The sequence below is a fragment of the Alnus glutinosa genome, chromosome 13 (genome assembly GCF_958979055.1).
Source record: "Alnus glutinosa chromosome 13, dhAlnGlut1.1, whole genome shotgun sequence".
NCBI lineage: Eukaryota > Viridiplantae > Streptophyta > Magnoliopsida > Fagales > Betulaceae > Alnus > Alnus glutinosa.
In genome coordinates this window covers 8,592,117-8,731,468 of record NC_084898.1, presented here as the reverse complement: position 1 = coordinate 8,731,468, position 139,352 = coordinate 8,592,117, and the positions used below count along the sequence as shown (strand labels likewise).

At 38.5% G+C, this 139,352-nt stretch overlaps 5 protein-coding genes, 1 long non-coding RNA gene and 2 pseudogenes across 6 annotated transcripts; 5 read left to right on the top strand and 3 right to left on the bottom strand.

Moving 5' to 3' along the window:
- Window positions 1-42,594: 42,594 nt before the first annotated feature.
- LOC133853645 (uncharacterized) lies at window positions 42,595-57,683 on the top strand. The gene is made up of 2 exons (XM_062289639.1): window positions 42,595-44,408; window positions 57,378-57,683. The coding sequence occupies exon 1, from the start codon at window positions 42,984-42,986 to the stop codon at window positions 44,091-44,093; it is 1,110 nt and encodes a 369-aa protein (XP_062145623.1). The 5' UTR covers window positions 42,595-42,983; the 3' UTR covers window positions 44,094-44,408; window positions 57,378-57,683.
- Window positions 57,684-59,811: 2,128 nt separating this feature from the next.
- LOC133854719 (amine oxidase [copper-containing] gamma 1-like) lies at window positions 59,812-61,886 on the bottom strand. The gene is made up of 2 exons (XM_062290975.1): window positions 61,596-61,886; window positions 59,812-60,071 (listed from the first exon to the last, which is right to left on the bottom strand). The coding sequence occupies exons 1-2, from the start codon at window positions 61,811-61,813 to the stop codon at window positions 59,861-59,863; spliced, it is 429 nt and encodes a 142-aa protein (XP_062146959.1). The 5' UTR covers window positions 61,814-61,886; the 3' UTR covers window positions 59,812-59,860.
- A 447-nt stretch (window positions 61,887-62,333) lies between these two features.
- On the bottom strand, window positions 62,334-64,268 carry LOC133853873 (amine oxidase [copper-containing] gamma 1-like; annotated as a pseudogene).
- Window positions 64,269-65,185: 917 nt separating this feature from the next.
- Window positions 65,186-69,838, top strand: LOC133853629 (carnosic acid synthase-like). Its single transcript, XM_062289618.1, has 2 exons — window positions 65,186-65,689; window positions 69,317-69,838. The coding sequence occupies exons 1-2, from the start codon at window positions 65,186-65,188 to the stop codon at window positions 69,836-69,838; spliced, it is 1,026 nt and encodes a 341-aa protein (XP_062145602.1).
- Window positions 69,839-74,985: 5,147 nt separating this feature from the next.
- Window positions 74,986-76,177, top strand: LOC133855062 (uncharacterized). The gene is made up of 4 exons (XR_009896922.1): window positions 74,986-75,198; window positions 75,525-75,584; window positions 75,721-75,751; window positions 75,916-76,177. It is a non-coding gene; the product is annotated as an uncharacterized LOC133855062 (long non-coding RNA).
- A 5,766-nt stretch (window positions 76,178-81,943) lies between these two features.
- On the top strand, window positions 81,944-89,446 carry LOC133853872 (labd-13Z-ene-9,15,16-triol synthase, chloroplastic-like; annotated as a pseudogene).
- Window positions 89,447-92,816: 3,370 nt separating this feature from the next.
- LOC133855052 (amine oxidase [copper-containing] gamma 1-like) lies at window positions 92,817-98,262 on the bottom strand. The gene is made up of 4 exons (XM_062291345.1): window positions 96,818-98,262; window positions 96,562-96,675; window positions 95,097-95,644; window positions 92,817-93,127 (listed from the first exon to the last, which is right to left on the bottom strand). Exons 1-4 carry the CDS (start codon window positions 98,138-98,140, stop codon window positions 92,917-92,919), a joined length of 2,196 nt encoding a protein of 731 aa, XP_062147329.1. The 5' UTR covers window positions 98,141-98,262; the 3' UTR covers window positions 92,817-92,916.
- A 37,485-nt stretch (window positions 98,263-135,747) lies between these two features.
- On the top strand, window positions 135,748-137,689 carry LOC133854166 (UDP-glucuronate 4-epimerase 3). The gene has a single exon (XM_062290238.1). The coding sequence runs from the start codon at window positions 136,037-136,039 to the stop codon at window positions 137,339-137,341; it is 1,305 nt and encodes a 434-aa protein (XP_062146222.1). The 5' UTR covers window positions 135,748-136,036; the 3' UTR covers window positions 137,342-137,689.
- Window positions 137,690-139,352: the final 1,663 nt, after the last annotated feature.

The window sequence follows — 139,352 nt, the reverse complement described above, 5'->3', positions numbered from 1 at the left end:
ACTTCTAATATAACAAGTGTGTGCAATAGGGTGTAACAAAATATCACAATGATGAAAATAAAGAGACAGATATTTTGTTGACGAAGTGGAAACTAAATTAAGAGAAAAACCACTCCGGGGCAGCCAAACCCAAGATATCCACTATTCAGAAGACAAAGCTAGTACATAGACAGTAACATTTACATACCTGATGTAGCGATCGTATCTAGCACTTTGACGTGTAACCCAACATGAACTCCTCCCTACCAAGTCTCCTACTTGAAGGGGTCTTCAATGGAATCCTTTACCTTAGGGCCAACCCCTGAGATAGACTTCAGTTTAGCACAGCAACAACACTTGGCAACAGCTTGAGAGAGGACGCTTCAGCACAATAACCCTTACAATAAACTCTCTAAGCTTCTACGGAATTCACTACCAAATTCTTACAATTCTCAAGCCTAGGGGCCTCTATTTTTAGGCTAGGGGAGTTCAAATACGAGTCTGACTAGAAATACCTAGGCGCTGTCCAAACGATAGACATAAGGTGTCCAAACGGACAACTGTGCAATCCAACTGTCTGGATGATGTGTCATACCGTCCGGACGACATGGATTCCTGTCCGGACCTTCGTCTGTGTCGAGAAGCTTCGTACTACTCTAGCTTGCATCAGTACGGACGTTTTCAGCAGCATGTCCGGACGACTCTCAGTGTTCGATCAAGCTTCAGGATTTCTTTCCAAAACACAGATATGGGAAGATCGCTGCAACCGTTCGGATGACGTGGAATCCCATCCGGACGAGCTCATCCATAAGGCAAGTATCGCAATTCAAATCCAAACGTCTAGATGCCAGTCATTATGGTCCAGATGAGCGTGTATCAAATATGGAAATTGCGTGCATCACATCAACCGTCCGGACGACCATCCTTCTGGTCCGGACGCGCGAAGCCTCTTTATGGAAATAACTTGCAGCGGACTTGCGACCTTCCGGACGACAGTGCACCACCATCTGGACGCGGCTCTCAAATAGGAAAGATTTTCAACGAATTTTTTGGAATTTCAGTCGTACAGTTGTTTGTCTGGACGGTCTATGACCATCGTCCAGACGGCGCACAGTTTTATCAAGCCAGATGCTCATTTCAACTGTCAGCCTATAAATAAAGGCCCCTAGGCTTGAGAACTGCAAGAATTCGGTATTGAATTCCATTAGTGCTTAGAAAGCTATATTGTGAGATTATTGAGCTGAGTTGATCTCTCTGAAGCCCTTGCTGTGTGTGCTATTGCTGCGCTTAATCTGAAGTCTATCTTAGGAGTTGGCCCTAAGGTAAAGGATTCCATTGAAGACCCCTTCAGGTAGGAGACTTGGTTGTGAGGCGTTCGTGTTGGGTTACACGTTAGAGAGCAAGGTACGACCACTGCATCAGGGGTATGTGAGTGTTACTACTTTGTATCTAGTCTTGTCTTCTGAATTGCGGATATCCTGGGTTTGGCTGCCACGGAGTGGTTTTTCTCATCTTGAGTTTCCACTTCGTTAACAAAAATCTTGTGTTATTTTATTTCCGCATTATTTTGTTAACACATTATGCACACACACACTTGCTTTACATTTGAAGTCAATTTTCATTTTTCATATCTGATGCACGCAATTTCAATATATGAAGCACGAGCGTCCGGACCATGAAGACTGTCGTTTGGACGATTGAACTTTGTATGCACGACTTGCCTCATAGAGGACATCGTCCGGACGGGATCACACATCGTCTGGATGGTTGCTGCTGTCTTTCCATAACTGTGTCTTGAGGCAGAAACCCTAATGCTTGTCGAACATTGAATGGCATCCAGATGGTATAACCATGTCATCCGGACGGTCTCACTTGAATGTTGGATTCTTTTCGAACTCTGAAGAGCGGCAGGACGATTTGCCATTACGTCCGGACGGATGTAACCTTGAATAGTTCAAAGTTTCTATACACTTATGGGCGTCTGGATAGTATTGCCAAGTCGTCCAGACGGATGTTGCTGATTGATGAGCGTCCGGACAGTTTACAGGGACGTCCGGACAGATTCTTGGGATCCGACTTTTCTGAGTTGGAATCTACACAGAATCTTCTTGGAACTTCTGAAATAGCCTTCTTCATACTTGTGACATTGAACTTGTCATAATAAGGCTCCTTCCATCTTAGAGAAATAAACTCTAGATAACTTGAAGATAGCCTTCTTCATACTTGTGACACTGAAATTGTCATAATAAGGCTCCTTCCATCTTAGAGAAATAAACACTAGATAACTTGAAGATTATGGAATATACTGTCTCCCTGTGAAAGCAACAACATTAGATGATAGTGATTTTGTCAACAAAATGCAGCCAATACAAAAACTAATAAACTCCCCTTTTGGCCATTCTGGGACAAAAATCACTAGACCGGTTAAAAATACATTTCCGGTCCAAACAGTAACATATTTACTCCCCCTTTTTGTCTCAAAATGACAAAGGGTAAATAGAGTATAGAAAGACCACAGTAATAAAATACTTCACCTTGATGTCTCAACAGGACAAGGGTAAACAAAGTATACAAAATCCACAGACAAGAAGGTTCTAAAATCCAAAACAATAGGAAAAAAGAGAAAAGTCTGCAAGTGGCCCAAAAGAGAGGAACAAAAATCCTCCAAGTACCAAATCCTACTGATCCATTGAAATCAAGTAACACAGAGAAATTCGTATAAAAAGCTGGATTTGTACTACTTCTATCTCTGGAAGCCGGGAACCATAGACTGAAAAACCTTCAGCCGTTTGATTTTGCAAAGCCTGAAACTGATTATCCGCAGATTGACATCCTTTAAGCAACTGGTATACCCGATGCTAATCTGAAGGAGATGCTATGGAAGGCTATGCATGAGTTTGGGGAATGAGCTCATCTAACACCCTAAGACCATTGGAAATATGAACATATGACTAACAACAGTCTGTTTTCCAAAAGATTCATCTGTCAAACACTGTGCTGGGAGCCGCTGGATAACATATTCCTGAAAAGATTTAAACATGAATATTTTCAAAAATAACACCACAAGGAATTATTAGATCATGTTAGTTCCAAAAAGAATGTGGTATTATGATAGTTGTCAATAGGATGTTCAAGTATCACAAAAGCAAATATCACAATCCAAATGACCCAGATATATCAATATCAACCCAAAATACATACAGAATAGGTTTTTCATGCACAATATCTCAAGAAAACATTCCAATCACCAAATATTCTAATATTCTTAAAAGCACTAAAACTTTAAAAGAACAAAGGCAGATACAACAAATACCATGGAATGAGAAGAGATGTGCAAAAAATGCTAAAATCTCAGGAAAAATCCATGAGAAAAACACACATCATGACATGATAAATCAATAAAAATCCATGAGAAAAACACACATCATGACATGATAAATCAATAATAAAAAATAAACAGAGTTGTGCGAATGGCAGAAAAGGAGACGCAAGTTTTAAACCTGAAGAGATCCCGTCCGGACGTGTCACAAAACCATCCAGACGGCTATTGCTAGGTCAGTGTATGGCAAGATTGCTCTCGTCCGGACGTAAGAATAGGTTCGTCCGGACATTTCACACTGAAAATCTGAAACTAGAGAAAAATTTGCAGAAAAATATTTTTCCCTAAAGTTAGTTTCAGAACACGCATGTAAAATCAACTGATAAAGCAGTCAAATGACATTGCAAAAATATGCAAAGATATAAATGAGAGTTAAGTATTCAATAAGCATAAATTTCCCTACAGATAGAAATTTTAAATAGATTACTCAACTCATGCAATGCATGTGTGTGTGAAAGCTTTCTCAATAAGGTATGAAGTTCACTGATATGACTTAAAGCAACCGAATTTTCTAAACAAGAGAGAAAATCAATGAAAGATCAGTCAAAAGTCAAACCTTAATATTTATTAGGGCCAAGCCACCCTCATCTGATACACTCCCCCTAAGATGTAGCACCTAATTGTTTTACTTGTACCATGAAGGACAAGATAAAATTTTACTTGCACCATGAAGGACAAGATATGAGGCTAATTCGGCACAGAAGTAGTGAATTTAAGCATATAATAAGGAATTCAGAAGAATAACTGCTTGTTTCTTTTTGGTGCTGCAACCTAGAAAGAATGCTAGAATTTTTAGGCTCTAGGTTCAAGTACCATATTAGTTAATTTGACCATCTTATAAAAAACATCTCTCTCATTAGAATTTCCAGAAGCAAGAAGTAAGAGAGGAAAAAGATGTACCTTAGGAGAGCTTTAGATAATGCACAATATTTCATCGCATGAGAAAATCAACTATCTATCATTAAGATGCAACAAGAAAACTTAGTAGATATCAGACATAAACTCTCAATCATATATAAACACATTCAATTAATGCACAATAAACTGAGATATCAGGCAAATACACATACAATATCTGAAAAACTATCAGAAGAAAAAAAAAAAAAAATTCCACATCTTCTCCCCCATATATATATATATTTTTTTGTTGAAAACAATAAAACAGAAAAACAACAAGGACATGCTTGTGGAAAAGGAAATAACATCTAGTCCTAGCATGTAAGGTAAAATCAAACTTGTCCTCAGGGAGAAAGGTTTAGAAATACCAAGACAGAAAAACAGCCGCCTGATGTACTTTTAACTGTCATCCCAAAAAAAAAAAAATATATCTGCAAAAGTTTCTCAAGATAACAAGAGAAAATATGGGGGATAAAATAAATGGTTCCTCAAACAGAATGCAAGGCATGAATAAGATATGACATGATAAACAATGCAATGCAAACATACCTGACATGCACTAGGATTTAGGAACCAAACTCCTAGTCATGGGAGACCTCACCTACTAGGTGAGTCCACTCCCCCTCAAGGGATGAATGGTCCCATCCTTCCTTACCCATATCTTCTCTACCTGTGAGGCAAGGGTGTGAGCCATGTCCAAATTGATCAATCTGACTATGATACTCTTCATCATGTTGACAAGCCCTTCATTGGTCTGATTCTTCTTGGGCTTGTGAGGCTTCATTCTAAAGCATTCGTCCTTGGTGTATTATACTTACCACATTGACGATATGATAGAGAACCCCTTTGAGGATAATGCCATTTTTTGCCAAAAAGCATGATGAGGCTTGGAAGGTTTAGAGCTAGACTTACTTGTTTTTTTGCTTTTTTTTCCTGATCAAAGGCTGCTGATGTTGGATCTGAGGACAATGTGGCCTGATGTGTCCAAAGACACCACAATGATAGCAGGTAGGCTGACTTCGTTTGTTGAAATGCTTCTTGAAAGACTCTGTAAATTTAAGATTAGCATTTTTACAAATAACAAAGGCCTTACCTCTTTGAGATATATGCCTCCTATGGGGTAAGACATATTTATCTAAAGAGGTTTTCTCAATAAAGCCCTTTTTGGAATCCTCCTACTTCTTCCAAGGTCTCTAGGATTTTAACATATAACACTTTTGTGACGACACAAATTTTTTTTTTTTTTTTTTTGAAACATAACATGAGTCATCACAATGGCACGACTACATGTCGCTCAGCCAACATACAATACACATTCCATAACATGTACCTGATAATCAGAGTTCCATTTACGCAGCGGATAACACATAATAACATTATCAACATAGCGGAAGGTCCATCTATAAACAATAGTTAATTACAACAAAAGAACCATTCATGTTTATTTATTTAAGATTTCTGCATAACTATTAAATACATACCAAAAGACTAGCTCATAAATACAAGTGTCACAGGCGACACAAGCCATAAACTAAGTCTACCAAAAGGCGAACAACCCATAGTCCAACCATTATAACTGTCGCGTCGGGCTTCAGTCATCACATCCCAATTAATATGCTATGACGTCATTCACTAAATCCACTGAACCTGCAGTCAAAGCATCAGAGTCTGTACGGTTGTGGGTTTAATCACATCCGTACAGGTGAAGGTATGAGTTCACCACCTCAGCAGTATAAAACTCACTAAGTATACAATATGCACAAACATAATTGCTTGCAGAGTACAACAACGTTATTCACAAATTATTAAGTTCACATAACAACACATTATCAAGTACAAGTCTCGCTGTTCATTATACATTATATTATCACGGTTTCAACTAACAATATTCCACGCATACCATGAACATTATTCCACACATCTCACCAATGCTAGCACTTCAATGCTAGGCTTACCGTCAATACCGCCCGTAAAGCTACGACCCGTATGGCACACATCTCACGTGTACTAGCACTTCAATGCTAGGCTTACCACACATCTCACAAGTGCTAGCACTTCAATGCTAGTCTTACTATCAACACCGCCCGTAAAGCTACGATCCGTAGGGCACACATCTCATGTGAACTAGCACTTCAATTCTAGGCTTACGACATATCTCACTAGTGCTAGCACTTCAATGCTAGGCTTACCATCAACACCGCCCGTAAAGCTACGACCCGCAGGGCACACATCTCACGTGAACTAGTACTTCAATGCTAGACTTACCACATATCTCGCTAGTGCTAGCACTTCAATGCTAGGCTTACCACACATCTCAGCCAAGAGCTGCTACCCTCTGGCCTACCACTCATCTCAGCCAAGAGCTGCTACACTATGGCCTACCACTGTGCTAGATACTACAACACTGGACTTACTATCTATCAACTACCGAGTTCTCATAATACCAAAGCATCCACACTATATACATATCATCACATGTGTATTCCCAAACATATTTCTTTCAACACATACCACATTCATTTTTATCAACAATTCCATAACCATCAATAATTTCCAATTTCAACAACATCCATTTATCATCACAATTCTCAATCCAAATATATCATAACCCATTCACATATATTTTTACCAACACTTCCATAACTATAAATACATTACAATTTCAACATCCATTTATCCATACAATTACAAACCAATATATCCCATCTCAATTATAAACAATTTTCTCAATAAATTCCATAATCATAAACAATCAAGATTCCTCAACATCCATTTATCCACACAATTACAAACCAATATATCCCAACTCAATTATAAACAATTTTCTCAATAAATTCCATAATCATAAACAATCAAGATTCCTCAACATCCATTTATCCACACAATTACAAACCAATATATCTCAACTCAATAATAAACAATTTCCTCAACAAATTCCATAATCATAAATACAACCAATCATTATCAATATCAACTTATCATTACAATTCCCAATCCAATAACTCACAATTCAATTACATGCATCTTCACCAACAAATTCTATAATCATAAATGCAACCAAATGTAACAATACGTAAATCTAAGTTCCTAGGATTCCTCAGTGAGTAGAATACTCACCTAGTTGCATTGGACTCATGACTCGAATATCCCCCACGTTCTAGTTACCTTGAACTCACCGTTGGGGAACGATTGAAGTCTCCACCTTTTGTGCCTGCATACATATATGATATTAGACTAAGCTATTGACGTATAAACTGCCCGCGTTCTCCTGCATCGTATTACCCGCATCTAAAGCTAGTTAGGTACCCTTGGCTACAATTGGATTAAGCCTTGATTTTAGGTTCGTGTTTATTTCGTTTCTTAACCTTTAAATACATCTACTATTATATTTAATACTTTATCTTTTAGTTAACTAAACATCCAGGTATTTAGTTTATAGAACCTTAATGATTTGCACACTAAAATATTGGTTTAGTATTTCCTTTACATTGAACTATGATTTCCATGTTATAATCTTTATGTTTTCCATTTATTTGCTATACTCTTATATTTACTTTATTTACTTATTCCCCTACTTAAATTATAGTTAGGTAAATATTTTTATAATTAACTTATAGAACCTAACATTTGACACTTTACTTTCACTCATTCTTTCTTTAACTATTTCATATTCGTTTTACTCAATTAGACCCCATACTAACTTATTCTCTATCTCAACAAACCACGGCCTACCAAATAAACCAATCCACTTGGAATAGCGCACCCGAAATAATCCTAATTCCTAGTACAATACCCACACGGCTAGCACATAAAGTCAACCGGCCATAATCACTGAGAGCTACTAAAACTGAACATAAAAATGCAAACCAGCCAACAAAAGCCATCAAAACCCTTTGAAACTCCACACAGCCATAGCCATCAAGGTTCACCAAATCAATACCAAAATGCCAACCGTTCAATCACAAACATTAACCTCTATCCTTAACAAATAATCATTACATTTATTATTAAAATATCAACCAAATCATATTTGCATTCCCTTGAAACACCCATCATGATTTCAACAATCATCAAAACAGAAAATCCACATCAAAGCCCCACAATCCATTTTAGAACATTGAACACAATCAAGCCTTACAAAACCAAAACCCAAATGATACCATTCGGCCTACACCAAGAGTTCAACCAGAATTTTCCACAACAAACATTACCCATAAAATCAATCTTTATAAAAATGGACTTCAATCATCCCCACAAAAACCCATTCAGCTACCCCTACCAAAAATCACTAAATTTCCAGAAATTACCCATTCAAACCCTAGAATATCAATTAAATTAAACCCTAGAATACCCATATGGTTACACCAAAAATAAAGGGGAATAAACTGAAATCAAAGAGAAGATGGAAGAGTAAATCTCACCTTAATTTCTTAGCATCTACGGCCAACACCAATTTTATGCAGAAATCCCACTCTCGGCAGCAGCTCTTACTCGGCCAGCAGGTGGAAACTGAAGGGAAGAAGAGGGAAGGGAAGAGGGGGCGTCAGTGCTGCTGTGGCGGAAGGAGAAGAGAAGAGGGAAAGAGAGGGGTTTGGGCGAGGGGAGAAACCGAGAGAGGGGGGGGGGGCGTGGGTCTGCTGTGGGTAGAAGAAGGAAGGAGGAAGGGAGAAGGGAAGAGGAGATGCATCATTCGGGGGGGAAAGGGGAAGAGAAGAGAAAGAAGAAAGAAGAGAAGAATGGGTGTCGGTGGGGGAGAAAGAAAAAGAAAGAAAAGAGAGGGGCTGGAACCGAGAGAATAAAGGGAAGGAAAAAGAGAAAAGAAAAGGAAGAAAGAGAAATGAGAGTGGTCGTGTGAGAGGGAAAAAAGGGAGAGAAAAAGAAAGTGAAATGAAAGAGAGAGGGTGAGTGGGACACTTGTCCCATTGTGGGTGGTTGGGAGAAAATGATGTTATCTTCTCCTAACCAATCCCATGGTGACATGTGGCAAGTGAGATTACCTTTTTATTTAAATGTCTAGACTTCCATAAATTACACTAGGACCCCACAATATTAAAATCCTATATTTTTAATAACTAATATATAACCCCACATTCTATCCAATTGTATTTTATCATTACAATTAATTTATTTATTCAACTAGGACTCATTATTATTGTTATTGTCATTATTATTATTATTTCCTAAAGACCCATTAGTAGTATTTTATTATTCCACCTTTCATTATTTTATCTTAAATTCGTTTCATTTTCATAATATGAATATTATCACGTAGAATATAATTATTAGTCCAATCTATTTAATAAATATAATTTATAAATTACTAAATTTCCTACTTATTTTCTTGGTCTTTACAACTTTGGTCTAATATGACCAACCTTCCTACAATGATGATAAATAAGAACAAACTTCCCTTGTGTTCCCGAATCCTTGGAGTTAGGCTTCACATAGTTATTTAAGCAAGAATTTTTAGAACAACCTGCATCTACTATCATAGGCTTAATATCAACAGAATCTAATTCAGAATCAGAAGCATGTGAAGTAGAAGTATTTAAATCATTAATAATTAAAGCAGGCTTGTTAGAAATATCTGAATGAATACAAAGCATGCTTTTCAAATTATCACTCGAGAATTTTTTTCAAGAGATCTTCAGATTCTTTTAATTTATTCTCAAGTGTATCAATAATGTCAAATAGCATGGTATTCTCAGATTTCAAAGAGTCAATCAACACATGTGATTTAGACAATTGTATAATCAAAGACTCGTTTTCTTGCTTCACCCTTTTGAGCTCTTTTGGAGAAACCATTTTATCCAATTTAGCAAAAACTTTAGACAGCTCAATATCATAATTTTCTTCAGATAACTGAGAGAAATCCATGATAAAAGGTGTAATAAAAAATAGAAGTCAAAAAGAGATAAGGATCACACTCAGGAATTAAATCCTTTGAACAAAGTGTGCCTGCTCTGATACCAATTGAAAAATAAATGATTTCTAATATAACAAGTGTGTGCAATAGTGTGCAACAAAATATCACAATGCGGAAAATAAAGAGACAGATATTTTGTTGACGAATTGGAAACTCAATTAAGGGAAAAACCACTCTGGGGCAGCCAAACCCAGGATATTTACTATTCAGAAGACAAAGCTAGTATATAGACAGTAACACTCGCATACCCGATGTAGCGATCGTATCTAGCACTCTGACGTGTAACCCAACACAACTGCCTCCCAACCAAGTCTTTTACGTGAAGAGGCCTTCAATGGAATCCTTTACCTTAGGGCCAACCCCTAAGATAGACTTCAGTTTAGCACAGCAACAACACTTGGCAACAGCTTGAGAGAGGATGCTTCAGCACAATAACCCTTACAATAAACTCTCTAAGCTTCTACGAAATTCACTATAGAATTCTGACAATTCTCGAGCCTAGGGGCCTCTATTTATAGGTTAGAAGAGTTCAAATACGCGTCTGACTCAAAAGACCTAGGCGCTGTCCGGATGGTAGACATAAGGCGTCCGGACGGTGTTCCCCTAGCGTCCGGACGGTTGCACTTTAGCTGCATGCAATTTACATATCAAGGCTTGGCGCATCGGAACCATAGCAACTGTCGTCCGGACGGTTGAAATTTGTATGCATGACTTGCCTTATGGAGGACATCTTTCGGACGGTTTCTACCGTCTTCCCATCCGAACGGTCTCACTTGAACGCTGGATTCTTCTCGAACTCTGAAGCCGAACAATTTTCCATTAAGTCCGGACGGAAATAACCTTAAACAGTTCAAAGTTTCTAGACGCTAATGGGCGTCCGGACGACATTGCCACGTCTTCCGGACAGATGTTACTGACTGATGAGCGTCCGGACGGTTTACAGGGACGTCCGGATGGATTCTTTGGATCCAACTTTTATGAGTTTGAATCTGCATAGAATCTTCTTGGAACTTCTGAAATAGCCTTCTTCATACTTGTGACACTGAACTTGTCATAATAAGGCTCCTTCCATCTTAGAGAAATAAACTCTAGATAACTTGAAGATTCTGGAATATACAGCCTCCCTGTGAAAACAGCAACATTACATGATAGTGATTTTGGCAACAAAATGCAGCCAATACAAAAACTAACATTATCTTAAACAAACTAAGTTTTATTTGAACTAAATCTTACTAACCCAATTAACTAAACAGGTTTTTTAATCCACTGTAATCATCTACACGAAATGAGTTTGAAGATATTTATGTTTTAATTCGTCATCCGCTGCTTACACGAACACTGCATTACACTGTAATAGAAAATCGCTCGATCGAATTCAAAAATTTATTTATACAGCATTAAATCGCTTGATCGACTTATTTGTTTATAAAAAATAAATCGACTTCGACCTTTTATATAAATCGTTCGATTCTATTTTTGCACGATCGATTAGATATTACATATTGCTCGATCGAGTATAAAATTGATCAATCTATTGTCGATCAGTCGATTTTAAAATCGATCGATGGACATCGATTGGTTTAGGACTTCGAGTTCTTCTCTTCACCCGGATACTTATAAATAATATATTATTTACATATATATAAAACTAATCTCAATATCCATGGAATAATTAGCCTAAGAATAGGTTAGTTAAATCACCTATCTATGCATGTGTATGTACAAATTCATCTAATGAACTAATAACAATGCATGTGATTTTTCCCAGGTATTACATCCCACCCCCTTATCGAAATTTCGTCCTCAAAATTAACAATCCTAATAAGCATGTTACTAACTAAATAACAGTTTAAGATATATGTATTTATTTCTTGTTACCTATTTGTCTTCAGTATTGCTGAAGACACTCTCTAGTGGAGATGTAGGAATCTCCACTGCTGGCTCAACAGATTCCTCACGCAAATCCTCATCATTTGGTGCAGGGGCTATACCCTCAAAAGGAAAATCCCACCCCATAGTCATTTATGAATTTCTAGTTATGCCATTTGGAGTAACCAATGTGCCATCTGTATTCATGGACTTAATGAACCGGGTATTTCACATGTACCTTGATTGGTTCGTGGTCGTGTTTATAGACAACATTTTGGTTTATTCCATTAATCATGAAGATCATGGAGAGCACTTGAAGACGGTGCTGGGTATTTTGATAGAAAAGAAGCTTTTCACCAAATTCAAGAAATGTGAATTCTGGCTAGAGAAAGTCGCATTCTTAGGTTATGTGATTTCTAAAGATGGAGTAGCGGTTGACCCAAGCAAGATCGAAGAAGTGATGGATTGGGAATGACCAACTAATGTGCGAGAGATTCGAAGTTTCCTCGGACTCGTTGGATACTATCGAAGATTTGTTGATGGCTGGCGTGCTGTCGCGAGCACCCAAAAATAAAACCTTACTTCTAAAAATATAAATGTAGTAGTGCAAGTAAGGGTCGATCCCACGAAGAATAATTAGTCGGATTTTTATGCTACGTGAACAAGGATGGGGAGGGTTTTGAGTATGAAAATAATTTTAAGAAAAATAACAAAGAAACAATTTAAAATATCAATCAAGTAAGAAAACATTAGTCTAAGTCAACTTCCACCGTCGGAATTTTACAACTGATCATCGATGCAAATATATATCAATTCATACTTGAATATTCACCCTTGGAACTATTTTCCTATCTCTCCTTAGTCATAGTTAATTAGAAGACAAGCGCTCTAATTAACCCTAACTACTAAACAACCTAAGACAAGCGCTATAGGTTTAATCTAGTAGCAGCCTTAAGAATTAGAGAGATCGATGAAGTGAAACAACACAAGCACAAGCGGTTGCATTTAATTTCGTCGGATGTTCTTCCTAAGATTTAATAATCACTTAGACGCGGCAAATCATTAAATCTTAGTTGCTTCACAGATTGGAGGGATCAAACAATTACGGATTTGATATCCAACCTAGCGATAGATTGTAACGAATAATAAACTAGTAGTACTCCTAGCAATTAAACGAGACAATCATGAAATTAGGCAAAGAAGAACATCCGATACTCAAAGCATAAATCGAACAATAAAAACAAATTAGATCTCACAGTTTTATTGATTCCGAGGCTTCCATTTCCTTTGACCAATTATGAAAGTTTAGCCACGCAGGGCCATGACTCAAAGAAGTTAGAGAAGAGGGGAAAAGATGGAAGATAGAAGATGTAAGGTAGAAGGTGTGTGTTGTGTGTCATGGTTCCCCCCTTTTATACATGTTTCATCCCATATGCTAGAAACCTAGGAAATCTCCTAAAGAAAGATATTTTAAATACTATCCTAAAATAACAATACACAAATCTACTAATTAAGGAAAATATTAAACATAAAATAAAGGCTAGGATAACTAGGAAGGTGATGATTTCAATGGGGACTTTTGTTGCCATATGCTTTATCGATTCTTTCCTCGTTTAAGTCCCCACAAATCAGCCAAGTATGGAGAGAAAATCAATTTGCCTTGTCATGGAAAGAGATGCTCCTTTCATGTTGTTTTCTTCCGCGTGGTCCCCACAAATCTCTTCTTTATTTCCTTTTGCTTTAACTTTTTATTTATTGCTTGGCTTGGCTGGAATTGATTGGATGATTATGAAAAGGCTCAAAGTAAAGAAATTTCCATATCTGAAAACTTCCTAAAATAAATCGCATCAGATCCACATCAGAATGTCAACTTCAAGCCCGATTTCTACCTTGATTCATCTGGTATCTCTCAAAACGCAAAACATAAAAGTTGTATATCTTTTTCTTGGAATTTTACAGCATCTTGAATCATCTCAATCGGAGCTTTTATGAGAGAGTTATGTCTAGATTACGAACTGATATCAAATCTGTCCAAAATCGCCCAATTAGCTTTGTTTTGCATTTAATGCCTCAATTTGCATCCTAAATCAAAATATAAGAATAATGAGTACATTTAGGCATTAAATAAGTATAAGAGATTAAATATTAAGGGGAAAAATATAACATTTTACATTCTCATCAATGGCTTTGCCAAGCTTTTAGGTCTTTTAACTGCCCTGACCAAGAAGAACGCTCATTTCACCTGGAATGATGAATGTGAAAAAAACTTCCAAGAACTGAAGTGAAAGTTAGTGTCTGCACATGTCCTCACAATTCCCATGGAATTAGAGAAATTCGTTATCTATAGCAATGCTTCTCTCCAAGGAATGGGTTGCGTACTTATGCAACGTGGCAAGGTAATTGCTTATGCATCTAGGCAATTGAAGGACCATGAGAAAAACTATCCCACCCACGATCTTGAGCTTGCACCAATTGTCGATGCTCTAAAACTTTGGAGACATTACTTATTCCATGAGACAATTGAAATCTATACAGATCATAAGAGCCTTAAGTATATCTTTACATAGGAGCTAAACTTGAGACAACGTAGGTGGTTGGAGCTTATTAAAGATTACAATTGCTATATCCTGTATTGTAATGACCCGCTTTTTACAAAAGAGCGTAAGTAATTATATCTGGATAATTACGTGTCATTAACCTTTTAGAGACGATAAATCTTGCAGCGAAAAATATGAATATCTTTTCTTTTTTTCTTTTAAACCAACAGGGACAATTCCCTTTCGACACATATAGAGCTTTGACTGAAATACCTCGATTTGCATTATGATAGTAAAAAGGTCTTACAAATAAATATACACGGAAGCGATAACATAAGAGCCACATACGGCTCGTATCCTACATAATTGTAGTCATATTACAAACCATAAAATAAAACATAAGATGTTTAGGATGTACATAAAATGAAACCTAATATCAACATAGAAGATAGACTATTCAACAAGTCCATCACAAAAAGGGAGACATTAGACAGTCTCATTTATGAAACTAGGATCATCACAAGGATCCTGATAATCCTGATACTCGTCAGTGTCTGTACCTGCACAATCATCTATGAGACGGCGGTTATAACCACAACTCCATAGTTCCATAAGTGAGCTAACTATCATTCAACAATATCATGATTTACGCGTTATTTAAGGAACAGAGATGACATAATGATGTAGTGATAGTTTTTTATGCAAAGTTTAACTGTTCAATATAGTCATTGCACTCCTCTCGTTTGAAGCCGTTAACTTGGTAAGCGTCTTTCTCGAGGCCGTTCCCTCTACATTACATCTTTATTAGCTTATTTTCGCACTAGCATAGTGCGTCACACGTCACTCTACTAGCACTTTGAGAGACGTTGACTCCAATATGAATTATTAGGGTTTTCGGTTTCAGGCACTATTCCCATCCTGAACCTTTGGGAGACGTTGACTCCAATATTAATAGATTGATTATTAACAATATTCAATAATCAGTCACACCCATCCAATTAAAATAAAACATAAACACAACACTATTGAAATCCAGTACTAGCCTCAGTAAGTAATTTATACTTACAGTCCTTTGCTTCCACAGGGTCCACAAAAATATCAACTGCAAGGTTATATTCATGAAATATTAAATCAGTAAATAGTGCTAAGAAAATTATCATCTATCACTATCTTTTTCTAGTTCTTTATTAGATGAATTTATTATTTGTTTAGATATTTCCATAACCACATGTTATTTATAACCTTATCACTTTATTCTAACAAATGAGATCATATATATATATATACTATTTCATCTAAGTATACTCTTCTTTAGCATTATATTTTGAAGCCTTTAACTTCTTGTATTTAACACTACAATAAATAAGTATACATATATATATTCACATACATTCTTATAAAAAATATACGTATACATACATAACTATATATTATTTTTAGTACTTAGTTTAAGCAACCTGTGGACTTCTTATTTGATTAATTTCTTTAACACTCTTCACTCTACAGCCACTGTTGTAAATTTTTACCCCTTTTTGGTACAGGTTTGTTCTCCCGTTTACTGCCCTATCCGAACACCAAGTTATCACAAGGTAATTTTTTTGCATTTACCCATATGTTTTCCCTTAATCCCCTTTAATTTCCCTACACTGTTTTCCACTAGTTTCTGTACACTAAACCGAACTACAGAACTGCCATTCACTCTCACACACGTTCACTTTTCTTGATAACAAAAATCACACTCATACACTTTTCATCAAACACTAACAGCATGTGCACTTAAACCCACATACTTGTTACACATGAACACACACACGGCTTCCACTTTATTTTTCTGCTTCATGACAGCACACATTTTTTATTTTTATGTTTCATGACAGCACACACTTCACTGTTTCAACACCCCATATATGTCTACAATACACACATCTATAACTCATTCACACTCTCCAACTCACACGTTTCAGTATGCAGGTTCGGTTTATCACATCACACACTTTTTATTTTTTTGTTTATGCTATGTACATATATATATATATATATATATTTACTTACAACAAAACATGCCTATCACTCCTACACCTAAACATTTATTTATATATACATATCATGTTATTTTTCTACCTTAGGAAGTTTACCCGTTTCTGCTTAGATGAAATAAGTGTTGCACTTATCTCTTTTCACTGCTACTGTCAACCGAATTCAGGAGTATCTAGCAACCATATAAAAAGAAGAATAAGTGAGGACATGATTACATGGTGAAAAGGAGAAGGTTTCCTCTATTCAACTGGGTAAAGAGAGAACCTACTGTGGTATGTGAAAACTAGTAGTTGCTGTCCAGAAATCAAGGTTGGTTTGAGAATTCAAGTTGAGCTCCTCTTTGTCTTTTTAAAGGTTACTGTTCGAATGAGTGAGGAATGAAACTAAAACTGAGTTTCTCGGTTCATCTTTCTGTTGTATACTGAACATACCGTGAAGGGACAAGGTACAAGGTGTAACACTTGTTCTCAAGAACTTCAAACAACAAGGGGAAGAGGAAATGTAAAAACAGAGAGTTGAAGTTCTGTTTTTCTGTTGTCTTGCTACTGGCCGGTTAATATCACAAGGAGGAAAAGATGTGTACAAATCTCTAGGCTCTTCTCCATGTTTTAATAACAGAAACGGCAATGAGTGGTTGGTTTCAGTTCTGGTTTTTTTGCTCTAACCGAAGGTAGGGAAGGTTGCAGAAATTCTAATACAGAAATGGAGTTCGGTCGATATTTTTCCTGAAAAATTACTGAAGCTTGAATTCATATCTAAAGAGAACGTAAGGGGTCCAGAATCATTTAAGCAAAATGATCTATGGTTAGGGAGCAACCAAGTGTTCGGTGAATGCTTGATCAGGATAGGAAATCATCATTAGATTTCTTAAATATCTCTTATCCCTTCTAACTATAATTTGAATTCCAACTAATTGAGCTAACTAACTATTTTCTGGTTTCACTCGAACTAAGACCTCTCTCACTCATTTTCCAACTCATAATTCACCCCAAAATATCCTATTAGCAGTGATGATTACTAAACAAAAATATCACTTCTAGCTAAGCGTTCAGTACTGTTCACTCAGTAACTTCCAACTTGTTAACTCCCGTATCCGTCAACCACAAATTCTGGTTCATCACTACTGCTGAGTCCATTGCATGGCTTGATTTGTTTCTATTTAATCTGAGTTTTATAGGGTCTATGATGGTGGTTCACATTCTTAAAATTACCCTAGAAATTAGTGTTCATACTGAGTTCCTTTAAGCTAGTATATCAGTGGCTCTAGGATTCTTCATCTTTATGTTTGTGTTCATCAATCCGGGTAGTCACACACACACACACACACGCACTCACACACACACATATATATAACATACCCTATAATTAGAACTTCTTGCAAGAATTAATTAAACACATATATATAATTATGTAGATCAATCAAGTCTAGCATTCACACACGTGCATATTCACTTGTATCCAAATATATATATATATATATACGTGCATTCACTAAGCCTATATTCATCTAACATTTCAATACATTTTTATTTTTTTTTGGCGTTACATGTATCATTCAGGAAAAGCAAATGATTTTGCTGATGTGTTAAGCAGGAAATCACGAAGTGAAGTTTTGAACTCTCTATCTACTCTGGATCAACTTGCCCAACAAATGGGGATGATCCAATTAGATGTTTCACCAACGGAGGAGCAAGCTGCCCTTGTAACTCTGGTTATTCGACCCCTGATTTCCGATTGAATCAAAAAAGCTCAAGAGAACGACCTTGGGTTACAAGAACTCATGGAAAAGGCTATGCGAGGGGACTCCCCTGATTTCTATTTTACAGATGACGATTTACTGAGGACAGGCGAGGCTAGAACTATAATAACAAACGATGTGGAGTTGAGAAGGGATATTATTGATGAAGCCCACAAGTCTAGATATACGATTCATCCGGGGAACACCAAGATGTACCAAGACTTGATGAAAAAATTCTGGTGGCATGGCATGAAGCGTGACGTTGCTGAATACATGACTCAGTGCCATATATGTCAACAGGTGAAGGCTAAACATCAGAGACCGGCAGGGTCCCTTCAACCTCTTAATGTTCCTGAATGGAAGTGGGATCAAATTGCTATGGACTTCGTGGTAGGTTTGCCAATGGCATCCAGTGGTCAAGATTCCATTTGGGTTGTTATCGACAGAGTCACAAAAAGTACTCATTTCCTTCCATTCCATATCATTAATCCGGTGCCAAAGCAAGCTGAGATGTATGTTAGAGACATCATCAGATTACATGGGGTACTTGCTTCCATTGTGTCAGACAAAGACGCTTGTTTTACTTCGTGATTTTGGAAATGTTTACAAAATGCCTTAGGAACGAAGTTGAATATGAGCACTACTTCTCATCCCCAAACCGATGGTCAGTTAGAGAGAACTATCCAAATTTTAGAGGACATGCTGAGGTTATGCGTACTTGACTTTAAAGGTAACTGGATTAAACATCTACCTTTAGTCGAATTTGCTTATAACAATAGTTTTCAGGCAACTATTGGTATGGCACCATATGAAGCACTATATGGACACAAATGTAGAACTCCTCTGTATTGGGATGAAGTTGGAGAAAAACATCTCATTGGTTCAGATATGATACAAGACGTGAAGGACAAAGTCTCCATTATCCGAGAAAGGATGTTGATAGCTCAGAGTAGACATAAGAGTTATGTAGAAAAACACCGTTGCCAATTGGAATTTAATGTTGGTGAACTTGTGTATTAAAGGTATCACCAATGAAGGGAATTATGCGGTTTAACAAGAAGGGGAAGCTGAGCCCAAGATTTGTAGGCCCGTTTGAAATTAAAGAAGTTGTTGGCCCTGTGGCATACAAGGTTGAACTACCACCAACCTTATCTGGAATACACAACATTTTTCATGTATCAACACTGAGAAAACATGTCCATGACTCGCTACATGTTGTGGATTTTGAGCCTCTACAAGTTCAAGACGAACTTAGATATGAAGAACTGTCAGTTCAAATTCTTGATCGCAAGGAGCAGCAACTAAGAACTAAGACTATACCTTTAGTTAAGGTCCTCTGGTGTAATCGCGACGTAGAGGAAGCGTCCTGGGAACTTGAGAATGATATGAGGAACAAATACCCACATTTGTTTTGAGGTTTGGAAAACTCTTTGCAGTGTTTGATTGAAATATCTACCTAGTATGAGTTATATACAAATTGTGTGCATATATTTCAGGATGGATCCACCAGACAACCCTATTCTTGAGGAATCGTTTGTACTTGATCACATTCCAGTGTTACCTCAAGTGCCACAACCTATGATGTTAGGACCCATCCCTATGGGTGTATTTGATCTGATAGGAGAGCTTGTTTTTCTACAGCAAACTTTGTATAATAATCAGGCAATGAATGAGATGATTCTCCAGCGTATGACACAGATATATATGGCCATAACGCGTACGTATCGCCGTCTTTGGAATGTCTGCTTCCTTCACTAAGAGTTGATGATATCCTAATCGTAAATCAATCTTAGAAAAGACAGTAGATTCCTTAAGTTGATCGAAGAGATCTTCGATTCTCGGTTGTGGGTACTTGTTCTTGATCGTCACTCGATTCAATTCGCGGTAATCTATGCACAAACGTAAAGATCCATCCTTCTTCTTGACGAACAATACTTGTGCTCCCCATGGTGAGACAATAGGGTGAATAAAACGCCGGTCTACCAAATCTTCAAGCTGTTTCTTCAACTCTTTTAATTCTGATGGCACCATACGGTAGGGTGCTTTATGAATGGGTTGGGTTCCCGACATTAGATTGATAGTGAATTCGATCTCTTAGTCGGGTGGTAATCCTGATGTAACTTCTGCAAATATGTCTGGATAGTTGCAAACTATGGGTATGTCTTCTAGTTTGCGTTCTTCTCCAGATTCGGCCTTGATGTAGGCTAGAAACACCAGTGCACCATTTCGAATACTCTATCATGCTTGAATTGCAGATAGAATAGAGGGTGTGGCTCGTACTCGAGTCCCATAGAATTTAAATTCTACATCACTAGGTAAGTGAAATACAACTTCTTTTTGTGTACAATCAATCTCAGCATAGTATTTTGACAACCAATCCATCCCTAGAATAATGTCAAAACCTAGCATGTGAAACACTGCTAAATTTGTTGGTAAGACTCTACCTTCAATTACAATAGGATAGTCCTTAGCAAATTTTCTACATGTTACTACATCTCCAACAAGTGATGATACAGTTATATTTTGATTCAAAGGTTGTGTAATCATGCTACACAATTTAACATATGTAGATAATATGAAGGAATGTGTAGCACCAGAATCAAAAAGTGTGCTAGCTAAGTTACCGAATAGAGGAATGGTACCTGTCACCACATTTGAGTATTCAACCTCCCCCTCATCTTCTTCCTCATTGCCTCCAGCAGTGAATGAATACACCCATGCTTGTGCGGGGCGTTGTTGTTGTGCTTCCTTCATAGGGCAATTCCTTGAGAAATGACCAGTCTTTCCACATTCAAAGCATTTTCAGCAGTCTCCTGAGTGTGCCTTCCCACATTTGCTACAGGGAGGTCTTTGATTCCCAACTGTCAGTGGAGGACTTCTACCCACTGATGGTATGGAACAGCTCGCTACTGCTGCCCTCTTGATAGGATATGTGGACTATGGCTTTGATCGCTTCTTTAGGTCATACGCTGCTGTTGACTCACGAATCCCTCTTTCAGCAAGCGAGGCTACTTCCACTAGTCTAGCGTAGTCTTTGATTTCATGGCACATAACCCTTTATTTGATCCGAGGGTTAAGGCCATTCTCGAAACGTTTCTCCTTCGATTCTTCACCAGGAATTAAATTGGTTGCGAACCTAGCCAACTCCATGAACTAAGCAGAGTATTGTTCTACTATCATATTACCCTGAACGAGATTCTGGAATTCTATTGCTTGCAATTGCCTCTGGGCTCTAGGGAAGAAGTGCAGGTTATATTCCACCTTGAATAATTCCCAAGTGATCCCCGCATCATTACCCAACGGTATCCTCCTCGAATTCCACCATCTCCCAGCTTCTCCAGTGAGTTTTAGCCTAACATATCGAACTTTCTGTTCATCCGTACAGCCAAGGGTATTGTATAATACATCGATATCTGTTAGCCATGCTTCTATTGTATTTGGCCCTTCGGTACCCTCAAAAGAGAGGAAATGATAGCTAGAAAAGTCGCAGAGAGAACAGCTTATGCGTTCAACTTGCTCAATGGGTTGAGGAATTCATGACACAGCATCAGCAAAATGCCTCGTCGTGTCAACCATGAATTGCATTAAAGCTGGGTGCACCCCATCATTGAATTGTGGAGGTGGTTGGTCTTCATCACTATTTTCGGAGTGATGCGCATCATGGTTAATGTCATAATAGAGAGGACGGCGTCTAAGAGGCATGATTCTGTATTTAAAGGAATGATTACCCCACATTCTTTAAGAATAAAAATGATCTTTTCTTTTCAAAAGAAAATTAAAATAGCACTAAAAACTAAACAATCATATTCTCAAACAATCATATTGCAATCAATATAATTTGAAATGCATACACACAAAAATTCAACCAAAAATTTATAATATATATATTTATATATAAACAAAAATACTTTTGGTATCCCTATAGCTCTTTGTGTTATTTCTATTTTCTTTTCTATGATCAAATCTAGAAAGGTCCTCAGAGCAAAATGCTCTGATACCATACTGTAACGACTTGCCTATTACAAAAATGTGTAAGTGAAAAATTTCAATTTTTGCACGTGCCGTTATGAAATCATCAGAGTTATAAAATGGCAGTGAAATATATTTAATTATCTAATAACTTTTAACATAGATAGCACATCAGAGCTTCTAATAAAAATCATAATAGATAAGTAAGTGTAATTAGATAATTATACATACAATAGTACTTGTGCCACGCAGGGCACGAATAATATATAATCATGTCAGCAAAGTATTATTATTATAATTCAATTGAAATATAAATATAATATATCTGAATAATAACCTAATGGACTACTACATAGTAGTCCACAAAATTGGAGACAACACAATGTCTAACCATATGGGAAATCCTGATACTCCCCATCCTCATAACCTGTATTAATGTTTAATATGGAGAAAAGAATAGTATAAAAGAAAATACCTAAGTGGTCTTTTGTTTACCAAAATATATCAATAATAAATAACCACTCGCAATAGGACGAATCCTTGTAAGATAAGGCTATAGAGAGGGTGTCGAACCTCAAGGATTGCAGGAGTATTGCTATCAAGTTTGTGAAGATTAAAAATAATTAAAGAAAAGATTGTTGAATTTGAAATTAACTAAAGTGCATAAAATAAACGTAAAAGAGAATTGAAATATAAGAGAGAGAAAGAGTAGAGTATTGACTTTACCGCTATCCGCACATCAATGGTTAATCATATTTAATTAGAGAAATTCATTCTATGTATGCTATAAATAAACAAAAAGTTACCATATTAAAGAATAAGTATAATCCATCTTCGGTTGGCACAGACCGTCCACCTAACCACTAAGATGTGGTATGACCCGTCTTCCCTAGGCATGGATTAGTTACGTCTTTAATAGGATACATACAATCAATGGAAAAGTATAACCCATCTTCAATTGGTACGAATCATCTACCTAAATTACACTAAACTAGGGTGTAGTACGATTCATTTTTCCTAAGCATGACCTATCTAATCCTCTTAATCATATGTCAATTAAACCCGTTGTATAATCATTATTCCATAATCACAAAAAATAAGAATGATTTGAGTTCAATGAAGGTAAAAAGCTTTCTAAGACAAGAGAATAATTCTACCAATATTGATTTTGAATTAAAGAACAATTGCATTAAAAGATGAAGAACAATATCAAATTGTAGCAATTCTCATAATTATACAACCAACATGCATAAACTAAAATTCTCTAAATTAAAATAGAATCAAACCATTGTGCTTGGATAGGGCTACATCAATACCCTACAAACGTTTTTAGCCGCTCATGACGTTGTTGCAATGGTCTCCTACCATGTTCTTCTCCTCTTCAACTTGTCAAGCCTCCAAGAAGAATTTACTGTCTAAAACTAACCACAAGCACAAGCACCATTCTCTTGAAGCTTAGGGGTCTATTTATAGGTAGCACACAAGTCCTAGAAGCCCTTGAAATTCTAGAAAAATCATCTCTTGAGTCTTTTTAGTCCAAGTAAGAGATTGAAACTTCAATCCAAGTAAGAAAGGGATTCCAAATTCGTCCAGAATTACGGTCTTTTATTACAGGGTGATTTTGACATAGTAAACGTCTGAATTGGGAAAAATATATTTCTGACATATTTATTTAATTTTTTATTATATTTCTAACAATACTAATTTCATTGCAATCCGATATCTGACGCAAAAGTTATGATCCAAACACTGAGACATGCACATAATCCAAATTTGAATCTAATTCGATTTTGACTTTTATTGGAGAAATTCTGATTTAATCCTTCTCTTGATTTGATTAAACTTAACCACATCATAGAAGTCTTCTATTATGATTGGTTAAGCTTACCAATATCTTCTCAAAGAGTGCTTTAAGCCCAAAATCAATAGAATTAATTGTATCTTTATTTAAAACCTGAAAACATTAAAACAACACAAAATCAAACAAATAACAATGCTAAAAAATTAACATATGCAAGTTAAGGGGCTTGAATGTGCAACATTCGAAGCTTATCAATAATGAATGCTGGTTTATTTATAAAATGTAACACAATGAATTTATAGCCTCAAGGTCACAAATATATGCAATATATAGTCTAGGGTCATGAATCATAGACATAGGTTGAATATCAAATAACCCTAAAGCAGTAATATGACAGTTTTATATGCACTGTATTAATTATTCATCTTTTGCACTCTTCTCATGATGAAGCCAACAGTCTGGATTAGCGTGTTCACCCAGAATTACTGTCCCCTCACTTAAAGCTTATTGGTTTGTTACTAGAAGCCAAAAGTCCCAACGTCAGATTATTTATTAAGTTAATACGAGAGCCAAAGGTCTCATTGACCTGTACCCCTTCTGCCTACCAGCTTTGTTATTAGATAGTTTAATTAAAATAGAAAATATGTAAATTCACATGTACAACCAAATAAACAAAACAATAAACACAATATTAAGGAAAAGTCCTCAGCATCACTCTCAATAAGAATAAAGATACTCAAGCGTACGCATGCATTTCTTGATGCCTGGTGTGCATATAAATTATGTCTCTCTCTATCTCTGTGTGTGTGTGTGTGAGAGAGCATAAGTACCTCACCTCAAAAACCAAAAACCAGAAAAGCTATAATTTCTCAGTTAGCCGTTAGACATACTCAAAAGGCAGAAGCAGATGCGACTAGTACCAGACCCAGCAACATTAGCTCCACATGAAATACACCTCTCCCCACCACTCGCCGACCCAACAACAACATCAAGATGTGAGCCATATGCCTCCAGGTGGCAACCCTACTCTAACTCGAGAGATTTTGAAGCAAATGCGGTGGTGATCTTCATCGTCCTCCTCTGCGCACTCATATGCGCTCTAGTTCTTAATGCCACCATCCGCTACTTCCTACACGGTGGCAATCACCCACCACTGGACACCCTTCCTCAAAACCACTAGTAGCAACAACTACAACTTCATCATCAGCAGAAGAGAACCCTCGAGAAAGATGCGGCTGAGGATTTATTGGCAGCAGTTCCCACGCTGGTGTTCTAAGCTAGGATGAAGCTGGCTGGGACTTAGGCCAAGTGTGCCATTTGCTTGTCAGAGTCCAGTAACTCAACGGCTACTAGCCGTTGACACAGCAAAAGGTTAGGGTCGTCCACCAGCCATCCTTCATTCCCCACGCCCACCTCGCTCATCTCCTCGCATGCAATGCACCCCAGCTTGGTCGCGTGGCTCCGCCTCCACATTATCTTCTTTTTCATTACAGGCTACAACAACACTAAGCAATTACATACACACTCTGTCTCTCACACCCCTATGAAGGAACGGTCCAAAAGGCCCAAAGGTGACCAAAAAAAAAAAAAAACACTAATGAGTTTTTATGTTCATCAATTTTGCTTTTGTTTACTAGTTTTTTGTTTTTGTTGATTTTAGTAACATATATTTGTGAATGCAGTCTCTATGCAATGCTTGTGGTATTCGATTCAAGAAGGAACAGAGGAAGGTCACTGGTGCAAATAGTTTGTGAACAAGTCTTTCCTCAGGAAGGTGGCCCACATCCAGGACAACAAGCCTACTCTCCTTGATCCTATCCGCCCAGGGCATGCGCAACCATGTGTGTGCCGTTGCTGCGTGATGAAGATCTCAAATGCATTAACCATCTTCAAATCATGATACTAAATGGGTAATACGTTAGAAATAATGGAAAAGGCAAATGGGAAGGAAAAAAAAAAATCAGTTTGATGATACCACAGCAGTCCTCTGTTCACACTTTATAAAACAGAGGAGAACAGAGGAAACTAATTCTCTGAGTCAGATGCGGCACTATCAGACATGGAGTAAGTGGTTATTTGTAGGGTGGAAACAATGCTCCTTGTTGATGCAAATATTTGTCCGGTGACGTGGCATTTTCATAGACGTCCCTTCGTCCGTATCTTGGCCTGCAAAACAGCAAAGACACGCCGGGAATTGGCCGGCAAAGCCTCCTCCGACGGTCAAGTCAGTCAAGTATCTAAAGAAGGGAGACAGAGAGAGAGAGAGAGAGAGAGAGAGAGAGAGAGTAGAAAAAATAGATTATAATACCCCCTTTTATACCCCTGTATGCTATATGTCCATTTTGCCCCTGTCAAGCACAAGGCTCAATGTAGACGTCTGACATCTTCTCTGACTTGATTTAACTGGTCTAATAAATACTGAAGGCTGCTAGTGACCAAGGCTCAAGGTCCAGGGACTAATCCGGAGTCCAGAGTCCGAGATCCAACTTGAGGGGCTAATCTGGCCCCGCTCTAAATAGGGGATAAATATCTCCCTAACAATTACCCCCCAATTCTCCTATCTTTATGATAAAGGTAGGGAGAATTTACCTAATGGAACCTCTATAATTCGACTGATTATGCCGATCATTCCTCATCTAATTTGCGTAATGCTCTCCTCTGATTCCACGGAATCTTAAGCATTCCTCTAACCATTGTTCTGCACGACCCCACGCCATTTATAGCAAACAATCAGAAATTTATTTCCGTCATAAATTCATCATCAGTTAGGCGCACCTAACACCCTGTAAATCGTGCATACGCTAATCATTATTATTTTTCTATATATTTGCACTTTCCTTTGCTGGAATGTCATTGGTCTTCAGATTGCTCATTTGAGCAGATCTTCCTTTCTTCTTATCCCTTTCCCAGAAATCGAACCCTTCCCTTTCATCCTTTTTTGAACTCTTCAGACCTTCTCACAATGTTCTTCATTCCTGACGTGGTCTTCACAACCGAGCATATTCACAAATTCATTAAGGATGGTCCTGGCTTAGAGGTTCCTAGCCCTGGAGTATTTGCTCTCCATGGCGGTTCTGTCGAATGTGTGATCTCCGGCTTTAGACACACAGGGGTGTGTGTCTTTTGGCTTTATGCCAACCTATTCCTGTCCAACTTGCAGGAATTGTGCAGCACCCCAATTTTTCCCCAACTGCTCATGAGAGCTCAACTATTCCGCGCTTGGACTTTGCACAGATGAACCCTTCAAAATTTTCAGGCAATTCATCTTTGTAGTGCTAGGATTACTTGTAATCGGATGACTACCCTGCGCAGTATTCTTTTGAGGTTGTCTGTTCTCTTTGTCTTCATGTACGTGTGTACTCTGAGTAAATCTAATAAAATCTTCTTCTTTGGTGAAAGTTATATCTTTGCAACATGAATTTCAAATCAATCTCCAATAACCTCACTAGTCTACCACTGAAATGGATGCCTCATAAATCATAAAATTGTACCCGCATAACATCATGTCAAGCATTAGCATTATGCTTCCCCGGACAATGATTCTGATGGCATTCTAACGTACTCATTGCTCTCAATAGTAGGAAACTTATCACCGGGCCATCAATTTCCTATGGCTGATAGATGCCTGTTAACCGGCATGTCTGAAGTCCGGGGACTACTAGGGGCGCTGTGGCCCTTCCCGTTTCTTCAAAGAAGAAGTAATTGTCCCGATTTCTCTACTCAACCTCTAGGTTGGTAGACCAAAAATTTCCTGTCCTTGATATAACCCCAAGCGCAAATATCTTCTGGAAAATTGATTTCAGCTTGACGTCGGACAAACCATGTGATTGAGCGGAACTGTCCCCGACCACACTGGTTTAGGCTAAGCGTAGCCTGCCACTGGAGAGTTCGAATACTATAGTAGATCTGGAGCACTATGCGGGGATTCCTTACATAAATTATAGGTTTAGCCCGTCAATCCTTCTACTTGTCCGAGGAGTATTTCGAACCGGGACGTTGGTTCCGAGGTCACCTCTCCATCCAAGAGAGGGTAATCATCCAAATCTGAAGACATGGTCCTTTGCTTTAAGGAGGTCAGCCATCATGGCTACCTCTATCTCATCGCACGCTTTCCAGGGACTACTTCGGTCTCCTCATCTGAGGTAAGTCTCTACTCCATCCAAAAAAGGACTTCACTTGCTACTTCCTTTCCAACGTAATGGATCCGGTCTACAAAGAGCTGATGTTTGACTCGTCCCCTTATCCAATAGGGGACGTTTTGTTCGGGAGGAATTTTTTAGTTTCCTTATCCGAGGAAAACCCCTTATCTAAGGAGGAGCTGTCCATGAAACATCCCATTCCTTTTTTGTGTTATCCTACCATAGGAGTTCGAATATCAATGGCGTCCCGGGAGCAAAGTCTGCTGTAGGGGACATTTCCCTAACCCGATTTATTAAAGGGGTTCACTCCCCGTTCTCAAGGGTTCCCAAGCAACAAGTGATCTTGAAGATGGGAAATTATAATTTCCCATGCCGAATCCGTTATTACTAATCTACAGCACTCGGTAGATCAGCTTCTCTGGCGTTCCCAGCAATCATTCCGATGTGTTTCGGTGATGAGTGGGATTTCACAAGGGCAAATGGAGAAGCAATCATTCTGGTGTTATCCGTGGATAGATTTGCTTTTGTTTGAATTCCATGGCTACTTCCCTGTACTCGTTAGGACTATCCCAAGGCCGGGATGTAGGAATTTCAGCCTCATCCAACGAAGGATGTCCTCCTAACTTATCCCACTTTTAGAGTGGGCTCTCCTTTATTCTTTATGAGGTCCTATCCTCGCGCTTCCTTGTTTTTTACAAGGTCCTATCCTCGACTTTCCTTGTTCAATGACCATGAGCGTTTGTTTCCGGACTCGTCGTTCGGGGTACCAACTGATATATCTTATCTCTAGTTTTATTCTTCACGATTCATGGATGGAATCCACATCGTTAGGCGGGGAGATTTACCCCCCATATCCAAAGGAAAATGGTATCCGAGATTACCTCTTTATTCAAGAGGGGTTCACTATCCCAATCCGAAACTACCCCCCATTATCCAAAGGAAGGCAGTCTCTGACTACTCCTTTTCCAACTTTGTAAAGGCGATATGCCAGACGTCAACATTTTTCTCATCTCCTTATCCGAAAGAAGGGTCCTCTATTCAAGAAAGAACTCTACGAGTATTCCCATCCAACTTAAAGAAGTTGGTCCTCGGAAGGTATTCCTCAAGTAGGTTCCTCGGAACAGGAGATTGCACCAGATTCGCGCCCATATTAAATTATTGTTCACGCAATGATCAATAATGATCTCCTTTCTTTGCTTTTTTCATGCAATTCAATTCTTCCTTCTAACGCCTTTATCTCGTTCTCCTCCTTTATATATAAATATAAACCTGGCCTCGCAGGTCATCATTGAAACTAGACTATCTTTCAATTATCCTTTGAAACCTCCCAAAAAAAAAAAAAAAATCTGAGGGAGTTAGTAGAGATACGTTTTCTTTCCATGATGATTCGTTATAAAAGTTGTGATCCCCTGACTTATTATAGGGGTTTATTCCATGTCCTGATTTTTTGTCAAAGTTATGTTCCTCATCCTGATTTTTTAATGAGGTTGTGCTCCTCATCCTAATTTTTCTTGCGAATTCAATGAAAACAAAAGTTTTCATCTGTCAGAATTTCCTTCTCAGTTTTGCTGCGATTTGCCCCGAAAGTGTATCAAATATTCAATAACCAATCGCCCGATCTCCGACCCCCCCCCCCCAAAGCACTCTGGTCTGAGAAAAGCTAGCCGGAGTGATTTGTCCTGGGAACACAGATCCGACCAGGTCGTATGGCGACAAGAGCCCTTGAAAATAAATCAACGGCTTGGATGGGGAAGAATCGCTAAGCATTTGAAAAGCTAAATGCCGATGTTGTTAGGGCCTCAAGTCCTTCATTACCCCCCCCTGTCCTCAACCAGGAGGGGTGTCCCTGTCCGAGATATCGGACGTTCCTCATCACCCCCCTGTCCTCAACCAGGAATGGTGTCCCTGTCCAAGATTGGGCGTTCCTCATCACCCCCTTATCCTCAATCAGGAGGAGTGTCACTGTCCAAGATTGGACGTTTCTCATCACCCCCTGTCCTCAATCAGGAGGAGTGCCCTGTCCAAGATTGGACGTTTCTCATCACTCCCCTGTCCTCAATCAGGAGGAGTGTCCCTATCCAAGATTGGACGTTTCTCATCACCCCCTGTCCTCAATCAGGAGGAGTGTCCCTGTCCAAGATTGGACGTTTTCCCGTAAATCCCTTTTAAGGGCGTCTTCCTCAGCACCCCCTGTCCTCAACCAAGAAGGGTGTCCTTGTCCAAGATTGGACGTTCCTCATCACCCCCTATCCTCAATCAGGAGGGGTGTCCCTGTCCAAGATTGGACGTTTTCCCATAAATCGCTTTTAAGGGCGTCTTCCTCAGCACCCCCCTGTCCTCAACCAAGAAGGGTGTCCTTGTCCAAGATTGGACGTTCCTCATCACCCCCTATCCTCAATCAGGAGGGGTGTCCCTGTCCAAGATTGAAAGTTTTCCCGTAAATCCCTTTTAAGGGCGTCTTCCTCAGCACCCCCTGTCCTCAACCAACAAGGGTGTCCTTGTCCAAGATTGGACGTTCCTCATCACCCCCTATCCTCAATCAGGAGGGGTGTCCCTGTCCAAGATTGGACGTTTCCCGTAAATCCCTTTTAAGGGCGTCTTCCTCAGCACCCCCCTGTCCTCAACCAAGAAAGGTGTCCTTGTCCGGTGTCTTGATTCTCACGAGGTCTTATCCTCATCTTCTTCCTTGTTTTTTACAAGGTCCTATCCTCGTCCTCGACCTTCCCTTTTTTTTGTTTTTTACGAGGTTATCTTCTCTCCCTGTTTTTTAATGAGGTTATCTCCTCTCCTTGTTTTTAACGAGGTTATCTCCTCTCCCTGTTTTTTAACGAGGTTATCTCCTCTTCCTGTTTTTAACGAGGTTAACTCCTCTCCCTTTTTTAACGAGGTTATCTCCTCTCCTTGTTTTTTAACGAGGTTATCTCCTCTCCCTGTTTTTTAACGAGGTTATCTCCTCTCCTTGTTTGTGGATTCAAAAATTAATGCGGCCCCTTTTCCATCGAACATTACTCTCAGAATGTAACTTCGAGAGTTTTCCCTTTCGCTTTATTTTTGTCATGCAAATAAAGTTCTTGTAAAAGTGCTATAGAAAAAGATCAACAAATCCAAGGGGGAGACTCTCAAGATGGGATCAATTCCCACTTCTATAGTATAAGCTCAAAAACCTGCTCCCTATACTTGGTTCCAGAAAAATAGCCTCTGTTGCTAAAAGATCAGAGCTACCATAACTCCTTTTTTTTTTTCGGCAAATAAATTCAGTCGAACATTTTCTAGTACTTTCTTTCACGAGCTCAAATATTTGCCTTGCAAAAATATCAAAAGCTAACAAGCATCAGAAGGGAAGTTCTAGGCTTCTTGTATAGGAGCACACCTAACCATTATTATTGGAATTGCAAGATTATTAAAAGTCTCCATAGTTATGCTCCAAAGCACTGGAGGGGGTATAGGGGCATAATAATTCCTAACCTTTGTTAACTATCAGAGAGACCATTTCAAGTTTAATACTCTAAAATTTCTTTTTCATAGATTTTATCATAAGACATTTATCCATACCACAAACTTTAATACCCAAACTTTAACCGAATAGAATAAAGATAGAGAGGTAGAAACTTATCTCGTTCTTGCCAAGGGAGCGAGTATTGATTTGGGGTGGCTCGAACTGGGACCTGTCCCAATTGTCTACAATTCTGCTAGCCATGAGTGTAAGCCTTTGCAATGGTGTTCCAGAAGCCACTTCCCATGATCCAATTTTCCAGCAACACCATCAGCATACCTTGATCCCTTTGCCTACCCATTTCCAAATTCCTAGTGCACCGGACCACTCGGTCTTCTCTCTTTTCGAACAGCTCTTGTACGGCGGCTTTGCTGCGGTCGGAACTAAGAGCCCGGTCAAGCTCAATAAGTCGTGACATCGGCCCCAACAGTCCTGAGCGGGTCGTCTGCCTATAATAACCTCTGCCGCACGAGCACATGGGGGACGAATCCTCCTTAGATTCTAGAAGCCACTTACACGACTTATTTCTTCAGAAGGATGGTGCAGTCTTTCTGAATATAAGTTCTCGACCTCCTTCTTTGTTCTGGTACCCGCTATGTCCGTTAGTTGTGTAATTGTGTTGGTGAGGCTCTCATTTCCGTAAGCCCAGGCCTTTACCAGACACCTACTTGCTTCTCCAATAGTACACCAGACTTGTCCGGATTTAATCCGGGGTCGTCTCTTCGGCTGGGAGGGACGCAAGAGTCCTCAACCAAGGTGGCCGGCCATGTCTTTAACCATGAACCTTGATGTTCTCTTCACCATATTTCAATCTCAGCTCCATCTCAATTCTGTGGTCGACGTCGACCTGATACAAATCCTAAGAATGTGGTAATAAATATGGCCCCTGGATTCCAGACATAATCTTGGAAATGTTTCCGGAGACGACAAAATGAACACTACTCCGATGACGCTCAAATGAACCCAATCTGTCGCCAAGGTCTGAACAGGTAAACCACCTATCAGGTTGTCATCTTCCAACCAATGCCAATTTTTTTTTTTTTGAAGACCCCATATCTATCGGGAGTCCGGACTCTCATCAACTAGTCGAAGCTATGAAACTCGTCTCCAACAGGTTCCCAGAAATGACCCCGGAACTGTCCTCGGACATGACCTCGGAGCTGATCTCAAACAAGTTCTCAGAAATGACTCCGGAACTGTCCTCAGACAATCTAGAACTCTCTTTCTAATTTGTTTTTCTTTCATGAATGATATATCTTCTTGAACTCTATTGTTGTGCATCCTGATCAGGCCCATCGGTGGAGACGACCTCGGACTCAATCCCGGAAGCGATCCCAGAGACGCCCTCCCTCTTCTAGCACCCTGGGCCTCTTCGTATCTGGACCTACCGGCCCTCCTAAACGATCTGTGCATGTATAGTGATTGTGAAGGCGTTCTCGTCAACTTGGGTTCCCTTCTACGGTGGTGCCCAGGACCTTGAGTCTCAAACCTTACCACCGATGTCGTCGGAAAGCTCTTCTTCACGTTCAGATCAAATAAGCAACACCCATACTCAAATAAGGATGGTGTCTACAGTAGATTTCCTTTGATTCCTGGCTGCTCTACCACCCATCAATCTGATTCAGGTCCTGAGAATGTTGTAACAACCGTGGCCCCTGAACCCCAGAGACAACCTCGGGTACGGTCTCGGAAGTGTTCCCGGAGACGCCCCTTCTCTCTTGTACAGTGCAACTTGTGTGCGTTAAGATGTACTTGAACGCATTTCAGCAACTAGACTCAGAAATACATGCACGTGAAGTGTTATGAGAGGAGCATGAGGTTGTCTCGGTTAATTTGAATCCGGTCACGATCATGACCAACCCAGATTTGGCCGACAAAACGCACTCTACTCCTTCCACTATTACATGACACATTTCGTTATATCGACGTGGTTCCCCCGCGAGTTAAGTTGTACGTCTGGTCATCCTCTGCTGACGCATCCTTCGCATATGTAACGTACAAGACCTTTCGGAATAAAGAGTAGCTTCATAACTATTGTTCCTTTTAAGCCATGATGCACCACACCCTTTCTTTCAAATTAGCTTTCCTCATATAGATTATCCCAAGAACCTTTCTGGGCGGTGATACATGTCCATCCTCTGATCACTTGAAGTGTAAGCTGCCTTCTCAAAGGCTCCGAATCAGAAGCAACTTGGTAGAAGTCACTGGGTCACCAGTGTCCATAACGCCTTCAACTCCGGGAAAGTTCATCGTTCTAGATCGAGGAAGCTTCTGTGTCCTCGGCATTCCAATGTTGAAGCATCTCAGATCAAATTTGGTCTCTGCATGACCTACACTCCACAAAACTCGTTAGTAAGCATGGATCCCTGCCTGGGTGTTCTATGAAAACCCGCAAGTCCTCATGCCATTATGTTGTCGGTGCTGCAACTCTTGCTAGGGGAAAATCATTCTCTAAATCCCTTGTTGACCAGACTTTCCTCTGCTAGGGAGGACCTCGGAACGAAAAGTTGAGCAACGGGAGAAGGCCTCTATTGTGCAACAGTGTGCCACGGTGAAACCATTTGACCATGGTGTGACACGTTTTGTTGGATCAACGTGACCCCTAAATCGAATTATGTGATGACGTCAGATATCCTTTAATAAACTTGAAATTTTATTGGAACCATTCTTTCCATTATTTCTGCAAGAGAAATGCTAAACGTGAGACTCTTGTCCGTCTCACGTCCGTCCCTTTCCAGCGTGGCAAGTCATTTTCCTCCAAATTTCGGGTCAGCCAAAAAGCACAGCGCCAAATGTCTTTTTCCCCCCACATTTTCTCCCTCCACATTTTCTCCTTCCCTGAAATCTCCTTCCCCAGCAGCGGTATCTCCTCCATTTTCCCCCTAGATTTTCCGGCCGATTTCCAGCAGCAGGGCCAGCTTCCGGTGCCAGCTTTTCCATTTTCCATTTTCCATTTTCCGGCGGCGACCAAGCTCGACCAAGCTCCCCCATTTCGGACAGAAATTTGCCCCCATTTTCCGGCCAATCTCCCCCCAGATTTTCCGGCCGATTTCCAGCAAGTTCATGAGAGTCGGACTAGGAAGGAAACGAGGAGTGGACCGAGGATTTGGGCGAGAAATGAGACAGAAAAAAATTGTTCCTAGTACTTCTAGATTTTCATGGTTTGAATTTTGAATAAATATAGGTTTTTTATTTTTTTTTGGTTTTCGTTTATATTTGTATCTGATCTGTGTCTCAGACAGACAACTGGGTTTGAGAAAAATCAGAAACCTCTCAGATTCTCTCTACATTCTTTGCTCTCTCTCTCTCTCTCTCCCTCTTCAATCTTTGCTGAAAACTTGGCTAGGCTTTTGGGTTTGTTCCTCAAATTTCCATAACCTGTGACATTTTAGGTAACTTTTTCCATCTTCGATTCTTCAAATTCCTCTAGATTTGATTTCAAAGTAATGGGTTAATCTCGAAAGTCAACTGGTTCGCTCTCTCTTTCTCTCTGAATCTTTGTATTTGCTTCAAATTCTTTGAAAAGTTGTTGGAAGAAAACTGGGAGAGAAGGAGGCGTCGCACAAGGAGGGGGATCAAATAGCACTGACCGTAGATCTGCAGTCCAGAAAAAGGCCGGCTCTGGCGCTCCTCGTCGGAGATCTGCGTTGGTCTGCTGGATCCGAGTGAAAGAGAGAGAGAGAGTCGGAGAGAGAGAGGGAGACTGACTGGAGATCGGCGGTGCTCGTGGTCCGCTCTGGCGCTCCTCGTCGGACCAGGTCGGAGATCGAGATCCGCGGTGCTCGTGGGCGATGCTCTGTGCTGGGTTCGAGAGAGAGAGCTGGGATGGGACGGCCGGTCTGCTGGGTTCGAGAGAGAGAGCTGGGACGGGACGGCCGGTCTGTGCTGGGTTCGAGAGTGAGAGCTGGGACGGCCGGTCTGGGCAACGTCGGAGATCCGGTGGCGGTCTGTGGGAGAGCTGGGAGTCGATCTGGGCGCCGATCGGTGGGCCGGTGAGCTGGAACGGCCGGTCTATTCTAGGTTCGAGAGTGCGAGCTGGGATGGCCGGTCTGGGCAACCTCGGAGATCCGGTGCCGGTCTGTGAGAGGTCGAAAGGGCGTCGGATTTCTAGTCAAAATGGGGGGGAAGGCGTCGGCGTTGGCAAGGCCGTGATTTTGGTGGGAAAGAAAATGGGGGGGGGGGGGGAAATGGTTTTTGTTCTCGACGACCACTGATTTTGGTTTCAAATTTTGTGATTTTGGTTTCAATTTTTTTTTAATAAAATAGGACTGCCACGTCGGAAAGGGGCTGATGAAAGACGGACAAAGGTCTACTGTGTAGAAGGACTCCTCCTCGGGCGCACTGAAGGCAACATGGAGACTTCAAATTCACCTTTTACAAGGTACAATCGACAGTGCTGCCAGACGAACTTCACGCCTTGCCTTCCGACTGTAGAAGTCATATCAATTTAAAGGATCCTTTCTGAAATTTACACAAAAGCCAATAAAGCTACATTTATTTCTCCCACAGCTTTCCTGCAGCTTAATACGTGGCCACTTCTCCTTCTTTTATTTTCTAATAAATTGCTCCTAGCATAATGTTCATGACTAATAAGCTAAATATTAAATTCTTGCTCCTCACACGTGCACAACTAGTCATCAACTGCACTTGGTGCAAAACTCAAACAAATCTGAAGAGTCTCTCATTTCTTTTGCAAGAAGCCTTCTCCTAATATCAAGATTCATAACATACAGAAGCATGAATGAACAACTGAATCGAGTCATGACAAAATAAAGGACTTATCCAATGTGCCCACAAAGGTATTTGCCGGCTTCGGGTGATAGCCACACATCTGGGAATTCGCGCCTGTAGATCTAGTGAAGGTAAGCTCTATCCTTCAATGTAGCCGTCACCCTAAAGCCATATCAGGATAGAGTTTCATAGAATCACAGCACATGACTACAAATACACTGCTCTTAAGTTCAGATCTGTCGAACAAAAAACCCCAAATCTACTCCATCCGCTCTCCCTCCTTTGATGAAGGGTGTTCTGATCACCCGTCACCGTTCTGGATTTTTGCTTTTTTAGGAGCGACCACGTCGTTCCCACAGATGGCGCCAATTGTTGATGCAAATTTTTGTCCGGTGACGTGGCATTCTCAAAGACGTCCCTTCGTCTGTATCTTGGCCTGCAAAACAGCAAAGACACGCCGGGAGTTGGCCGGCGAAGCCTCCTCCGATGGTCAAGTCAGTTAAGTGTCTAAAGAAGGGAGAGAGAGAGAGAGAGAGAGAGAGAGAGAGTAGAAAAAATAGATTCTGATACCCCTTTTATACCCTTGTATGCTATATGTCCATTTTGCCCCTGTCAAGCACAAGGCTCAATGTAGACGTCTGACATCTTCTCTGACTTGATTTGACTGGTCTAATAAATACTGAAGGCTGCTAGTGACCAAGGCTCAAGGTCCGGGGACTAATCCGGAGTCCGAAGTCCGAGATCCAACTTGAGGGTCTAATCTGGCCTCGCTCTAAATAGGGGATAAATATCTCCCTAACACTCCTCATCTACAAATTTTAAGATAATTTATTTAACAGACCATATCCAAGTAAATATTATAGATTGAAAATAGAAAATGAAGACTCACACATGGATGTGAGAAAACAAACAATATGGAGAACATAGCAGAGACATAGAGGACCTATCAGCACTCAAAATGTCAATCATAATATGCGAAGACCCTTGAAGAACTCTTAGGAAAGCCAGTTTTGCCTGTGGGCTACCAACTCAAGTCCCCGGAGGCCAACAAGCTCTTCTAGGAACTGTGCCAGACAGTTAGTGGGGACTAGGACCGAATGTTGGTGCCGGCGATGAGCTTCACCGGTAAGTCTTTGGCGAGGTTGGAGAGCTCGTTGATGGCAACTTGTGGAGATAGCTTGAAGAGGACCACAGGGTAGCACGAGTATACTGAGTCACGGTGCACACTGTTTTGAGTGAGGGGCAAAATAAGAAAATGGGGCTTTAAAAGGTCACATGCGTTGCGCATGACCCTCTTTCCGTCACTTTAGTCAGACTAAGTGGACAAAAGGTCCACAATGGTACAAGTGGTAAACGTCGGGGGGTTATCTATCAAATATTGAACATTGAGCGCCAGATCGCCAATAAGTGGATATATCAGGAGGGCAGAGTGTAATTTCTCCAAATTCTTCTGAAGAAGAATATGATGATGAGGATGGTATAGTTATGATTGTTAGGAATCTTAGAAAATTGATAAATCCAAAGGGGACCCTAAAGGTGCTGAATAAGAAGATGCTAAAACTGACAAAAAGAATCCTCATGGTCCTAAGTGTGTTGACTGTTCAGGATTTGGGTACATCCAAGCAGGTTGTGGAAACCTCAAGCAGGAGAAAGGAAATGCTCTCCATGTCACTCTCAGTGATAATTCAGATAATAAAGAGACTCTAGGTAAGGATCCTAACTTCTTAGCTTTTACTGCTTCACATAATGATCATGATGAGTCTATATCATATTACTCTGAGAGTAGTGATGATGACGATCTTAAGGAGGTTTACAAAACATTGTACCTTAAATTCATAAAATTAAGGGAAGTAAACCAAATGAACGTGCTGGAACTAAATCTATTACAAACAAAGAAAAACACATTTATTAATAAGACCAAAGGCTTAGAAGATAAGTTGGTTGTGACATAGGTGCAGTTAGAAAAATTCATTGATAATAAGCTAGCTCAAATGCTAGTAGGGCAAAAGTGCTCATCTGATAAGACTGGCTTAGAGTTTGATAAAACTGCTTTTGTTTCTCATTTTTCTAACATTGTTTTTTCTTCTAAGACTGTCTTTGTAAAGCTTGAAGTTGCAGAGCCTCAGAATGCCTGTAAGGACAAAGAGGTAAGGCAATTGTTATTTCTTGTGAGAATGCTAACATTAAACATGCAGTGCCTCAAATTAAGCATTCCAAATCTAGAATCCTCCCTACCTACCATCATTGTGGCGTCTCTGGTCACATCAGACCACACTGTCCTCGATCAGATCCGCTCTCAGAAGCTTCAGATCAAGAAGCAAGAGCTAAAGAAAGGTAAACTGGCACTAAGCCTTCCTTGTCTAAATATGTCCATCCATATAGGAGACAATCTTCTCAAAGGTTTATCCCTATTTGCCATCAGTATGGCAAAATTGGTCATTCTCAACCTCATTGTTTCAACCTAAAGCCTCGTGAGTATATGCATGATAATTCTTATTCTAGGAAAAGATATGAGGGGTTCCTTAAGATCGTGAGGGATGTTTTGAGTAAAAACTCATACGGATACTTGTTATTATATTTTTCCCGCATAGGATGATTATTTTGTGTACCTAACCTACATGTTTACGACACACATGAAATATACTTTTGATTACTGTGAAATCTATTTTTTGAAAATGAGTAATTAATGACAAAATAATGAAAATGATGAGTTTATAAAATCATGCATGTGAAAGACAGTTAAGATTAAATTGCATCGTATGACATTGTACACCAGCACGTGTGGAATAATGGCCATGGGATTACTATAGAGGTTAACCTTATGGTCAAAGGTTTATTTTTATGTTTGGCTTTGAATCCAATAATTTTTTGTGACCGGCAAAACCTTGTTTCAGTGGTTGTCACTATAGACGGACGTCATTAATGGCGTGGGCCACTCGAGGTCGGACTCGGTCGGACTGCTTGATGAGTGACAAATATTGTATATTTGGACCCCTTAATTTATATTTGTGTTAGGGATAAAATTAACCCTAGAGACACGTGGATTCAGAAACATCTCGGATCTATGCCTCGGACATTTATTTCGGCCAGCAAAGAAAAGATTGCCTAGGTATAAATATATCTCGGAGGTATAACGACGTTTCGGTGCAAATACATCTCCGAGGCATAACGACATCTCGGTCTTAAAACTCCAGGTTACGGTATGTGGAACATCCCGAGATCTCCTAGTCTGAATGGAGCGAGCATATCTCGAATATTTGTGTCTCGGAGTAATAACGCCTCGGTATGATATCGAGTCGGTGTGATATCTCCTCGAGGTGATATCTATTGGATGTGTCAACATCTCGGAGTATAAACATCTCAGACTTACACAACCCCGTTGTGGTACGGATATATCCCGAGATCTCCAGGCCGGAGCGAACACATCTCGGATATCATTGCCTCGAAGGTTGGCTGAAATATGCTACAGTCTTCTAAAAGGTGCCATGCGAAATATGCTACAGTCTTCTAAAAGGTGCCATGCGCCACACTCGTCTTAGAGTGCGATGAGGATAGAATCCCAGAAGATCAGGGATAAACTACAGATCCATAATTTATGGGATAAAATGGTTATTGACATGGAATCAAGTGTAAAGAAGTACAAACGCGATCAACTACGGACTTCGCACTCCTACTCGAATTCCCTGAAGATATAGTTAAAGTTCAACCAGGCTAGGACTCAAACTCCTAATCCAACTAGGTGTCAAGAAGGTCCGGCCTATAAATAAAGACCGTCACACCAGGTATAAAGATACGAATTCTCTAAGCTCTTGAGATTAAGATTCAGATTACTCTGCAGAAAACTGATTTAGACTGACTTAGGCATCGGAGTGGGCGTGGTCGGCACCCCCGACGAGTTATTTGTTCTTTTTGCAGGATTGAGGTATTCGGTAAAAATCAGCAGCGAATCTTCAGGCGACACGTCACCATACCGGAAACTGTACCAACAATTTGTTAAATCTTTAGCCTTGTTATTTTCTAATTTTTTTTGTTTGTTTTAGTGTTTTAATGTTTTACAGGTCATTGAGGGAAAATGGAGGTCTTTAGGTAGAATTGCAAAAAAAAAAAAAAAAGAAGGGAAATTGAAAAATATTGAAGATCAAAAGGCAATGCTACGTGGTGAAGTAGAATTTAAAAAAGAAATAAATAAAACACGTGTGCGATACTGTACGTGGGGAGAATATATTTTGAATCAAGACATGAGTTCTTTCAAATTGGGGAAGCAAGCTTTAAATAAACGTGTGGTGCGGCGCCATTTAGGGGAGCATATATATATGTTATTTCTTTGAAAAGAAACTATCACAGCAACTCTCATGTATGCATGTGTTCGTGCGATGCCATACAAATACATGCAATTTTCTTTTTCCTCGATATCTTGTGAGACTAGTGCAACTACAATTCTGAGTATCCTAAGATTACCTTAGACTTCCCCCTATTTATATTGGTATAATAATAATAATAAACTAGAGGTCATCTTTCGTCTCCTTCTCTCTGTTTTGCCCTCTACGGAAAATAAAGTAGAAGTCTTTTCATCTGGCCCCCACTGGGTCTAGAGTATAATCAACTTTTCATTGTGCTGGTTCTTGTTTTCTCTTGGTGTTGTTGTACCTATTGACTGGCTGATATTTCACTCTCATGGACGCTTTATCGACCATGTGGGGTAAATTTACCCTTTCTGAGAAGGAGGACGTGGAAGTGCAAATAGGGGAGGAAAGTGCAGATCCACTAGCCAACAGGGGTCAATCCTGTCTGGTTGGTAAATTGCTGGCTGATCGTGTGGTGCCGAAGGAGCTTATTCGGGTCCATATGCTGCGTGCATGGAAGATACTGGGATCAGTTTCATTCAAGGTGCTTGGAGAAAATCTGTTTCTGATAGAATTTGAACAGGAGTGGGAAAAACTCCATGTTATGGAAGGGAGACCATGGTTATTCGATGGGAACCTTGTGGCCATTGCAGAATTTGATGGGTTTACACCCCCTACTCAGATGGTTTTTGAGAAGGCTGCATTTTGGGTTAGGATGTATAATCTCCCACTGGCTTGCATGGGATCGACAATAGGGCATCAAATTGGTGCCACGGTTGGAACGGTGGAAGAAGTTGAAGTCAATGAAGGGGAGGAAGCGTGGGGGGAGTATCTCCGGGTTCGTATTGTCATTGATCTCACCAAATCCCTGGACAGGGGGTGGAAGATCAATATTAAGAATAAATCTATCTGGGTTACGTTCAAGTACGAAAAGCTTCCGAACTTCTGCTACCAATGTGGAGTGGTTGGTCATGGTAGAGATGGTTGTAAAGCTCAAGGAGTTCAGAGTAATGGAGGTTTACCGGGAGATAACCCGTTTGGCCCATGGCTTAAGGTACCTTCTGTTTTCCGTAAATGGCGAGGTGGAGAAGATTCTAAGGAGCAATGGAAAGGAGAACATGGGCATCAACAAAGACGTGAAGGGAATACCAAGGATCGCACTGCAGACGTTGATCGATACGATGACGGTGACGTTCAACGCAGTCCAAACCCTACACTGCATGCAAGGCGGCGTTCTTTTTTGTAAAGTCCGGATTCTTCGGAAACTGATCGGAAAGGGCATGAGTCATGGGGGAGGAAATCTAGGCGGGTGATGAGCCGGAGATGTAATGAGGTTTCCATAAACAGCTCAACTCATTTAAGTGGAGATTCGCAGGAGAACCGTTATGGAGAAAATATGACTGTTGCGGAAGTAGCAGAAGACCATAATGAAAATTACCAACTCAAAGGGGCAAGAGGCGTTACAACTGGAGGGGGAGATAAATTGAAAAATATTCCAGCTGGAGGAAAGCAAGGGGCAATTTTGGAAAACAGTCAGGCTCATGGGGCATCTCCACGCTATGTGGGAAGTTGGGACTCCAAGTTGGGTCAGATGAGGTGGCAAGAGGTTGGAGATGGGCTGCATGAAGTCCAACTGGCTTGGGATCCTACTGCCACGTCCTATTTTCCCAAAGTTACATCTAGAGGCCCTATCATAGAAAACACGTGTCCCTCAAGTAAACCACAATACGGTTTATCTAAAACAGTGCATGAGGGGTGCTCTGTTCCTCTGCAAAGACACTCTCCAGAAAATTCTAGCACTGCATCGCAAGGAGTAAGTTTGAAGGAAGCAGGTAGTTGTCATCTTCCCAATGTGACAAAGAGGACAAGAAACACTGACATTCAGGCCCAACAGGAAAGGGATGCAGCTACTCAAGCCAAGGTGGGGTATGTCTCGCGCCCTACATGGAAGAAGAAAACACGGCTGACTCACCATGAAGCGAGTCTAGAGATTCACGAGGAAGAGAAGGTTGGAAAAAGAAAGGGGGAGAAGACGATTGAGGAGGCAGAAGCGGGCTCAAACAAAAAAGGTAGGATCAATGATGTTAACCTCGTACAGGATTCAACAATTCAGGCAGTGGCTGTTGCACAGCCCCGCCTTTCCCAATGATTGTATTGAGCTGGAACTGCCGGGGGCTTGGGAACCCCTGGACAGTTCGAGTCCTTCATCGAATGGTGAAGGAAAAGAGACCCAGTTTGGTCTTCCTTATGGAAACCAAGCTAAACAGGAAGAAAATGGAGTCTATTAAAACTAGGCTTGGCTATGATGGAATTTTCGTGGTGGATAGCCATGGGAAAAGTGGAGGTCTAGCACTAATGTGGAAGTCATACATTTTGATTACAATACAGAATTACAGTAGACGACATATTCATGCTATTATACAGTTGGATAGCACCGCAAAAGAGTGGAAATTTTCAGGCTTCTATGGCCACCCTGAAGTGGCTAAGAGACCAGGTTCATGGTCTCTTCTCAGACATCTTGGTACTTTGGCTCCGGATCCATGGTTATGTGTAGGGGACTTCAACGAAATAATTTCTGCTGTTGAAAAATCAAGCAAGACCATTAGGCCCCAGGGTCAAATGCAAGCCTTTCGTCAAGCTCTGGAGGACAGTGGCCTGGCTGACTTGGGATTCACAGGGCTGAAATTTACTTGGTCCAATGGGAGAAGTGGCGGAGATTTCACGATGGAAAGACTGGATAGGGCTGTAGCAATTATGGGGTGGAATGAGTTGTTTGATGTGGTGGAAGTGTTTGTTCTAGCCCGAACTCAGTCTGACCATCATCCAATTATGGTGGACTTCTCTAGCACTAAGGATATACAGTGGAGTAAATGTAGACATTTCAAATATGAGGCCAGTTGGTCCAAGCAACTAGGCCATAAGGAAGTCATTAAGCAAGTATGGAGGAAAAAAGTTAAACATCCCGATCCCTGGAATAAAATCCAAGGAAAATTATCTAGGTGCAGAAGGTCTCTGAAACAGTGGGTGAGAAAACAGATCAATACAGTGGAGGAAAAAATTCAGAAGAAAGAACAGGATCTCAAGGTACTTCAAATGCAAGATCACGTTGATTTGCCGGAACTAGAAGGCCAATTAAAATCAGAATTGGACTCATTACTCGAGCAAGAGGAGCTGAAGTGGAGGCAGAGAGCTAAGGAAAACTGGTTGATGCACGATGATCGCAATTCAAAGTTTTTCCATGCCTATGCCAACTAGAAGCACAACCGAAGCAGACTGAAGCAGATCAAGGATAAAGAGGGTAGGATGTGCTCATCAAAGGAAGAAATTGAAGAGGCCTTTGTAGATTATTTCAGTGACCTGTTCAAGGCTGGAGAATCTCTGGAGGTGGAAGCCTGTGTGGAGGTGTTGGAAAAAAAGGTTATTGCAGCAATGAACCAAAAACTTTTGGCTGAATTCACCATCGAGGAGATTACAACTGCTTTAAATCAAATGTCACCTCTGAAGGCACCGGGGCCAGACGGTTTTCCTGCATGCTTCTATCAACATAATTGGGCCACTGTGCACCCTGAGGTATGTTTTGCAATTTTACATTTCTTGAACTCGGGTTGCATGGATCCTAGCATTAACATAACACATATTGCCCTCATACCAAAAGTTGCTTCTCCGGGTTCTGTCACGGATTTCCGTCCAATTTCATTGTGCAATGTTGTTTATAAGTTGACTTCCAAGGTGCTGGCCAATAGGCTGAAATTAGTGCTACCAGATATCATTTCCTGCTACCAAAGTGCTTTTATACCTGGTAGATTGATCATTGATAATGTTATTGCTGCATATGAAACTATGCATTCTATGCAAACAAGGATGTGGAGCAAAGTGGGATTTATGGGAATTAAACTCGACATGAGCAAGGCTTATGATCGAGTTGAGTGGAATTTTTTAGAAGAAGTCATGTTCAGGTTGGGATTTGAGATGAGGTGGGTGCAATTAATCATGACCTGCATTAGGTCTGTGACCTATTCGGTGGTAGTGAATGGAAACCCGATGGGTAATATCCAGCCGACGAGGGGAATAAGGCAAGGGGATCCTATCTCCCCCTACCTTTTTCTCCTTTGCGCGGAAGTTTTCAGCACTTTACTTCATAAGGCAGAGCAAAGAGGGGTCATAACTGGGGTCCCTACCTCCCCTAAAGGTCCACGTTTAAGCCATCTCTTTTTTGCAGATGATAGCCTACTGTTTTGTAAGGCTAATTCGGTAGAGTAGAGACGGTTAATGAAAATATTAGAAGTTTATGAAGCAGGATCGGGGCAGAAACTCAATTTGAATAAGACATCCATATTTTTTAGTAGAAATACCAGCAATGAGAAAAAGCAGGAAATTCTATCGCAATCAGTGTTGGCTGAGGCTACTAGAATTAATTCATATTTGGGGTTGCCTATTGTTGTTGGGAAATCTAAAAGACTAGCTTTCAATGATATTGTTGAGAGGGTATCCAAGAGGCTTAGTAATTGGAAGGTGAAGTTTCTTTCCCAAGCGGGGAAGTAGGTGCTCTTGAAGGCGGTCGTACAAGCCATACCAACATATAGTATGGGAGTTTTTTCAATTGCCAATATCTTTGTGTAAGGAGTTAAACAAGATGATGCAAAATTTTTGGTGGACCCATATGTCCAAGAGATCTCACATCCATTGGATGAGTTGGGAAAAAATGGGACGGTCTAAATTAGTAGGAGGGCTTGGTTTTAGAGATTTGACCCTTTTTAACAAGGCTTTATTAGCTAAGCAAGGGTGGAGAATCTTACAAAACCCTTCATCCATGGTGGCACAGATGTAACGCCCCGCTTTTACAAAAAGCGTAAGTGAAAATTTTCGAATTTCTACGAGACATTACTAACTTATCAGAGGTAATTTTTGGCAACGGAATAAATATAATATAAATTGGGAATAGGTTGACACCTCAGAGCTACTACTGAAATACCTCAAAATATATATATAATGAGCCAGTCAGCATAATTATACAAACAGTAATACCAGTCATGCCTCACAGGGCTAGATAATCATACAAGCCAAATATCTATATATAACCGGAGAATTATAAGTATTGTCTTAAGTTAGGCTAATGGACTATAACAGGGTAGTCCCAAAATATAGGCTATCCAGCCTTACAAAAACTGAACTAGGAACCATCTATGTGTCAGGATAGTCCTGATAATCCTCTTCTTCTTCATAGCCTGAACCATTACAAATACCATACAAAGAGAAGAAAATAACATAAACACTAAAGTGAGTCCGCTGTTTCCAATAATAATATGAGTGCTGATTTATTTAATTAATGCAACACAATGCAATGGCCATATAATCACATGTATATACAAAATATAATCCATGATCGCGAGTCATAGACATAAAATGAACATAAACGTAATCATAAAGCAATGACAGTTTTAAGGGTATAGTTTTAGGTATTTCCATTTTTCCACTCCTCTGTTGGCCTAGGCACGGTTAGCGTATTATTTGAAGCCTGGGCTTCCTCCCTTTAACTTTTAATTATTTTCTTTGGGAGCCTAGGCTCCTGAAAACCTCGGAATCCCTGGTGACCTAGGTACACCAGTTTTTGTATTTATTATTCTCTTTTCAGGTACCTCCTCATTCACTGAGAACCTAGGAACTCATGTGAAGCCTCGCGTACCCACTGTGGATCTAGATCCAGCAGCTTGTTATTAGACAGATTAATAAAAATAATAAAACATGCAAAGCCACATGCGCAAACAAGTAAATAAAGCAGTAAGCATAATATTATAGGAAAAGTCAACCAGCTTCGTCCTCAGTAAGTATAGAGATACTTACTAGTTTCTGCTCCAAATATTTTCCTTTACAACTGCATAACAACCATCATATGATGATAACGAATTAATAAAGCATTCTCATGAAATCATTATTATTACCATATCTCTTCCTAGAAATTGCAACGGCTACAGATTTAAACATGATCTCTTATTTATCTATTTTAATGCTTACTCACCAACTCTTGTATTAGCACTACTAGAATTATCCATCACATAACACACTTTAAAAATAAGGATACATTGTCATATAATCAAGCACGCATATAATTTTACTCTTCTTTAAGTCACACATCCTTATAACACACACCTAGATATTGCTCACCTCTTTTCTTTTAATTTATATATATATATATCAAAACCTCAACATATATATACTCTCACACTTACATTTCTTGATCCATTTTTAAAACACAATTTACCCATTCTAAATTACTAATCTCATGTTGTAAATACTCATCCACATGCTTACACATATACTCACATGTAAGTTAGCCAACTTTTCATACAACATGCATAATTAAAAGTAAGAGCAAGTCATGATTTCAAATAACAATAGAACTACTTGATCTTATGGGAAGTTTAAGGGAGAAAATACTCACCCAAAGTTCCCCAATAACTTAAAGAGTGAATGAGAGTTCCTGTCCAAGAGAGTTCCACTTGCAAAGCTTGGTTTCTCGGTCTCAAAACAAAGGAGGTTTCCACTCACACTCTACCACTGATTTTGTGGGAGAATGAGGGTGGTTTTGGAGCTTAATTGGGCTTGCTAGGTGCTGGAAAGTGAGGTGAAAATGGATGATTTTCGTGCTACTTCTACAACACTAGAGTGAGAGAGAGTTTTGGCTAGAGTTTTGTCTCTTCTTCATGAAAATCAACTCCCCATGCAACCTATATATAGCACTCTTGAAGGGCTGAGATTTAACCAAAAAATCATCATCTCAATGGCCAGATTTGAGCCAGCCAACACCTCAAATCCATAGCTCAAATCTCATAGGTGACTATTCCATATCTTAGCCCATGATTACATGATATCTAAGGAAATCTAGTTGGGCTTCAACCAAAATGGGCTAACTAGGCTAACTAAATATGGGCATGATCGTTTGGCAACAAGTACCACGTGTGGGTCCCAAATCATTAGGTGGAAAAATCAATTTTCGCAATTAGCGAAAACTGCACTGCACTGGGCGAAGTCGCTCGATCGAAAATAAAGTCGCTCGATCGACATCGACCTATAATCGCTCGATCGACCAGAAAGTCGCTCGATCGACTTCACTTTACTGATCCAACTCTCTACATGCATAACTATATAACTCAATTAGACTAAGAGCAATTCTTAAGTCTTATATTTATGCACATATTTTGATAACTTAAGTGAGTTGTCTTTCCCGGGTATTACATCCCACCCTTCTTACAAAAATTTCGTCCTCGAAATTTGCAATCATAAAAGACAAAATAAAGTCTAATAAGAGTCAAGAAATAATAATTTCTTTCTTGTTACCTAGTCATCTTCATCGTCAGTGAAGATATCCATGGATGGCGCCGCAGGGATCTCTTCTGCCTGATCAAAAGGAGCTTCCTCCTCCTCCGGCTGGTGTTCTTCTTCAGGGGCAAAATCTTCCATCGGAATATCCCATCTCATCTCATGATGTATCTGAGCCATCCTATCAAGTATTATTTCGTTAAGAGCCTGATTATTAAAGTAAGTCTGCTGCAGTAACATGAACTCTCCTACGGGGTCGAACACACCCAAAGGAATAGGTCCTAAAGCAAATAATCCTGGGGCCGCTGGCTGCTCCAAAGGAATATCAGCAGGTGCCGGTAGGTCCTCTGGAACATCAGGAGGTACTAACGGAAAACCAGGTGGCATAGGATTCCCTTCTGGATCCATGCCTGAAAGTCAAGGCAAATATATAACACAAATGTATGACATTTAAAAAAAACATAGCAAGTATTTTAATCAAATATCGCAAAGAGTTTTCAAACCTCAAAAAAAATGTGGATATTTGTTCCTCATTTCATGTTCAAGTTCCCATGATGCTTCCTCAACGTCGTGGTTTCGCCATAGAACTTTAACTAAGGGAATAGTTTTGGTCCTTAGTCGTTGCTCTTTGCGATCAAGAATTTGAATTGGCAGTTCTTCGTACTTGAGATTGTCTTGCACTTGTAGAGGCTCGAAGTCTATGATATGGCGCGGATCATGAACATGTCTTCTCAGGGTTGAAACATGAAAGACGTCATGGATTCCAGATAAAGCTGGCGGTAACTCGACTTTGTACGCCACAGGGCCGATCACCTCTTTAACTTCGAAGGGTCCTACAAATCTTGGGCTCAGCTTTCCCTTCTTGCCAAACCTCATTACTCCTTTCATCGGCAAGACCTTTAGGTAGACAAGGTCACCCACATTGAATTCCAATTGACGGCGGTGCTTGTCTGCATAGTTCTTTTGCCGGCTTTGGGCTGTCAGCATCCTTCTTCGAATAACAGAGATCTTGTCCTTCATGTCTTGCATCATTTCAGGCCCGATGAGATATTTTTCACCCACTTCATCCCAATATAACGGGGATCTACATTTTCGCCCATATAGCGCTTCATATGGTGCCATTCCGATAGTCGCCTGAAAACTATTGTTGTAGGCAAATTCGACTAAAGGTAAATATTTGATCCACTTACCTTTAAAATCCAGCACGCACAATCTCAACATGTCTTCCAAAATCTGAATAGTTCTCTCTGATTGTCCATCAGTCTGAGGATGATAAGCAGTGCTAATGTTGAGCTTAGTTCCCAATGCGTCTTGCAAGCATTTCCAGAACCTAGAAGTAAATCGGGAATCCCTGTCGGATACAATAGAGACAGGCACTCCATGTAATCTGACGATATCTCTAATGTACATTTCAGCTAACTTCGGTACCGGATCGGTGATATGAAATGGAATGAAATGAGCACTTTTGGTAAGCCTATCGATCACAACCCAAATGGAATCTTGGCCACCGGGTGCCTTCGGTAAGCCTACAACAAAATCCATGGCAATCTGATCCCACTTCCATTCCGGAATACTTAAAGGTTAAAGAGGCCCTGCAGGTCTTTGATGTTCAGCTTTCACTTGTTGGCATGCATGACATTGGGCCACGTATTCAGCAATATCTCGCTTCATACCCTGCCACCAGAATTTCTTCTTTAAATCTTGATACATCTTGGTACTCCCCGGATGAATCGTATATTGCGTTTTGTGGGCTTCATCTAAGATATCTCTTCTCAGTTCCACATCGTTAGGTATGACAATCCTAGTGTCACCATTCTCAACAAACCATCATCCGTGAAATAAAATCCAGAAGCGCTGCTATGATTAGCCTTCCTCACCAATCCTTGCACTTCAAGATCATTCTCCTGGGCCACTTTGATTCTATCAAAAGTTAGAGGATGAATAACCAAAGTTGCTAAGACTGCTTGCTCCTCCGCAACGTTCAGTTGAATCACTTCTAGACGTTGAGCCAGTTGATCTGGGGTGGTGATAGAACTTAAGATTATACCGCACGACTTCCTACTTAACGCATCTGCTACAACGTTTGCTTTCCCCGGATGGTACATGATATTGCAATCGTAATCCTTGATTAACTCAAGCCACCTTCGCTGCCTCATATTCAATTCTTTTTGTGTGAAAATGTACCTGAGACTCTTGTGGTCGGTGTAGATCTCCACTGTCTCTTGAAGTAGGTAATGTCTCTAAATCTTCAACGCATAAACGATGGCTGCAAGTTCCAAATCATGCACAGGATAATTTCTCTCGTGGTCCTTCAGTTGTCTCGACGTGTAGGCGATCACCTTGCCTTGCTGCATGAGCACGCAACCTAGGCCTTGAAGAGATGCATCGCTAAAGATAACGAATTTCTCTGACTCCTTGGGAAGGGTCAGGACAGGTGCAGATACTAACCTTTGCTTCAGCTCTTGAAAGCATTCCTCACATTCATCGCTCCAGATGAAATGAGCATTCTTCTTCGTCAATGCAGTTAAAGGCCTTGAAAGTTTAGAAAAACCTTCAACAAATCTTCGGTAGTATCCCGCAAACCCTAAAAAACTCCGTATCTCATTTACATTCGATGGTCGCTCCCAATTGGTCACTGCTTCAATCTTTCTTAGGTCAACTGCTACTCCATCTTCCGAAATTACGTGACCTAAGAACGAGACTTCCTTCAGCCAAAACTCGCACTTCTTAAGCTTAGCAAAAAGCTTCTTCTCTCTCAAGATGCTCAGCATTGTCCTCAAGTGCTCTTCGTGATCTTTGCTAGTGGCAGAATAAACTAAGATGTCATCTATGAACACCACCACAAACTGGTCAAGGTACTTGTGAAACACTCGATTCATTAAATCCATGAATACAGAAGGTGCATTAGCCACTCCAAATGGCATGACTAAGAACTCGTAATGTCCATAACGCGTACGTATTGCCGTCTTCGGAATGTCTGCTTCCTTTACCTTAAGCTAGTGATACCCCGATCGAAGGTCGATCTTGGAGTATACCGTAGCTTCCTTCAATTGGTCAAATAGATCGTCAATCCTTGATAACGGATACTTGTTCTTGATTGTTACTCGGTTGAGTTCGCGATAATCAATGCACATACGCAAGGATCCATCATTCTTCCTTACAAACAGAAGGGGTTCTCCCCATGGTGAGACGCTAGGGCGAATGAAACCCCGGTCTACCAAGTCTTCAAGTTGCTTCTTCAGCTCCTTCAATTCTGATGGAGCCATACGGTATGGTGCTTTATGAATGGGTTGAGTTCCTGGCATCATATCGATAAAGAACTCAATTTCTCGATCAGGTGGCAACCCAGTTGAGATCTCGGCGAAAACGTCTGGATATTCGCGCACTACAGGTATATCTTCCAGCTTACGTTCTTCTTCCGACTCAGCCCTGACATAGGCTAAAAATGCTTGTGCACCACAGCTAATGCTTCGCCTTCCTTGAATAGCAGAAAGAAGAGGTGGAGTGGCTCGTACTCGAGATCCACAGAATTTGAATTCCTCTTCGCTTGGAGAGCGAAAGACAACTTCTTTCTTTCTACAGTCGATATTGGCATAGTGCTTCGACAACCAGTCCATTCCTAGAATTACATCAAAACCTAACATTTGAAATATGGCTAGGTTTGCTGGTAGAACTCTATCTCCTATGACGATAGGGCAGTTATCAATGGATTTCCTACAAGTAACTATATTCCCAATAGGTGTGGATACAGTTATACTTTGGTTCAAGGGTCGAGGAGTCATGCTACATAATTTAACGTATGTAGATGATATGAAAGAATGCGTTGCACCTGAATCAAAAAGAGTACTCGCTACTTTACCAAAAAGAGGAATGGTACCTGTTACCGCATCCGCATCCTCTTCGTCACCTTCGACTCCTTCTTCTCCTCCGGGCATAAGAGAATACACCCGTGCCTGAGTTCCGCTTCCTTGAAGTTTCGCTCCTCCCGCAGCATTCATAGGGCAATCCTTCAGAAAATGCCCCGGCTTTCTACATCTAAAGCAGGTGGACGTTCCCTGTCTACAATCTCCTTCGTGAATACTTGAACATTTGCTGCAGACAGTCTTCTGATTCGAAAAGTTCTTTCCCAGGGTAGGCTTGGAGCCACTTCCAACAGCCTGCCTCTTGACTGGGCGTGTTATCTGCTGCTTCGAACGTCTCTTCAATTCATATGCTGCAGCTGATTCCCGTATTCCTCTTTCAGCTAGGGACGCAACTTCTACCAATCTAGCATATTCCTTTATTTCCAAGCAGATCACTCTTTCTCTGATGCGAGGGTTAAGGCCATTCTCGAATCATTCCGCTTTCGTTTCTTCGTCAGGGATAAGATTGGCTGCGAACCGAGCTAACTCCATGAATCTGGCGGAATATTGCTCTACAGTCATGTCACCTTGGACTAGATTCTGGAATTCTATCGCTTGCAGTTGCCTCTGAGATCGAGGGAAAAACCGTCGATTGTACTCCTCCTTAAACATCTCCCAAGTAATTACTGTTCTTTCCCCAAGCAGCACCTTCCTTACAGTCCACCATCTCTTAGCTTCGCCCGTCAACTGCAATACGATGTACTGAACCTTCTGCTCGTCTATACAACCGAGGGTGGTGTACAGTACATCTATATCTGTGAGCCAAGCCTCTGCAACATTTGGCCCTTCCGTTCCTTCAAAAGTTCGGAAGTGATACCTAGCAAAATCGCGTAATGAACAACCCACGGGTTCGGCTCGTTCATTGGGTCGTGGAATTCGTGATATCACTTAGGCTAGTTGCCTAGTGGTGTCAGCTATAAGTTGTACTAAAGCTGGGTGTATGCCATCATTGAATGGTGGCGGTGGAGGTGGGGGTGGCAGATCCTCCTCACCATTTTCTTCAGGACGGGGAACACGATTAGAGTCATAGAGGGGACGGCGTCTAGGAGGCATGATTCTGTGTTTTAAAGGAACAGTTATTCCACATTTGTTGGATACTAACATTCCTTTAAGCGACTATACAATGTTTAAAACCAAACAATAAACTAATAACCTAACTATTTAACAATCAGCCACTGATAAAGATTTCATAAACAAATCATGTTATAAATAATTGTAACACTCAAAATTACTCAAATAAACAATGATCGTAAACCACAAAATTCTAAGTGCACATATACATCTATCTATTTTATTCTTATTCTAACTCATGAAATTCAAATTAATATCTAGCATATACATATATATATATATACAAGCAAAAATACTTTTATGTCCCTATAGCTCTGTGTGCCTAGGTCTTATGCTAAGGTCAAACCTAAGGTCCTCAAAGCAAACTACTCTGATACCAAAATGTAACGCCCCGCTTTTACAAAAAGCGTAAGTGAAAATTTTCGAATTTCCACGAGACATTACTAACTTATCAGAGGTAATTATTGGCAACGGAATAAATGTAATATAAATTGGGAATAGGTTGACACCTCAGAGCTACTACTGAAATACCTCAAAATATATATATAATGAGCCAGTCAGCATAATTATACAAACAGTAATACCTCACAGAGCTAGATAATCATACAAGCCAAATATCTATATATAACCGGAAAATTATAAGTATTGTCTTAAGTTAGGCTAATGGACTATAACAGGGTAGTCCCAAAATATAGGCTATCCAGCCTTACAAAAACTGAACCAGGAACCATCTATGTGTCGGGATAGTCCTGATAATCCTCTTCTTTTTCATAGCCTGAACCATTACAAATACCATACAAAGAGAAGAAAATAACATAAACACTAAAGTGAGTCCGCTGTTTAAAATAATAATATGAGTGCTGATTTATTTAATTAATGCAACACAATGCAATGGCCATATAATCACATGTATATACAAAATATAATCCATGATCGCGAGTCATAGACATAAAATGAACATAAACGTAATCATAAAGCAATGACAGTTTTAAGGGTATAGTTTTAGGTATTTCCATTTTTCCACTCCTCTGTTGGCCTAGGCACGGTTAGCGTGTTATTTGAAGCCTGGGCTTCCTCCCTTTAACTTTTAATTATTTTCTTTGGGAGCCTAGGCTCCTGGAAACCTCGGAATCCCTGGTGACCTAGGTACACCAGTTTTTGTATTTATTATTCTCTTTTCAGATACCTCCTCATTCACTGAGAACCTAGGAACTCATGTGAAGCCTCGCGTACCCACTGTGGATCTAGATCCAGCAGCTTGTTATTAGACAGATTAATAAAAATAATAAAACATGCAAAGCCACATGCGCAAACAAGTAAATAAAGCAGTAAGCATAATATTATAGGAAAAGTCAACCAGCTTCGTCCTCAGTAAGTATAGAGATACTTACTAGTTTCTGCTCCAAATATTTTCCTTTACAACTGCATAACAACCATCATATGATGATAACGAATTAATAAAGCATTCTCATGAAATCATTATTATTACCATATCTCTTCCTAGAAATTGCAACGGCTACAGATTTAAACATGATCTCTTATTTATCTATTTTAATGCTTACTCACCAACTCTTGTATTAGCACTACTAGAATTATCCATCACATAACACACTTTAAAAATAAGGATACATTGTCATATAATCAAGCACACATATGATTTTACTCTTCTTTAAGTCACACATCCTTATAACACACACCTAGATATTGCTCACCTCTTTTCTTTTAATTTATATATATATATATATATATATATATATATATATATATATATATATATATATATATATATATATATATATATCAAAACCTCAACATATATATACTCTCACACTTACATTTCTTGATCCATTTTTAAAACACAATTTACCCATTCTAAATTACTAATCTCATGTTGTAAATACTCATCCACATGCTTACACATATACTCACATGTAAGTTAGCCAACTTTTCATACAACATGCATAATTAAAAGCAAGAGCAAGTCATGATTTCAAATAACAATAGAACTACTTGATCTTATGGGAAGTTTAAGGGAGAAAATACTCACCCAAAGTTCCCCAATAACTTAAAGAGTGAAGGAGAGTTGCTGTCCAAGAGAGTTCCACTTGCAAAGCTTGGTTTCTTGGTCTCAAAACAAAGGAGGTTTCCACTCACACTCTACCACTGATTTTGTGGGAGAATGAGGGTGGTTTTGGAGCTTAATTGGGCTTGCTAGGTGCTGGAAAGTGAGGTGAAAATGGAGGATTTTCGTGCTACTTCTACAGCACTAGAGTGAGAGAGAGTTTTGGCTATAGTTTTGTTTCTTCTTCATGAAAATCAACTCCCCATGCAACCTATATATAGCACTCTTGAAGGGCTGAGATTTAACAAACAAATCATCATCTCAATGGCCGGATTTGAGCCAGCCAACACCTCAAATCCATAGCTCAAATCTCATAGGTGACTATTCCATATCTTAGTCCATGATTACATGATATCTAAGGAAATCTAGTTGGGCTTCAACCAAAATGGGCTAACTAGGCTAACTAAATATGGGCATGATCGTTTGGCATCAAGTACCACGTGTGGGTCCCAAATCATTAGGTGGAAAAATCAATTTTTGCAATTAGCGGAAACTGCACTGCACTGGGCGAAGTCGCTCGATCGACATCGACCTATAATCGCTCGATCGACCAGAAAGTCGCTCGATCGACTTCACTTTACTGATCCAAGTCTCTACATGCATAACTATATAACTCAATTAGACTAAGAGCAATTCTTAAGTGTTATATTTATGCACATATTTTGATAACTTAAGTGAGTTGTCTTTCCCGGGTATTACACTAGGAGTGTAACAAAGGAGCTGATGGCGGATCCAAGTACAGCAGAAGTGATGGCAGCTCTATGTGCTATGCAATTCTGTAAGGAAGTAGGATTATTTGAGGTCATATTTGAAGGGGACGCAGCCCAAGTAATTAAGGAAATTAACTCAGCTCCCCCATTTTTATCCAAGATAGGCCACTTTATTGAAAGCATTCATTCAGAGATGTCTTGGTTCAAATCTGTGGTGTTCTCTTTTATTCCTAGAGAATGTAATACTGCTGCGCACACACTTGCAAAGGAAGCCACAAGACAGGAGATAAAGATGAACTGGATAGAAGATTTTCCTATGAGTATTAAGAGTATTGTAACTAGGGAACAACATGGTCCCTAGATCCTCTTGTAGGGTCAGTTCTTATTTTCTGAGTAATGATATATGAGGTACTGTTTTTTGTTCAAAAAAAAAAAAAATACATGCAAGAATATTTTGTTTTGAACCGAATAGACACATGATGCGGCGCCATGCATTTAGATGGAAGGAAGGAACATGTTCTAGTCTTGATCTAAAGAATCGTGCGTGATTTCAGAACCTGCAATAATTGATTTATGTCTTTTAATTGAATGATTATCAATTTAAAATTGGATATTCAATGTGTTTCAATCGATGGATACATCGAATGATTTGATTGAAAGATGATATCCATTGTGATTTGTTTGTGAAAACAGATACATTAGATGATTTAATTTCAATTGGGTATTCGTTGTAATTTATTTAATGGTTGGATTCATTGAATGTTTTAATATGCATTTTCTTTGGGACTTTGAACAATCAATAAGGCATAATTGTTTATCGGGTGTATGAATAAAATACAAGAATGTGTTGTTTGATATGGCAAGGTGGATTCTAAAACCTTAGTATTTTTTTTTAATTGTTCTTATTCAATTTTAATTTAGTTTATTATTTTGCTTTATAAAAAAAATCCCAAAAACTCGGCACTAGGTTAAGATAAAATTAGTTTATATAGAAATTAATTTTCGCAACACAATTCCCTGTGAATTTGACCTCGCACTCACGCACAACATTATATTGCAAACGATTCGTGCGCTTGCGAGTTAAATAAATTTGCACATCATTGCTAATAATGGACGGTAACGTACAATATGCGGGGCACCAGTATTGTATTGCAGGTCCCTAGGGATAGTGTCAACCTGCCGGGAATGGGTTAATATCCTGGATATGACATAATTCTCTTATTAAATCATACATTATATCTATATTGCATCCATAATGACATTGTCAAATGACAAATTGTAACCTTGCATTGTTGCATGTGATTTATAAATAACTGAGTTTATTACATAATAACCCCCCACAATGTGTATTATTACTCACTAAGTCATGGACCTACACTTGTATCTTTTCCACCTATGAACATGTGTTATTTTATAGTTGGACCACTTTAGATGTTGGATTCGAGATGGACCACGAAGCAGATGCAGCCATTTGGCGTAGTGATATCAATCTGGTTATGGCAATTACTACTTTTGGGTGATGTTGAAGGTCAAGATTTTGAAGGTCACTCATGGCAATTACTACTTTTGGGTGATGTTGTTGGCTTAGCATTTGAGGCTCGATTGTGTATTAAGAATTTTGTTTGGATCTTTTATATCGATGATTTGTATAGTGTGAATTCAATTAATGTAATAACTCTTGGTAGATGCTCTAGTTGTAATTAATAGAATATTTAATGTTTTTGCTGCATAGTATTCTCTTTTTAAAGAGTAGAGATACATAAGTCTTATTCCTCGTAGAATGAGACTGGGAGGCAAACCATGAAGTTAATTACTATTTAATTAAATTTTCGAGGTGTTACATTACATCATCCATAAGGTAACCTTTGAACCTCAAGCCCCTTTTTTCACAATGATTATACACTAACCTCATTTTTTTTATCAAGCATTTTGTGAATTTCCAGTATGCCATGCTGAGTTTATGATTTATCGCATTGGGTAATTATATTTTCCAAAATCATTATGAACATGTTCATGTTTTTCATGTTATGGTTTATTATGTTTTTATAGAGTTATTATAAGCTTTGGTTAAGCTAAAATGTGGGTTGTGTAGAAGTTTTGAGTTTTTCATGCATTGTGGTACCAATCGACTGTTCACTGCTTTTGACGAAACGTTCGACCCTTGTTGGTCTAATGCTCGACCTCGAAATCAAATGTTCGACAATATCCAGAGATTGATTATTAAGATTTAATGATAAATTAGAGTACCTAGTGCATTATTAGGATTTTAAGATGCATGGATAAGAACTCTAGATGTATTATGTTTAATATTAGGATATGTTTCGCAGTAGAGGAGAGTTCAAGATGTCTGAGATTGTAGATGAGAGATTGAGGTAAGTAAATGCTTACGGAATCGATTTTATTTGAGCGTGGGATATGTCAGAGGATTGAGCATGCTTTACCTTTCAAAATGATATGTCATGTTAGATTAGTTAGTAGTTAACTAATAGAAATGTTTGTTTGGAGACTCTTAGTTTATAATTGATGATACATGATTAGATTTAAAGATTTATTGTTAGAAATCTCAGATTAATTAATTCCACTTTCCGCTATAGTATACTTTGATAATTAGTGCAGCGTGGTGAATTTAGCCAATTACCAATTTTACTTTGATAACACTATGAGTAACACTTTAATTTAAGTAAATATAATTATTTAATTTTGTAAGCGTTACAGTATGATATTAAAGCATTTGGATATTTTAACGACCATAGAAGATGAACTTGAAAACGTGTATGAGTTCACGAGGAAATGATGAAAAAGATAATTAACTCTAAAATTAATATTTAACCCTGGTTTTTTCCTTGATTACGCCACAAAGCGCATAGCACAATGGCAACTATGTGCTAATTGTTAATTGTGAATTGTTTTTAACGTTATTAGAGCATTTCTAGTAAGCTCTCTATTTTAAATTTTTCGCCAAAATTTGGTGAAAAACTAAAAAAAAAATTAATTCAACAAACTCTTTATAATTTCTCTATTTTAGCTCTTGTCAAAATTTCACTCCAAATTTAGCTCACAAATTTCATTAGCTATTGAATATTTAATCATTTCTTTCTCATTTCACTTCACTTTTCACTTTTCCGGTTTTCCCCTCTCCTCATTTGCTAGGAATGATTGCTTAAAACTAATAAAAAATTATTATCTAGTTGAAATAGAGAAATATTTGAAGAGTTTGATATATGAAGTTTGTTAAAAATAATAGTTAAAATAACAAAAGTAGATTTTTTAAGCTAAAATTTAAAGAAATTTAGAGATTCACTAGGAATACTCTTATCGATGGAAGTTCTTGGACATGGCCACTGTATAAAGAACAATTTGGTTAGTGGTGTTAAAATGATAACACCAAGAGATTAAAGTTCGTGGCAGTAAAACCTTCCGTGTCAAAGCTTACCTGAAAAATGTGTTTAAGCAAAACTACTACTTCTTCCCCCTTTATTTTTTTGTACAATTTAAGCTCATTTCATTCATAATTCTCATGTTGATTGGCAATCTGGGAGGAAGACAATTTATGGGCTGAGGAGGGAGAAGATTACTCGTGGGAGGGCGATGCATGAAGCCTTTCCCCGGCCTTAGAAGGAGTGCGATGATGTAGCTGTTGCTATATTTCTATCGGGTACTTGGTCTTTTACCCAGACTTTAAGGGCACCTTAGTTTTTATATAAAATTCGCTTCATTTGATTATCTATCAAAATAATTCTTAACGGTAGGCCTTAGGAACTGCTGAAATAGTGAGAAACTGGTTAAAGATCCTGATATATATATATATATATACATTTATTCATGAAATGCATGTCGAAAATATGTACGTACATATGAGAAGTAGATATGTATATATATATAGGAGGGAGGATTAGTTATTCAAACTGAAGAAGAAGGCTTGCAAACAGGGAGGTCCTTCTCCACATTAGGTGGGATCCGAAGAATAGGGTTGCTCTCATAGAAATTGAATGGCTTTAGATCAAAGCTTGATGAGACGGTGGGCATAATTGGGTAATCCTCCTGACATGGTATGTGATGGAACCCTAGCGTGTACCACACAACGATGTCCTTATTCTCTATCCCTCTATCCCTGCAAAATCATCACAAAAATACTTTTTACCCATTATTAACTTTTAAAAAAATAAGAATTTTTAACAAGTAAAATTAGTTATGATTAAAGGAAAGCCTCCCCTTATAATTAGGGTTGAAAATTTTTGACATGACTTACGAATTCGACATAAACACGATAAAAAATTATAGGATTAAAGTTTAGACTAAACAAGTTGGCGGGTTAACCCATTTACCCACACGATTATAAACAGATTGATCTGCTAACCCGTTTACTTATTATTAAAAAAAAAAAAAAAAAAAAAAAAAAAAAAAAAAAACTCTTAAAAAAAGGAAATATCTTAAAACAAAAAGCCATGATTCCCCGGCATCCAAGAAAAAAAAAATAATAATAAATAAAAAAAATAAAAAAAAAATAAAAAAAAATCTTTAAAAACAAAATCTTTCTATAAAAAGAAAAATAATTAAAAAAAAAAAAAAAAGAAAGACGAAAAAGAACCTCTAAAAAAGTCGGGTTTTGTCAGGTCGACAGGACCCGTTAACTTAATCATGTCGTGTCGGGTAACTAACGGGTTAGTCGTGTCATATTCAAGTTGCGAGTTTCAACCCGATTAATAATCGTGTCGGGTTCGGGTTGGCAAGTCGACTTAAACCCGACACGACAACCCAAATTGTCAACCCTACTTATAATCTCTATCTTTCATCACTTTGGCAATTAAATACTCAAATTTTAAAAATGTGGTTAAGTTAAAATATTCATCTTTTAAGTTTTTTTCAATTCCAACACTCCCGGTTAGAATTTTCTATTAAGTAATATCCAAAATTCTCAAAATACCTTGTGTTTTTTTTTTAAAAAAAAAAAAAAAAAAAAAAGATTATAATTTTTTTAAAAAAATTAAGGCGTAGGTATTTTTGCTAATGCTGTTAAATTCTTATCAATACCTAAATCCTTATAATTTTTTTTTTTCCAATTAAAATAAAAAAGAAATCCTTTGTAAAAATTATAAAAAAAGAAATCCTTTGTAAAGTTGAAAATAGGAGTATAATATATCAAATTAGGAGCACACCTGATAGACCATGTTGCAAATAGGGCTGGCAAAATGGGTACCCGACACGACCCGCTAAGATCCGTGACCCGTTTAAGCTAGATCCAAATACGACCTGTTTATGTTAACGGGTCGGGACTTCAAACATGACACAAACATGATAATTTCACGGGTTACCCGACACAACCCATGAAACCCGTTTAACATAATAGGTCGCATACACGACCCGTTTGATCCTAACCTAATAATCTAAGCTAAACAATGTAAACATCCACAAACACTCGGTTTTAGGGAATTTTCATTCTATGAACTCCATATGGTATTATACATACAGATTACAGTCCATTAAATTTGGAGCTAAAACATGATTTACAAGTTATTTCACTAAATTCACTCAGATACCAATTTCTCAATTCATTCAATCAATTCTAGATTTGTCCATAGATTTAGCAAAGCCAAGAAAGCTAATAAAAAAAAGTTGATGAATTTCGAACACATACCACACGCCCTTGGCGGACTCGTCATCCAAATCACGCTGCTTCCTCGCACCACCGGCATTAGCACTGCCTCTACCACCACCGCCGTGATTCACTCTCAAGTCCAAACTCATTGGATCATTCCTCGAAACGTCCCGATTCGCACCGCTAACATCCCTGAACTGTGCGCTCCCCAGCCCCAATCCCTGTCCAAACTCTCTCATGCCCCCGCTGCCATTCATCGAGAACTGAAGAAGAAGAAGGGGTGGCGCTAAAGAAGAGCAGAGAGAGAGAGTGTCGCTGCATTGAGCCGGTCTAGCAGGAGGAAGAAGAAGAGGGGGCGGCGGCGCAGCGTTGAAGAAGAAGAAAATGGAAGAAGAAGGGGCGGGGCGGCGCGGCGCTGAAGCTTGAAGGAGAAACCGAGAAAAAAGAAGAAGAAGAAGAAGACAGAAGAGGGAAGAAGTTAGGGCTTTCCGGCCCTAACCAAAATTACCTAATACCTAATAATCTAAATCAATAAATCTAAATATCTAATCCCATTTTCTTTTTTTAATAATATAATATATATATATATATATATATATATATATATATATATATTATTAAAAAAAATTAAAAATTAAAAAAAAAAATTAAAAATTAAAAAAAAAATAAGAAGAAGAAGAAGGTGTAATCGTGTCTGGCGGGTCACCCGTGATTCGACCCGCCAAACTGAGATAAACGAGTCATAAACTAGTCGATCCGTTTATGACCCAAACTCGTTTAAGATAGACCAAATCCAGTTAATTTCATGCCGGATTGTCGGGTCATGTCAAAATTTCCAGCCTTAGTTGCAAGAGTGTCTTCCCCTTGGCTCTGGTAAGCGAACAACCCGCCGGCCCACTGCTCACTCCGGTTATAGGGAGTGACCCATATCTGGTTGTTTATGGAAGCACCCCTCTTATGGGGAGGGTCGTCAAGATCAAGCAAGCTAGCCGTCGTGGCACCGGGAACCACCTTATATCCAACCGGTTTCCGACCCGGGTCTTCTTTGACGGGTTAGTGACGTGGAACTCAGACGTGTCATAGAGTTTGAGCTTAATTTGTGCATCCTTCTCAGTCTTGGCCACATTTCTGACGGCTTTCAGGTAGCTTTTCCTTGGTGACTCGCCGGCTGAGGTCTGCTCCTTCTTAATGTTGACCTTAACAAAGGAGTTATCTGAGCCGTCGATCTCCATATCAAGGTGGAACGTGACGTAGTGGTCGTGAATAACGCCGATGACATTTTCGGACAAAAGGGTGCCGTATATATTTTCTCCGTTGGGAATCTGGTTTATGTTGTCGTAGGCGACACCTTTCACCATCAAAATACCACCAAGTCCAACCTGGGATAAACAAGGAAAAAGTTGCACGTGTTACGTCATTCAACACCATCCCCACTTGCTAAACAAGACAAAAGAAGAAAAGTAGGATCACTCATTGCGTGCCAGATATTTCTTTTGGGAATCATGGACAAAATGCAGAGCAGTGATCGGCGGGGACGTTTTACCGTCCCTGCCCGCTCATTTTAATTAAAAAATAATTTTTTTAAAAAAAAATGATTTTTATGTGACATCATAAGTTATTTTTTTGATAAAAAAATTACTTTTTAATTAAAAAAGCCGGTTGGGGACCCTAAAACGTTCCAAAAAATAATTTCTCCAAAATGCATTTAAATCCAATCCAGTTCAAAAGAACAGGAAAGATTTCGTTAGTGTTATTTTATGGTAAATTTGTTTATAAAAATATAAAAAAATAATTTTATCCTTCAAATAAAATTAACTGAATTCTCTCTAGTTCAAATTTTTTATCCAGACAAAATATAATGAAATCTTCAAGAAATATGCCCAAAAAAAAAATTAAAAAAGATTCAAGAAAGATGCCCATCAATTTAGTTTTAATCTTTTTCTATGCATATTTTCTATCACTCATTTGGGTGCTCCACCTCTTTGTTTCAGTAGTTTTTTAGAATTTTTATTATTATTATTATTAATTTGATTGGTAATGAAATGCTAAAATAGGCACTTTTTGATTGTCTGTAATTTGACCATAGAAAAAGAATTGTTGAGCCTTGAAGACCCAATCAATTAGATTAGCCCCATCGAATTTTGGGAATTCTAGCTGAACAACTTTGGCCTGTATTCCTCCCCCATTCGGAACTGTAGGGTTAGTGGTTTCACCCATAGGCTCCACGGGAATGGGGTTTTTGTTGTTTTGGCCACCAGTCTCTCCTGGGACAAGTTCTTTGTTGGGCTTTATAGGTTGTGTGACTAGTCTCCCTAATTTTTGAGGATCTCCACAAGTATGGTGTGGGTGCTGGTATGGAACACAGTAGTATTGGTTTGGAACGCAATGGTGCTGGCCTTGAAGTCTTTGTACTCTTCACGAAATTTAGTTAGAGAATTAGCTAACTAGGAGACTCTTGTACCTTCCATCATAGTCGCAAGAAAGGTGTTCTAATACTACTTGTTAAGGGCCTGATTATTTGTAGGATAATGAGTCTAGAATTAAAAAAATGAGTTTAACATTTCAAGTGGTCAATTCCTCCTCCCACTCTAACACATGATTAAGAGATAAAAACTCTAGATAATTTTTTGTACTTGATTAATGTGAACCACTAACATATTTACTTGCCTCAATATTTGACCCACTACTAGGAATAACTGACCCATAACCCATTACATGTGTACGTAGCCCACTAGCCCATCATTTCCAATACAGGAAAATGCCTAGCTACACGCACAAGCTAGCAGGTTTCCGTACTGCCTACTGGAAACCTATGCCCTCTCCCTGCCGAATGGAACATCCCGCAGCCAATCAGACCAAACCTTATCACTTCCTACACGTTCACTTCACTTCATTCTATCACTTTGATCACTTCCCGGCCTCTTCAGCCAAACCTTCACAAACCTTCAGAGTTCAGACTAACCTCTCAAACACTTCACACACGTACGGCTGCGCATAACAGGTTTCTCTCTAGTAAGTGTAAGAAATATGGGCTTTGATTGCTGCATTACATCAACACAACACTCCGTCACGTGAGAGTAGAGCCCTCTCATCTGAAGAGGTGTTGTGCACATTTTGTATTGTTGAAATAAAACTAACATTTCCCAAGAAAATGTATATCAGAAAAGGTAAACAGAATCTTTTAGATAAAACGTTTCAAGTTTGAAGACTTGTCATTCTTAATTCTTCCTTGTTTGTTTGTCCTTTTTCAACAAAAGCCGTACGTACATGCTGAATACTGTTTCGGCCATGTGATGGGATGCTAAGCATGAGAAAGATGAAGGTTCTAGAGCAACTCTCACTGCTTTAGTCTCTATATTTGCAGTGTTGTGGTTCCTACAGGCAGTCATTATGAAATCAAGAAAGGTTGTTCCTCCACTGCCACCAGGTCGCCGTGGCTTGGCCAAAAGTTGTGTGTGGTGGTCAGTTCCCCATCACTGGTGAAACAAGTGGTCCGCGACCAAGACACAGTATTTGCTAACCGTGACCCTCCCATAGCTGTTCTACCCGCAACATATGGAAGAAATGATATTGCATGGTCATCATATGGTCATGATTGGAGGAAGTTGCGCAAGATATTTGTACGAGAGATGCTAAGTAATGCAAATCTCGATGCTTCTCACATTCTACGAAGAGAAGAGGTTAAGAAATGTAATAGAAATGTCTATGACAAAATTGGGACCCCCATCGACGTTGGGGAATTGGCATTTTTTACGATGATGAACACGACCATGAACATGTTGTGGGGTGGCACACTACGAGGAGAGGAAGGGGCTAATGTTGGGGCTCAGTTTAAGAGTATGCTGGCGGAACTAATGGTAATATTTGCAAAACCAAACGTTTCTGACTTTTTCCCATTCCTTGCAAGGTTTGATTTGCAAGGGATTGAGAGGCAATCAAAGAGGATTTCTCAGTGGATTGAACGCATTCTTGACTCTGCCATTGAAAAACGGATGGATATGGCCAAGGAGAAAGAAGAGGGAAAAGGAAGGATTGAAGAAAAAAAGGACTTTTTGCAAATTCTCTTGGAGATAAAGGATCAAGGTGATGCTGCAACATCGATAAGAATGAACCAACTCAAGGCCTTGCTTATGGTATATATGTCCAATTTCTACTTTCCGCTCCCTTAATAATAACTTCAACTTAATCTAATATATCTACAATGAGTACTACCTTTTGACCCGTAATTAATCAAATCCAGCTTAATAATTAGTTTGTAGTACAATCTGGGTATTCTTTTTAAATGTTTAATTTAATTATATATACTTGTTGTTATGGTCTTGCATGGTGTCCCTGTTGATAGTTAATTATAGATAGTAATTTGTAACTTTTAGTATAACATATTGTTAAATCATGACTTGTCCTAAAAACTTATGATAATAGAAAGAATTAAATTTAATCATTTAATTAGTTCTTTAACACATATATGCTGATGTTTAATATATATATATATATATATATATATACACGAAACCTTAAGTTAAAGGGAATCCAGACAAGTTCCCAAGTGAGTCATCCTTGTTATACGGCAGACAGCCAACTAGAAGATGAAGAGTCCTCTGGAGGAAATGGTTCTCCTACGGAATCTGATTTCATAGTTGAAACTGTTGTAGACCCCAACTATGCACCCTAAGGAAACCTTTCAAAACGGATTGGGATAAGATTAATGATGACCATATTCTTTGTCAGGGATATAGATTAATCATGGGAACTCACAGTGGGGCTCGAAAACTTGAAGAGTTTTTGCTCCAAAAACTTTTTTGGTCTCAAATTTTTTTCCATTAGTAATTAACATCATCCTCTGAATCCACCTATCAAAGTATTCAGTGTATGATGGACTTGTGAAAATTAGGTTTTGGATCTTGCCAAGAAGGTCGAGAACCCTTTGTCGGATTTTTCCCATTTCCTTAGGACTGACCCTTTGGATTTGGTAGATCCCAGTGGGAGATCGGATCCGATTAACGATCTTTGCCACTGGCTGATCGTTGGAAGCAATAGATAAAATCTTATTGCAGCTTCAATGGTACTCAATAGCTTTCATGGATTTATCATGAAGATTCTTATGATTCTTTAAGAAAGCTTGAGTTAGATTATCCAATAGTATTTGAATATGGAGAGGGTAATTTTTGAGGTCACCCTTTGAATATTTGGTTGAAGTTTGAAGAACTTCTTCCAGGATAATACTATTAGATTTCTCCAAGTTGAAGAATTCAACTTGTTTTGGAACTTTCTGTTGAATCTCCGCTGGAGACCCATCATACTTATTCACCTTAGCTTTCCCCTTCCATATACTCTGCTTCTGCCACCTTTTCGTATCAGAGCCAAGTTGAGTTATTCCAGTTAAGTTTGTACATCCGCCCAAGTCGCTGGTTATTCTGTTTAAACTGATGTTGTTTCAGTCTGTTTATTGCATCAATCTCTGTTAAGATTCTAGGGCTATTAGGAAGATGACACTGTCGTCAACGTGCCGTCAGCGCAGCTGAGAGCCGAGGGAAGGGCCAAGTAAGTCGGGAGGACACACGGATAGGACACATAGGTCTGACTTGGGAAACCTAGTTGAACACAGAGATGAAGTGCGGTAGAGAGATTTCTTGCGGTAGAGGGATCGAAACAGTAAAAGTTTGAGCCGAATAGGCAAAAACTTGCAAAGATGAATAGATTGTTCAGATCTAACTCATCAGTAAGCTCAAGATCCACTAGGATCCCTGAGATTCCAGAAGTAGTCAACGAAGTACGAGGAACGTGAATACTCGAGTTACTCTAACTGCTCTGAATCAACATAGTTTGATTCCGAGGACTTCTGGAAATTGCCTAGAAATTCATTTTAGTTCCAGTGCACTTATAGTAGATCCTATAAATTAAAGTTAATAGAAGATCTATTATGCAAAGGCATAATCCGTAAGAGTAAGTCCCCATGGTCTTGTTCAGCCTTTTATGTCCAGAAGAATGCTTGAACTTGAGAGAGGAGCCCAAAGGTTAGTCATTAACTACAAGCCCCTCAACAAAGTCTTAGAATGGATCAAGTATCCAATTCCAAGTAAAAGAGACCTAATCAATAGGTTGAACGGATCTGTGATCTTCTCTAAGTTTTACATGAAAAGTGGATTTTGGCAAATCTAGCTTCATGAGAAGGACAAGTATAAGACTGCCCTCTGGCTTTGAGAATGCCCCGAGCAAATTTCCAAATATCATTTTCAATTTCATAAGTAAATACTCCATTTACTGGGTATATTTAAGTTTGTTATTCAGTTCTCTAAATAAAATATTTAAGTACTTTACAAAAATATTACTCAAGCATGATGACATTATTTCTGAATTTGGATTATTTCTAACACTTTCATTTTTCAGGATAAAATGACCCCTCCTAAGTTTCTTTCTTCAACAGAGGAAGGAAAAGCTAAGCTAACTCAATTAAGTAAACAATGGAATTTTCCTCCAATTCAAAATCTTGAGCACCTTACTCCAACAGAGGAAGGAAAAGCTAAGGTGAAGAAGTATGCAGAATATCTAGCGGAAAAACTGTAGAAAATTCCCCATCCCTTTGAAGTTTGATGATCCTCTAAGTATCATGAATCTTTGGAGAGAAATAAAGAAAGGTTTCATGATCAATGTTGTTCAAGAGTTATCAAATAGACTAGTCCTAGCAAAAAATAATAGGATAATTATTTTTGGCGAAGACATGTCTGTTTTAGGAGTATGGGGACAACTCCTCAAGATAAGTAATTATCGCTACAGTAATGGAAGATGGTGGAGTAAAACAGACATGGACCTAAAAGACCTGGTTGAACCTTTTGCGATAAACTTTTCTTCTTTCAATATTGGCTTCAGATATAAGATCATCATTGATCTTATCCCAATCCGGTTTGAAAGGTTTCCTTAGGGTGCATAATTGGGGGTCTACAACAGTTTCAACTATGAAATCAAATTCCGTAGGAGAACCATTTCCTCCAGAGGACTCTTCATCTTCTAGTTGGTTGTTTGCCGTATAACAAGGATGACTCACTTGGAAACTCGTCTAGATTCCCTTTAACTTAAGGTTTCTTAATTCCTTTTCCAATTCTAGATATCTTCGTTTTAGTTCTTCCATTGTGGTCGAACCAGCAAACGAATGCCTAGCTGGAACCTTATCCTTATGAAGTCTAGAGGATCTAGACCTTGGAACTTCTAGTTTAGACGAGCTAGACCTTGGAGCTTGTTGTCTAGATGAACTAGACCTTGGCAATTCTTCTATGAGAAGATTTGGCTCAGGTTTTGACTCAGATCCACGATCAAAGCTGATCTTGACAGTACCATCCAAGTACTGCTGGATGTAATCTAGATCACCAAGATTATGACTTATGATCTCAGGTTTGAAACTTTCATTAGTTAAACACCATTCCTTGGGTAAACTAACTTCATTCCACTTAATGGTACGAGGAACGTGAATACTCGCGTTACTCTGACTGCTCTGAATCAACATAGTTTGATTTTGAGGACTTCTAGAAATTGCCTGGAAATTCATGTTAGTTCCAGTGCACTTATAGTAGATCCTATAAATTAAAGCTAAAGGCAGAACACCTTCTAGAACTCTGTATCCTTGGGTTCTAATGTTCAGGGTTAAAGCTTTTAATATATGGGGATCACTTAGACTTATGGTGAAATCTGGGAAACAGTCAAAATAGACTGGCTCATCATGCATATATAGTTGCTTCAATGACTCCGAGAAGAGACTATATATATAGGACATAGTAGTGGGTGGATCGAACACCACAACAACGATGGTGGAATGGGTGATGGCGAAGCTGATGCAACATCCAGAGGCAATGAGAAAAGTGAATGAAGAATTAACAAAAATCGTTGGGGTGGATAGCTTAGTGGAAGAGTCGCATTTGCCCAAATTACACTATCTAGATGCTGTCATCAAAGAGACGTTCCGTTTGCACCCAGCGCTCCCTCTCCTAGTAACCCGTGTTCCAAGCCAATCTACCACCATTGGAGGCCATTGCGTACCCAAAAGGACTAGGGTTTTCTTGAATGTTTGGGCTATACATAGGGACCCAAAGATCTGGAAAAATCCATTAGAATTTCAACCAGAAAGGTTCCTAATAAGTGATCCTACCAAATTGGATTATTCAGGAAATAATTTTAATTATATTCCGTTTGGATCCGGGAGAAGAATATGTGCAAGGCTTCCACTAGCAGAAAGGTCTGTAATGTACGTCGTAGCTTCGTTTCTGCATTCGTATGAGTGGAAGTTGCCATAGGCCATGGCACAGAGCTGGATTCTTCAGACAAATTTGGTATTTTTACCAAAAAATGAAGCCAATGGTTGCAATTCCAACGCCAAGGTTATCTAAATTCGAGCTCTACACTGAATAATAGAAAGTGAGAAATAGAGTTAGCTGCACCGCTTTTGCTTGGGTTCCGCATTCATTTGTCAACCAGTACATGTATGGAGCTTTATATATACTAGCATATAACCCGTGCGATGCGCGGTAATTTTTTTTCATTGTAATTTACTTGAAAGGTCTTAAAGAGATTATAAGGTCTTAACTAATTGGCTACCAAAATCTAAAGAAAATTTATAAAGAAAAAAATTATAATCCATTTAAAAAACCTTCCAAAAAAAAAAAAATGTTCTCCATCAATTAAGTATGTAACAAATAATGAACATTACACCAAAAAAAAAAAAAAGAAAAAAAAAAAAGAAAAAAAAAAGCTACTCAATAAATAACTGTGTAGACTAAAAGATTGGCATACCTATCAAAAATAATGATAGGAAACTCTCCTATCTCACCATCGTTTCCATGAATTGAGTGAAATATTTTCAAAAGAAAAAACAATCAATTTGAATACAAAATAATATTTCAGTTAGAACAAAAAATAAAAATAAAAATATCCCAACCATATATAATATCACTTCCTCTCTACTATAAAATACTTTGTTCTATCGAAAATTAATAATAATATTAATATGGTTAATACTCTGTACCAAAAACAACGTAGCTCTCTCGCTCACCATTATTTCCTTGAATTTATTGTCAAATTTACAAAACAATAGAACCACAAACAATAAAAGGCTAAAAAAAAAAAAAAAAAAAAAAAAAGGAAAATACTAATATATATATATATATATAGAAAAGAAGTTCATTTTCCATATACTTTTTCCATTTCCAATAAAATTCATAAGGATAGGAAAAAGTCCTATCAAATAGGGATTTTTTTGACGTAAAATAAACAACTTTTAGAACAGAAGTTAAAATAATTTTAAAATTAGAAGAAAAATGAAAAAAAAAAAAAAAAAAAAAGGAAAAAAAAAAGGAATTTGAAGAACATGACCACATAAAATAAAGACAAACAATTGGATTATTACCATTCTCTTAGAACACGACCCCTGCAAACACATTTTCCAAAACTCAATCAAAATTAATACTAATATAACAGAAAATTAACTGTTTTTCCATACACTTTTTTAGGTATAAAAAGAATTCCTGTTAAATAGATATTTTTTCTTTCGATCATCATTTGCATATATAACATAAGAGAAAATACTTTTAGTATAGAAGTAATAATTAATATAAAAATTAAAACAAAAAATAAGGACAAAAAATCTCAAACACAAAATCACAAAAATTAAAGACAAACAAACGGATTATTTACCATTCTCTTTTACGTTCCAATGAAATTTATAGGTATAAAAATAAGTTTTGTCACATAGATATGTTTTCTTTTGACCATCTTTTGCATAAATAACGTAAAAGAAACTACTTTTAAAAATAATAATACATAAATTATAACAAAAAATAAGAACCAAAACAAAAGAAGATATGAAAATGTCTTTCTCACCATCATTTTCAGAATTCAGTGTAAAATTTACAAAGAAAATAATATATAAATTAGAACAAAAAAGAAGGACACTAATAAAGAACATAAGAACATCACCCGTAAAATAAAAATAAAAAAAGGAAAAGATGAAAAATAGTAATATAATATAAAATAAATGTCTTTTCTGTGATCTTTTCTAAGTTTCAATGAAAAGAACACGTAAAAAAAAGTAGTGGATAAGAAGAAAGAAATAAACAGGCTGTGAATATTGAACAAATGGTAAAAATCTGTAACAGTGTTTTTATGTATGCAATGTTTACATTTAAGTGTTTACAAATGGCAGTTATGATACGGTTATTTTTAAGGGGAACAAAAAAAAAAAAAAAAATGCTTTTACACAAAAATATGATACATTAATTTTTATAGGAAAAGAAAACTGCTTTTACACAAAAATAGGACACTTGGCTGCATTTTAAAAGGCCACTTGTCACAATAATATGCATTGCCCCTACTGATTCCTCTATTATATATATATATTTATGATTCGGTTATATAAACACATTTTGTCTTTGAGTTTTCACAACTTTATTTTTTATTCCCTGAGTTTCGAATTGCATCACATATAATACCCCGGTTAAGTTTTCCGTCCAAAAACTAACGGTCATGTGGCCCTATATAAAAAAATTAAAATTAAAAATATTTAAAAATTAATTAATAAAATAAAATAAATATAAATAAATAATTGAATTTTTTTTTAAAAAAAAGGGGGTGGCTGGCCGATAACCCCCCGGACAGGAAAAAAAAAAAGGGCAAGATCGGGTTTGCCATTGGGGGTGGCCGAACCACCCCAAGGGCAAAGCGGGAAGAAAAAAAATTTGGAGAGTTTGGCCCTTGGGGGTGGCCGAACCACCCCAGATCGGCCGGCTTGGTGGTGGCCGAACAACCCTCGTGGCCCTTGGGGGTGGTGTGGCCACCCCCCAGGGCCAAAACCGATATTTCTTTCTTTTTTCGTCAAGGGGTGGCGGACCACCCCTATGGTAGCCAAGTTGGGCCACCCCATTGTTTTTTTATTTTTTCAATTTTTTTCTTTTTTAATTTTATTATTTTTTAATTAATTTTTAAAGATTTTAAATTTTTTATTAGGGGTGGCCAAATTATCCGCCTACCGCCTATCGACCGCTTACCAAACCGAACCGCAATCGACCGCCTACCGACTAATTTTCGGTTTAGTAGTCGGTATAAAATTTTATTCTGAAGGCCGATTCGGTAATCGAACCGAACCGAACTGCCTTTTAAGCGACAACCGAGCCGAGCAGAGCCGAACCGCCTTTTAAGCGGCAACCGAGCCGAACCAAACTGCCTTTTAAGCAGTAACCGAGCCAAGTCGAACCGCCTTTGATTCCGAACCGATTAACCAAACTGACATAAAACGAAACGACGTCGTTTTAGTAAGAACGAAACGTTTGATCCTCTTTTTTTTTTTTTTTTCTTTAAAAAAATCAAAACGACGTCGTTTCATTACCCATATTAACCGAATATTAACCGACTTAACCGACCACCTATTAATCACTTTACCAACTTAACCGGCCGCCTATTAACTACTTTATTGACTTAACCGACTGCCTATTAACCGTTTAACCAACTTAAACCAACCGCTTATTAACCACTTAACCGACTTAACCGAAATAAATTCACCGACTGCATTTCGACAAAAGTCGATTAACCGATCGAATTAACCGACTTAACCGCCTACCGAACCGATGCCCACCCCTATTTTTTTTATATAGTATCACATGAGGTTGACATGTAGCGAACCGTTAGTTTTTGGATAGAAAACTTAACCGAGGTACCAATTCGGTCTTTTCCTAAAATTGAGGTACTATCTGTGATGCAAATTGAAACTCAGTGACTAAAAAATAAAGTTGTGAAAACTCAGGGACCATAATAGTATTTAACCCATATATATTTGTCAACCTTTAGCTAGAGATGGTAATACATTCATCTGATTTGAAAATTTACAGTTGTAGAAGGCACACAGGCCTAGAAGAGCCCGACAGCTTGGACTACTATCCTTAGAAGTTGAAGAGCACATATTATTTTGAAACCTAGACGAAGCTTGGCACACGTTTGATCAAGTTTGGATCGGAATAACATCTTTTGAATATGTTTAGTTTTAGGAAGTATGAAACAATTTATTAGTAGAATGTAAGTATAAAAAGAGTTGTACAGTTATGTGAATAAATGTAAATGTAGTTTTCAATTAGTGTTCTAGTATTGTTCTTAGTTGAGCGGAGTGGTTTGCTAGACCCTTTTGCTTAAAAAATAGGGAGAACATTCAACACCCACAAGTCGAACATGGTAAGTTTGATACATGGAAAAGGAAGACTAGTTCAATGATAGTATTTATATTTGTACGTTTCATGTTTAGGAAATGTTGAAATTGAAAAATTCTCTCTCATTTTTAAACATTTAGTAAAAAATGGATTTTCTAGCGTTAACCAAAAAAAAAAAAAAAAAAAAAAAAAAAAGGAGAGAATTTTAAAGTGCTCACATACACATAAAAAGAGGATGTATTATTTTTAAACCTAGACAAGGCTTGGCACATGTTTGATCAAGTTTGGATCGTAATAGCATCTTTTGTATATATTTAGTTTTAGGAAGTATGAAATTAACAATTTATTAGTAGAATGTAAGTATAAAAAGAATTGTACAATTATGTGAATAAATGTAAATGTAGTTTTCAATTAGTGCACTGGTATTATTCTTAGTTGAGCGGAGTCGTTTGCTGGACCCTTTTGGTTAAAAAGTATGGAGAACATTCCACACTCTCAAGTCGAACTTGGCCGGTAGTGAGCTTGGCACATGCTAAAGAAAGACTAGTTCAATGATAGTATTTATATTTATATGTTTCATGTTTAGGAAATGTTGAAATCAGAAAATTCTCTCTCTCATAAATAAGCATTCAGTAAAAAAATGGATTTTCTTACGGTAACAAAAAGAGAGAATTTTAAAGTGCTCACATACACATACAACATGGTTAATTGAATTTACTTACTGAACATGGACTCACAGTTTCTAGCTGTAAATTGTTCAAATTTATAGTTGTAGATGGCACACACGCCCAGAAGAGCCCGTCAGCTTAGACTACTATATATCCTTCGTATAATTCATTACAAAAAAAAGGTTCTTGGCGACGTTTTCTTTAATGTCGTTTGTAGGAAACGATGCCAAATATAGGCATTGGCGTCGTCTCAAAAACAAGCGACGTGAATTTACGTCGGTATTTTGAAACGACATAAAATAACGTCGCTTTATTTGGAAACGACACTAATCACCATTTTTTTTCGCGTCAGTTCGTATTTTAAAAGGGGATTTGATTCCTACACAACACCACCACAATAACTGCACAACACTTCCTTATATGGGAGTGGGCCCCACACACTGGACCCCACCCCATGTGAGAGGGTGTTATGCAGTTGTTGTGGTGTTGTTGTAAATCTATCATTTTCCTTTTAAAGGATGGGAACAATGAAAATAAATTTTCAGAAACGTGCGTATTCCCTAGACTTTTCCCATCTTTATTACGTTTTCCCTCTAGTCCTTTTTCCCACACACCTTTCCCTTTTCCCTCTTCCTTTTTCCCACCTTCTCATTTCCCTCTTCCACATGTAATCCCTCTCTAATCTCTCTCAGATTACAGCTTGGGTCTTTAATCTCTCTCACAAAATACGGCTTCTCGATCTAATATCTCTCTACCTCCAACGAACGGCGCTTGTAGGTCTCCATCTCGATCTCTCAGGTAAATATTTGATAATTTTCCTTTACTTTTCTCGGTTCTTTCTTTCATTCCAAACAAATGAAGGTCGATTATTTGGAATTTAAGTTGGACATATGTTGGAAATTCTAGGTATTAAAGATGAAAACATTTGCAAAAACCGAAACCCCTTTGATGATTGTTGAGATTGGTTTTGGGTTCGATCTCATGAGTGGGTTTATTTTCTGGTATTGTTCTTTTTTTGAATGTATATGCTTTTCTCAGTGAATGTTGGGACAAAAATCCGGGTCCTATTGAGTTGTTTTGTCTGATTGTTGATTCATGTTTTCTCTCCATCTCTTTCATTTCAGTTTGTCTCCTTGTGTCTCAAACCTAATATTTTCAAGGAATCAGAGATCCTTCTTTCAAAGGTATGAACTTCCATTCCTTCTAAAAAATGTCCGATCCTTAATTTCTAGGGTTTGCTTCACATCAGTTTATGTGAGCATTGAAAAATAACGAGAATGCCTTTGTCAGTCACTAAACCGTATTTCTTCCTCCTGACAGGCCATCTATATATTAGCAGCCAGCACTCTGGGTATTGCTCCTTCAAACTCTCCTGCACCTTTATACATGTAGCAACTCACCAATTTTTTTGTTAAAATAGCTAGCTGGATGTAAGTGATTTGTCACCCAAATTTGCATTCCGGCTGCTCATCTAATAGCAACCTAGCTAATTAATTGTTTCTTTTCTTGTTTCAGTCAATGATTGGACAGGGCCTTGGGGCTGGTGGTGGATTGGAGGGCATAGCATCCATAAAAGCAATCAACACTGGTTGGATGCATCCCACTATTAAAATTGTCAAAAGCATAAAAGAGGTTATGGATTCGAATCAAGCATTCTGTAATGAGTCCTGAAGGCAATGTTGCCCTTTCAACGATGTCCATGTATCTCATCATTGTTTTGATGAATTAGAATTAGTAATTTTTTTCAGTAAATAAAACGTTGATGCCAATTTCCCTTTGTTGCTTTTGTCTATTTGTATGATGGAAATTTTAGAACCTTATGTCTAGTGGTTTGAATTGTCAGATTTAGTAATAACAAACGTTTATGTGCTTGCAAAAGAAAACAAACGTTTTTATTTAAAAAAAAAAAAAAAAAATGTTATGTGCTTAATTGGTGACGCTTGTATTATAAATGGTAGCAAGCGTCGCCAATTAGCAGCATTTAAACAAGCGTCGCCAATTGGCGACACTTGTAAATTAGACAAGCGACACCAACATGTTGGCATCGCTTGTATTATAAACATCGCTAATTCGCGACGCATCGAGGAGAAGCTTTGCGAATTAATTTTCTCGACTAACGTTTTGCGACATAAAACAAGTGTCGCTAGTTAGTTAGCGACCTTTTTTTTACCATTTAGCGTCGCTAATTAACAGTTATGTGAATAAATATAAACGTAATTTTTTTCAATTAGTGCTCTAGTATTGTTGTTACTGTTATAATTCCGCTGCCATTCTTAAAGTTAAGTCAATAGTAATGTCCTATGAAAAAAAAAAAAGTCTAAAGCTGGGGCGTTACAGATGTTAATAATTTGGGGTAATTACATTTTCCCCTTATGAACTACCAAAAACTGCGTGATGCCTCAATGAACTACCAACTCGACCAAAATAAAGCATTCAACTACCAAAGACAACCATTTTCCCCCATTTCATCAATTAGAGGGGTTAAAAGAAACAGTCAATGGGTCATGTGCAATTTTACATGGGGGCATATTGGAAGATGGTGGTAGTTCATGGGAGGAAAAGAGGAAGATGGTGGTAATTCATGGGGGGAAAAGATGAAGAAAATGAGAGTAAAACGGCGTGTGACGGTCACGTGACCCGTTGACCGTTTGTTTTAACCCCTTTGACTGACAGAAGGGGGGAAAAAGGTTGTCTTTGGTAGTTGAATACTCTATTTTGGTCGAGTTGGTAGTTTGTGGGGGCATCGCGCATTTTTTGGTAGTTCATGGGGGAAAAAAGTAATTACCCCTAATAATTTTCTTGAAGAAAAACTATGCCTAGGAGTTATAATTGTTCACAAGGGAAACAACCCTTCACAAGGTTGTGTCACTTTCATGAACAAGCTAAGCATATCAAAGCCTATAAATAGTTTGGAAGGGGCACTTGTTAGGCCATCAAAATTCTTTGCCCTTTTACCAACAAATTCCCTCCATGGAATTTCCCTCTTCACAAGTTATTTGGTCCATCCTTATTAAAGGCATATGCTTTTACTTATTAAAGGTATAGTGAAAGCATAGATAATTGCTACAAAAATATTCAATAAATCCATAGATAAATGTGAATAAATTAAATATAACAATTCATTTTCATATATGTAAACTTTAATTCAAAATGACTAATAAGGTTAATAAATAAATCACATATCAAAAATATGTCATAATATTTTTGTTTAGTCATTGCCCCCTATTTGTTTCTAAATTATACTCTCTGATTGCATATAAATTATAATCCTCAAGCAAGTAGGTTTATTATCCTCCATAGCGCTAACACTGCAATCAAACTACTACAGAAATCAAACGAATGCGCGTTAACGCAACGGCTTTCGCGCTAGCACACTTATCCGTTGCTTGTTCGTTAGCGCAATGGCTTTCTAGCAGCTCACCTAGGTTTCATTATAGTCATTGATAGATCACCTAGGTTCGGTCCCATAAGCAGTGACGATTGCCCTATAATGACACGCTTTCGCTATGGCTTCGATGGGTTCCCTTAACCAAGCCACTACCTACGAGTTGCTGGCTCATTCTTCATCCAGCACACGGTCAGAACTATGGGATTAACAACTGAATAAGAGAGTTTCAGCCCTAAGCTGAGCTAGTTGGGCCCAAACCTACCCTTTAGGTTCATAATTTTTTGTGGGGGTGGATATGGAATTAGACATTAAATTGGCGTATGTCCTTTAGTTTAAGAAGGTGGACACAACATTGCTCTAAATGAGGGTTGATTTCTGCAATATCCATAAAATCAATTATAACAAGTCACACATTCATATTTTGGAAATACAAAAACAAAGAAATTCCACGGTAGAACTACCAAAAAACAGAATGGGCTAAAACTGACCAAAATGCTTCATGCACTTTGTTTTGTATTGAAAACCTATTTAGTAGTTATTGTTAAGCTAATTCATTGAAATTACATCCTCCTTCTTTTCCTTGACCAAATAATTCTCATTGTATGCGTCACAATCCAAGGAAAGAGGAAGTGAGCTCAACCAATGATAGAAGGAATCCTTCGATGATATCGGGGCTTCCATTCAAAACTTATAACACTTCTCTTTTCGACTTTCTAGCACCGGGCAGGTGGCAATACTAGCATGTCTAAACTTTAATTAAATGTAAATTGTATCTAGAAACTACAAAATGAGAATCCGTCAATTCATTTATCCAATGGCCAATGAGAATCTAATTTTTATGGTTGATTACGGGGGTAGGTTTAATAGGTAGTATAGGTGCACTTATATATGTTGGAAGGCATATATGGGTGTAACGCTCCCGAGAATTAACTAGCATGTAGTTAACTCTGCGCACCTTCCAAGACTCATTAACACCGTAAATAAGCCCTAAGAGATCTATCTAATTTCTAGTTATTTTATACTCACTGAGTCTTGGTGTCCCTGTTGATAGTTAATTATAGATTGTAATTTGTAACTTTTAGTGTAACGTACTGTTAAATCATGATTTGTCCTAAAAGCTTATGATAATAGAAAAAGTTAAATTTAATCATTTGATCAATACTTCACACATACGTGCTAATGTTTAATATATAGGACATAGTTGTGGGTGGACATGACAACACAACAACGATAGTGGAATGGGTGATGGCGGAGCTAATGCAACATCCAGAGGCAATGAGAAAAGTGAATGAAGAATTAACAGAAATTGTGGAGGAGGATAGCTTAGTGGAAGAGTCGCATTTGCCCAAATTACACTATCTAGATGCTGCCATCAAAGACGCGTTCCATGTGTTAAAATCTCACGGCATCTATCTATCAATCTACACTAATAAACAAATGAGACTGTGCTTATAGAACTGTTAATAAGATTGTGCATATGTATATATAAGTATCATCATATTATTGCATAGTGTACTTTTAAATAGATCAGTATTTCATTATGTTACTGAAGGTTGTTGGCTCACTTGACCATAGTATGAGATTGTGGTGATAACCACAATCACATGCAAGTTTATGCAGGTCTAGATGAATGATGGAACATCTAGAATTATTATGTTAATTTTTATTTGAAACTTGTTATGTTGATATGTAATATTTAATAGGTTGGATAAATGGTTATTTATTATTAAGTGTCACATGTGGTACATATGTTATCTCTTTGTTTGTATTTATGATATTAAAACACACGGCTCATATTTTTATATAATGAGATAATTCAATCAGTTCTGAAGTGTTATGTTCCCAGTTGTTAAGAAGAAGAAAAAATATATATATTCCGCTGCCAAATCTTAACTGTGATGATGCCGTAATGTCACGTAGAAATTGAAATTTTCACTTACACCTTTTTGTAAATGGCGGGGTGTTACAAAATCTGTTAGAGAAAATATAAAAAAAGTAGTAACTAAAATTAGAGAGTTGTGCCTTTTCAATAGCTACTTTAACTATTATTGCTGGAGAAACTCTTATAAGATGTTAACAATAACGTAATTAATAGAAGTTTGGGGATCAAACATTATTTTTAAAAAAGTTTGGTGATATATAACAGGGCTAAACATGTTTTATTTTATTTTTTTTGCCTAATCCCAGTTAGTTCGTTACGATCACCAAAAAATAAAGAGCAGGAACAAAAAAAAATCCAATACTATTTTTAGTTAGGGTTCGGACTTCCATTAATAAAATATTATGTATATTTGCAAGTTAAAGGAAAATGAGTTAAGGTTGTGACAAAATTAAAGCAAACAATGGGCACCAACTGATCACTCAAAGAGAAAACATTTGCTTGCTACATGCGATCTCCAGCTAGTGTCATCTACAGTGAGTTCTTTCTATCTCAACCGTTTGGTTGATTTTTCATTTTCATTTGATGGTGCACAGAAAACAAAAGGCTGCCTATAATCGCATATAACGCTGCCCCACATCGCGGTAGTCTCCACCAGAGAGCACGTCAGGGAAACCCTCACACACAGTTCCCGACCTTTGGGCGGTGGACTCGTATAGTTTGGGTGGCAACTGTTTCTGTTACTCAAACCGAGCCTATTACTTGAGATTGTGCTTGTCTAATAGGTGAGCTCAAGCTCGATCTCTCTGAAGGTTTACCCCTTAGTAAGTCGAGCTCGATCCCAGCTTCTTGGCTTGTCCCAAGCTCAAGTTCGAGCTCGAGTTCGGGTAAAAATTGAACGAGCCAATCTCGAGGAAGCACTACTCACTCAAGATCGGCTCGTTTACATGCCTAATTGTAGTGTTCGTCCCTCCATATGAAATGCTAATATATGCACTTTTTGATTGTCTGTAATTTGACCACAGGAAAAGAATTGTTGATCCTTGAAGACCCAATCAATTGGATTAGCCCCATTGAATTTTGGGAATTCCAGCTGAACAGCTTTGGCCTGTATACCACCTCCATTCGGAGCTGTAGGGTTAGTGGTGTCACTCATAGGCTCCACGGGAATGAGGTTTTTGTTGTTTTGGCCACTAGTCTCTTCTGGGACAAGTTCTTTCTTGGGCTGAATAGGTTGTGTGACCAGTGCTCTGAATTTTTGAGGATCTCCACAAGTGTGGTGTGGGTACTGGTCTGGAACGCAGTAGTATTGGTTTGGAAAGCAGTGGTGCTGGCCTTGAAGTCTTTGTACTCTTCACGAAATTTAGCTAGAGATTTAGCTAACTAGGAGACTCTTGTACCTTCTGTCATGGTTGCAAGAATGATGCTCTAATACCACTTATTAAGGGCCTGATTATTTGTAGGATAATGAGACTAGAATTAAAAAAAAAATGAGTTTAAAATTTCAAGAGGTCAATCCCTCCTCCCACTCTAACACACGGTTAATAGATAAAAACTCTAGATAATTTTTGATACTTATTAATCTGAACAACTAACATATTTACCGGAGTAGTGATTGGGAGGGGACCCATAGCCAGCCTCCTTCCCCATTTTCAATAAACAAATCAAACTTTATTAAAAAAGAAAAAATAAAATAATAAAACAATTCACTTTTTGAATATAATTGTTTTATTTATTGAAAAGAGGGAAGGAGGTCGGCTAAGGTCCCCTCCCAATCACAGCTGTATTTACTGGCCTCAATATTTGATTCGCTGCTAGGAATAACGGACCCATAACCCATTACATGTGTACGTAGCCCACTAGCCCATCATCTGCAATTCAGGAAAATGCCTATACGCACAAGCCAGCAGGTTTCCGTACTGCCTACTTGAAACCTATGCCCTCTCCCTGCCAAATGGAACACCCGGCAGCCAATCAGACCAAACCTTGTCACAAACCTTATCACTTCCTACAGCTACACGTTGACTTCAGTACACTTGATCACTTCCCTCTTCAGCCAAACGTTCAGACAAACCTTCAGAGTTCAGACAAACCTTTCAAACACTTCACACACGTACGGCTGCGCATAACAGGTTTCTCTCTAGGAAGTGTACGAAATATATATCTAAAAAAGGTAAACAGAATCTTTTAGATAGAACATTTCAAGTTTGAAGACTTGTCATTCTTAATTCTTCCTTGTTTGTTTGTCTTTTTTCTTCAACAAAAGCCGTACGTACATGTTGAATACTGTTTCGGCCATGTGGTGGGATGCTAAGCATGTGAAAGATGAAGGTTCTAGTGCAACTCTCACTGCTTTAGTCTCTATATTGGCGGTGTTGTGGTTCCTTCTGGCAGTCATTATGAAATCAAGAAAGGTTGTTCCTCCACTGGCACCAGGTCCCCGTGGCTTGCCACTTGTCGGCTACCTTCCCTTTCTAGGTACCGAGCTTCATAGGAAATTTGAGGAACTGGCCATGGCATATGGTCCTATCTATAAGGTTTGGCTTGGCCAAAAGTTGTGTGTAGTGGTTAGTTCCCCATCACTGGTGAAACAACTGGTTCGCGACCAAGACACAGTATTTGCTAACCGCGACCAAGACACAGTATTTGCTAACCGTGACCCTCCCATAGTTGTTCTACCCGCCACCTATGGGGGAAATGATATTGCATGGTCACCATATGGTCTTGATTGGAGGAAGTTGCGCAAGATATTTGTACGAGAGATGCTAAGTAATGCAAATCTTGATGCTTCTCACATTCTACGTAGAGAAGAGGTTAAGAAATGTATTAGAAATGTCTATGACAAAATTGGGACCCCTATCGACGTTGGAGAATTGGCATTTTTGACGGTGATGAACACGACCATGAGCATGTTTTGGGGTGGCACGCTACGAGGAGAGGAAAGGGCTAATGTTGGGGCTCAGTTTAAGAGTATGCTGGCGGAACTAATGGAGCTATTTGCAAAACCAAATGTTTCTGACTTTTTCCCATTCCTTGCAAGGTTTGATTTGTAAGGGATTGAGAGGCAATCAAAGAGGATTTCTCAGTGGATTGATGATGCAGGAGGATCTGAGTCTGATGACGCTGAGCTGTCAGATTGTACAATAATGGCGCTGAAATACCTGGAGCAGGCGGATCAGCGCAAAATTGGCAAGAAATCGTAATTTGGCTTAATTGGGGCAATTTCCGAGTGCGCTGCAGTAATTTGGCCATAACTTTGGCTACGAGTATCCGTTTCGCGCATATGACCCCAATTCGGAAAGCTCTCTTCGACGCGCACATTGTGGCCACCAGCTTTGCTCGGTGCGCCTCATTTTGAGCCCCAAAATCTGCTGTTTTCCTTGTCAAAACCCTAATTTTAGATATTTTTTTTTCCATTTATGGTAACTTTTCGTTTATTATTTAGGAGGTGATTCTGAGCCCGATTTGGGCCAGATTTTCGACAGAATACTTATTTTATTACGTATTTCGTTTTATTAGGGTTTTCAGGATTTTGCTATTTTTGGCAAAAATTCTCCTAAACCTAATTTTCAGCTATTTAAGCCCGGCTTGTGGGCGTTTTTCGACAGCTTATTGTTATTGATTAATTATCAAAATTCAGAGTTTTCTCTATTTTGGGGTGAATTTTCTAGTTTCTTCCTTGCAAATTACCTGTTGATTAGCCTACAGAATAATCGCTATTCTGTTCCGGCGTCAATTGGTATCAGAGCTTCAGCACCTTCCTAAGACGTGGTCTTCATCAGTTCGATGGCTGGTGGTCGTGGTCGTGGTGGTCGTCGTGGGCAGGTTCCGAATGAGGAAGCTCCGCACCGTGATCGTAGCGTTCAGGACGTGATGATTGAAGATTTGTAAAGGCAAGTTGCAGAATTAGCCCAGAGCCTTGCGGTGCAGGAATTCGGCAATCGTGAGATGGAGAGCTCCGATTCCGATTCCACCTTCGACAACCCGTATCACAATCTCGCTCCAAACCGGGACCACCATGGTCAGGAACGTCATCATGGGGCCTTCGGTTTCAAAGTAGACCTGCCCGAGTTTTCTGGCACGTTACAAGCCGAAGGTTTCGTTGATTGGTTGAATGAGATAGAGCGGATTTTTGAGTATAAGGAAGTCCCTGATCGCGACAAAGTGAAACTGGTCGCCATCAAATTAAAGGGTCGAGCATCTGTGTGGTGGGAACAGTTGAAGCGGTCAAGAGAGAGGCAAGGCAAAGCCAAGATCACCGATTGGGAGAAGATCAAGATCAAGATGAAGAGTCACTTCCTTCCATTCGGCTACACTCAAACCCTGTTTCAGCGACTTCACTCGTTGAGGCAAGGCATGAGATCGGTGGATGATTACACCGAGGAGTTCTATCAGCTGATCGCGTGGAATGATTTATCTGAGACAGAAGAGCAGATGGTGGCACGGTATTTGGGAGGATTGCGACAGCCCCTACAAGATGCCCTCAGCCTACACTCGCTGTGGACTGTTTCGGAGGCCTATCAGCGTGCACTTGTCGCCGAGAAGCAGCAGAACAAATGGCCTGTGGTTAGAAGCGATCAAGGCAACTGCCCAGTTCGGCCCCAAGAATCCCGTCCTGTCCAGCTGCCAACACAGGGTAATTCTAACCCTAATATTAAATGTTATCGATGTGGGGAACAGGGGCATAGGGCAAGTGAATGCAGGAAACCTGCCAGCCAGAAGGGCAAAAACCTCCTGCTTGAGGAAGACGTGACAGATTACACGTATGAGGAGACTGGAGATCCATTGTATGACGAAGATGGAGATGAAGAGGTGTTGTATGGAGATGGCCAAGAGACTCTAGTCATTCGTAAGAGTTTGCTGACTCCCAAGGGAGACTCTGGAGATGATTGGTTGAGAACCAATATTTTCCATACCACTTGCACGGTGGCCGACAAAGTATGTAAGATGATCATTGATAGTGGCAGTTACGAGAACGTAGTGTCTGATGAGGCTGTCCAGAAATTGCAGTTGAAGACCGAACATCATCCTAAGCCATACAAGCTGTCGTGGCTCAGCAAATGGAGTGAGGTAAAAGTAGATAGGCGATGCCTAGTATCTTTTTCTGTAGGCAAGAAGTATTTTGATAATGCTTGGTGTGATGTAGTATCTATGGACGCTTGTCATATACTATTAGGCAGACCTTGGTAGTTTGATCGCAGTGTGGTGCATGATGGCAGGAAGAATACCTATACCCTTAGCATCAAAGGGAAGAAAATTGTGTTAGCACCTCGTTGGGATGGAGCCAGTCCTGCCCAGGTAGCCGATAATACTAACCTGCTTTCTATGTCCAGGTTCTTAGTCGAAGTTGAGCGTGAAGACAGAATTTATGCGTTACTGCCTTGTGGGAATAGTGCAGTAGACGAGACTTCAGAATTGCCGCCAGAAGTGCAGCGGTTGCTATCAGAATTTTCTGACCTCATGCCAGAAGATTTTCCCCCCGGACTACCACCGATGCGAGACATCCAGCATCAGATTGACCTGATTCCTGGGTCGGTTTTGCCGAACAGGCCAGCTTATCGCCTCAGTCCCAAGGAAGCGGAAGAGTTGCAACGGCAAGTGGTAGAGTTGCTGGAGTGAGGCTACATCCGCGAGAGTATGAGTCCATGTGCCGTTCCCGCCCTGTTGGTACCAAAGAAAGATGGTTCATGGCACATGTGCATTGATAGCAGAGCCATCAACCTAATCACCGTAAAGTACCGGTTCCCAATTCCCCTCTTGGATGATATGTTGGATCAGTTATCCGGTTCTCGGGTCTTCTCCAAAATTGATCTTAAAAGCGGCTACCACCAGATCAAAATAAGGCCTGGAGATGAGTGGAAGACGGCGTTCAAGACGCAGCATGGGCTGTACGAGTGGTTGGTGATGCCTTTTCGGTTGTCCAATGCACCCAGTACCTTTATGAGGTTCATGCATCAGGTTCTGCGGCCTTTTATGGGGAAATTTGTCGTGGTGTACTTCGACGATATCCTCATCTATAGTCCGACTTGGACGTCACATTTTGAGCACCTCCGTGCTGTTTTCAGTACATTGAGAACAGAGCACCTCTTCGTTAATCAGAAGAAGTGTTCTTTCTTCACTACTTCGGTAACCTTTCTTGGTTTTGTTGTATCTACTGATGGTGTCCATGCAGATCAATCCAAGATAGATGCCGTTTTGGAGTGGCCCCAGCCAAAGACCTTACATGACGTGAGAAGTTTCCATGGGTTGGCGTCCTTCTACCGCCGATTCATCAGGAATTTCAGCACCCTGATCGCTCCCATCACAGAGTGCCTCAAGGGTCGTGAGTTCCAGTGGTCTGAGGAGGCAGAGATCAGTTTCCAACTGGTCAAGCAGAAGATGACCGAGGCACCAGTTTTGGCACTCCCTGATTTTGAGAAGGTGTTCGAAGTAAACTACGATGCGTCTGGAGTGGGCATTGGAGGCGTTCTCAGTCAGGAGGGGCGTCCCATAGCTTTTTTGAGTGAGAAGCTGTCGGGATCAAAGAAGAATTATTCCACCTACGACCTGGAGTTTTATGCCATCGTCCAGTCTTTGAAGCATTGGCATCACTATCTGGTACACAAAGAGTTTATCCTTATTACCGATCATAAGGCTCTGAAGTACATCAATGGTCAACACAAGCTAAGTAGACGGCACGCCAAGTGGGTGGCATACTTACAGGAATTCACCTTTGCACTAAGGCACCAAGCAGGAAGTCTGAACCGTGTCGTAGATGCACTGAGTCGTCGTACGATGCTCCTCACCACCATGAGTACTAGAGTCGCAGGGTTTGAAGCTTTCACTGACATGTATGCAGCAGACCCTTCCTTTGGGAAGATCATTCAGGAGGTAACAGATGGTCACCGTTATGATTTCATTTTGCATAATGGTTATCTGTTTCGTGGGTTACAATTGTGCATTCCAGATTGTTCACTAAGGCAACAGATTATTAGTGAACTTCATAATGAGGGCCATTTTGGGCGGGACAAGACGTTGGCTCTTATCTCTTCTGACTACTATTGGCCCAAGTTGACCAGTGACGTGGCTCACTTTGTGGAGCGTTGTTATGTGTGTCAGAAGTCCAAGGGTGTCCTCACCAATGCAGGCTTGTACACCCCATTACCGGTTCCTGACGCTCCGTGGCTCGATGTCAACATGGACTTTGTGTTGGGCTTGCCCCGTACCCAACGGGCCTGTGATTCCATTTTGGTTGTGGTTGATAGGTTTTCCAAGATGGCCCATTTCGTAGCTTGCAGGAAGACCATGGATGCTGTTCGGATCGCCCATCTCTACTTTAGGGAGATTGTGCGTCTTCATGGTGTCCCTCGATCCATCACTTCAGATTGGGATACCAAATTTATTAGTAGTTTTTGGAGGAGCTTATGGGGAAAACTGTAGACAAAGTTGAACTTTAGTAGTGCCTACCACCCCCAGACTGATGGCCAGACAGAAGTGGTGAACAGGAGTTTGGGCAACCTTTTGCGGTGTTTGGCAGGGACTAAGCCAAAGCAGTGGGATTTGGCCCTACCTCAGGCCGAGTTTGCCTACAACAGGTCGAAGAGCAGGACCACCGGGATGAGCCCATTCGAGATTGTCTATGGTCAGAATCCATCCGGAGTTTTGGACTTAGCTCCTGTTCCACGTGTCGGTCGTTTGAATCCTAAGGTAGATGAGCTGGCCGACTATCTTCGGGGCATCCATGAGCAGGTGAAACTGGCCATTCAGGAGAGCAATGACAAGTACAATGCTCGAGCGGACCGCCATCATCGTCAGGTACTTTTTGATGTTGGTGATTTTGTTTGGGCAGTGTTAACTCGTGATCGGTTCCCTGTTGGCGAGTATAATAAGCTTAAGGAGCGGAAGATCGGACCCTGTGAAATATTGCAGAAGATCAATGACAACGCCTACAGGTTGCGTCTTCCCAGTCGTTTGAAGACCTCTGATGTCTTTAATGTGAAGCACTTAAGTCCTTATTTTGCGGATTCTGATGATATTGCTGTGAACTCGAGGACGAGTTCTTTCCAACCCGGGGTGACTGATGCAGGAGGATCCGAGTCTGATGACGCTGAGCTGTCAGATTGCACAATAATGGCGCTGAAATACCTGGAGCAGGCGGATCAGCGCAAAATTGGCAAGAAATCGTAATTTGGCTTAATTGGGGTGATTTCCGAGTGCGCTGCAGTAATTTGGCCATAACTTTGGCTACGAGTATCCGTTTCGCGCATATGACCCCAATTAGGAAAGCTCTCTTCGGCACGCACGTGGTGGCCACCCAGCTTCGCTCGGTGCGCCTCGTTTCGAGCCCCAAAATCCGCTGTTTTCCTTGTCAAAGCCCTAATTTTAGATATTTTTTTTCCATTTATGGTAACTTTTCGTTTATTATTTAGGAGGTGATTTTGAGCCCGATTTGGGCCAGATTTTCGACAGAATACTTATTTTATTACGTATTTCGTTTTATTAGGGTTTTCAGGATTTTGCTATTTTTGGCAAAAATTCTCCTAAACCTAATTTTCAGCTATTTAAGCCCAGCTTGTGGGCGTTTTTCGACAGCTTATTGTTATTGATTAATTATCAAAATTCAGAGTTTTCTCTCTGTTTTGGGGTGAATTTTCTAGTTTCTTCCTTGAAAATTACCTGTTGATTAGCCTACAGAATAATCGCTATTCTGTTCCGGCATCAATTGAACGCATTCTTTACTTTGCCATTGAAAAACGGATGGATATGGCCAAGGAGAAAGAAGAGGGAAAAGGAAGGATTGAAGAAAAAAAGGACTTTTTGCAAATTCTCTTGGAGATAAAGGATCAAGGTGATGCTGCAACATCAATAAGCACGAACCAACTCAAGTCCTTGCTTATGGTATATATGTCCAATTTTCTACTTTCTGCTCCTTCAATAACTTCAACTAAATCTAATATAATCTACAATGAATCCTACCTTTGGACTGGTAATTAATTAAATATATCCAGCCTAATAGTTAGTTTGTAGTACAATCTGGGTATTCTTTTTAAATGTTTAATTTAATTATACTTCTTTGTTATGGTCTTTGTGTCCCTGTTGATAGTTAATTATAGATAATAATATTATTTAATCAATACTTTGACACATCTGTGTTGATGTTTAATATATAGGACATAGTGGTGGCTGGATCGGACACCACGGCAACGATGGTGGAATGGGTGATGGCCGAGCTGATGCAACATCCAGAGGCAATGAAAAAAGTGAATGAAGAGTTAACAGAAATCGTGGGGGTGAATAGCTTAGTGGAAGAGTCGCATTTGCCCAAATTATACTATCTAGATGTTGTCATCAAAGAGGTGTTCCGTTTGCACCCAGCGCTCCCTTTCCTACTACCCCGTTGTCCAAGACAATCTGCCACCATTGGAGGGTACTGCGTACCCAAAGGGAGTAAGGTTTTCTTGAATGTTTGGGCTATACATAGGGACCCAAAGATCTGGGAAAATCCATTGGAATTTCAACCAGAAAGGTTCCTAATAAGTGACCCTACCAAATTGGATTATTCAGGAAACAATTTTAATTATATTCCGTTTGGATCTGGGAGAAGAATATGTGCAGGGCTTCCACTAGTAGAAAGGTCTGTAATGTACGTCGTAGCTTCGTTTCTGCACTCGTATGAGTGGAAGTTGCCACAAGGCACAGAGCTGGATCTTTCAGACAAATTTGGTATTGTTACCAAGAAAATGAAGCCAACGTTTGCAATAACGCCAAGGTTATCTAAATTCGAGCTCTACACCGAATAATAGAAAGTGAGAAATAGAGGTAGCTGCATCGCTTCTGCTTGGTTCGGCATTCATTTGTCAACCAGTACATATATGGAGCTTTATATATATATATATATACAAAAATATTGTAACATCTTTTATTTCTTCTCGTCCAAATAATGTTGAGATGCGTGCTTTTCAAATAAATTTTTATTGCCTTGGCCAGAGAGATGGTAATACTTTCATTTGATTTGAAATTTATGTTAATTAGAAATAAAAAGAGCTCTCTTAATTTTTGCATTGGCCTGTGAATGAAATTTCAACCTTTCTTTTTTTTTAAAAAAAAAATAATAATAAATAAAGTTCAGGTCACAAGGTAATTATTATTATTTTTTTTTATCTTCTTCTTCTTCTTCTTCTTTTTTTTTTTTTTTTCGGTTTTTTCTTACATCACAAATGTGGTTCGACCAGAGCCAACCCGCGGCAATGCGTCACCCCCCTAGGGCTGGAATGAGGTCTTTTTTCTTTCTTTCTTTCTTTTTCTTAATTTTCATTTAAAAAACAATAACACTAAGTAAATAAACTATCACTACAAAAAATCATGGATTTAGTAACGTGTTAAATTGGTACGTCACTAAATACTAACGTGCAAAAGTCTGCACGTTACTACATATTATGTCAATATAATATTTTTAAAAATAATATAATTTTAAATAATTAGTTACGCGCGAAATTCTGCACATTACTAATTTAGTAACGTGCAAAATTTAGCACGTTACTAAATATTATGTCGATATAATGTTTTAAAAAATAATATAATTTTAAATATTTAATAACATGCATGGTAAATTTTACACGTTACTAAATTAGTAACGTGCTGAATTTCATACGTCATTAAATCAAGGGTTAAATACATATTTACCCCCTGTACTTTACGACCTTTATTTTTTACCCCCTCAGTTTCACTTTTTATCAAATTTGGTACCTGTGGTATATAAAAAGACGAATATGGTACCTCCGTCTGATTTCCCGTCCAAAACTAACGTCCACCCACGTCATTGGGTACCTAAAAATTTGAAGCCCAGAACCCAATTATTTACACATCGTTTCCAACAACATCCATACAACAACATGACAGAAAATGCCGTGGGTGAAAGTTAGTTTTTGACAAAAAATCAGACGAAAGTACCATTTCCCTTGATTACGCCACAAAGCGCATAGCACAAGTTAATTGTTTTTAACGTTATTACCAATGGAAGTTCTTGAACGTGGCCACTGTTTATAAAGAACAATTTGGTTAGTGGTGTTAAAGTGATAACATCAAGAGATTAAAGTTAGTGGCAGTGAAACCTTCCTTGTCAAAGCTCTATCACCTGAAAAATGTGTTTAAGCAAAACTACTACTTCTTCCCCACTTTATTTTTATGTACAATTTAAGCTCATTTCATAATTCTCATGTTGAATATTGGCAATCCACTACAAGAAAATCATCTTTTCTTGACCCTTTTTTTCTAGACGGTTTTCAAAACCGTCTAGAATTATAGTTTTATAGACGGTTTTATAAAACCGTTTGTAAATTTACAGACGGTTTTATTAAAACCGTATGTAAATTTACAGACGGTTTAATTAAAACCGTCTGAAAATTAAAATATACAGACGGTTTTAATAAAACCGTCTCTAAATTTGCAGACGGTTTTATAAAACCGTCTAAAAATTAATATTCAGATTAATTTCCAAACCTTTTTTTTTTAAAACCGTCTGCAAATTTAGAGACGGTTTTATTAAAACCGTCTGTATATTTTAATTTACAAATAAAACCGTCTAAAAATTCAAATTAATTTAGAGACGGTTTTATAAAAAACGTCTGGAAGTCAACAGTTTACAGACGGTTTCAAAAGAAAAAGTCTGTAACATTTTTCTTTTTTCTTTTTCTGTTTTCCTTTTTGTCTTTTCTTTTCTTTTCCTGTCTTTTTTTCTTCTTCTTTTTAAAACCCACCGTCCTGTTCCTGTTTGTTTCTTTCTTCCTCTTCGATCATGTCTGAAACCCACGGGATCTGGACAGTCGGCTGGAACGGGACGCGCGGCGGGTTCTCTCGAGGTTTTCGGCTGGATCCGACCGGATCTGTTGAACGTACGCCGGTGTACATGCGTGGGTTTGACAGATCCGGCCGAAACCCACGCTCGGCTGGATCTGTGGCCGGAATACACAGAGAGATCCGGCCTTAATTTCCTCTCTCATTCTCTCCCCTCCGGAATACACGAAGGATCTGTGGATTGTGTTTGTTTATTTTGGTTTGGATTATGTTTGTTTATTTTGCATTTGTTTTTGGTTTGGAGTTAATGTTGATGGGTAGCGCGAGAGGTGCGGTGGAGATCGAAGAAGCTGATGGACTGTGACGAAATTAAGGCCGGCGAAATTAAGTCTGGCGAGATGGTGGAGATTATATTCAGCCGGATGCACAAATAATGATTATATTCAGCCATATTGACAAAAATAATTATATTAGAAAATAATAATGATTATAAATTTTTTTTTAAAAAAAAAACAAATTGTGGACAGTTTTGGACAAAACCGTCCATAATTTTCTGGACGGTTTTGCGCAAAACCGTCCATAATTTTCTGGACGGTTTTTCTTAAACCGTCCAGAATCAGTTATGGACGGTTTGGACCAAACCGTCTAGAATTGCGGACGGTTTTACCCAAACCGTCCATAATCCGGATTAGCGACACCAATTCATGGACGGTTTGAAACCGTCTGGACCTTTTTCCAAACGGTTTTTTGTAATTTCTGGACGGTTTCAGAATTGCCAAATTTTTAGTAGTGATTTGGGATTGAATCCGACGAGGAGGAAGACAATTTATGGGCTGAGGAAGGAGAAGATCACTCGTGGGAGGGCGATGAAGCATTTCCCCGGGCTTAGAAGGAGGGCGATGATGTAGTTGTTAGATTGGATTGCATGTCAACTATGCTTTAGAAGACCGATAAAAACAAAGGGGATTTCTTCCTACAGTCAGGACAATGTCCCGGTTCTCACGATCCTTCTTTCCTAGGTAACTATGTACATACCCACGATACAAAGCAAACAAGAAAGCAAACTCACTTCTCGCCTCAGGTGAGCCAACAAGTCAAGAGACTTCACATAGGAGTTCAAATTTAAACTCAAAAATCTCTTATTTTTGATACTAGTGCATTTCAGTACATGCAGCTAAGACAGCTTCTTACCAGTATTAGCTATCTTCATCTCGGGGAGAAGAGCACGGGTAACCTCCAAAGATGCCGATTTTCGGGTACGTGATCTTTCACCTAGGCTTTAAGGGGGCCTTAAAGTTTTTTTTTATAAAATTTGCTTTGATTATCTATCAATAATTCTTAACGACAGCCCTAGGAACTGCTGAAATAGTGAAAAACTGAATAAAGATCCTTATATATACAATTTATTCATGAAATGTCGAAAATATGTACATATGGGAAGTGTATATATATATATATAGGAGGGTGGATTAGTTATTCAAACTGAAGAAGTAGGCTTGCAAACAGGGAGGTCCTTCTCCACATTAGGTGGGATCCGAAGAATAGGGTTGCTCTCAAAGAAATTGACTGGCTTTAGATCAAAGCTTGATGACACAGTGGGCATAACTGGGTAATCCTCCTGACATGGTATGTGATGGAACCCTAGCGTGTACCACACAACGATGTCCTTATTCTCTATTCCTCGATCCCTGCAAATTCATCACAAAAATACTTTTTACCCATTTTTGACTTGAAAATATTCACTATTTACACCCAACATATCAAAAAAAAAAGATTCTTAACCATTAAAATTAGTTCTTTTTCTTTTTACATATCTATACAAGAGGAGATAGGAGATTCAAACTAATAACATCTACTTCATGAGGTGTGGTCCCTAGCTAATTGGTTATAATTATAAGAAAACTTCCCCTTATAATTGGGGTTGACAATTTTTGACACAACCCGTAAATCCGATACCAACACGACACAAAATTATAGGGTTAAAGTTTAGACTAGGGATGTAAATAAACTAGTATGTTCGACAACTCGCTCGATTTAACCCAATCCAAACTCGAGCTGGATATTGTAGAAACTTGCTCGTTACTGTAAAAACCAGCTCGATTACTAAGTGATACATACCCGACTTGCTCGACAAAACTCGATAGGGGCTCGCGAACTCGGCTCGTTTAAAGCTCAACTAGATCGCTCACCCGGCTTGTTAGTCCGACTCATTAACTCGTTCATATCTCTTATATATTATTAAAAATGGGTTATATAAATTTAAGCATTTTATTAGTAATTAAGTAATATATGTTATATATGTTACTTAATACTTATATGTGTGTGTATTAATTAACATACTAACTAGTTAGTTCATAAACTGTATAACATATTATCTAGTTTATTAACATATACTAAGTAAATGTAATTAACTATATGTTACTTGATATTTTTTTGCATATATATATAGTAGTTAACTATAGTCTGTAGGTCATTTATATATATATATAAGAATATAGTATACTAACAAAGTAAATATTGTATTACATATTAATTATAATACTTTGATAATAGTATTTAGTATGTTAAACTAACATATTAAGTTATTAATAGTTAGTATGGAGGTTATTCACAAACTCGGGTTTGAACTCCGCTTTGATCACACATTGAAAAATTTAATAGCCTACCTCGAGTTCTAGTTGAGCCGAGTAACCCGGCTCGACTCGGCTCGGCTTGAATGTCATTTTCAACGAGTTTAAGCTCGCCGAGTTTTAAACGAGTCGAGTTTGAACATGCATTTTATAACTCGGCTCGAATTCGAACTCAACTCATAAACGAGCCAGTCTTAAAATCTTAAAACTTAACTCGACTCGGCTCGATTACACTCTACTTTATGCTAAACGAGTTGGCAAGTTGACCCGCCAACCCGTTTAGTTTTCGGGTCACTCGTCAACTCACGGGTTGACCAGCCAACCCTTTCACTTATTAAAAAAAAAAATCTTAAAAAAAGTAAAAATCTTCAAACAAAAGCCATGATTCCCCGGCATTCAAGAAAAAAAAAAAGAGGAAGAATATTTTTTTTTTTAAGTCGGGTTGTGTCTGGTCGACAAGACCTGTTAACTTAATCACGTCGTGTCGGGTAACTGACGGGTTAGTCGTGTCGTGTTCAGGTTGCGAGTTTCAACCCGATTAATAATCTTGTCGGGCTCGGGTTGGCGGGTCGACCTAAACCCGACACGACAACCCGAATTGCTAACTCTATTTATAATCCCTATCTATCATCGCTTTGGCAATTAAATACTCAAATTTTAAAAATATTTTAATTTAAAGTATCCCTCTTTTAAGTTTTTTTCAATTCCAACACTCTCCATTAGAATTTTTCGTTAAATAATATCCAAAATTTTTAAAATACCTCTTTTTTTTTTTTTTTTGCTTTTTTTTTAAAAAAAACATTATAATTTTTTTGTAAAATTTAGATATGAGTATTTTTGCTAATGCCATTTAAAAAGAAAACAAAATTATAAATTTTTTTTAAAATTCAAACATGAGTATTTTTACTAACACCGTTAGAGTCTAATCAACATCTAAATCTTCGTAATTTTTTTTTCAATTAAAATATAAAAGAAATCCTTTGTAAAGTTGAAAATAGGAGTATAATTTATGAAATGAGGAGCACACCTGTGAGACCATGTTGCAAGAGTGTCTTCCCCTTGGCTCTGGTAAACAAACAACCCGCCGGCCCACTGCTCACTCCGGTTATAGGGAGTGACCCATATCTGGTTGTTTGTGAAAGCGCCCCGCTTCTGGGGAGGGTCGTCAAGATCAAGCAAGCTAGCCGCCGTGGCACCGGGAACCACCTTATATCCAACCGGGTTTCCGACCCGGGTCTTCTTTGACGGGTTAATGACGTGGAACTCAGACGGGTCATAGAGTTTGAGCTTAATCTGTGCATCCTTCTCAGTCTTGGCCACATTTCTGACGGCTTTCAAGTAGCTCTTCCTTGGTGACTCGCCGGCTGAGGTCTGCTCCTTCTTAATGTTGACCTTAACAAAGGAGTTATCTGAGCCGTCGATCTCCATATCAAGGTGGAACGTGACGTAGTGGTCGTGGATAACGCCGATGACATTTTCAGACAAAAGGGTGCCGTGTATATTTTCTCCGTTGGGAATCTGGTTTATGTTGTCGTAGGCTGTACCTTTCACCATCAAAATACCACTAAGTCCAACCTGGGATTAACAAGGAAAAAGTTGCACGTGTTACGTCATTCAACACCATCCCCACTTGCTAAACAAGACAAAAGAAGAAAAGTAGGATCATTCATTGCGTGCCAGGTATTTCTACTGGGAATCATGGACAAAATGCATTTGGATCCTTCTTTTTCTATGCGTAGTTTCTATCTCATTCGGAATATCCATCCATGGCCTTGTTTGAAATCCCCATTCCCCTTCCCTCCCCTTCCCTTCACTTCTCCCAAAAAATATCAATTTTAAAATATTCTTACTTTTTTCACTTTTTATATCACATCAACACTTTTTTTATTACTTTTTAAATAAAAAACTCACTACAATACAAATTTTTCTCACTTTTTCATATAAATTATTTCAACTTTATATCACATCAATCATATTTTTTAATCATTAAAAAAAAATTCCAAAGAAAAGGAAAAAGGAAAGGAAATTTCAAACGGGGCCCATATTCGTTTGGGTCCTCCACCACCTCTTTCTTTCAGTTGTTTTTTAAAAATTCTATTTGTTTTTTATTTTTATTATTAATTTAATCGGTGATGATGTGATATTTAGCGAAATTCGTAAAAAAAAAACATTTGATAGAAACTAGATTAAGTTTTTTCGTGCCATTGGGAGCTCTCAAAGTCAAAACATTTTTATTGAGACTACTAGAAACAGCTTCTCTATAACCTTTTCTCATCTTTAAAAATAAGAAAAATAAAAAGTAATTTTGTTATCTAAATTTAAAATAAATAAATCAAAAGAAGAAAGCTGCTCCTAATGCAATTAAATAGTTTAATTTTACAATTTTACGTAAAGTTTAAAAATTTCCATCAGTTAAGATTCTCTACACTTTCATCAGTTCATGATGCCTTTTGCACTTATAAAACTATTAAAACTAATTAAATGCCACTAACCTTAATTCTGATTAGTCCATCTGTTTGGAACTCCCAATCAACAATGTAGTCATAGTTTGCGACCGACGCTACCATTCTAGCCACCAACGTCACCTTTGGCCTCACCTCTCTAATCTGCCAAAACAAATAAAGCAAACCTCAACATTAGTGCACCGCTAATTACACGTCATTAACACGCGGAAATTAAAACACAAACTTAATTAAAGCTAATATTATAAATTTTATTTAATTTTAGTCTTAATTGAATTATCCTCACCGGCATCCCCGTGATTGGGCTCTCAGAGTGACGCCATCCGATGTCGCCCGTATAGCTCTCGAACACGCAAATCATGTTTGATCGGACGTACGGGGTTCCATCAGCTGAGGCAAACACACCGTCCATATAATGCGCGTTCCGCGGACAATCATTAAGCGGGTCAAGTGGCATGGCCTGCAACCCGAACCCGTATTCACCAGCGTCCATATACGTCTTAAAGTACCACGCATCAGTGGGGTCCATGTAAGGCACAAAGAGCTCGGAGCTAAACCCTTTGTACATCACATCCCTTAGCTCCCCGGTGTCTGGGTCCCGGACCTTGGCCCGAGATATTATCATACCCGCTCGCGCATCAGGTTTCAGGTGAAATTCCCAGTTCGCCCACTTGACTAAGTGCTCATCTTCAATGCTAAAACTCGGACCCTTGGGTTGCTCGATGGATATCGGGTTCAGTAGGTTCATTATTTGATGGAGCTCCTGAACGGAGTACCGATAGTCTGTGTTGGCGGCCTTTGGAATCGGTATGCTGCTGCCCTTATCTGAAATCTCCACCACTTGTTTAGTATCCAAATCAACAAGCACAGTCAACCCTTCGATTGGTCTCATGTAGAAGTTCACAGTGCCCTTCTTGGAGTAGCACTGCACCTTAATCAATCTCCTCTTCTCCTCGGACTTGCCGTACCACCCCGTCGAAATCGGCAGGCACGCCAGGTCCGCCAGATCAATCCCACGCTGGATGATCGTGCGGTTGAAGTCAGCGTTAGCGAGTGGGGCCAACGTGGCCGTGGTCATGTCCTCTATCGTCATCGTGGGGTAGCCGGAAGGCGAGCCGGTTTCGCACACGGTCACCTGGCCGGTGCTGAGATCTACTGTCAACACGTTTGAGTTGCCGTTGACACGTGCGACCACAGAGGCCCTTCTGGGTAACAGCTGGTCCCCCTTCTTCCATTTCTTGACGAGCGCTTTCTCGGGCTCTTCGAGGTCGACGGAGTGGAGCGCGTAGGTCGACGATATGAAGAGTGGGTGGGAGGAAAGGATGGAGCGGACTTTGTTGAGTTCTTGGATGGTCAGAGGGTCCAGAGGGTGGTGAGGTGTGTCGGACGCGTGGTTGTGGTGGCGCGTGGGGTTTCGGGGCTCTCTGAGGAGTTCGGATTGTTTGGATTGGAGGCGGTTCTTGGAGGTGCACCATGGTGAGTTGGTGGCGCAGTCAAGAAGCTCATTTGCGTAAGGTGGCGCGTAGGGGAGATGAACCCAGGTGAAGAGTAGCACAAGGACTACACTGAGAAAAAGAAACAGGACGCGTAGTAAGTTTCTGGCTTCCATAGCCTCTCTCTCTCTCTCAAAAACAAGGAAGGAGCTTGAGGTTTATATAGAGGAGGCTCTCAGTGACTGCCTGGAGGTATGAACGAACCAGCTTGGACTTTAGATGGAGATAAGCTCGAGAGTGAGAAACCATTCATAGGTAGGGTAGATGGTAGCCTTTTTCTTTTCTTTTTTTCTTTTTTATTTTTTTTATTTTTTTCTGAGTAAACGTCAAATGTAATGGGCCAGGATGGGTTGTGGAGCTAAAAAAAAAAAAAATCTGTATTGTTGGGCTCTTGGCTCTCCGAGAAATTGTTCTCTGCCATCCACCATGGCATATGCTTCTTTTATATATACAGATATGCTAGGGGTATTAACACTTTTACAAAGGGACATTTACAAAGTGATGTGGCATTTGGCATAAGACAAAAATGCCCTTTCAAATCCACAAAAAGCTACACCCTAGAAAAATGCTGATCCAGATCCCTTTTCCATCGCTGGAAAAATCCAGCTCGCCAGACGGCCGGTCCTCTAGCCACGTCGGAAAACCCTCCACCCCGATTACTGACAGCCAGCATGCCTGAGGATCCGGCCAGATATGAGATCCGACCAAGCGTGGGATTTGGCCAGATCTCTCAAAGAGATTTGCCCGGAAACAGAGATCTGGCCGAGCATGGGATACGGCCAGATCTCTGAATTTCGGCCGGATCACACCAGATCCAGCCGAGCGTGGGATTCGGCTGAATGTAAGGAAATTATCGAAAAGACCTAAATGTCCATACACCCCAAATAAGGGCATTTAGGTCTTTTCCATAACTTTTGTTGAAGAAGATGAAAATTGCTAACAGAGTGCTTACTTTGAAAAATTTGAAAACTTTGTTGGGGTACATTGTTACGTTTTAAACATCAGAACCAAAAGTAAAAAAGTTGTCAAATTTTGGAGAGTAAAATGTATTTTTCCTATATATAGCTGTTTTTTTAGTTTTTTTGTGTTGATTATTTTAAGGGTATTTATGTAAATTTAGTTTCTTAACTTACGGAATTTTCATCATTTTTTGTTATTTTAACGATTTTCACTAACAAATAAAGAGTTTTTGTAACAATCTCGTACTTTCAATCCAGATAAGTGTGAGAGGTGTCAATGATGGGGGTAACTTATAAATGGGTAGTAGTTCATGGGGAAAAGGTAGTTAACCAAATATATATATATATATCAGTGGTTGGGTGTAATGCCCCGCAATAATTATGCTTTATTATAATTACCACATGACTCTAGGTCTATTGTAAACTCGTAGTGAAAATTCTTATATACCTTTTTTTCTCTAACTTGAAACTATAACATTGCATAAAGAAAAATGCTACTCTCACTCCCACACTTCCTAACGTAACACTAAAAATCATCATTAGTTCCAAAATTCAATAATGATCTATCAAAATTAAAAAATAAAAACGTTATGGAGTGTGTGAGACTGTGAGTGGGAGTGTGTAGATTTCTCTTGCATAAATACATCACTAAAACTTCTATAACAGAAACATATAGATATTCATTCATAACTATTTACATCTCTTGTCCAAACTAGGTATCTTTAATACATATCAACATTGTCATCAACTTACATAAACCATGACCATATACAAAAAGACACATTTGTCATCCAACTCATACCTAATCACATCCAGGTAATGTCCTCAACTAGATCCCAAAATATTATATAACTCAAGGCTCTAAGGGCTAAGTTGCCTAGCTTTTTTGATCCATTCCCCGTCACAGGCTACGATAGTTGTAAAATTAACATTTTATAGGTAGAAATATGAGTCCACGCCTTAATAAGTAAAAACCCAAATAAAATGGTGTGTGTGTGTGTGTGTGAGATGTAAGCCCTCTTTTATTTTGATAAAATCTCTCTATTATTTGTTTAATTGAAAACATTAAATTGCTAAGTTGTATTTTTCAAAATCATGTTACGAAAATCTTTCCAAGTAAAATGCTCTGTTTTGCTTGAAAACTCAATAAGACACTTTGCTTTCATTGAAAACAAGAGTTAAACTCCATTTTTTCTTGAAATACAATTAGAGAGAATTTTCTTCTTACTGAAATACTAGAGGTGAAAACTTGTACTAACTCTAATACTTGCTTTTCTGACTTTTCTACATAAAATAGTTGAAATCAATCTAAAATAATTGATGCTGAAAATAATGTTATGAAAAAAAAAAAAAAACTTTTCCAAACTTGTACATGCAATACTGAAAATTGTACTACTTTAACTGTGTTCTCTACTAAGCCTTTCTGCTGACTGTACTAGTCTTTTTAGTTTGGCCTGCTGTTGTACATATGCCTTGTGCGACCTTAGGTTGACACGCCTCTCTTAAGCATTTGAGCACACCTATGGGTACAAGACGTACAAAACTTGTAATACCCTGAACTTTAATTAGGATTAAGAGTGCCTCAAATATTAGTTAATGGGTTGTCAATTGGAACTCTAGAAATTCTATGAGTTTTCCAAGTAAGTTGGCTCTTGAGAAAATCAAGAACCCAAGTGGAAATTTAGAGTTAAAAATATGTTGGGTTGGTTTTAATGCGTCATTGCAATATAATATGTAGTGGTGCATTGCAAAGCTTACATCGAAAAATTCCTTCATAAGCTCTAAGTCAAGCAAACAACATGAGTATTTAAGGCATTGAGAAAATATACTACCTTTAATGGTTTTGGAATGTCTTAAATGTTAGATTTGTGATAAATCGAGCCAATGATATTTTAAGATGATATATGCTTGTGATTGCTTTTAATACCTTCAATTACATTGAGATATGATTTGATGATGATTTATGAGTTATGAAATGTGAACAAGTTATGTTTTCAAATGATTTCAATGAGTTAAGATTTATATTTTCATGATGTATTTGAAAATAGATAGAGATGCATACAAAGTTATATGATGCATACGTGTATGATAGTATGACTAAAAACATTGAATGTTGCACATTCAAGCCCCTTAGCTCGCATATATTAGACTCTTAATTTCATTGTGATATGATGTTTTACATTATTTTTATGTTAATAACACTCTCATGAACTAAGGGAAAAACACAAGTAATCTTCCAAACTTAAAGGCAAAATTTTGCAAAAGCAAAACCTTACAAATTGTAAGGCAAAATGCTAGAGCGCAACACACTGGGCTTGAGCGCACATCATGAGCTCGAGCGCAACTGGAAGACATGGGCACACAAGACACTAGCATATTGGGCTCGAGTGCACATCAATTAGGCTTGAGCGCAACCTGAGCTCGAGTACAGTAATACCTGGGATCGAGCGCAGTCGTGCGGCAAAGTTGACAGCAAGACACCAGATTCACTTAGGAGTTGTTTTACGATTTCTAGTTGGATTAGATGACATTAAAGAATAGAAATCAATAGGATTATAGGCTAGGGTTTTGGAGAAAAAGTGAAGAATTTCCAGCAGCAATTTGGAATGGATTTTTCTCAGACAAAGATGATTTCTAGCATTTGCATGAGCGGTTAAATCTCTCGTAGGGTATTGATATAGCCCTTGAGAAGCCAACTTCTAAAAGGGAATATGCAGCATAGAACTGAACCATGAGACTGATAGAGCTCCTAAATCAAGGTTTTGGTACCTTGGGTATCTGTACGATTGCGGTTGCATTGACCTCCCCCAGCAAGCATCCTAAAGCAAAGAAAGACTTAATAGCCCTCACCTCATCGTTCCCAACAATACCCAGCAAGAAAACTACTACAACAATTAAATCAAAGGGCTGCCATTAATTAGTCTAAAGCCCAACGGCTTTCTAGCAGCTCAATATGTTGCTTATTCGTTAGCGCAACGACTTTCGTGCTAGCGGGCAGTTGTAATAGTATAATTGTGTTTTGTCTTGGAAATTTTATGAACATGAGTATTTGTTGTTTAATCTTGAGATTGTTTCTAATGTTTATATTCGATTTTTATAAATCTTTTATCTTGTCTTAGAAAATTATTTATCTTGATTAAACTCAACATTCATATTTTCTGTGATGTAAACGCTAGTTTTACAAAGATTTTAATGGACACGGAATCAAGATGGTTTGATAGGCCATGCCTAGGAAGAATAAATTGTTTTACATCCTAGTTAGTTTAATTTAGGTAAATCGATTTATGCTTGCCGAAAGATGAGTTATGTTTATTCCTTCACTATGTGTAAGCTAATTAGGATATTTGATAGCCCATGCTTATTTAGAGCATTCATACATTGCCAAAAGATGAACTATGCTTATTTCTTGATAAAATATTTTTCTTGATGACATCTTTGGCTGCTTCACACACACACACACATGAGTCATAATATTCATGTACATGAAATTCTCAGGTTAAATGCAATTTACCATTATGATGAGGTTAGAGGTGAGATCAATCTCCTATATTTCTCCTAATTGCTTTACACTTTCATTTACATTTTACTTTAGTAATACTTGATACAAATCAATCAACTTTTTTTCTGGATTATATTACAATTAATCTTGGTAACTTAACGATACAAAACCAACAATCTTTGAGGTTCAACATCCTCACATAGACCATATCTTACAAGGATTCTTTCTATTGTGAGTAGTTTTTATTATTGGTACACTCCATACCACATCAATGACCATGATGAGTATGAGAATGATGAGCATGAGCATGGAATGAAATCATTGACACCGAACGTTAGACCGATGTTTAAAGCTACTTTGGCAGAGCAAGTGTAAGACCAGTGGGTATAAAGTCCCACGGCATCAGAAACAAGAGAGGGAGTTTAAGTCCCACAACACATAGCAACCAGAGCAAGTGTAAGACCAGTGGGTATAAAGCCCCACAACATCAGCAACAGAAAACAAGGAAAACGGATGTATGGCAAGCATGACATGATGTGTCACATGATTTATGTTTTTATGATGTTTTCATGACTAGATGTTTCAGTATGCCTCTGAGTTTGAATGGAATAGAATGAATGTATATAGTTACAACTAGATTGCACAGATGATTTAAATGGAATTTCATACCAGACATACCAATATGCTTATGAGTTTGAATGGAACAGAACATACATATATAATTACGGCTAGAGTGCATATGAAGTTTTATAAGACTTCATACTTAGATGTTCTTAGATACTTGTGTTTCCCGAAGGTTTGGAAATATTGGTATCTCTGTATAGCGGAGTTATGATACTACTCTTTTCTACTTAGACGTATCTGTATGATTGTATTTTTCGAAGGTTTGGAAAGCTTGTATACGAATACGACTTTCATACGATATATTTATAAATGCGTGTATAAAGTAGTAAGTTCTCTCTTGATACAAAGTGCTTGTGTTTACCATATCAGCTACACAAAATTTTAAAAGGAAAGTTCACACTAATAGTAGTTGTTATAGTAAACGAAAGGTAATAAAAGAAAGGATCTGGCTCATTGTGAAAACTTAGTGAGTTTTATACTATTGAGTTTGTGGAATCATATTTTCACCTATATGGACGTAGCAACCACCACAACCGTGTAGATGTTGATGTCTTGGGTGCAAGTACTACAAACATCGATGAGAACCCTATAGCATTGTATCTGGGATACTGCGACTAAAGCTCTTCGCGAAAGTTGTATTTTTCGAACTACGGTCAATGGATAGTCCATCTTTTGTATAAACTTGATATATATGGCTTGTGTAGCATTGTGACACCTATTTTGTATGGCCATTCTTTTGATGTAATTATTATTTGATTAAACCTTAAATAGATAGAGAGTTAAATGACTCTGACGTTGTAATTACTCTTTTTATATTATAAATTTAGTTTATGCTGCAATGTGTTATCTTTGATATATTATGCATATGTTGTGAGATGTATGAGGTTGATGTTGGTTATGACTAACCTTCATGCCACTATGATGATTCCATTTTGTATGAAAGAAAAAAAAAAAAAAACATTGTCATACCAGACCTTTGAACGTTCGTAAGAGCTGCCGAACTGTCAGGATCAAACGTTCAACATGATACTTGAACAATCGATGGCTGGCCAAAATGACCATTTTTCCCCTAAATTCGGTTAAAGGTTTTTTAGATGCTTGATTAAGCTTTCATTAGGGTTTTAGAATGGGTTACGTTTAATATTAGAGTGTGGCTTGCAGAATAGTGAAGTTGAGCTTTGTAATGTATGGGTTTTAGGATAAGCGTTTGAGGTAAGAAAACTTACTGTGAAATTATAAATAAACTTTCTTGCATGATGTTACACATGAAAACTGAAGTTATTCTTACAACATGAAATGATATAATTTTCTAACATGATGTGAGCCCTAATCTGTAACGTCCAAGATCTTAATTAAGTACTAAAAACACAAATTAGACTAATTAAGTGAATAATTAGGTAAAATGTGCAAGAAAAACACTTAGAAAACATTCAGAATTGAGTTTCTAAGTCGTGTATCTGGACAGACATTCTGTTTGCGGAAGGGTTAGTCTATAAGTTAAATTCTCGACATGTTTCCGGACGGGTTGGCCAGAAAATTCATGTTTGCTGTCGTGTCCGGACGGCCTGCGGATGAGACTTCCAGTAAGTCCCAGTTTTTATGCGTGTCCAGACGGGCAATTTATGCGTTCAGAGAGCCTTAACTGAGAGTGACACCACGCACACTCGTGTCTGGACAATCCACTTGCTTGTATTGAAGTTGTTGGAGCGAGTTTCTCTAGCTCACTTCTCCCATTTCTCTCTCTCTTTCTCTCTCCCCCTAGGGTTTGCCTATAAACCCTAGATCCTAGTATTTTGAAGCTTCCAAACTCCAATCCGATGATGGAAACGTGATCCTCGGGGTAGAATCTATGTTTTCACCGATTGGTTTGAGGTAAATCCGAAAATTGTAGTTCCTCTAGATTTTATGTAGATTTTTTAGAGTTTGAATTTGATTTCAAAATTTTCTTTAGTTATTGTGTATTTTGAAGTGTTCTAGACAATCTCTAAGCTTTGGGTTTCACATTTGGTGTTTAAATTGTGATTTTTGGAGTCTAACCCTAAGATAATCTAATGGGTTATTGTTTGTAGTTAATGGGTTGTCAAATGGAACCCTAGAGATTTATGGGTTTTCCATGGGTCATAGTTCTTGAGTGATTCAAGAGCTAAGTGAAAATGTAAGAAAATATTATGTGTTAGTTTTGATGTGCCATGCAATGTGATAATGAAGCGGTGCATTGCAAGGCTTTCGTTGAGAATCGTTCTTTAAGCCAATTACCGAGAAGCCAAAGTGAGTATTTTACTCAGTGAGAAAATATTTTAAGTTTTACAATGTGAAAATGTTATGATTTGATAAACTCGAGCCAATGTTATTTTCGTATGATATATGCTTGTGATTGTTTTAATGCCTTCAATTATGTTAAAGAGATGATTTGATGACATTTATGAGTTTTAAGACATAATTGTGGATATGTGGATTGAGTTGTGTTTTATGTGCTTTACAAGGTGACTATCCACATCTCTTTGAGGACGACGTAGCTGAAGTACCAGAAAATGGATGGGAGGAGAGCACTCAAGAAGTTATTGAGCAAGGAAATAATGAGGCTTTGGATATGAGGTAACATTATTATTCCTTCCTAGAATTTTCTTTTTTTCTTCAAAATTTTGAGGACCAAATTTTTTATAAGGAGGGAGGAATGTAGTACCCCAAATATTAAATAGGATTAAGTGGGTCTTATTTGGATATTAAGTCTTCTAGGACTTTTTTACTTTTTGTTTTGACCAAACGTTCTCCGCAATAGCCGAACGATTGGTCATGAATGATCGCTCTTCGTATCTCGAACGTTTGAGTGATGTTGTGTACCATGTGTTAGAAGGTACATCACACGCCTTTGGTGTGTACATCAAGTTGTACCTCGAACGATTGAATCCTACACCGAATGTTCACGTAAACCGTAAATAGTACATGAATGTTCGACAAGTAGTAGTACTACAGAATCTGTTCATTCTTCATGAGTGCCAAATATTATATATTTGGACCCCTTAACTTGCATCTGTTAAACCTTTAACTTTATTATTTTCTAATATTTTTGGTTAGTTAATTTCAAGAAAAGTATTGAATGTGGATATATATATATATATATATATATATATATATATATATATATATATCCACATTATGTACTTTTCTTGAAATTAATTACGATGAAAGTGAGCCAAACTGAGACGGTTTTTTTCCGCTTCTTTGCAATTTTATTTTTTAAAAAAAAAACACTATTTTCTCTCAATATCTTGCAAATATATATTAATTATAGAAAAAAAAAAGTTGGAGGAAAAAAGTTGGAGGAGGCGTAAGTGCATTTTGAACCTAGCAAAGAGTTGTCCTAACCTGCACCTAAGCTACTAACCCTAAAATCACGTGGATCTCCTGAACACATGATGAAGCAGAATTTTCTTGTAACCATGAGGGTAGAGGCGGCATTTTCATATTTTTTCAAAAAAACCCTAGCAGCTCCTTATATAAATGGGAGCTTTCTTTTGTAAAAAAATGGGGGTCTGAGTGAGGCGCAGCCCCTGCCGTTCACGCTCATTTTCTTGCATTTTCTCTTTGTAAGTCTTTAATATTTATGCTTTTAATTCAAATTTTTAGGTTTTATTTTTTTTTTTATCTTGTATAACTAAATTCTCAACTAAGGTTGATGATGAAACTTCACCATTAAAGAGTAACAATATTTTCATGAGAATTTATACTATAGGATTTTATGAATTTTTGATTTCTAATTGCTTTACTTCAAGTCAATTATTGATATGATTTCTTGGATATCTATTGTGATTTACAGATATATGTGATGATTTGAGATAATTTCATTTAATTGATTGCTTGGTTTTTCATTTATAAAAACGTTGGATATTCATTGTGTTTCGTTCTACGGATACATTTAATTATTTGGTTTAAGCTGGATATCTTTTGTAATTTGTGCAAAGAATGGATTCATTGAATAATTTAATTAATTTTTGAAGCAAAGTAGAATATATATAAGATTTGTATCGTAAGAACTTCGAATATGTATTGATGAACATGAGAATATGTTGCTACGATTTGGTGAGTATGGATTCTAAAACCTTAGTACATTTTCTTTTGTTTTACTTTATTTTATTTTTCTTTTATTCACAAAACCCCAAAATTCGAAACCAGGTTAAAAGAAAATTAGTTTAAATAGAAATTAATTTTCACAACGCAATTTCCTGTGGATTCAACATCGCACTTGCACACACACTATATTTTAAACGATCTTTGCACTTGTGAGTAATTTCAAACTCACAACAAGTTTTTGGCGCCGTTGCTGGGGAGTTTGATGATTTGTGAAAATTGATTTTATTTTTCTACTAGTTTAGGTTGACTTTTGTTTTATTTTTCTTCTTGCAATTTTTGTTCTATTTTTATTTGTTTTTGTTTCATTGTCTAACAAAAAAAGAAAAAAGAAAAGGGATTTTCTTTCCTTCTTTTTTTATTTATTTATTTATTTATTTTTTATCATTGTTTTGCAGTTCTACCGAAACTTCATCAACACATCAGCGCGCCTGCACTCGAACCTACCCATCTTGCGCTTGAGCGCACATCTGTAGACTGCATCAAAATGGATCAGTACCTGGAATTTTTCCAAACTTATTTTTGGTCGGTTTTATGAGTTTTTAATTTTTGGTATTTTTGTTTTGTTTTATACTTCTATGTTAGTTTTCATTTTTGATTTTATATTATTCATTTTTGTTTATTTTTTATTCTTTAAAAAAAATACCAAAAAAAAAAAAATAGTTCCGTTTATTTTATTTGTTTTTGCTTGATTGTCTAAAAAAACTAAAAAAATTATGCAATTTCCTTTTGGTTTGTTTTTGTTTTTACATTATCTTTTGTTTCTTTTTCTTCTTTTATTTTATTTTATTATTTTATTCATTTTTTTTCTTTAAAAAAAAAATGGTTCATGTTTTAGAAGGATATTTGCATGCTAACTAATGAGGATGAAACATGAACTGTCACTCATATGGACCATGTTCATATTGCTCCAATCCTTATCATATTTCTACTAATTGTCCATCCTGCGGACAATTCTATAATTTTTCATATGAGCAAATGAACTCCAATTTCTCCAGTCTAGGGTTTGAATCAAATTCAAATTTTTACAACCCAGACTGGAGCAACAATTCTGATTTCTTGTGGCAAGTTCAAGCCACGGGAGATTATGCTTCCCAATACCATGAACTGCACCATCCTGAATATTCGCAGTTCAATAACTAATCTTCTCATCCTTCATCCTACAATCAACCGGCATCACAGTCATCATTGGAGGATACTCTCAAGGCCTTCATGCATCTCACAGGCTAAGCTAATAGTGACATGAAGAATGCTACTACGGCAAACACCCAAGCGATTGCCAAGATGGAAGGACAGATCGATTATTTGGTTGCTGAATTCAACAGAATAAAGAATGAAGAGTTTCAAAGTCATATAATGGCTAGAGGTCACTACATGATTGATGAGAACGAATCCAGCAATTCTTGTCATGAGCATGTCCCTTCCACCACCATACTTGAGAGCGAGAAAATTGTGGATAACAATGAGGATGAAGAAAAAGATGAGCACTTGGAGTCTTTTGAGCACATTGAGCGAATTGAGCCCCCGTCAACTCCAAATTTGTACCAAAGACAAGAAAATGAGTACTGAAGCTCATTCCTTCATCACCATCCCTTTTGAGACACTCATGAGCCCCAAGCTTCAGTTCTTCAATGTCTCAAAGAGCCATCTTATGATAAATTTGTTAAGGATTTATGCACACAAGGTAACAAATCTAGGAATCATCTTCCTAAGAAGACCCTTCGAAGCAAGCAAGTAGGCTATCTGAGATGACGAAACATTCTGCCAGAGGGCTATCAAATTCTAAAGAAGAAAGGGTGGAAGGGATTAGTTGGACATCCCAATGATTGGGGAAAGTGCGGTAACTTTTCTTTCACATTTTATTTTCCGCACATTTTCTTTTAGTCGTTTTTCATTTCATTTGTGTCTTTTTCTTTTGTTTCTAACAGCAATTGACCTTGTGATGTGTGTTTCTGTGAGAAATATTGCTATTAGTTTGTGACAGGTGTGCTCGTGTTTAAGTTTGGGGGACGCCCTGGCCTTTTTCACACTTTGATGTTTCCTTACTTCTGGTCATGTATTTCTATACTACACATTGAGGACAATGTGTAATTCAAATTTGGGGGTATGGAAAAACACTATGTCTGTTTGTTTGTTTGTCCTTTTGTTTTAGAAATTTTTTTTTTAAAAAAAAAAAAAAAAATTGTGCTAGGTTGTTGATTGGGCATGATTACATCGCAACTGTGGTTTGTATGTCATTGGTTTGTTTAACATGTTGAACACTACATGTCTGTAGAAATCTGAATCTTTTGACACATCTGTTGGATTAGAGAGACATTACTTGTTTGAATTGTTTATCACAAGCACATTAGCATTGGTTCTATGAGGTATGATATTTGAATTGAGGAATGTGTATTTTAAGATTTGAAGGATGATTTATTGATGAAACCTTAGCTTAATTTTTTTAAAATAATAATAAAAAAAAGTAATATCATCAGTTTGAGTTCTCATTGAGTAATCGAACCCCTTGCCTCACTAAGCATTGAGTGTTCACGTAGAAAGATGAAAAATTCAATTTAGTTGATTGTATGGCTACTTTGACTTCGTAGCCTTTTTGACTTGAGTAATTAAACCCTTAGGGATGTCTCTATGTCTAGTGCCCTAAAACCATCTAGTTTGGGAGTCACTGGCCCAACACTCATTACATAGGTCAATTAGAAAGCTTATGGGAGTCAAGCATTGCATAGCCTACAAAAACAAAAACAAAAAAGATTTGAGCCTTGGTTGTTTTCATTTGGCAAGAATTCTTATGAATTTTGGGGTACGCAACCTTTAAGAAAAAATTGAAACCTCGTGAATTTATGTTAATCTTACTTTATGCTTATTTGAGCATGTGTTGTCTCAATTTTTCAGCTATGAGTTTATTGATTTTTGATGTTCACCTTGTTAAACTTACTCATGATGTATGAACCATATGTTTGTGTGGAAGTCATTATTTGACAACAACATAGTGCCTTAAAATGTTTGTGGGTATCATTTCTGGCAAACCCTCACGAGACTTCACTCGTCCACTAGGGAGTCCTAGGGGTTTAAAAGGCTTGTTGCATATGCTAAATGCAATCGTCTCTCCCACGACAACGAATTTATATTTCTTGCTTTGATTTTATTTTTCACTCTGTTTTGCTAAGGAACTAGCAAAATGTAAGTTTGGGGGTATTTGATGAGTGTCAAATATTGTATATTTGAACCCCTTAATTTGCATCTGTTAAACCTTTAACTTTATTATTTTGTAATATTTTGGTTAGTTTTGATGTTTTAGTGTTTTGCTGGACATTGAGAGAAAATAACATTTTTTTAAAATAAAATTGCAAAAAAGTGGAAAAAAACTATCTCAGTTTGGCTCACTTTCATCGTGATTAATTTCAAAAAAGTACAGAATGTGGAGAGAAAATATATATAGGAGGATGCGTAAGTACATTTTGACCCTAGCAAAGAGTTGTCCAAACCTGCACCTAAGCTACTAATCCTAAAATCTCATGGATCTCTTGAAGACATGATGAGGTGGAATTTTCTTGTAACCATGACAGTAGAGGTGACATTTCCATATTTCTTTTAAAAAAAAACCCTTGCAACTCCTTATATAAATGGGAGCTTTCTTTTGTAAAAAAAGGGGGGTCTGAGTGGGGCGCATTTTCTTGCATTCTCTTTGTAAGTCTTTAATATTTATGCTTTTAATTCAAATTTTTAGGTGTTTTTTTTTTTTTTTTTTTTTTTTTTTTTTTTTTTTTTATCATGTGTAGCTAAATTCTTAACTAAGGTTGAGGATGAAACTTCACCATTGAAGAGTAACAATATTTTCATGAGAATTTATACTATAGTATTTTATGAGTTTTTGATTTCTAATTGCTTTACTTCAAGTCAATTATTGAGATGATTTTTAATTGTTAATCTTCACCATTGAAGAGTAACAATATTTTCATGAGAATTTATACTATAGGACTTTATGAGTTTTTGATTTCTAATTGCTTTATTTCAAGTCAATTATTGAGATGATTTCTTGGATGTCTATTGTGATTTACAGATATATGTGATGATTTGAGGTAGTTTCATTTAATTGATTGCTTGGCTTTTCATTTATAAAAATGTTGGATATTTATTGTGTTTCGTTCTACGGATACATTTGATGATTTGGTTTAAACTGGATATCTTTTGTGATTTGTACAAAGAACGGATTCCTTAAATGATTTAATTAATTTTTGAAGCAAAGTAGAATATACATAAGATTTGTATGGTGAGAACTTCAAATATGTATTGCTAAACATGAGAATATGTTGCTACAATTTTGGTGAGTGTGAATTCTAAAACCTTAGTACATTTTCTTTTGTTTTACTTTACTTTATTTTATTTTTCTTTTATTCACAAAACCCTAAAATTCGGAACTAGGTTAAAATAGAATTAGTTTAAATAGAAATTAATTTTCGCAACACAATTCCCTATGGATTCGACCTCGCACTTGCACACACACTATATTGCAAATTGTTCGTGCACTTGCGAGTAATTTAAAACTCACAACAATCCTTATCTTCTACGTTTTCCTCCCCTGTAAATATGCCCACCCTCGTCATCTTCTAATTATTTCCGCCCCTTTGAACCAGCTTTATCCTAGACTAAGTGTGTGAGAGTGCTTTGGTAGAGGGAATGTGTTTTTGCTCTTAGAAGGTAATCCTCCTAGCTTAACTCTTTTTTTTTCTTTTCTTTTTTTTTTTTTTTTTTTTTTTTTTTTTTTTTTTTATAGCATAAGCTTGTACGATTAATCCTTTGGATTTTATATTGGTTTTAATACTAGTTTAATGTTGGTTTAGCATTTTGATGTTATTGGACGTATTTTTTCCTGCATGGATGTGTTGTTTTGCTTGAGAATATTATGAGTCTTGTTAAGACTGTAGGATTTGTTTATAATTAGTTTGGTTGAGTTTAGGCTCGAAATGGGTTTTTGCCCAAAAACGAACGTTCGACCTCCCTAACCAAATGATCGATCTTCGTGTTCCGAACGTTAGACACACGTATTCTAAACGATCGAACGTCGTGTCCTGAAACTTTCGATCCTCGAGTCCCGAACAATCGTGGGTCAAGCAGAAGACCTATTTTGAACTTATTATAGCATAGATTTAGTTTTAGCTCAGAATTAGGACTAACGATAGGTTTTTTCTCAAATTTAGAAGTTGTGTAGCTTCAAAAGGACTTTACGAAAGAGACATACGATATAAGTAAGTAAGTACTCATATGGATACTTGTTATTATTTTTCATGCATAAGCATGATTATTTTGTGTACCAAACATGCGTATTTACAACTCACATGAAAAATACTTTTGATTACTGTGAACTCTATTTTGTGGAAATTATTAATAAATAACAAGGTAATGGAAATGATGGTTTATAAAAGCATGTATGTAAAATACGGTGAATATTAAATTACATCGTATGATATGGAACACTAGTATGTGCGGGATAACGGCCATGGGCTTGTTATTATACAAGTTAACCAAATGGTTAAATAGATTTATGATTATGTTTTGATGGGCCTTAAATTCAATGGTTATTTTGTGACCAGCGCATCATTTATGAACGAGGTTATGGTTACAGTTTTACTACTAGCGTGGGCCAACTTGGTCGGACTGTTAGTATATGACAGTATATGTACAATATTTGAGCACTAGTGTTGTATTATAGGTCATTTTTGGGACAGTGCCAACCTTATTAGTAAGGGATTAATATCATGGGTAGACTATATGATGTTGAATTATGACATGATCATCTTATTATAGCATATACTATATTTATATTGCATTCATCACCATTTTGTGAAATGAGGAATTATAATTGTACCCTACTGCATGTGATTAATGTGTTGACATCTGAGTTCACTATATGAAAGGGTGAAAGGGTTGTTCATTTAACCTTTGTATTTGGAGTTGTGTCCTTAACGAAACTAGACACTATAGTCGAATCTTGTGAGATTGCGTGTCAAGGGACCCAGTCGCACCGAGTTGAAACTCCAAGGGACACAAAATCAACATTTAAGGACAACACTCCATGATTTTAATTATAGCATTGTGAGATCTTTCCTTGCTCTGATTTTATTCTCTTGCATTTTATTTATTTTATTATTAATTTTGAGATTAATATTATTTAGTATCAACAAGAACTTTTGCACCATCATTTTACAACATAACTAAAGAATTAATAATTGAACAACCAATTCTTTTCACTGAAATAGAGACAACATTGAAATAATAAGACAAATTGACGTTTAAAAAAAAATTGTATCTCTAAAAGTTAGAATAATGATTTTCAATCAAAAAAATAATAATAATTTAATTTTAATTATTGGACTTTTTAAAAATGATATTGTCTCTTTACAAATGAACCTTGGACTGGCCCATGAATAATAGCTTTCGCAAACAATTGGGTTGCCTTAATTAAGCTTAGCCCAGTAAAACTTTGGCCAATGAGCTCATGATCAACCACCTTCCTTCCATGGCGTTCTTAAATTTTGCCCATAAATATTGTGGTATTACTATTTACTTGAGGATTGGCACATAGAAGGAAGAAATATATATATATAGATAAAACATAGAAAAAGAAAATTATCAAATTAATATGAAGGTGTTAAGTAATTTGTTGAATGCAATTAACATACATGATATGGGCATTGGTTTTTTTTTTCTTTTTTCTTTTTTTTTTTTTTTTTCCGTACATTTGAGGTTTAAAGCTAACTAGCTATCTTTTTTTACGTGCTAATTAAGTTATATTATAATTTTTTGATATAAACAGTGCTACAAAAATCAAGTTTTATGTAAAAATATAAAAAATGAATCCAGTCGTAGATAATGCTTTTTAAAGAACTGTTGCAGTAATTAATTTTGAAATGATGATATTTTGGGTGATTAATTAATTAATTAATTAATTAACATGATGCCTTCATATATATTACAATCACATGCAAAATACATGGCCATAAAACATGATATTCGAGGATGTCAATGTCGTTGGTGCAATTTTCAAACAACAATTACAATGGGTAACGATCGAAGACCACTTCAACTTTGAATATGATGTCTCTTGTTCATCATACTTTTCAAGCTAAGCAAATGGGTATAGTAACGAAGACCACTTCAACTTTGAATAAATATATATATATATTGAACTTCTGGACAAAGTTGCTGCAAAATAAAGGGATGAGTTTAAGACAATAAAAAAACTCTCACATATATTTCTTCAACTTTAATCTTCCTGATGAGTTTAGAAAAGTAAAGTAAATTTGCATACAAGGGACAACCTAACTTAAATTACAAAACAAGATTCCTCGTTATTGATTTTTTTTTTTTTTTTTTGGTAAAAAGTAATTGCCTTCTTTCCAAGTTTTCCATCTTAATCATCTATATATATCTTGGCTTTCTATTTTCTCTCTTTCGTTTGTTTCCATGCAAATAAGCATCATAGGACAAAAAATTTAAAATAGCCTGCACAAGCAACAAATGTTATCATTTTCCCCATGTCAAGAGAGCCTTATATATATAGCAACTGGGAAACATTTAAAATGCCGACCTAACAAGGTGATACAAGAAAAGTTGCACTCAACTATTACAACTCATCGTTAATACATATGAGCATGTGATATTTGGACTTACGTCGATCTAGTCACATGCATATATATATATATATATATATATATATATATATATACACGTATCAGCTAGTTGTAAAAAAATTGTGTATAAAGTACGTACCCTAACACCTCTTGTAACCCCTGTTTGAAAAAATAATAATAATCAATTATAAGGAGAGACAATGCATGGTATTAACTAGTGCATGTTGTCATAGCTTGGACTTGTAGATCGATTACCTCCAATCCAGAACGTACGTTTTTTCATATACAACTACCGGCCAACTACACGCCATTGAATTTAATTCATACTCATCTTAAAATGTCAGGAGGCAAAATCAAAGTCAATGGCCTCGATCTGATTCATGTTTATTCTAACACACGTTATTTGAACCATAAATCAAAACCAAAGACATATATGGACGTGTTGGTCGATCTGGACAGCTGGTAGGTTCCTGAAGACTAAATCCATGTTGAAGTTAGGGGTACGTAGGCCTTAAGCATCCTAGAATATTTTACTCAGCAACCTAGCTCGTACTCAATGAAAGGTTGAGCGCGCAATTCAAATTTCTCGTCAAAAACCAAAAAGGAAGTATATATATATATGAGATGGAAAACATGTATGGGATTTAATTAAACTTTAATTATAATTACTTCATTACGTGATTTAAATTGCCTTCCATCATAAGTACTATTTTGTTAATTTCTCCAATTAATTAGGTTGGGCATGACTAAATGGCATACATGACTGAATTGCATTTCTCTGATTTCCATGCATTATTTTTACTAATTTTATTCATTTTAACATTTTTTACAAACAGAAAAAACATACAAACGGTTGATTATCATCTATCCACGTACTGGTGCTGGTGCTGCATGTTGATATAGTTCACCGCACACCACTGAACCCCAGCCTAATGCACCTGCATGCAAAGACAAAGAAAGATACGGGTGACTTACTGAGAAAAAGCCGGCGGTGGACACTCCGGCCAGTGCCTAAGTTAGTAGAGAATTGGATAGGAAAGTGAAGGGCGAATGTAAATCATACCTTAAGCTCAGAGTTTGGTGTTCTTTTATAGAGCTACCTTCAATAAGGAAAGTAAGTCAAATTCGTCAAGTATTTGAGGGCAATGGTCCAATATGGAAGGCAGTGAGTCATTGCAAAGATCTTTCCTTATGGGTCTTCCATGCCAATCCCCTTCTTTATAGGGTCAATCTTCCCTCCTAAGATCCCGAATCCAGAAAAGGCAAGGAAGTAAAAGAAGAGTGTCCTTGCTTATATAGCAGTTTCCATGTATGTGCCTCGTCAGACACAGTGCCTCTCGGTAAATCACCCTTGGCTAAGGGTTATGGGTTTTGTGGTGAAATAATCAGCTCCGAAGCCACATGGACCCTTTAACAAGTCGGACAACTCAAAACACCTTCGCCAACCGAAGCCACGTGGACCCCTTAACAAGTCGGTTGATGTGACTGCTTTTAACTATTAAGCCTTATGGGCTTTGTTGGGGAAATAATCAGGTTCGAACCCACGCGGAACCCTTAACAAGTTGGAGGTTCAACCCACAGACCCGATCCGGCTGGGTCACCTCGGACAGAACATCTCAGAGGTTTGTCACAACCTTACACGAAGAGATCATCTCGGTGCCTAATCACCTCGGACCATGACATATCTGAGGGATTGATCACTCCGGACCTAAAGACTCCATAGGGCATGGAATATCCCAAGATCTCCTAGTTTGAATGGAGTGAACATGTCTCGGATATTTACACCTCGAAGGATTGGTCGAAGTCGAACATGTCTCGGATATTTAGACCTCAGAGGATTGGTCGAAGTACAATACAATCGTCTCAGAAGTATTGCAAGTAAGTAATTGAGTATTAACAGAACACTGGTGTGGTATTCCTGAAACTAGAACAATGCACGAGTTGATAAAGCCCTTATCCCAAGAACTTTGGGAAAAGTCTTTATCCCATAATCTTCGGGATAGGTCTTTATCCCATAATCAGCGGGATAAAACTTCTAATAATGTGGAATCAAGATTGAGGAGGTAGAGTACTATCCAATTAGGACTCTACCATCCAATTCAAACTCTTTGAAGATAAGGATGAAACCTATGCGATCTAGGACTCATACTCCTAGTCCAATTATACTTCAAGAGCTCTAGTAAGTCAATGACTGCTAGACTATAAATAAGACTGCTATACCAGGTATTTACACATAGATTCTCTAAGTTCTGAGATTTTTGATTCTCCATAGAAAGTCACGAGTTTGAACTGACTTAGGCATCGAAGTAGTGTAGTCAGCACCCCCTACTAGTTGTTTGTTGTTTTTCCAAGTAAGAGGAAAGTATTTAGAAGACGAAGGACGAATCACAAGGTGACACGTCACCATACCAGAAACTGTACCAACAGTTTGGCGTCGTCTGTGGGAACGACATTGTTCCTCCAAATACAAATACGTGGTGAATACACGTCGTGCAAATCCGGGTCAGAACAACACCCATGAGGAAGAAGGATCCCCTGGCCTTGAGGCCAGAATAGCCAATCTAAATCAACAATTGCCTCAGGCGCAGAAGAATGTGGAGCATTTATTACCCCAAAATGCATTGTTGCAAGCTACCCGAACGCCTGTACCATCGCAGCATCTGGAAGGAGGAGAGAACAGTCAGACCGAAGGTCGCTGAGTGGCTCCAAGAGATCACTAGGAGGTATTTGGAGAAAGGGCCGAGCCCTGGAACAAGAACAATGTTCTGCCTGAGAATCAGCCTTCACCTTTACTTATGGAGGCTTAGACCAGGTTACAACAGATGGTCCTTGACTTGGGCGCAAAGTATAATATGCTATCAAAGACCATGGACCAGAAACAGAGTGGGAAGGAGTCTCTGGTGAACTACCTCTTCCAAAACACAGAGTCTATGTCTACTGACGAAGTGGCCAACTTCAATCTTCCCGAGAAGTTCAAAGTCCCAAACATTCCCATTTTTTCAGGTTGCGAAGATCCAATTGAGCATTTGGATCATTTTTGATCTCATACATCTTTGCATAAGACTACCGACACAATGGCGTGCCAGGCCTTTCCCCTCACCTTGTCAGGAAAGGCCCGAGACTGGCTTAAGAGCCTTCTCCCAAAATCAATTGACAGTTTTAACACCCTCGAGAAGAAGTTGCTGGCACAATTTATGTTGGGCAGGGTTAGGAGAAAACCCTGAGAATATCTGCTCTCTGTACATCAGGGTCCAAACGAATCATTAAAAGATTATCTCTGGAGATTTAACCAGGAAAAGCTAGATACCAAGAGTGCACCAGACGATTTCATCTACGGTGCAATATTTCAAGGGCTAAAGAAGGATGGGCCATTGAAGGCAGAATTGGCATTGAAACCGCCGAAAGATCTCCACTCTTTCATGATACAAGTGGATAGGTATATTAACTAGGAGGAGACACTCCGAGCCCTCCTAGGCCCTACTCAGCAGCAACCAGAGCCTTCTACGGAGAAATCCAGGAAGAAGAAGAAACCCTAGGAGATACAAGATGACAACTCCTCGGATTATAAGAAGGTAAAGAAGAACTTCGAGGATTACAAGTGGCCCCCTTTGAATGCCATTCTCACCGAGGTTCTCATGGAGATACAGAAAGACCCCACCTTCCAAAGGCCGACGCCCATTCCGGGAGTTCTACCCCCTTGACTGGCCAACAAGTTTTGTGCCTTCCATGATTCGTACGGCCATCTCAACGACCAGTGTGTATCCTTGAGGTAGCTGATCGAAAAGCTTATTGAAAATGGTAAGTTAGTTCGATTTCTTGTTAGTGAGAGGAATCAGCAACAACATGAGCAAACCCAAGCTCCAAGGCCTAGACGAGAAGAAGATAGGCATGACAAGAGAGACCATCAACCGAGGTGGGAAGAAAGGCGAGAAAGGGCCAGGGAGCTTACTCCTTGGCCTCGTGAAGAAGAAAGACATGAGAGAAGTAGAAACAAAGCCAGATAGGCGTAGAACGATAACCTCCCCATAATTCATACCATCTCGAGAGGATTCGGCGGAGGAGGAGAATCTAGCTCGGCTTGGAAGGCTTATACCAAGCAGTTAGATGATTTTGAGGTCTATTTAGTGCAGAAGCCCCCCAAGTCCCAAAAATGTGATCCTATGGTTGTGGGATTCTCAAATGAAGACTATACCGGAGTTTCTCTCCCACATACTGACGCTCTCGTAGTATCATTGACAATAGCCAATCACCAGACTCGGCGTATCCTTATTGACATAGGAAGCTCAAATGATATCTTGTTTATGTCAGCCTTTGATCATATGGGCATTCCCTAGGATAGGGTGGTCTTGATCTTATGCCATTTGTTAGGTTTCTCCCGAGAGAAGGTGTTGCCTCTTGGATCTATCGAACTCCCCGTCACCGCTGGGACCTATCCGAGGCAGAAGGTCATCATGGTGAGATTTTTGTTGGTAGACAGACCATCGGCTTACAACGCCATCTTTGGAAGAACGGCTCTTAACGAGTTAAAAGCAATCACATCAACATCGTACCTGAGTATGAAGTTCCCAACAAAGGAAGGGATCAAAGTTGTGAAAGGAGATCAGAGGGAAGCTCGACGTTGCTACAACTTATCTTTGAAGAGTTCTCCCGAGAAGTACAATCTCGGGGAGAAAACCAAGGAGGAACGAAAATAGCAGTCACAGTTGGGGGAGCCTGTTGAAGACTTGGAAGAGTTTGAGGTCGGTGATCCTAAGAAAAGGGTCGGCATAGGTTCGCAAATCCCCCAACCTATAAAGGAAAAACTAGTGACGTTCTTGAAGTGCAACAGCGATGTATTTGCTTGGAGCCACAAAGACATGCTAGGGATTGATACCTCGATCATTGTCCACAAGCTGAATGTGGACCCCAATCATTGGCCTGTGAATCAGAGAAGGAGGGCTTTCATCGTTGAGCGAAATTAGGCTATTGCAGAAAAGGTCAAGAAGTTACTGAAGGCCGAATTTATCCAAGAGGTAGATTACCCTGAATGGCTAGCTAATGTAGTGCTAGTGAAGAAGTCTAACGGCAAGTGGAGAATGTGTGTGGACTTCACTGACTTGAATAAGGCATGCCCGAAAGATAGCTTCCCATTACCTCGGATTGATCTTTTGGTAGACTCAACATCCGGGCATGAACTCCTAAGCTTCATGGATGCCTTCTCGGGGTATAACCAAATTTATATGGATGAGGCGGATAAGGAGAAAAATTCTTTCATCACAGACTGAAGAACGCCGATGCCACTTATCAAAGGTTAGTAAACAAGATGTTTCAGAGGTAGGTTGGTAGGAATGTCAAAGTTTACATAGATGAGGAGCACATAGTAGACCTCTGAGAGACCTTCCACACATTACGGAAACACCAGATGAGGCTTAATCCCGCGAAGTGTGCTTTTGGGGTTTCTTCCGGAAAGTTCTTAGGATTTATGGTGTCGCATCAGGGCATCGAGGCAAACCCCGAGAAAGTAAAGGCCGTCCTCGATATGCAACCACCGAGGACTATAAAACAGCTCCAGCAACTGACAGGGAGAATTGCGGCCCTAAACCAATTCATCTCACAGTCTACAGAAAAGTGACTTTGCTTTTTCAAGATCTTAAGAAAAGCATTTACCTGGAGTGAGAAATGTGAGGAGGCATTCGGAAAGTTTAAGGAATACTTGATGAACCCTCCATTTTTGAGCCGACCCACCGAGGGGGATATACTCAACCTTTATTTGGTTGTGTCTCCCACAGCGGTAAGCTTGGCTTTGGTTATAGAAGATGCAGAAGTCCAGAAACCTATCTACTTCAAAAGTAAGGCGTTTCACGAAGCAGAAGAGCGGTATCCTCGGATCGAGAAGTTCGCCTTCGCTCTTGTTATCACGACTCGGAGATTGAGGCCTTATTTTCAAGCTCATGCGATCCGAGTATTAACCAAGTATCCAGTGAAGAAAGTTCTGCAAAAGCTCGACCTCTCAAGAAGACTAGTTAATTGGGTGGTGGAGCTCGGTCAGTTTGACGTCGAGTTTCACCCTCGAATAGATATTAAGGGTCAGGCTTTAGCAGATTTCTTGGTGGAATTTTGCAATATCCCATAAAGTGAAGAGCTGATAAGTGTTGAATTTTATACATTCAAGCCCCTTAATTTACATATGTTAAGCTCTTAGTTTTATTATAGTTTGATATTTTGTGTTTTCTTGTATTTTACAGGTTTTGGAAGAAAATCCATCAAATTCCAAGATTATAACGAAGTCGACAAACTCACTTTTGGAAAGATTCAACTCCAAATCAATTTTGAATTTAAGGAAAGAGAAGTCGGCAAAAAATCGTTATTTTTGGAAAGAATCCAAAATGAGCACATCTCAGTAATTTAATCATAACTTTTCGGCTCAAGTATTGTATTGTGACGAAATTGGTGGCGTTAGAAAGCTAAGACAAAATACAACAACTATGTCAGAAATATATTTTTCCTAATTCGGATGTTTACCATGCTAGAATCACCCTACAATAAAAGACCACAAATCTGTACGAATTTTGGAATTATTTTCCTACTTGGATGAAAATTTCAGAAAAGGAAAAAACTTGTAATTATTCTATTTGGACTAGAAGACATATTTATAATTATTCTAGGATTTCTAGAGCTTCTCTAATTTCTATAAATAAGCCTCTAACCTTTGAAGAAAAATACACACAAGCTTTGAGGAAGAATCAAAGGCTACATCAAGAAGGAGGTTCTTTCTAGTTTTTATTTTCTTTCTTCCATTATTTATTTTTTGTATGTATATAATTTTGGTTTATATTAGTTGTAACTAATACTTTAGTTAGGGCTCGATTGAAGCCATAATTATGTCTCGTTAAGGTTTTCAATTGGCCCATTTGCTACAATTCATATATTGATGTTTAACTTGATTATTTCTTATTTTCTTGAATTTTTTTTTTTTTTAAAAAAAAAAAAAAGAATAAAGCTCTTGCTATTACGCCTTGGTTATTCAAATTGGTAGGGATCTCAGTGAATTTTGAGATATTGAGTCATTGCACATTGCAATTAATTTGAAGCCTCATGATTATGTGTTAGTTCACCTTACACTGAATTGAACTTGTGATGCCTCAGCTTGTCGTTTGTAAGTGGTTAGACTTTGGAATTCTATTTTATATTAAAGATTGAGTTTATCTTTCTAAGCTTGCTAATGAGTAAGAATCATAATTTTGGTGACACTTAAATCTTTGGAATAAACATGAATTTTTGCATAATGTTTGTGGGTATCATTCCCAGCAAACCCTCATGAGACTTCATTCGTCCATTAGGGAGTCCTAGGGGTTTCAAAAGCTTATTACATACGCTAAATGCAATCGTGTTTCCCATGACAGAGGAGGTAGAGTAGTTATTGTTTTAGTTTTCCTTTTATTTTCAGTTTTGCATTGCTAAGAAACTAGCAATATATAAGTTTGGAGGTGTGATAAGTGTTAAATGTTACACATTCAAGCCCCTTAATTTACATATGTTAAGCTCTTAGTTTTATTGTAGTTTGATGTTTTGTGTTTTCTTGTATTTTACAAGTTTTGGAAGAAAATCCATCATATTCCAAGATTATAACAAAGTCAGTAAACTCACTTTTGGAAATATTCAACTCCAAATCAATTTTGAATTTAAGGAAAGAGAAGTCGGCAAAAATTCATTATTTTTGGAAAGAATCCAGAATGAGCATATCTCAGTAATTTAATCATAACTTTCGGCTCAAGTATTAGATTGTGACGAAATTGGTGGCAATAGAAAGCAAAGACAAAATGAAAAAAACATTTCAGAAATAGGTTTTTCCTAATTCGGATGTTTACCATGCCAAAATCACCATGTAATAAAAGACCGTAAATCTGTACGAATTTTGGAATCATTTTCCTACTTGAATAGAAATTTCAAAAAAAGAAAAGACTTGTAATTATTTTATTTGGACCAGAAGACCTATTTGTAATTGTTCTAGGATTTCTAGAACTTCTCTAATCCCTATAAATAGGCTTTAACCTTTGAAGAAAAATACACACAAGCTTTGAGGAAGAATCAATAGATTTAGGAAAAGATATCATTCCCTTGTAGCTGGTAAGCATTAAGTATCAAGTTATGATGGTAGCATTGGCATTGTGAATCTTAATTGAGTATGATTAGTGGTGGATATCGAAGCCCTACCTTATCTCCTATTATATTTTTGCAATATTTTTGTCTCTTTTCTTTTATTAGATCTTATTAATATTTTTATTTATTTTCACTCATCATAATTATTTAGGAACTCTTTTTAAGTATAATTTATCAATCCTCGTGGGAATGATCTCGTATTTGCCTACTATACTATCGTTTTGATCTTGTGCACTTGTGAGTAAAATGTACAAGTATTTGCTTATTTATTTAGGTAGATATTTGCACAACAAGAGCTTCCCCAGGAGTCTACTTGGGTTGTACATGTAGACAGATCCTCGACTCAGAAAAGAAACGAAGTGGGAGTTACACTGATGAACCCCGAAGGCCAAGAATTTTGATTTGCCATCAAGCTGGATTTCGTCACCACCAACAACGAAGCAAAATATAAGGCAGTAATAGCTGGCTTGGTTATATCCCGAGAGATGGACGCCACGAATGTAGAAATCCGGAGTGATTCTCAAGTAGTGGTAGGCCAAGTCCAGGGGCAGTTTGACACTCAGGAAGACCAAATGGCCAGATATCTGGAGTAGGTACACAAGCACCGATCTTATTTTGACAGGGTTGTTGTGACGAAGATACCTAGGGAAGCAAATACCCAAGCAGATGAGCTCTCGAAGTTAGCTTCAGGAACTAATGAGGAGATTGAAGCTTCGCACCAGCAAATAATCGTTCTGTCTGAGCCATCTATATCTCCAAAGTTTGATATTATGGAATTAGATGTAGCTCTAACCGAACCAGAGTGGGCTACTGACATCGTTCAGTATTTGAAGAATGAGTTATTACCCGAAGATAAGGGTAGGGCTCGAAAGACCAAAGTACAAGCGACTTGGTACAGTTTGCTAGAGGGAATACTTTACAAAAAGGATTACTCCGAACCCCTCCTGAAGTGCCTCTCAAAGACCGAAGCGGAGTATGTGATGAAGGAGATCCACGAAGGTGTGTACGAAAACCATTTTGGGGGACGAATGTTGGCACATAAGGCAATGCGGGCCAGTTATTATTGGCCTTCAATGAACAAGGACTCGGCCCGAGTTGTGAAGCACTGTGATAAATGCCAGAGATTCTCCAGAATTATGAAGACTTCACCCGAGAAGCTCACTCCCATCACTTCTGCATGGCCTTTTGCGAAATGGAGGGTGGACATTGTAGGGCCGATGCCCCAAGGAAGAGGAAGTCGGAAGTTCCTAGTTGTAGCTATTGATTATTTCACTAAGTGGGCCGAGGTAGAAGCATTGGCAGTTATAACCATGGCGAATGTGACGAATTTTCTTTGGAGGTCGGTTGTATGTCGGTTCGGGATACCGCATGCATTCGTCACAGATAATGGAAAACAGTTTGACTGTGGACCGTTTCGGGATTGGTGCTCCGAACTCCTTATCCACAACTATTATTCAACTCCATTGCACCCGAAGGCGAATGGACAACTTAAGGCGACAAACAAGACCCTAGTAAGAATATTGAAGAATAAACTTGAAAAGACTAAAGGAGCTTGGGTTGAATATATCCCCGAAGTGCTTTAGTCGTACCGAACCACCATCAGAACTCCAACAGGAGAGACACCCTTCTCTCTCACTTATGGGACCGAGGCAGTTATTCCGGCCGAGGTTGATTCCTCGAGCTTCAGAGTGACCTACTACAACCCCGACCTCAATGATGAAGGCATCAACCTACATTTAGCTCTTTTGCAGGAAAAAAGAGATGATGCGCAAGTCACTTGGGCAACCTATCAGGGTCGGACAGCTCGGTACTTTAATAAGATTGTGCAGCCCAGAAAGTTCCAAGTCGGTGATTGGGTTCTCAGAAAAGTGAGCTTAATGACAAAAGATTCAGCCGAAGGCAAGCTGGCACCGAAATGGGAGGGCCACTATCAAGTAGTAAGGTATCAGGAAAAAGGGGCCTATCATTTGAAGTCCGAGACTGGAAAGATGCTTCCGAGAGCATGGAATGCTAAACACTTAAGAAATACTATATGTAATCATTTATGTTCAGTAATTTTCTCATCAATAAAGCAAGTTCTTCACCAATTTATTCTCAAGTATGGCAAAGCATCATCAACTATCTACCTGACTCCCTTCCTCGGACAACTTGAAAGAGTTATGGAAGGGATACCCAAGGGACTATCTACCCTCCTCCCTTCATCAAACGACTCGAAAGAGTTATAAAAGGGATACCCAGGGGACTATCTGCCCAACTCCCTCCTCGAACGACTTGAAAGAGTTATGGAAGGGACACCCAGGGTACCTGACTACCCACCTCGAACTGCATAGCCCACAGTCGCGGACTTAGTTATAGGGGGTGACTCATAAAAGACAAGGAAACTTCAGATAAAGATTAAGCTTGCAAAAAGCTTAAATACCGACCTGACTATTCTCCTCGAAATACTTAACCCGAGGTCGCGGACAAAGTTATGGAATGTAACTCAACAAAATTCAAGATGCTATAATGGGAGATATCACCGAAGCTAAGTCAAGCTCTCGGATTAAAATCTCAAAAGAAGCAACTCAGACAAAGATATGAGGATAAAACCTCTTTAAAAAATAAAGTAAGATTCAAACACTTCGTGCAAACAATTTTTCTATTCTCCTCGGTAAAAAATTTCAACAAACCAATTGATTGTTAAAATTTTTTTAGCTTAAATTTCAAAAGGAAAGTTAGACTGAAGCTTCCCTCGGTAAGAACTTACACAAGCTGATTGGTTGTCCAAGTTTTGGGGGTAGCAGATGATAAAATTCCCTCGAGAAAAACCTACACAAACTGACTGTTTGTCTATGTTTTTTGGGGGTAGCAGTTCGTCAAAATTTTGAGAGTAAGATTTGTAAGATTAACCAAGACTTATCTTGGAAGAAGTCTTTATATTTGACTTAAGCTTACCGATTGTTTGCTTAATTCAAAAAAAAAATTTAAGTATGGATGAGCAATTTAGTTCGAAGAATTGTGATGAGTTACAGCTACCTCTAAAAAATAACTTAGAGGAATTTTCATTCCCTAAAGTATTTGAGGGGTAACAGCTCGGAAATAAAATTAAGTATGATTGACAAAAAAAGAAAAGGATGAAGGTTAAAATGTCCGAAGACTTCCATATTCATTAACATTGAAGTTGTAATTCATTACAATTTTTTTTTTTTTTTTTTTTTTTTTTTTTTTTTTTTTTTTTTTTGTACAAAGAAAGGTAAATATAAATTTGAAGAAGTTGAAAGCCCGAGCCTGGAGGTCGGCATTCAAGCCCCATCATCCTCATCTTCAAGAGGATCTTCAAAAGGGTTCGGAGTGTCAAAACCCCAACTCAGAACGTCGGGCATGAAGATTTGATAGCCTCATCAAGGATCCTAACTAGAAATGGCCCGACGATTCTTGGATTGAACTTGTACTGAGGGTTAGTAGTTAAAGTTCAAAAGTTCTCGAACCCCCAGTTGAAGCCTTGACCCCAGCTCTTCAAGAGGTGCTTTTGTCTTAGCCTTGCATTGATCGTATCTGGCCCAAAATCTAATCAAAAGGCTCTCGAAATGATCCTAAGCTTTTAATGGTTTCACCTTCTTGGCCTCAAGCTTCTCCACCTCGGCCTCAAGTTTCCTCTTCTCGGCTTCAACGGCTTCTGCATTTTTGTAAGCTTCGGAGCATTCATTTTGAACAGCCAGCAACTGAGACTCTTGTTGGTCTGCATGATCAAGGTCACTGGACAGACCCTCGACAAAGCGATTGTACAGCTCATTGGCTTCCAAGACTTCGTTCTTTAGTCGAGCATTGGTGGATCGCTCCTCGGATATTATCGAGTCCCGAGAAGCAAGCTCTTTGTCTCAGACTTGAAGGAGAACTTTCAGGTTGGCCACTTCTTTTTCAAGTTCGGAGATTCTAGCTTGCACCTTGGGAGCTAGGGCAGTCGACTACACTTCTTGACGCCTCTCGAAGTTTTGCCAGAAGGCAGTCATCTTCACCAGAAGCTACAGAATCAGAGGGAAAAATGAGTTAGGATAGAAATCAAGTTAAATATTTTTTTTTTTTGACAAAAACAGAGTCATTCCAAAGATTTTACCTAGTAGTGGGAGATCATGATGCCTTGTGCAATCCTCTTGGGCGATGTTGCCCCGGAACCACCCAAAAACCCCTCGAGTATAAGATTCTTAATGGCCTCCATTGGACACCCGAGGAGACCTCTACTAAGGATCTCAAAGGCAGACCTGAACCTTGAGGTACCGGGTCCATCGGTCTTTAAGGTGGACTCATTGTTTGGAGTTGCCTCGGATTCAACTTGTCTCAGCCCAGATGTGATAGGCTCGAGACTTGTTTCGTTCCTAGCTTGAGCTCCAGCATCTTGCAAAGCCTCGGGCCTGACAATTCCTTCACCTTACAAAGTATCCCTCTCAACCGCTTCGGTGCTATCTTGAACGCTGCTATAGGAGGGATTTCTTCAGGCACGGCTTCAACCCTCAGAGTTGTTTCATGCTCTATTTCGCAATCAGCCTTAGGGGGTGGAGGAGTTGCCATCCACTCCACAGAAGGAGTTCTAGGAGTATGCTCATCCTCCATGTCTCCGGCATAAGTTTGATTTTGAGGAGTTTCAACCTCCTCGCCATTTGCCTCGAACTCATTACCTGAAAAGGCAAACTCTTGCCAAACCTCCTCGGTATCAAAAGGCCTTATGACCGGCCTACCCCTCATTTGCTCTGCCTCCAAGATCATTCCTACAAGACAATCTCGAGGTCCGAACTTCATTCTCTTGGCTAGATGCTTCACCCGAGGACGAGCAGGTACATTCGTTCCCATCTTGGACGAAGGATTATCCTCATTGTTCACCGGCTCGGGTGTAGGACTTGTCGCCTCGGGGGTTCCAAAGTTGATCTCTTCATTGTTTGACCCCGAAGAACTAGAAGGCTCCTCAGAACCAAACTCATGCACCAGAATGAAGGTGGGCAGGATAATCAGCTCTTAGGTCGGAGAGCATTCTGGGATGAATCCTTCAAAGCTCACTGAGCCTTCCTCCATGTTGGTTTCGGGTATAGGACCTCGGGAGATCTCTTCAATCGAACGCTTCGCCGCCCTCATTGGAGGCAACCTTCTCGGGACAATGGCCACCAAAGGAGGAGTTTGGTTCTTCTTCTTTGGGGCCACGGCCTCGGTGTCAGCTGCTCTCACCTTGGCAGGCTGCCTTGGAGACTTTTAGGCCTTGTTAGAGGCATCACCTTTCTTCTTGCCCTTTCCCCTTTTTGTCATCATCTTTTTGTTCCTCAGAATCGTGTATCTGAGGAAACACCTCATTGCCTCATCAGTTACGATATGGTCAAAATCGACGTCTTCAAAATCCTCAGCTTTCAACTTCACCGCGGACCAGTCGGTCATCTTTTGCACATCAGCTCTTTCCAAAATATTGATCTCAGGAGCTTCGCATCGTTCAAGGCCCAACTTCTTCCAAAACCTAGACATTCTTCAGTCGTTTGGCAGAACAGTGCCCTTGGGGCATTACCACTCCCTGGACACTTGGAAGAATTGCTGCTCCCAGAACTTATTGTTCGAAAGACCCGACTTCGTTGATAAAAATAGGAGGGTGTCGGACAGTCAGCTCGATTGCCATGTCTGATTTTTGCTTTGGACAATAAATGTTGAAGAATTGGAGAATGTTCATCTCCTTGTCCAGAACCGTCCTCCATAGTATGTAGGACGCAAAAAGGTACCTCCAAGCGTTGGGCATAATCTAGCTCGGAGCAACCATCAGGAACAAGACCAGGTCCCAGGCAATCTCGAGAAAAAGGAGCCAAAGTCCGACCAAGAACATCCTCTCAAAAAGAGTTATCTCACTGCCATTGATGGACTGAGCCTTTAGGTTTTGATCAAACGTCCTCACCATCAATGGGATGTGATAATTCAAGTGAAGAACTTCTTCGTGTTCTTCAAAGACACAGGCGACTTTTCAATTTTCCAGTGGCTCCAGGTTGGGAGCCACTTCGGCCCTTTTGGTTTTCGGCCCCAAGGCGGCCGGAACACCACCGGTAGGTTGACATCTCATCATTTCAGGGAAAAGAGTGAGAAAGTTGAAAAAGAAAGCTTGAAGAACAAGAGAGAGAAATTCAAAAATTCAAAATGAAAGGTGAAAGTGAAAGAATTTGGTGAAGTACAATATTTATAAGGGGGTGAAAAGTGAAGAGTTAATTGCCTCCCACACATGTTCAAGAACTCAAGGGGCACCATCATTTCAAATCCCTGAAAATCAAAAAGTCAGCCGCCAGAAATTCAAAAATAACCGAATCTTCATTAAAGGCGTCACCTCGAGAATTGAAGCCTTGATTTGAATTTTTGACACCATCATGAGATTCGGTCATTATGACAGGGAAAGTGACAGCTGACACACACAATGACAGCTTTCAAGGAATGGATTCCGAAGGAACAAATAATTCCCTTAAATTCAAAATTTGAAATAAGAGAATTATGGGGTAACTGTTGGTGAAATAATCAGCTCCAAAGCCACGTGGACCCCCTGACAAGTCGGAGGTTCAACCCATAGACCCAATTCGGCTGGGTCACCTCAGACAGAACATCTCAGAAGTTTGTCACAACCTTACACGAAGAGATCATCTCAGTGCCTAATCATCTCGGACCATGACATATCTCGGGGATTGATCATTCTGGACCTAAAGGCTCCATATGGTGTGGAATATCCTGATATCTCCTAGTCTGAATGGAGCGAACATGTCTCGGATATTTACACCTCGGAGGATTGGTTGAAGTATAATACAATCGTCTCGAAGTATCTTCTCAAACTCGGCAAGTAAGTAATTGAGTATTAACAGAACACCAGTGTGGGTTTATTCTTGAAACTAGAACTATGCACGAGTTGATAAAGCCCTTATCTTGAGAACTTCGGGATAAGTCTTTATCCCATAATTAGCGGGATAAAACTTCTAATAATGTGGAATCAAGATTGAGGAGACAGAGTACTATCCAACTAGGACTCTACCATCCGATTCAAACTCTCTAAAGATAAAGATGAAACCTATGCGATCTAGGACTCATACTCCTAGTCCAATTATATTTCAAGAGCTCCAATAAGTCTATGCCTGTTAGACTATAAATAAGACTGCTATACCATGTATTTACACACAGATTCTCTAAGCTCTGAGATTTTTGATTCTCCATAGAAAGTCACGAGTTTGAACTGACTTAGGCACTAGAGTGGTGTAGTTGGCACCCTTGACTAGTTGTTTTTTTTTTTTGCAAGTATGAGGAAAGTATTTAGAAGACGAAGGATGAATCACAAGGAGACATGTCACCATACCGGAAACTGTACCAACAGGTTTCATTTTCCTCAATTTTGCTTTCCAGTCTAACTGATTATTGTTTCATTAGCTTTTCCATTTTTTTATGGTACTCTTAATTTGACAAGAACATTTTTTTTATTATTATTATTATTTCTATGGCACTAACTTGTAAAACCGAGTCAGAGTTGAAAATAATTATTGACTTCTAATTTAAACCAAATCTGTGTGTTTGTGTGCAACAAAATCTCTTAGATGCGGAATTTAAATAAGACAAGATATTTGTTACGAAGTGAAAACTCTATAAAGAGAAAAACCACTTCAGGGCAGCCAAACCTAGGAAATCCATTATCCAAAAACAAAGCTAGTTACAAGACACTCGTACTCACATAGCCTTATGCAGTAGTCATACCTTTAACTCTGACACGAAGCCCATCGTGAATGCTTTCCAACCAGACCTTCCACCTGAAGGGGTTTTTGATGGATTCCTTTACCTTAGGGCCGACCCCTAAGATAGATTTCACACAAACAACGAGCACACACCGGCAACGGCTTGAGAGCTAGAGGATCTTCAATTCTCCCTAAACACCCTCTCAAAGTACTATGGAATTCACTGTCGAATTCTGTACAAAACACAAGCCTAGGGCCCTCTATTTATAGGCTTACAAGAAACCTAAAACTGCTGAGATTAGGGCTCTGGTTGGAGAGTGTCGGGACGGAAGTTAGCCACGTCCGGACGGTTTTTTGTGATATCCTTTCAGAAATAGCGTAATTCTATCTTTATCAGGTTCATGTCCGGAAAGCTTGACCGAGCGTCCGGACGATCTTCGCTAAAATCATTTCCGCGTTTGAACGAAACTCTGAAATATTCTGAAATACTGGACATCATCCGGACATATTGCCACATCGTCCTGACGGCTTGCAGAGACTTCCCAAACAGTGTCGACTTCTAAAAATCCAACTTCTTGTTAAATACTGATTGACCTAGCGTCCGGAAGGTGTTGCTTTGACGTCCGGACGTCTTCATTGTTATCTGCGGGGCGTCATGACGCCTTCACAGGCTCGTCCGGATGGTTGCACAGGAACCGGTTGTTTTGCCTTGGAATTTGCAAGGACTCTTCATGAATATCTTCAAGATGCTTGTGATCAGTCACATGCTTTGATTTGTACATTGTCTGAAAATATGAAGATTCTGAATTTGAGAACTGACCATCCTGTTAAATCGCAACCATTAAATAAAGTATTTTTGTTTATCCATAATGTAGCCAATATAAAATACTAACAAGAGTGTCAACATTATAGTAATTAGATGCTTCTCCATAATTGTTGCTTATTTCTTTTACTAGTAGTTATACACATTATGGCACCATGCAAAATATGAACAGGTCATCTGATTTGATAGGTCCAACTACGAGATTTCCATGGTCAACAACAAGCAATGTATGTATTAAATATAAAGATTGAAAATAGATGTTTTTTCTTGTAAGCAAATGCAAAATTTCTACTTCTGCCAAGTAATCCTTTTCTATGGACCATGTGCTTACTCTTTTATATATTTGATCAAATATGTTATGGCTTTGAAATGGGTTTATCATTTAAGCTCTGTAAGTTGCAACATTGTTATGGCTTGACGCTCAGCATTGTTGTTGTTGGGGTTTTGGGGATCTTGTTAGGAGAAAGAGTCTAAGCTCAAAGGTACCCTTTTTCTTGGATACTATAAATCATGCCTAGTTTATTTTGCTAGTAGTTTATACTATTGTGTGTTTGTGATATTATAAGAATTTGAAATTAAAATTTCGAATCAAATGGGTATTTTGATGTAAAAAAAATTATACAAGTTTTTTTGTTGTTAGTGGTAATAAGAACTATAATAAATATCATTTGTTTGTAGTAATAAGAACTATAATGAAATTCTAACAAAAATGTTATTCTTCTAGATATTTTTTACGTTAATTCTTGATCCATAAATTTTTCTTAAAGTTAAGAGAAATATGGACAAGCCAAAAACACTTGATTCATTCTTTAAGAAAAAAGATGAAAGCGAGTTAGAAGTTAATACTGATACACTTTTTGCAACAGATATTGAGGCTTCAGTGACTAACGAGCGTCCCTCCAAATGACCAAGAATTCAACCTGAAGAAATGGATGCTACCTCTTTGCAACGTAATCTAGGATTATGCCACAAATATAGGAATTGTAAACTTACAAAGATGAAATGCAATGTGCTTATATTAAAGCCCGTCCATATCAACCCAAGCTTTAGGAATATCCATTTTCTGGAACGGGTAATAATCGTTGCCGATCTCAAGCTTCTTGGTTCAACACATACTCAAGTTGGTTGGAGTACTCAAAATCAAAGGATGCCATATTTTGTCTTCAATGCTATGTTTTTGCTATGAAATCAACAAGTCGTCCAGGATCAGATGCATTTATCGCGAAAAGTTTTGACAATTGGAAAAAAGAAAGCGACAAAATGAATAGTTCTTTAATGGGACATGAAGGGAAAGATCCAAATTCACCACGTAAAAATGCTATGAAATGTTGTGAGGATCTAATCAATCAGTCATGACATATTGACAAGTTAGTTGAAAAATAAACATCACAAGAAACACAGAATAATTGGTTGAGGCTCAAAACCTCAATAGATAGTGCTAAATGGTTAGCATTTCAAGCATGTACCTTTAGAGGTCATGATGAAAGCTCTAACTCAAAAAATCAAGATAATTTCATTGAATTCATAAAAGCTCCTAGCAACTTATAATGATGATGTTGCTAGACTTGTCTTGGAAAATGCTCCAAAGAATGCCAAATGTATATCACCCAAAATTCAAAAGGAAATTCTGCATATCATTGCAATTAGAGTGGGGGATGTGATTTGAAAAATAAATTGGGGATGCCAAATTTTGCATTCTCATTGATGAAGCTCAGGATGAGTCAAATGGGTCTTTCGTTAGCTCACTGGCTTGCTCTGTGTGGAGTCACTTTCCTTGGAAGAGTGTGTGGCAGACTCAAGTTCTTATGTGGGCGGCTTATTTTGCATGGTCGGTGGCTCTAGGTAAGATCCTTAAAATAGATAACATTAGGAAGAAGCATGTTATTTTGGTGGATAGATGTTGCATGTGCAAACGAAATGAGGAATCGGTGAATCATCTTCTTCTTCGCTACGATGTGGCTTACGCTTATGTAGAGTGCTCTCTTTAAGCGTTTTAGTTTGTTTTGGGTTATGCCTAGGAGAGTCATTGACTTGTTTGCTTGTTGATGGACGTCTGGAAGGCCGAAGAGTGCTGAGATTTGGTAGATGATGTTGACATGCCTTTTTTGGTATGTTTGGAAGGAAATAAATAATAGGTGTTTCGAGGATTTGGAGAGGTCCTTGAAGGATATTTTAACTCTTTTTTTTTTTTTTTTTTTTTTTTTTTTTTTTTTTCATACTTTGTATCTTTGAACAGTAGCTTTTGTGTCTCTTTTGTCGATTAGTTTTAGCGATTTTCTTGCTCGTTTTTCACTTTCTAGTTAGGTGCTTTCTCTTGTATACTTCCGGTATACTTAAGGGCGCTTTATGCTTTTAATAAGACAAGTTTATTAAAAAAAAAAAAAAAAAAAACACCCACACCGCTAGGATATTAACTTCGCAGCTTGACATACAACAATAGTAGCATGTTGCATCTAATTTGGTACCATTATCATGTCCTATCGTTGGATGACACATGTCCAAACCCATGTAGCAGAGAGAAAACCCACCTTTTTTTTAGGAAAAAAAAAAAAAAAGAAGAAAAAAATTGCAAGGATTTAGGCGGTTAGAATTTAATGAAATTTGCAAAATACCCATGCTTGAATCTTTGAAAAATTTAATAATTTTTTTTTTAAAAAAAAATGAGTATTTTAAGAATTTTGACAGAATTTAACGAAAAATTCTAACGAAGTGTTAAAATTAAAACAAATTGAAATATGGATACGTTAAATTGACATCTTTCAAAGTTTGAGTACTTAATTATAATATATATATATATATATATATATATATATAAGCAATAAAACATAGAAGATATTAATACAAAATTATCTAAAGAAATGTGAAATTAAAGTTTAATTGCAATGAAGAAAATTAAAAATTAAAATTTACACACAAAGGAAGCAACTCATACGTGAGTTTTGCAGTGAAGAGTCAGTAAGACAAAGACACAAAAGGAAACACTCTTTAAAGTAAAAAAAAAAAAAACTTGAACTTTGGAGTTGAGTTGGTGAGACAAATTTGAAAATTAAAACAGGAAAAAAAAAAAAAAAAAGTCAGAATACAAATAGAATTTAATAGAATTATCAGGCTTCAACTACATTTTGAGGAAATCATCAGGTCAATGGGCCAAATTAACTACAAAAATGGTTAATTATTCCTCAATATAAAAATAGAGAGTAAAAGTAAGACGTTTAGCTCTCCCATCTTCATTTACTTCTTTATCATTTAAATATCTAATTATATATGAGAAGCATTCCACCTTTTCATCAATCTCATCACTTTTTTTTTTTTTTTCTCTTCTCATCTACCCTAAATAGATTATTATATTTCTTCTTACTCTCTTATCTTGTATGAGAAATCCTACTGAATATGACATTAGAGACATTCCCGCCGATTGACTTGGCAAGTCTATCAGCTTACCCAATCCCCCTCTCTTTTGTAGCCATTCGTTTGGAACTTGATGACAAAATCAGAACGAGGGGTTTCACCCAAACTTCAACTGCCAACCATTTATCAACTCTTTTACTATTAAAAATAATATAAGAAAAAGGGGGGCATTTAATCAAATTGGTCCCCATATAGAGAGTTAGAGACATCTATAAATTAGAGGCCAAAAAAATAAAGGGATAACTTCACAAAAAGTATTGAATTATATACCGTTTTGAGATAAGACTATTGAATTAGCAAACGTTTCAAATTGGAGTATTCAAGTTTCCAAACGTGTCACTTAAGAGTACTTTGTTAAGATTTGCTATTAAATTTTAACAGAGTACCCAAAATACCATTTTTTCTATTTTTTTAAGAAAAAAAATTTTAGAATTTAGGTGTTGGTAAGAATTTAACGAAATTAGAAAAAAATACCCATGCCTGAATATTTGAAAAAAATTTATAATTTTTTTTTAAAAAAATAAACACATGGGTATTTTGAAATTTTTTTTCAAAATTCAACAACAATTCTTAACGGAATACCCGTAAGTCAGACTTTTAGAAACCTTGATACTCCAGTTTGAGACGTTTGTTAGTTCAATATCATTTTCTCAAAATGACGTATAATTCGATATCCTTCGATAAAATTATCACAAAAATAAAAGAAAACATATTTGAAAAATGGGTCTGAGGGAGTGGATTCAATTAACCCAAACTCAACCTGTCAATCAATTTACAAGAAAAGAGATATCTTACCAAAGACACACGAAGAAACAAAAAACCATTAATCAAATTTGGTGAAAATGGTAAGCAAAAGCCAAAACCCTCCAAGCCAATTAACAGAATACCCGGGATATCCCCCTCTCCCTTTTCTCATCCCCTAATTTAGCATAACCATCGTACCCAATTTCTGATCATCCCCAGCAAGTTCATCAACAGCCCAATCCAATTCCCAATTCCCAATTCCCAAATTTCCCCCCTCATTTTCTCTCTTACCAAACACCCACAACCCCAGAAATTTTTTGTCGAAACCCTAGCGCGCTAATCGCCTCTTTGAGGGGCACAATGTTGACCACAATCTCCCACCTTGACAACCTCCCCTCCACCCCCGGAAAGTTCAAACCGGACAAATACCCACCGTACATTAATCGCCTCCGATCCCAATCCAAACTTATCCTCTGGTCCTCCTTCTTCCTAGCCTTCACTCTCTTATTCTATCTCTTCTCTACTCCTTTCGTGGGTCCACCCTCATCGTCGCGCCGAGCCCTCGGCTCCGATTCCTGGGGCGGCCGCGACTGGGAGCGCCGGGTGAGCCGCTCGGCCCGCAAGCGCTCGGAGTCCGGTATGACTGTTCTCGTCACCGGGGCGGCCGGTTTCGTTGGGACCCACGTCTCCGTGGCTCTCAAGCGGCGCGGCGACGGCGTGCTTGGCGTCGACAGCTTCAACCACTACTACGACCCGAACCTCAAGCGCGCACGCCAGCGACTCCTGGACCGCGCTGGGGTGTTCGTCGTGGAGGGAGACATCAACGACGCGTCGCTCCTCCAGAAGCTTTTCGACGTCGTGCCGTTCACCCACGTGATGCACTTGGCGGCGCAGGCCGGTGTGCGCTACGCGATGCAGAACCCTGGCTCCTACGTGCACAGCAACATCGCTGGGTTCGTGAACCTCTTGGAAGTCTGCAAGTCTGCGAATCCGCAGCCATCGATCGTGTGGGCGTCTTCGAGTTCGGTCTACGGGTTGAATTCCAAGGTACCCTTTTCGGAAAAGGACCGGACTGACCAACCGGCGAGCCTGTACGCGGCAACGAAGAAGGCCGGTGAGGAAATTGCGCACACCTATAATCATATATACGGGCTTTCGATTACTGGGTTGCGGTTTTTCACGGTGTACGGGCCGTGGGGTCGGCCAGACATGGCGTATTTCTTCTTCACGAAGGACATTCTGAGGGGGAAGCCAATTAAGATATTCGAGGCAGCGAATCATGGCATGGTGGCGAGGGATTTCACGTACATTGATGACATTGTGAAGGGGTGCTTGGCGGCGTTGGACACGGCGAGGAAGAGCACTGGGAGTGGTGGGAAGAAGAAGGGCCCTGCGCAATTGAGGATTTTCAACTTGGGGAATACGGCACCGGTGCCGGTAAGCGAGCTTGTAAGCATATTGGAAAAGCTTCTGAAGGTGAGGGCTAAGAGGCAGGTGTTGCAAATGCCCAGAAATGGGGATGTGAAGTTTACACACGCCAATATAAGTTTGGCGCGCAGGGAGCTCGGGTATAGGCCTACCACCGATTTGGAGACGGGGCTCAAGAAGTTCGTGCGGTGGTATCTCGATTATTATTCTGTGGAGAAGAAAAAGAGCGCCTGGTGATATTTCTGAATCGTGCCTGACATGAATTGCCTTGTGTTTCACTCATTTTTGTGAGCATTTATTATAGCCAGTGATACTGTCTTCTTATAAGAAAGAATTGATGTTCTGCTGGTTTGCATCTGTTGATAGGCATTTGCTTGCAGGGCATAATAGCTGGCTTTTATCGAGGGAAGATGAGAAGAAACTCTTATTGCTCTTTTCCACATGTCTCTGCTTTGTTTAGGGTGTTGTTTTTTAGTTTAGGCTTTGTACAGTCCATGACTCACAAAGATATTCCCATTGGTGGACTCAATTTTATCATCTTGAATGAAATTGAAATAAAAAAGAAAAAAATAGCATTTGTTGCAATTGGCCTTTATATTCTTTTATCTATTTTGGTATGATATTTGAGATCGTGTTTCCATTATTTTGACATGAAATTGAGGTTCCTGTGATTTTCTGTTTTACTCTCTGTTTCTGATAGGAAAGACCTTCGAGGTTACTACTTCATGATGCATGTTTTTTGCAGTTGCTGGAGGCTCATATGCTCTTTGATCGGTGTTGTTACATGTACATTCAAACTGGCATGAATCACGGTAACGTTCTGCTAGGTTATATCACATTGCAGTGTGGCATGCACAGTATTGTAAATGCGCAAAGTTTATAAAATTGACATGTGTTCAAAAAGCATGTGATCCTCACATGCATTTTTATTTCTCAACATACATTTTTAATAGAGCATGCGATTCTCACATGCAATTTAGATATATGTCAGTTTAATTTTCTTCAATCTAGTTTGAAGGAAAATTTTGTCCTTTGCAAATTGTGTTCTTGTGTATATTTGTGTGGTAAGAATGTTAAGCACAGAAGAGAACTTCTTATAATAATACTGTTGATAAGTTCTAGGGGCTTCATCTCCCCCTTCTTCTTGGACCTTCTTCATTGGGTGACAGGGTAAACAGTCCTTGTGCTGTTTGGTGGCTCTACCATTTTCATTGGTTCATAGGGTTAACATTCTATATGATAATTTAGTCCCTAAATGTTGTTGTGTTGGTTTTAGTTTCTCACTTGCTACTTGATTAGATAGAGCTCCTCATCTTCGATCAGAATTTCAGTACAAATGACAGGAGGCCAAAGTCTGGGGCATTCTATTGATGGTATGTTCATATCTTTCTGAGCCATTTCTAACCAGAAAATACATCTGCAACTATTACGAAAGTTGCCAAATGCCAATAAATCCCTTTTTCCATTTAATCAGCAACTTGTATTTTACAGAATCACTTCAGAATTGCAATTTGGATAGCAAAACCGTGTTGTAAATGCAAAACATAACTAAGCATCACCCTAAAAGAAACAAATATGTCATTTGGGATTTTGTGATTTATTTTTTTTCTTCCTCAATTTCATCTGCCTGATGTATTAGGATCTCTCGCAATTTGGGATTCTGAAATTATGAAAATCCCGCCGTTAGTTATATCTAACGGATTAAAATAGGCCAACTGTCCAAGTAGTGGTATCTTATCGAGGCAGCCAAAAAAAGTTTTTCCTCTCAAAACTCAGAATGCATTCTTTTTCAAAAAGCAAGAGATGGCTTCTTCTTAAGACTTCTTAAGACAGCTTTCTTCTTTGGCCAAAAAAATCAAGAGCGAGCTCCACCACAAAAGATGGTAAGTAATCTTTTCCTCTTCCTCTCTTCTCTATTTTTTTTTTTTTTCCTTATTCGTTTTCTTCTGGCTTTTTTGTGTTTTCTGGCGACAAACGATGAAACAGGGAAGAGGGGTAATAGGGGTTTCTGTCTGTTTTGATGGTATTGGATGTGAAATAGAATGTGCTATTGGTAAGATTTGTGTTCCTACTGAATGTGTTTGCGGCTATTTGTTTATTTGTGTTTGGATAGAGAAATTTCTTTCGAGTTTCTTCAATTCATGATTCAGTCAAAAAGAGTGTCTATACAACTTGACGGAGTAGAGCCTACATCAACAATGTTTGAATGTTTATTTTCGTTTGATCCGACAGTCCTGAAAGATCCGAT

What these genes read in the sequence shown, in the direction of transcription:
- LOC133853645 (XM_062289639.1), top strand. Translation starts at nt 42,984, where the DNA reads ATGATTGTATTGAGCTGGAACTGCCGGGGGCTTGGGAACCCCTGGACA.
- LOC133854719 (XM_062290975.1), bottom strand. Translation starts at nt 61,813, where the DNA reads ATGAATGGCAGCGGGGGCATGAGAGAGTTTGGACAGGGATTGGGGCTG. An exon ending in GAGTCCGCCAAGGGCGTGTG is followed by an intron (nt 60,072 to 61,595) that starts GTATGTGTTCGA and finishes ATGATTTTGCAG; the next exon opens with GGATAGAGGGATAGAGAATA.
- LOC133853629 (XM_062289618.1), top strand. Translation starts at nt 65,186, where the DNA reads ATGCTAAGTAATGCAAATCTCGATGCTTCTCACATTCTACGAAGAGAA. An exon ending in AACTCAAGGCCTTGCTTATG is followed by an intron (nt 65,690 to 69,316) that starts GTATATATGTCC and finishes CTATATATATAG; the next exon opens with GACATAGTAGTGGGTGGATC.
- LOC133855052 (XM_062291345.1), bottom strand. Translation starts at nt 98,140, where the DNA reads ATGGAAGCCAGAAACTTACTACGCGTCCTGTTTCTTTTTCTCAGTGTA. An exon ending in GCCCAATCACGGGGATGCCG is followed by an intron (nt 96,676 to 96,817) that starts GTGAGGATAATT and finishes TTGTTTTGGCAG; the next exon opens with ATTAGAGAGGTGAGGCCAAA. An exon ending in CTTGCAACATGGTCTCACAG is followed by an intron (nt 93,128 to 95,096) that starts GTGTGCTCCTCA and finishes ATGAATTTGCAG; the next exon opens with GGATCGAGGAATAGAGAATA.
- LOC133854166 (XM_062290238.1), top strand. Translation starts at nt 136,037, where the DNA reads ATGTTGACCACAATCTCCCACCTTGACAACCTCCCCTCCACCCCCGGA.